The sequence below is a fragment of the Diceros bicornis genome, chromosome 23 (genome assembly GCF_020826845.1).
Source record: "Diceros bicornis minor isolate mBicDic1 chromosome 23, mDicBic1.mat.cur, whole genome shotgun sequence".
NCBI classification, from domain to species: domain Eukaryota; kingdom Metazoa; phylum Chordata; class Mammalia; order Perissodactyla; family Rhinocerotidae; genus Diceros; species Diceros bicornis.
In genome coordinates, this window is record NC_080762.1 from 30,606,016 (window position 1) to 30,750,194 (window position 144,179).

The window sequence follows — 144,179 nt, forward strand, 5'->3', positions numbered from 1 at the left end:
ATTTTAGAAAGCTTGCAAATGTAAATCTTTTCTTTGTCCCTTTAGGATGTATTTTCTACAACCTAGTAAAGTCTTTCTCAAGAACCTGGGAGCCATCCCTTTAAAATGTATGCACCAGGGCCAGCCCCGTGGTGCAAGCTGTTAAGTGCGTGCACTCAGCCGCAGGTCCAGGGTTCGCTGGTTTGGATCCCGGGCGCGCACCAATGCACCGCTTGGCAAGCCATGCTGTGGTGGCGTCCCATATAAAGTGGAGGAAGATGGGCATGGATGTTAGCCCAGGGCCAGTCTTCCTCAGCAAAAAAAAACAGGAGGATTGGCAGATGTTAGCTCAGGGCCGATCTTCCTCACAAAAAAACAAAAACACAAAAACAAAAACAAAAACAAATAAAATGTATGCATCAAGAAAGATAGGTCCCCCTTCTCCCAGACTCTATGGGAGGGTAGGAGTCTAACTTTGATAAGGACCGGTCAGCAAACACAGGTGGCCTAATCATATTGAAGAACTCTCACACCAAAGTCCTTCAATACTTGCCATTTAGAATACCAGTGTTTAAAAAGCCTCCCACCTTTTGTTTCAACAGAGTTGAGCTCTGTTCATACTGAAATTTCTCTCTCTTTTCTTTTTTTTTGTGAGGAAGATCAGCCCTGAGCTAACATCTAATGCCAATCCTCCTCTTTTTGCTGAGGAAGATTGGCCCTGAGCTAACATCCGTGTCTATCTTCCTCTGCTTTATATGGGACGCTGCCACAGCATGGCTCCACAAGCGGTGCATCGGTGCACGCCTGGGATCTGAATCGGCGAAGCCCAGGCTGCCGCAGCAGAGCGCACACACCCAACCCCTTGCGCCACTGGGCCAGCCCCTGAAATTTCTCTTTCTTACTGCAAAAGTATGAATAAAATCTGTCTTGCCATTTTTAACAAGAGTGCAGTGAATACTTTCTCTCTGACAATGGCAACTCCATCCTTTCAGTCACAGGGATCAAAACCCTTGGAATCATTCTTGATTCCCCTCTATCTCTGTATTTCGTATCAATCCACCAGCAGATCCTGTCAGCTTTAACCACTTTGGATCACCCTTTATTATCCTGGGCCAAGCCACATTTACTGTTCCCTGGATTATTGCAATAGCCTCCTAATTGTTCTCCTTGCACAACAGCCCCCTTTGGTGAATTTGCAAAACAATGGCTATGGCGATTCTAATAAGTCATAAGTCACATTATGTCTCTATTTTGCTTAAAACCCACCGGTAACTCTCTATCTTGTAAGTAAAATCCAAAGTCCTTAGATTGGAATACAAAACCTTACAAGATCTGCCCCCTCCTACTCAACAATAGTTATATCTCTGATTTTATCTCCTTACTGCCTGACTTATTCCACACTGACCACGTTTGTTGTCTTGTTTTCTTTTCTTTTTTTTATTGAGACTATTTTTTAGGGCAGGTTTAGGTTCACAGCAAAATTGAGGGGAAGGCACAGAGATTTCCCATATAACCCCTGTCCCCACACAGGCACAGCCTCCCTCGTGATCAACATCCCCCACCAGAGGGGTACATTTTTTATAATTGATGAACTTACATTGACACATTATTATCACTTGAAATCTATAGTTTACGTTAGGGTTCACTCTTGGTGTTGTACATTCTATGGGTTTGGATATGTATCCATTATTATAATATCATACAGAGTATTTTCACTGCCCTAAAATCCTCTGTGCTCTGTTTATTCATCCCACCCCCTCTCCCCAAATCCCTGGAACCAAAGAATTTTTAATAGTCTCCGTACTTTTGCCTTTTCTAGAATTTCATATAGTTGGAATCATCCAGTATGTAGCCTCTTCAGATTGGCTTCTTTGGCCTAATAATATGGATTTAAGTTTCCTCCATGTCTTTTTATGGTAGCTCATTTCTTTTTAGCACTGAGTAATAAATATCCAGTTGTCTGGATGTACCAGATTTTCTTCATCCATTCACCTACTGAAGGACATCCTCGTTGCTTCCAAGTTTGACAATTATGAATAAAGCTGCTGTAAACGTTCATGTGCATGTTTTTGTGTGGACATAAGTTTTCAACTCCTTTGGGAAAGTACCGAGGAGTGCGATTGCTGGATCATATGGTAAGAGTATGTTTAGTTTTGTAAGAAACTGCCAAACTGTCTTCCAAAGTGTCTGTACCATTTTGCATTCCCACCAGCAATGAATGAGAGTTCCTGTTGCTGCACATCTTCGTCAGTGTTAAGTGTTGCCAGTGTTCAGGATTTTGGCCATTTTAATAGGTGTGTAGTGATATTTCATTGTTGTTTCAACCTGCATTTCTCTGATGACATATGATGTGGAGCATCTTTTCATATGCTTATTTGCTACCTGTATATCTTCTTTGGTGAGATGTGTGTTAAGGTCTTTGGCCTAGTTTTTAAATCGGGTTGTTTGTTTTCTTATCGTTGAGTTTTAAGAGTACTTTGTATATTTTGGATAACAGTCCTTTATCAGATGTGTCTATTGCAAAGATTTTCTCCAAGTCTGGCTTTTCTTCTCATTCTCTTGACATTGTCTTTCACAGAACAGAAGTTTTTGATTTTAATGAAGTCCAGCTTATCAATTATTTCTTTCATGGATTGTGCCTTTGGTGTTATGTCTAAATAGTCATCACCGTACCCAAGGTCATCTAGGTTTTCTCCTCTTATCTTCTAGGAGTTTTATAGTTTTGTGTTTTACCTTTAGGTCTATGGTGCATTTTGGGTTAATTTTTGTGAAGGTTGTAGGATCTGTGTCTACATTCACTTTTTTTTTTCCACGTGAATGTCCAGTTTTTCCAACACCACTTTTTGAAAAGACTGTTTTTTTCTCATTCCATTGTTTTTATTCCTTTGTCAAAGATCAGTTGACTGTATTTGTTTGGGTTTATTTCTGGACTCTCTATTCTGTTCCATTGATCTATGTGTCTATTCTTTCACCAATACCACACTGTTTTGATTATGGTAGCCTTATAGTATGTCTTGGAGTCGGGTAATATCAATCTCCAACTTTGTCCTTCACTTTCGATACTATATTGGCTATTCTGCGTCTTTTGCCTCTACATGTAAACTTTCAAATGAGTTTGTTACTATCCACAAAGTAACTTGCCGGGATTTCTATTGGGATTGCATTGAATCTATAGATTACATTGGGAAGAATTTACACCTTGACAATATTGAGTCTTCCTATCTATTAACATGGAATATCTCTTTCTTTAGTTATTACTTGATATCTTGCATCGAGTTTCGTAGTTTTCTTCTTGTGGATCTTGTACATATCTTGTTAGGTTTATATCTATTTCATTTTTGAGGGTGCTAATGTTAATGGTATTGTATTTTTAATTTCAGATTCCACTTGTTCATTGCTAGTATATAGGAAAGTGATTGACTTTTTTGTTGTTGCTGAGGAAGATTCGCCCTGAGCTAACATCTGTGCCAATCTTCCTCTATTTTGTATGTGGGTAAATAGGCTGTAAATAGGCCTTTAATAATGTGGTGGTGAGGTATGAGGAAAGGTGAAGTGTTCTATAGTCCTATGATTAGGTGTCAGTCTTTTCGTGATCCTATGCCTCAGGACTGTGAACTTCACAAGTGTTTCTGTTTTTTTCTTCCCCCTTTGGTGGGACAGGATGGCTAGAGTGGGCTGGATTTGGATATTTTCCTTCTCCCAGATGAATTAGACTCTGATATATCCCAGATTAACTAGTTTCCCCTGATTGCAGGTCTTGTTAAGAAGAACAGAGTGATCTGGCATATTACAAAATGGTTTTTTCCTCTTCCCCTGCCAGAAGCACAAAGGTATTTTTTTCTGATGTTTATTATGGAAACCTGGTCTTGCTCCTGCAAGTAAATCTCACAATATCGTGGGAGCCCCCTATGACTGGGTCACTTTGAGTTTTTAACTCTCAGACTTGTCCACACTAAGCCACCGGCAATTCCTCCATTACAATTCAAGTTTTCCTCCCCTGGCACTGATTTCCAAGGTGGTTTCTGCTCTCTCGTAAGTCTCTGCTCCAGTAAGCCGTGACTCCCTGTATTCGCCTGTCTGTCTCTTTAAGGTTGGGGGCAGCGGTTTGCTCTGTGTCCTCCTCTCTCTTTCGGATCCAGTAAGAGTTGTTGATTTTTCAGTCTTTTCAGCCTTTCACTTATTGTTAGGACGGAGGGGCTACTTTCAAGCTCCTTACATGCAGAACTGGAAGCTGGCAGCTGCCTTGCTGTGTGAACATGAAGCACGCCAGGCCTACGCCTGCCTCACAGCTTCCTGCTTCCTCTTTCTGAAATGTGCTTTCTCCAAAAATCTAAATGACTTGCTACGCCTTGTGCTTCCCATCTTCGCGGAAATATCTCCTAGGTGAGGTCTTCGAGGTTGACGACCCTTATTTAAAATCACTTCCCTCTCACTAGCCTGCCAATTTAAAGCAGGAATCCTTTCTTGCTTTATTTCTCTCCAGATCACGGGTGCCACCCAACCTGCTGTTTAGTTACTGTAACTCTCACTCGCCTCTAATAGGGTCAGTGGTCTTTGGCTTTGGATTGATAATCAAACTCACAACACAACAGGCTTCACCAGCACCAAGATTATTTAGCTTTAAGAAAAGATCAAGAGCAGAGAACAATGCAGCACGCACAACAACAGCCTAGCAAATATCTCATGATTCTCAAGCACAGCTTCCTATATCCACATTCACAACACGTTTAGTCATAGGAGAAGAGGCTGAGTGGGCACGGGTGAGGGAAGCCATCAGCTTCTGAATCTTTTATATGTAGCTAGTGGCGCATGCCCTCAGGGGTAGGTGACTAGTTTCCATTCTCCATTGATGCTGTAGCTCAATAGTACTGGCAACTCGTTTCTCAATAAACATTCTCAACCATAAAGCACAGGGGCTTGTTCTTATATACAGTCTGTGGTCTGTGGTTGAATTCTCAATTATCTTGGATCTGATATCATGTCTACCTATGCATTATTTGAGTTAATATTGCAAAGAAATTAATTAAATGTCAAATAAGCATGCCTGAGGCCACAAATACATAGAAAGGCCATAGAAACAGTAGTTAAACCTTTTCTGCCACTTATATAGGTTTATTATTATTTGGTTTATATTCTGTCTCCCCTGACATTTCTAAAGTAGCAATATATGACATTGTATGGCATTAGCAGTGTATGACATTCATACAAGCTTTACTGACATAGAGAACTTTGAACTTAAAACATGTATTTAAACCTTAAGCTGAATCTTGAGTTTAATGTGATAGCAGTTGGCTGTTCATTATCTTAAATACAGATTCTAATTTCTGTTTTCTTGTTTGTTTAGTTTTTCCACTAGGAGAGCTCTGCCATTTATTATATTCCTTTCTTTTTTTTCTGGATGTCATAAAGCTCATAGTTATATTTGGAACTCTGTGAAAAACATAGGTTAGCCCTTTCGGTAATCAGATTTTCTTAACTTTTTCCTATGATCTTGATTTTCCATTGCAATTAAAAACCATAGTTTAACACCTTTCATTTTAAGCTACCACAGATTATTTGGTAATTATCCAAATACATAAATATAACATAAAAAATAAAAATAAACAAGATTTGTGGATTTGATTTTTGTTTTTAAACGCCAATTTGTTGTTAACCAGGCTTCTACTTGATTAGAAGTTTTCAAAACAACACTACCAATAAAAGCCTTCGGGTTTGTGCATGTATTTTAAATATATATGTAGGTATAAATGTTTAAAACAATACTGAATAATGTGGGAATAGCTGAAAAGAATCAGTCCTTTTGACAAAATATTAATAGTTAAGATGATCTTAGAAAAGAAGGGCAAGCCATTAAGGGAAGGTCATTGTAGATTATTTTTAAAAAAAGGTGAAATATTTGATAGGTTTTTTTCCCTAAACTATATCCTATTTTACAGTTCAGGTAAAATAAAATATTTTATTTGCTATAGGATAATAACAATGATAATAATAATATATTTTTTCACTCAAATCGTAATTGTAATGGACAGAGAGCTGGATAGATTGAGATACGAAGTATAATGAATACTAAATTGCTTAAAAGTAACAAGAAGGAGTTTTGGTAAATCTAAAACTCTGGACTACTATCAAGTCAGTTTCCACTTATTTCAAAAGATTTGGATGATAATTTTGAGATGATTTTGGTTTCTTTGAGCATATTTTTCTTGGTAGTGGGAGATTGCAGAGCAGACCTATGTTAAATAGTGTAGAGAAACTGGCCTAAGATTAAAGTTACTATAGGTTCACAAGGCACATAATTTGTTTGTAAGTAATCCAAATATGACTACAGTTGGCAGTCTTTATTATTTAATTAATTGTACACATGAAATATAAAGCTGAAACAAATATTGCTTGGTGCTTCTTCTAAGAAACCTTAGGGAAATGAGGTTATTTCAAGTAAATATGATTAAGAATATTCTAAAGCAAAAGAGACAGAAAACAAGGTCAATACTTGCCACTTAACGATGTTGAAACTTCACTTCTGATCCACTAATATGAACTCATCAAAATAAATAATTACAATCCTGTAGGAAATGTCCTCAATCAGTTTCATTTATAATAATCTAGGTAAATTTGTAAAGATTGCCAGAACATTAGCTAAATCCCAAAGTTATCATGTTTATACTGGAAGCTCCAGGAAAAAGTAAAAGACTGATAGAGGAGGGATGTTTTCATCATATTAATTAAATATAAAAGCAAACGGTTAGCTACAGAGTTTGATCAGAGATGATAAGAAAGAGTCTCTGTCTAACTTCACATAATATTTGTCAGGCATTAAAAAGGATTGGAAGAAAAAAGTTCAGAGTTAAGTTAAACAATTTGGTCTCAACATCATTAAAAATAAGCTGGCACCTGCTTCTAATTTTCTTGTTGATTACAAAGGTCATTGGCTATTTGCACAGTCAGGAGAAAAGGAGTTTTTAGAAGAATGTGCAAACGAAAGCTTAGGCAAGGAGTCGTGTATGTTAATGAGTGAGGGGCGTTGATCAGTATGCAATGGCAGACTCTGACTATGATAAACACTCTTGAATATCTTTCAGTTCACAAGGGCGCTCATTTATGTGTGCAAGTCAGCAGCATAAATCCATTATTTGAAATTGTACTGAGACCTTCAATTACCATTGTGAAAATAGGTGGTATTTTTGTATTTTATAGAATTTGGTCTACTGGTCTTAAAAGTAGAGTTCAAAATTCTACCAAAATTACAGATCTCATTAAAATATGATACTAAATTACATTATCTATGATCTCTTATAAATATACCATTTCCACTTATTATGTATTTTTTCAGCCTTCCACAAGAACAGAAAATAATAGCCATCATTCATTGAGTACTAACAATGAACTAGGTATTCTCTCTATGTTATCTCTTTAATCATCACGCCAACCCTGCTTATAAGGAATTATTATTCTAATTTTATAGAAGAAAAACTGAGGCTCAGTTCTCAGTCTAAAGTGACAGACTTCAAATTATTTCCTTTCAGCTATAATACTCCCTCAAAATTCCTATTGCAGGGATTCTTAACAAGGAGTGCTTATCAATATCACCTAAGACACTTTTTTTGTGTGTGTGTGAGAAAGATCAGCCCTGAGCTAACATCCCTGCTAATCCTCCTCTTTTTGCTGAGGAAGACCGGCTCTGAGCTAACACCTATTGCCAATCCTCCTCCTTTTTTTCCCCCAAAGCCCCAGTAGATAGTTGTATGTCATAGTTGCACATCCTTCTAGTTGCTGCATGTGGGACGTGGCCTCAGCATGGCCGGAGAAGCGGTGTGTCGGTGCGCGCCCTGGATCCGAACCCTGGGCCGCCTGTAGCGGAGCGCGCGCACTTAACTACTAAGCCACGGGGCTGGCCCCCTAAGACACTTTTGAACTTACACAGACTTGGGCCTGTTGTTTAAAACTTCTGTTCAATAGGTTTTTGGTGATGTCAAATGTCTATGTTTTGTTTATTTATAATTTTAAAGAGATCAACAGTGATGTTGATGTGCATCCCCAGTTGAGGATCACTGTTATTTTGCCATTATAGAATATGCTTTCAGCCATCACTAACGTTGAGATACAAATTGATGGTCCTAGACTCTGGGTCCTAGAGAAATGTTTCTATGCTATTATTACTGACTAATATTTATTGATCTTGTATCATGTACTAGATACTATTCTAAGCAGTTTATGTCTAATAATGATTTAATCCTCACAGAAGCATTACTGGATAGATCCTTTTATAAACTCATTTCATAGATAAGGAACTGAGGTATTTGCACAAGGAATTTGCCCAAGATAACAGAATTTGAATGGATGCGACGTGATTACAGAGCCTACATTCTGAAAATATTCTCTGAATACTTACTAGTGTCTTGATGGTACTTAAAGAATATCTTTTTTATATTATGAAACATTTCACATATCCAAATTAATATGCATATCATTGACGATAGATATATGGAATAATTATAATAATAAAATGCATATTTAACTGTCAACTTAAGATCCAGAACATAATAAGAATTTTACCCTTACTTTCTTCGTGGTTTTGTATTGTATTTGAAATAAAGTTAGACTCATTTTTGTCGATTAGTATTACATTTTAGATTTTTTTCCATCTTTGTTGATTAGTTTATTTTTAATGTTTTTATGGTAAATATATGTGTATATAGAGAGGTATATATACACACACATGCAATTTCCCTTACTTTCCTTATACATAAGTGGGTTTTTTTGTGCTTTGCTATCTTCACTAACAATATATTCTAGAAATCACTTCATATCTATTTAAAATATCTTTCTTATTCTTTTTTTTACAATTTTATAGTACACCATTGTGTTAAATACCATAGTTTATTCAACCAATCTCCTATGAAGGTATATTCAGATTGTTTCTAATAATTTGTAATTGCAACTAATGCCACAATGAATAAATTTGTGTACATATATTTTTAATTATTTGCGGTATAACTTAAGGGTAAAGTCATAAAAATCAGATGGCTGGCTCAAAGGGTAAATGAATATGCAGTTTTGTAATATATTGCCAACTTCTCCTCCATAAGTCTGCACCATTTTTTATTTCTACCAGCATTATATGAGTTCCTATTTTTCCACCGCTTTATTAGCAGAAATGTTGACAACTTTTGAATTTTTGCCAATCTGGTAGGTTATATATAATATTTCAGTGTAATTTTAATTTTCACTTATTTTCAAGGAGATTAAACATTTTCATAGATTGAAGAACCATTTTTATATCATAATTTTGAGAATGACATGTTCATATTTTTGTCCATTTTTATTTCAGATTTTTTAGTCTTTTTTAAAAATGATTCAACATTTATTAGGGAACTTGGCCTCCCATCTTTAATATTTGTTTCAAATATTTTTCCTATTTTATCATTTGTCTTTTGACATTTCCCTATGACATCTTCTTCCAAGCACTTTAAAAGTATATGCAATTTAATTTACTGTTTTTTAATTGCGTATGTATTTTTGACTCACAGTTAATTTCCAATCTTACTTAGTGTTAAAAACTCTCAGAGAATGCCACTCCTACCCCTCCCTACTCCACCAAGAAAGACAAGCGACAGACAAGTGACCTTGTCTCCACTGTGGAAGTAGAAGTACTCTTGGCTCTCTCTTCCAACCTGGCTCATCTTTCAGAGGTCACAGCCTTGTGTGTGAATCCATAAATCAGTGCCCCACCACGTGGATTCTAAAACTGAAACTCTATAACACAGATTTCTGGATTGTCAATTTCTCCAAAAGTTAATTACCTCTTGTTTTGATACTCTATTTCTCTCTCCTCCTCCTCCCCCTCTCCTCCTCGTCTTCCTCTTGCTCCTCATTCTTCTTCTTCTCTCTTTCTCTCTCCTTTGAGGGATTTCTCTCTCCTTACCATTTTCACTAATAATGTAAGACAAATTTATTTTAATATACACTTTATCTAGCTTTTTTTAGATGTTTTATTTTTGTTGGTTTTTCAGGATATCTGATTTGCCATATTGCCATATTATAGAAAATAGAAGTATCAGACATTGTTTTTCAATACTATGGAAGACATTTTTTGGTAACATTGACAAATCTGAATGAAAACTCTATCTAAGGGATTCCTCTAACCTTATTCTGCATTTCTCTTGTATGAGGATGCATGAGAGAAAACTTTGTACAGATATTATTTTGTGCACTAAATATTTGTCCTCAAGCCAAAAAAAAGTAGACATCGTGAAAAAAATCACAAAGAAAAGAAAGTACAGGTGTGAAGGTAAAAAATAGAAAACCCCAGGAGAGTAATTTTTATAGTTAAGCTATGCCCAAATAGCAGGTTAAAATGATTTACTCTTCTTGGGTGTTTGTTTTTATTTAGGATTTTTCTCAATGCAACTTTTTCAATGATTTATCATTTAATATTTAATTTTATAATCAATAGACTCAGTTTATCTAAAGATCTGATGGAATGGGATTGGTTTGGGTGCAGTAGTTTCTGGCACCTATTTATGGACCCAATTCAGGGTAGCTGCATAGAAAATAGTAAAAAGCTTATTAAATATACAGATAAATAATAATGCATGAACTTGACAGATAAGGAAATAGAGGGTTAAAAAAATAAATTGCCTAAGGTTCTACAGCTACTATCTGACAAACAAGTCAGTTGACAAATATTTACATCTAAAGATGCCAATGTTGGACACGTTCTCTATGACATTTGTGTCAGCCTTCTCAGTTTTTCTAATTATCTGTTTGTCCATCATGAGGACAATGCAGCTGAGTAGCGTGTGCTATTTGGAAGTAGTCTGAATTTGTTACAAAGTAATATCATTTCTTAAGTTGTTAGAATGTTCCAAACCAAACAGAAAAGTAAACACTCAGAAGAACTGGTCAGGATAAACAGTTTAATGTGGTATATGTTTATTCTTGAAACTGGTGTCATAGTATATTTTGTGGTGAGACAATAAATTATGTGAAATAAAATAAACACAAATTGCAAATGCAAATTTTTTTATTTAGAAAATAAGAGTGTGTAAACAATTTACTTATGACTGATGTTAGACAATTTTGTTGGTAACATATTTTACTGGAATGAATGTGAAACAGAGTAGAGAACATTCTGTCAGTCTCTTTTTTCTGAAGATCATTCCTTAAACCAAGCAAAGTGGAACTTCGGTGAAACTTAAAAGAGTACACAAATACCCTCTAGGGAATGTAAAAAACATAGAAAGGGATTTGTCTTATATTTATTTCTAATTTTGAAATGGCAATCTATATGAATAACTTCTCTAGGTTCTTAGCTTCTATTGCCCCAAACTTCCCCTGCTCTTTTATTTTCTGAAGACACAATTTATAAAGAAAATATATAGGGACGATGAGGAATGTTTAAGGAAAAGAGGTATATTTTGCTAACTCTGCCTCAGTATCGCATCTTTAAGTGTATTATTCCATAGAACCTTCCAGATGGAAGCCCTAAATTCATTATCAAGAAATATTTATGTATTATCATGAGTAATAAAATGTATATCTCATTGAACAAACTATTTATGTGTTCAGTTGATCATATGCCAGGGATCATGTGCTGGTAGAAGTGGTCAAATATAAAAAGTTGAAGAAATATAATATAGGAAAAGATGATGAGAATAGATCCAGGGGAAAAGAAGTAAGAGAGCATGAGCCCAAAAGGAAAAAAAAACCTAGGAGTTGGACTAGAACTGTGACAGTTAGCTTTCCCCATCTCTGGGGAGGAGGCTTGAGTTCTATTGAGGCATCTGCTGAAGAAAGCATTTTGGCTGCAGGGCAGGGAGAGTGGACACTGCCTCTGACAGGGTGTCAGGGAGGCAGGAACACAAAACATCTGCTGAGGCCACAGAGCCCTCCTCACAGTGTCTGTCACGTTAATGGGGTGTCAGTTGGTGTTACAGGGCAGAAAAAAGTGCCAGAGTTTGGACTTTGGGTGTAGGCAGGAAAGGCTGCTGAGCTGGAGGGTCAAGACATATCTCCCCAAATTACAGCCCTTGGCAGGTGGGGACCCCAGCCCAAATCAGACATCAGATAAAGCAAACCTCCTGACTCTTAGCTTAAATTATATTGTTATTTTAATTTAGATCTAGTGCATATGTCATGATTAAGGATGTCTATGCCCAATTTTTCTTATTCATCTACAATGTTTTACACTCTAGAGAATTTGGTTCTAGGTTTAAAAAATAGCCCTTTATGATTTGAGCCTTTGCGTGACTTCAACTCAGTAAAGGCATATAATATGAAAAAGAAATTTGAAGTATGATCTTGGATTAAAAACTTGATTTGGGGAAACTGGCCCTATGGTGTAGTGGTTAAGTTCAGTGTGCTCTGTTTCAGCGGCCCGGGTTCATGGGTTTGGATCCCAGGCACAGACCTACACCACTCATCAGCCACGCTGTGGCAGGGACCCACGTATAAAATAGAGGAGGATTGGTCACAGATGTTAGCTCAGGGTGACTCTTCCTCAGCAAAAAAGAAAAACAAACAAACTTGATTTAGATCCTATAAAGTTATCTCCTGTCTTAGCAGTCACCACACTCAGCAATCGTGGATCATGATGGCTTTGGATAGTGTCATCATCTATGTCAGCATCTGAACAGCAAGGTAATACCCTAGAAGTAGTCAGTATGAAAAATAAAGTCTCCCTTTATCAGTAACGATAATCCTATCATGACCAAGTCTCTCAAAATATTCATAAAATTTATTTTTGTCACACTAACTGGATCACTTTGTATCAAGGCCCCTGGTTCATATGCTGATTTGTAAACATTTCTTTCATGCACTCCAGGTCAATTTATCATCTCTGAAATGATCTGTTAATTGATGACTACATAAACTCATATAAGGCAATGATTCTGGCATATGATTTACCTCATACATAATTGAATATTCATCCTTGTACCCAAATAAATTAGAATCTGTTGTTTAATGATAACCATAGCCATAGTGTTATCTCAACCCATAACTCTCCTACTGCTGTGCCCACAGTGGTTGCCTAGTGAGATGATCTTTAAATTACATTAAGAAATGGAATAGAAGTCTATATGGCTCTCTATCCATTGTATTTAGTCTGGCTGACCATCTAAGATGTTGGATGACTCTTTAGTGGTTCCCTTTTTAAGGCTGGCAACTCTGGATCATGTCTGTTCCTGTTTCCTCTTTTCTATCCTACTTGAGGATACATCCTGAGATTCTCAGTTACTTTTTCCGTCTTGACAAGCATAGCCCAATATTTCATGTCCTACAGCCAATGGACAAAGGTCAGAGAGAGTTAAGATCGGGCCTATATGGGATTCTCTTACTTAATAGAGTAATATATTTCCGAAGATTTGATTTTGGATTCCTCCAGAGAAGGTCACCCCATTGTACTCCCCAGGTGGTCAAAATGCTGAGGGACACGATAGCAAGGAAGACAGGTGAAAATGCAGAAAAAAATGTGATGTGCAAAGCTATTAACAAGTCTGAGCAGGTTTAGTTTACAAACCAAAGACTTGTGAGAGTATTATAGCCAAGGAGCACAAGGGAAGTTCTGTCAAAGGAGAAAATAATTAGTTATCTCCTTTTAGTTCTTGATTGCAGATACATGACAACAAGCTCCAAGTTGGTTCCAGAACAAAGTAGTGATTCCCAATTACTAGACTTGTCCAAGGAGGGGAGTGGAATCTAAAGGGTGATTTTATTATTGGGATGAGCTCTGAGGTTCCTTTGAAACTCTGGATTGAAATGTTAGATTTCTTTTCTCTCTGCCTATAATGTTCTCCTAATTTGCTTCTACTTTACGCAAACAAATGAAAAAATCCTTGCCTCCTTAAGACTCAGCTGAAGTTCCATCTCCACAATATTTCTGACTAAGACTAATCTGAAAGAGTCGTATGTTTCTTCTCAACTCCTCTAGAGTCATCTCCTAAAATGTGTAGGGAATAAAAAAAAAAAAAAAAAACGTTTACACAAAATGTTTACAGATGTTGTGTTCATCATCAAATCAATTTGGAAAATATTCTGTGAAATTAAACAGGCTTGGTTAATATACGAATTTTGAGATTGAGAAATGTAGCATGTTAATGTGAATTATGAGCTTTAAGAGTGAAGCATAGATGACAAATTTCACGGTTATGTTTAATATAAAAACAATTTTTTCGGTATGATGCAGAGCTAGTAAGTATTCTGCACATCACTTGAGAAGTGTAAGACAGTTATTATCTAAGACATTTATTCTATATTTAATTATATGTTATCTTTAATTATTCAACTTTCCATATATGCATATCTTTTCTTGAGGTCAAGGCACATGATTTGAAACTTTGTGTATACTCTTTTTGCTAAATAATATAGTGCCTAATATGACACTGGGTAGCACTGAATAGTTTTTTAAAAAAATTAACCTCCATGTGTTTTCACTATGGAGAGTCTTCCTGCTAGTTTGTCCACATCTTTACCACAGTCAACAGCTACAATTTTTTATACAAGAGTCTGTTTCCATAGTGGACCATATACATCTTATTCTATTAAAGTGTATATGTCACCTATGTCAATTTGCCAGAAATGTGAAAATGTCATATAATATTGTAGCAGATGATACTTAGAGTTTTTTTGAGGAGGAAGAATCATACTTTTCCAAAAAATTCTGTATCTCTATCTCCACTTCTATCAACTACATGTACATGTATTCTTACTTTCTTAATTAAAAATTGCGCCCAAACCAAATTTCTCTCATTTGAATTTTCTTTTGTTTGTAAATTACCTTGTAGAATGGGAGTATTTTTGTAATGAAAAAAAAAATCTTTCATTAAACTCACCTGAAAAATGTCATGAGTTAGAGTGATACCCAGTACTAGGTATTTCTTTGCGTTAATGGGCACATCCCTATGAAGCTAGTGTCTATAATTCCTACCCAACAGTTCGCTTTTCATTAGGATCACCCTTTTTTATGTTCCCTGATTGGTGCCCTTCCTCATTTCTGTCTTCCCTCAATCTTAACAGTTAGTATCATTCTTAATGACATATAGTCCTATGAATTAGCTTTTCCTCACCTTAAGTATGAATATTAACTTATAAATCTCAATAATTCTGAGCTATGATACGTGTACCTCCTTGCCATGTTGTCAGTACATGTCATTTGATCTGTAATGCAGGTCAGTCTGCAAATTCCTTAATCATGATTTCAGGTCAAAGAAAAAAATTGTGAATACGGTATGTAGGAAAGTATTATATTTTACCAAGAAACCAGGAAAAATTGGTTTCTTTGAAAAATATCATCAGTATCTTTTTAATTCAAATTATGCTTTTGTTAAATTCCTAACACATTTAGAAGCTGGCATTTTAAAACTTGACATATTTTCCGTTGAAGTGAAGAAGACAGTATACCGTAGACCTAGGTCATGATCAATAATTCACAATGTGGAGTTTTCTGATAGAAACTATCACTTATATTGTTATCAAATCTTCCATCTAGGTGCTGACAAGGCAAGGACAGTGTGATTTGTACATAGTTATACTTTCTAAAGTAATGAAGAAAAATTGCAAAGTTGGCTTTCTTATTGCAGTGACTCATATGGTATACATGTAAAACCACCAACTATCCTAATGAGAAAAAATGTGGAGGGATCACAGGATCATTTATTTCACTGTTATGTGAAATGCTATGTATTCGGCTATACTTAATGTAAGGAGTTTTTGGATGTAACCCCAGTCTTATGGCAGCTATGTGACTCCATGCCAAATCCATGGCTTTCTTTTTGCTTCATCTTCTCCTTTTCTAAACTAAGACAATGATGTCACATCAAGTCAGGTGATATATTCAAATTTTTAACGTAGAAATAAAATCCTTCCCTAAGTGAGGCCTGACTTTTCATTTGAGAAGGACAGATATAGTACTGGCATATCCAGTGCTCTGGTGATTTGGGAAAAAATGGCAGCTATGTGTTATCTTTCTGTCTGAAGTTGATTCCATTTATCTTTAAGGATTTGCCCAACCCTAGAATCCCACTGGTATTTTAGGTTAGTTTCTCCTGGACATGTAGGAGACTATCTTGGAGCATGTTTGTTTGTTTGGTTCAAATTTCTGGGTGTTGTGGTATGGTTAGGAACTTTAATGAGGTTCCATAGTGAGCTTTGAAGAGTGCTTCTACTTGTGAGTATGGCCTTGCCTAGATCTTCATCCCTTTGAAAACTGCCTTCTGGTTTAGATGTGGGCTATCTAACTGGACCGTGTATTTGACATAATTAGTAAATTTGTTCCTGAACTTCTTGGTGCTTTGGGGTTCAGAGAGTGGGCCAAATTAGGTTACTTTATAAAGAATACAGCTATTCTCAGTTAATGGAAATGAGAATAATTGAGTTTTTAGAAGAACTATTTACCAGGCTACGCAAAGATTATATAAAAATAGGAGATAATAATGGAGAAATTTGGAGGAAAAAACATGTCAATAAAATGAGCTTCTTGCGGGGACAGACTAACTCTCTTAGTTGTGTCTCTAACAGAAATTTTCTCCTATTTTCTTGCTAACAGAACTCAGTTTTGTTAAGGAGTTGACATGGATATGCCAAGGAAATGTGGGCTCCACCACAAATTTTAGGATTTTTTTGCCCTTAAATCAGCCATAGAAATCCCTTTCTCCTTTATTTAGAGAGTAGTTTAGAGTTGGATATCTGATACAATTCAGTTTAATGAGAAGTCTGCCAGGGAACTGACGTGAGAATTAAAGGAATCTCTCGCCTCCTTTCTTCTCTTGGAGTCATGCTTGGAGTAGTGACATCCATCTTGCCAACATGGGGAAACCAAGGTAGTGTAGAGCAGCTGATCTAGATCCCTGACATCAGGAGCATCTGAATTAACTAATCCCAGAATGCATTCTGAATTTTGTCATGTGAGAATAAACCTGTGTGGTTCAAGCCATTTTTATTTTTATTTTTTTTATTTTTTTATTTTTTTGGTGTGGGAAGACAGCTTTAATAGATAAAGGGAAAATTTAAAAATCTAGATTTATTCTAAATCACATTGCTTTGTATCTTTATTTTTTATTTTTATTTTTATTTTTTTTAAATTTTTTGTTTATTGCAGTAACATTGGTTTATGACGTTGTAAAAATTTCAGGTGTACATCATTGTACTTCTATTTCTGCATAGATTACATCATGTTCACCACCAAAATACTAATTACAACCCATCACCACACACATGTACCGAATTATCCCTTTCACCCTCCTCCCTCCCCACTTCCCCTCTGGTAACCACCAATCCAATCTCTGTCTCTATGTGTTTGTTTATTGTTGTTATTATCTACTACTTAATGAAGGAAATCATACGGTATTTGACCTTCTCCCTCTGACTTATTTCACTTTGCATTATACCCTCAATGTCCATCCATGTTGTCAAAAATGGCTGGATTTCATCGTTTCTTATGGCTGAGTAGTATTCCATTGTGTATATATACCACAGCTTCTTTATCCATTCGTCCCTTGATGGGCACTTAGGTTGCTTCCAAGTCTTGGCTATTGTGAATAACGCTGCAATGAACACAGGGGTTCATGTACTTTTACAAATTGGTGTTTTCAAGTTCTTTGGATAAATACCCAGCAGTGGAATAGCTGGATCATATGGTAGTTCTATCCTTGATTTTTTGAGGACTCTCCATACTATTTTCCATAGTGGCTGCACCAGTTTGCACTCCCACCAGCAGTGTATGAGAGTTCCCTTCTCTCCACATCCTCTCCAACACATGTTGTTTCCTGTCTTGTTAATTATAGCCATTCTGACGGGCGTGAGGTGATATCTCATTGTAGTTTTGATTTGCATTTCCCTGGTAGTTAGCGATTTTGAACATCTTTTCATGTGTCTGTTGGCCATCTGTATATCTTCTTTGGAGAAATGTCTGTTCAGGTCTTTTGCCCATTTTTTAATTGGGTTGGTAGTTTTTTTGTTGTTGAGATGCATGAGTTCTTTATATATTTTGGAGATTAAGCCTTTATCAGAAGTATGGTTTGCAAATATCTTCTCCCAATTGTTCGGTTGTCTTTTCGTTTTGTTCATGGTTTCCTTTGCTGTGCAGAAGCTTCTTAGTTTGATGTAGTCCCATTTCTTTATTTTCTCTATTGTTTCTCTTGCCTGGTCAGACATGGTGTTTGAAAAGATGTTGCTAAGACCGATGTCGAAGAGCCTACTGCCTATGTTTTCTTCTAGAAGTTTCAGAGTTTCAGGTCTTACATTCAAGTCTTTAATCCATTTGGAGTTAATTTTTGTGTATGGTGTAAGGTAAGGGTCTACTTTCATTTTTTTGCATATGGCTATCCAGTTTTCCCAACACCATTTGTTGAAGAGACTTTCTTTTCCCCATTGTATGTTCTTGGCTCCTTTGTCAAAGATTAGCTGTCCATAGATGTATGGGTTTATTTCTGGGCTTTCGATTCTATTTCATTGATCTGTGTGTCTGTTTTTGTGCCAGTACCATGCTGTTTTGGTTACTATAGCTTTGTAGTATATTTTGAAATCAGGGAGTGTGATACCTCCAGCTTTGTTCTTTTTTCTCAGGATTCCTTTAGCTATTCGGGATCTTTTGTTGTTCCATATAAATTTTAGGATTCTTTGTTCTATTTCTTGAAAAAATGTTGTTGGAACTTTGATAGAGATTGCATTGAATCTATAGATGGCTTTAGGAAGTATGGACATCTTAACTATGTTAATTCTTCCAATCCAAGAGCATGGAATATCTTTCCATTTCTTTGTGTCTTCTTCAATTTCTTTCAGAAATGTTTTATAGTTTTCGGTGTACAGATCTTTCACCTCTTTGGTTAAGTTTATTCCTAGGTATTTTATTCTTTTTGTTGCACTTGTAAATGGGATGGTATTCTTAATTTCTCTTTCTGCTACTTCGTTGTTAGTGTACAGAAATGCAACTGATTTTTGTATGTTGATTTTGTATCCTGCAACTTTACCATATTCGTTTATTACTTCTAAAAGTTTTCTGGTGAATTCTTTAGGGTTTTCTATATATAAAATCATGTCATCTGCAAATAGTGACAGTTTCACTTCTTCCTATCCAATTTGGATCCCTTTTATTTCTTTCTCTTGCCTGATTGCTCTGGTTAGGACTTCCAGTACTATGTTAAACAGGAGTGGTGACAGTGGGCATCCTTGTCTGGTTCCTGTTCTTAGAGGAATGGCTTTCAGTTTTTCACCAGTGAGGATGATATTAGCTGTGGGTTTCTCATATATGGTCTTTATTATGTTGAGATACTTTCCTTCTATACCCATTTTATTCAGAGTTTTTATCATCAATGGATGCTCATTTTTAGTTTTAAACTGCTGACTAAAATTTTTGTGGTGTGTATATGTACGTGTGTGCGTATCTGATTAAAGAATTTGAATCTTCTAAACTAATGTAAGGTTAAGTCCCTGATGTCACTAAAGGGCCTTTTTAGCTAGCTAAGTAGACACAAATGAATGCTACATCTTGGCTTTCAGATTGTCCTCAGTAGAAGCCATAAGCTGGTGGCCCACGAGCCTTCAGATACACCTCATTGGTCTGCATGGTGTATACACTCTTTTGTTAATTTTTGCCACATCCCTTTATGCACTAGCCCACTTAACATAGTTACCTGATCTAATTGGCTACTGTAGTCATATGACTTGAGCTTCCTAGTTAAAACCCTACAAAATTAATCCTTGAAACATTTATATAACCATCTTGAGGTTTTGAAAAGGAACATCTGGGATATTCTCAAACATTTTCTATATCAATTCCACTACTAAATATTTATTCTAAGAAAGTAAATGTACTACCTGTATGCAAAGATGTAGGTATTTCATCTTTATAATGGTGCTTATTTTGGTGAAAAAATATTAACAAATAATATTGTGGATTTTATTGATTAAAATATGCTATATTCAGTCATGAAAAATAAGTTCTTTTCCTCTATTTGTTTTTCATGTTTGTCCCAGTTTGATCTATGGCAATAAATCAAAGACAAAATGACTGATATAGCCACTGAGAATAAACACTTATGGATTACATAAGACAATTTTATATAGTTATATAGCAGATGTATTTTATGATTTTTGGTGAACATCCATAAGCCTATCATGGCCATTTACATACAGAATAAGCACTTGATATCAATTTTGTGCTTATAGAACTATATTTTTGGAAGATTTCTTGTGGAAATTTGCATATTTAAATTGCAAGCCAAATAAAGAAAGGACTATATTGACATGACAGAGGATGGTAAAGGAAAATGTGAGCCACTCAAAAATTTTCCATAATTTTGTGAAACTATCCATCACTGATTTATCAGGTTAGGAGTATCTTCTTATTAAGTCAGCATAGCAGTGTCTTCCACTTTGAGGCACTGGAAAAGTGATATGATTTCTTGAAGTTTAGATTATGTTTTGGTGGTGATTATATCTGCTTCTACTTACTTTCAAGCTTATAAAGGTAAATGATAAGAATGTATTAAAAAGTCTTTGAAGAAAAGGTGATGTTTGGTAAAATACCTTAATATATTTGAAAAATATGCTATTTTGGTCAAAGACTATTGATATTTATTGTTACAGTAGAGTATGCAAATACATGAAAATCTTTTGAAAGTGAAGGCTTAAGTAAATTGGCTTCAAATTTGCTTTTTTGTGTGTGTGTGAGGAAGATCAGCCCTGTGCTAACATTTGCCAATCCTCCTCTTTTTTTGCTGAGGAAGACTGGCCCTGGGCTAACATCCGTGCCCATTTTTCTCCACTTGATATGGGACACCACCACAGCATGGCTTGCCAATCCGTGTGTTGGTGCACGCCCAGGATCTGAACTGGCGAACTCCAGGCCACCACAGTGGAGCGTGTGCACCTAACCGCTTGTGCCACCTGGCCAGCCCCTCAAATTTGCATTTTTTATTAACTTTGCTGCTGTTATATTTATCTTTAGCCTCAGCCAAGTGTCACTTTCATAATATATTTTGCAAGTGAATTTTAATGAACTTCATAAATTTTAAATTAGAATTTTGCTTACAATATTCCAATAAGGGAATAAGCTATTACTTGTAGGATGGAAGGGCAAGCACTCACTAAGCCTTTCGTTTATGCTTTCTCTTTACTTTAAATTATACCTAAGTATGCTAGTCTTCAATAGATAGTGTTCCTACCAAGATAAGCAGGAACTTTCTAGAAGTTTATACTTTTCAAAATAAAACAGTGAAGCAGATAGAATACTAGGCTATAAACCGACCCATGCCAAAGAGGTGGGCAACAAAATAACACAAGATCCAATTATGGATATTTACATGCATGTTTTCAGCTTTGTATGGTGTTTTTTGGATATGAGGGGTTTTTAATGTTTTTGATGTCTGGATGCTTTGCAGGGAGGACTGAGAAGACATGTCATAAAGTTTGGAATAAGGAATGAAAAAAATTGAGAAAGAAAAGTTTATATTGGTTAAGGGGAGACTTTCTATAACTCATGACACATACATGAGATTGTGGTACAAGAAAAATGGAATTCTAGTTTATATATTTTTTGGTTATGGCAACCTGATCAAAATGACAGACACTCCTTGTTTCCTACGAATTTTGTCTTGGTGACAAAATGATGGTAAGCCCTAAAAATCAGCCACTGTCAAGTAAGGTTAGGTAGTTGAGTATGGATTGTAGAAGAAAATGTGGTTTAGAACAAAGAGCTTATTAATTAAGAACAAATTGATTAACTATCCGTATCTTAGCTGCTTAATCTCTATAATGGATGGAAGAAGAATATTTACCAAAAGATAGGAAAATATGTAAAGTGCTTAGGCAGCCCTGTGTAGAGCCACTAGAACGTACCCAGTATGTTGTAGTGGTAAAAGAAGTGGGGAGGAGGAGGAGACGGGGAGAGCTGAGGTAGAGGAAGAGTGAGGACAAGAGGAAGAAGAGGAGTTGCTGTGATTATTGTTGTGTAGTCCACAAGAGCATGTGCTTATAAGAAACGGAATCCATTCATGTACTCACAACAAAACAATGAAGAAATGGAGTAATGCATTGTATTTGATGTAGAAAAATGTAATTCTTATGAAAAAGAAGCATGAATATTGAAGGGAGCAGTCATATTGGCTAACTTAAACCAAATATCTAGTGATAAAGATAAGAAAACTTGGATGTGGTAATGGGTAAGAGACTTGGAGTGACCATCAGTAATGATCATAATCTTTGGTCATGGCGGCAGACCACACAACAGCTAAACGCATGACCCTGAGTGTTTTCAAGTCAAAAACATGGAGTTTCGTCTTTTGAGGAACAATACTCAGCCGTTTTCCATACTTGGAACAGACTCTGTGATGTCACAGGCACTCCGTCAGTATCCTGCTTTATATCAAAGGAACCTCACCATCTGTTCATTTATTTAACAATGTAGAATAAAACCCATGCAATGGGATTCTTTCAAATGATTTCTTACGAGAAAATATTAATTTTATGTTGGCTGTATGGTATGATTCCCATGAAAAGCACTGAAATATCCATGGTCAAATGAAAACAAATCACTAAAATTAACAAATCTCAAAATCTACTTCCAGAGTTAGGTGGACAATGCTAAATTTCACCTGCTTGAAAATCAAATTTGGTGAGATTAACTTTTTATTCAAGAAAAATTTGGAGAAATAGAAATACTTTTGGATTGTCTTAGAAGCACAATTCAGAACATTTTTATTCTTAGAGGCAGCTGTTGAACAGAAACGTGTGTGTGTGTGTAATTTTTTATATTTGGACATATGAAGGCAAAGCTTAAGCTGCTTTATTTGATGTAAAAAGATCCAAAATTATGTATTTTAAAATTGACAGATTATAAATTTATTGTTTTCCTCTTTATGTAAAATAAATATTTAATCTGTAGTCCACTATGTATTTTAAAAGAAAGTGTTAATAGCTGCCACTTATCCACTAAAGACTTATGAAATTTTAATATGTAAAGCTTCATTAAGTTCTATTAGCAAGTCACTTGCAGGTGACTGAAATGATGAGTCAGTTTTCAAACTGGCAAGATATCTATGTATGCTCTCTAATATTTGGTTATTATCTAGCTCTTCTTCTAAAACCGTGAGGATACATACACAGATTGTATTTTGAAGTAGATTTTGAAACAAGTATGACATTTTATAAACCATTAAAATCCTTTAAGGCGTGCGTTAAATTCACAAATGATATTTTACTCATCTGTAGAACACAGAACGCAGCTAGTTAAGTTTATCCTAAGCATATTTACCTCATCTAAAAATAACAGTTGGAAAACTTGCTCGAGAATCTTTTCTAAAGATTTAAGAATATGATGACCCAGAGATTCATGCTAAATCATTTTGTTCCAATGAATGAGAGAACATTTCCAGAAATTTCACGCTTGTCAAAAACATTAGTCACCTATTTAAAAATCCATTACCATGAAATCTAACTTTTAAGGAAGAAATACACTTGTCGGCATCACTTGTACACATTCAATGTTCAACTAAAAAAGTTGCTGTCTTGTTCCAACAGCACAAATTAGGAATATTATTCCTGTTTTATTTTTAAGGTTCTGAATTTATTCTGATAAATTCAATTAAATTTATCAACAAATAATTTTTTAAGAAAGAAAAGAAAAATGTTTGCATTTTGAGCCACAATTTAAATTGTAAAATAAAAGCTTTTGTCTTTAAAAATTTTTTCTGACATTAAGAGCAAGCATGGCAATACTGAGGAATCAAAGGATTGTCTTAGTTGGCTCTGGCTCAGGTGGGAACTAGTTACATTTCCTAAAGGTGAGGGCTTTGGTTTTGAGGGGTGATTCTGACCTGACTGCTAACTAGTTAACTAAACAATCAAATCGTTAAAAGAGGCATGATCATCTCTCATCTCTATTCTCCTTAAACGGCAATCATTTGTCTTTATTCTGAGTTCTCATGGGTAATTCTGTACTATAACATAAATATGAGTTCTAAAATGTACTGTTTTTGTGGATTTATTCTGGTATATGCTGTGTGCTTAAAGAATCTTGTCTATACCGCCAACATTATAAAGTTTCAATTAACATAGTAAATAGCATAATGAAAAGGTGTAATGAAATAGGTCATAATAGCTTTTCACAGACTGGCCAAATAGATGGATAATGATTGCATTTTCAATCCTCATCTTAGTTTTAAATCACGTCTATCTCAATAAATATTGAGTAATAGGTCTCAGACCTGCAGTCCACACCTAATTTCTGTGCGAGACTTGAAAGGCTTGTGTATTTTCATGTGTGGAATTTTTAAAAAGCTCTGCACCGGCACAGATTTAGTTTGTATAATAGCACAGGCTGCTGAATTTATTTTAAAAAGGGAGGGGATGGAATACAATTAGGAAGGATTGAGGATTCGCCTGCAGGATGGGACAAGCAGGATCAATCATTACTAGAGGCGGCAATTCAGTATTTTTTTCCTACTCTATTAATGAGTTTTAGATTTTTTATTCCTTCAGCGCCTTTAAGTTTACAGATTTTCCCCCCAAGTATTCTCTTATGTGAATCTCACAAAAGTCCCTAAAAAAGACAAGACACTTGCCTTTATTCCTCAACTTCCACGTGAGGAAATTAAAGAGAAGCCAAGAAGAGCACATGCGTAACCCGGGTCAGAGTTGGAACAGTGTCTCACTCCTGGCTCAGTCCTCTCCTCACTGCATTTACTGTTTTCTTGACTTCTGAGGAAAGAGTGTTTGTTATTACAATATTTTGGATACAGCCTGTGCTGATTTTGAGCTGGCAAAGGAATACATAAGGTAAGGGAGACACGCTAGATGTAAAATTCTGAAAATAAAAATGTGCATCATTTATCTCTCTAGCATGTAGGACTATGTTCATGGTTCTCACTTCTAAAACAATTCAAACAAGGACGATGAGATCCCATTGGAACCTCTGCAGACTCCTTTGAAGTGTTTAGTAGGAACTTAGAGAAAAGTTTTTTTTTTTTAGTATTGTGAAAAATTCTGTTTGCTTGGTCTTGGAATCTGCATAGTCTTGAAAACTTGTGAATACTTGTACTCTATCCAGGTCAATGGAGAGTAAGGGGCATCTCACTCTTAGCAAGAATGCACGTTCTATTAGAACGTAGTTATTCAAAGAAATTTTATGTAAAACAAAAGCTAGAAAGAAATTAAATAAAACGACAAATAGAACCGAGTATTATTTTAATAGATTTATTTTAAAAGATTATTTAAATAGATTAAATTTTGCTCTGAAAGGCTATGTCATAAAAAAAGAAGATATTTTGTTTTAAATATTTTTGTTTTATTCAAACAAATTGAGAAAAAAATATTCAAGGGGTATACTATATTTCCACCAATGATTGAACCAACATTAAATTTTGGAGGATTGAACATTTACCCTTATTTAGCAAAGAGTGGGGATAGGGAGTAGAGAACTATATACTATTTTATGTGTTCCTCTTAAAGAACACCACAGTGCCGGGGAGAATTTTCATTTCAAATCTAGAAAATTCACTTGGTTTTAAATATTGCTGAAATTGTAAAGAAAATACTGGATCATGTAATTAGCTGAATAAAATTTTGTAGCAAATTAAAGTTCAAAGTTTTATACTGTAATCATCATCCTTAAAAAAGACATTTCTGTGTGAGTTTTTGCCATGTCTGTGTATTTATGGAAAGACTGGATATAGGAAAAATGTGTGTGACTTTAAGATAAACAATACTCAGTAAAACATCCAAAATTGATTGGCTGTCAGAAGAGGGGCAGGATAATACCTCTTTTATCTTTTGTCTTTAAAAAATTTATTTTAGGGACTGGCCCCATGGCTTAGCGGTTAAGTGCACACCTTCCACTACTGGTGGCCTGTGTTCGGATCCCGGGCATGCACCGATGCACCGCTTCTCCAGCCATGCTGAGGCCGCATGCCACATACAGCAACTAGAAAGATGTGCAACTATGACATACAGCTATCTACTGGGGCTTTGGGGGAAAAAAAAAAGGAGGAGGATTGGCAATAGATGTTAGCTCAGAGCCGTTCTTCCTCAGCAAAAAGAGGAGGATTAGCATGGATGTTAGCTCAGCGCTGATCTCCCTCACAAAAAAAAAAAAGAAAAGAAAAGAAAAAAGGAAGCTGGGAAAACCTGTTAAAAATAAATAAATAAATAAATAAAACACATAGCTTATACTTTGGCAAAAATCCAAACATAGGATCTTCTTGTTTTTATGATTTTATAAGGCATCTCAAAATTCCTGAATTCAAGTTCTAGAATTTATCATATGATTCATTGCTTTCAATGCATATGGTTGATTTTGTTCTAGTATAGAAATGGATTACTCTTATGGGTATATGGAATATCCAGTAGGCTACCCTATTTATTTGTTTGTTTACTTTTCGGATTTCCTTGGTTTTTGAATGGTGCTGATATTTGTATTTTTAAAATTATGCATTTAGAGAATCAGATACTCATAAAATTTCCTTCCTTTTTATTGTCCTTTCTACTTGCAACATGCTTATTTCAGTCTCCTGAGATCCACTCTTTCCTCCACCATTGTAAACTAGTGATTTTTCTCAAATCGTTTTAGACTTTAGTGTGATCTGTTGTCTTCTTAACTCAGATTTATTATTTATAAACTATTTACTTAGCATTTATTCTTAATTTGAGTATATTTTATCTAGTATTGTTATTTAATTTTCATTTAAAAGTTGCATGTATATTTATGGCTTATTGCATAACCAAATAACAAGCAAGAACAATGTTTTATGCTTTTCTGTATCATCTTTTGTATGTTACCTTCATTAGACACAATAAATTTGGATTCATAAATAAATTTGGCTAGTGGCTTCACTTGCAACCAACTTTGTCCATCCACCTATGTGCCATACAAATATTATCCTTTTCTTTTTGTGCCATTACATGAATGAGGTTAGGGGTGTGTAATATATTCTTTGATGGATTCATTTATCCAAGCAACAATATATATTCATTATTGACTGTGAAGTAGGGACTGTGCCTTTGGTAAAACCGCTTAGGCTTCCTTCAGACACAGTTCAAATGTTCCTTCCACAGGGTAATTTTTTCCCAGGTTAGATCTGGTTCCTCTATTTTAGTTCTTTTACTTAAAACTTTTCTTTTGTCTTAGAAGAACATGCAATTTTTTTTTTATTTGTAGAAAAGCATGATTTTAACTATAATTAACTGTATTTTGTAAATATTACATATCATTTAGGTATGAAGATTTTGTTCTTTCATAGATTGGTAGTCACGATCTATTGTTTACTCAAATTTGTGTTTACTCAAAATGTGCGCATTTTCTTTAGAGTTGCAAGCACTTTCATAACATCTTATTCTATGCCAGTCATCACTTAAGTACTTACAACTGGCATTTATAAAATGTGCTTCCTTTAACTTTTAAAATATTTGAAATGAAAAGACAAAACTATGGAGAGAATAAAAAGATCAGTGGTTGCTAGGGGTGGAGTGGGAAGGGATGAATAAGCAGATAACAGAGAATTTTTAGGGAAGTGAAAATACTCTGTATGATATTATACTGATGGATATATGTCGTTATACATTTGTCCAAAATCGTAGAATGTACAACATCAACAGTGAACCAGAAAAGCTAATTGGGGGAAAACCTAGTATTTTCATCTTTTAGGGGTAGGCGAGAGAGATATAGAGGAAAGAATGAAGTTGGACAGAGAAATAGGAAGTAACTCAGACTTGGAAAGTAAGGAGGCAAATGATCTGTATTTGATTTCCAGTATTCTTTTGGTCTATTATCTCTGGATTGGGCCAACAAAACTGGCTTCAAAGCAGTAGGAGAATCTGAATTAGCCACAGAACTTAGAATTACCCCCTTTTGGTATTTAGGCTGAAGAGGACAACTACCAACAGTAGCTGCTACCACCAAAGAGTTAGGTCATGCAGTAGGACTCTGGAACTCTTGAGTGGGAGCAAGGCAGTCTCTTCCTGGTCATTTCATTAAGTTGAAATAATGAGACTCAGTGTTTTGCATGGTTAAATTTTACAGATTCTTCTTACTGTATTATGGCAGGGCCTTACCATATTATATCTCATGTGTTTATGTCAATAGTACAGCTCTAACTCATTATTTTAGCTTATTCCTTTTGATTTGGTAAATGTTTATTAATATTTTTTTGCAAATATATTCATAAACACAATTGGTAAGGTTTTTTTGGTGTGTATGTTAATCTGTTATTCTTGTTTATCTTTGGTATCTAATTTATGAGAGTTCATACGAAACATCGAAGATTTCCATCTTTCTTTTGGGCCTTGGGTGGGTGTGAAAAAAAACAAGAGGAATTGCCCTTTTTTCCCCACATTTTAATATTTCCTCAATCAATATGCCACTTATAATAAGTGTGTTCATTTAATACATGGTTTATTTTCTCTGCCTTTCAAAATAATTTAATCCTAAAATCACTCACTTCTTGGAATTAAGGAAATATGTTGTCAATTTTGAAGCTTTGGTATAATATAAAATTTAGTACTTTTGGCTGGATAGCTCTTTAATCACGTTTTCAATTTCTTTTATAGATATTAGTCCATTAAAGTTTTTCCTCTTTGCTTAGATTAATTTGCTCATTTTTATGTTCTTAGATATTGACACATTCTGTCAAAGTTTTCAAAGTTTATTGGTATAATTTGTCTATAATAATATTTTTAAAAATTCTCTTAATTTGCCTAATATTTTTCTGTATCTTTACTACTCTTTCATTTGATTTTACAAGTTTACATATCTTATTAATCTTTTTAAAAAGTCAAAGTAATAGTTCTGAAAGATAAATTGCTTTAATTAACTCTATACCTGAATGCATACATGCATAGTCAATTAAATGATAATTTGACTGAGTATAATTTCTATGTTTAAAATTATCTTCCTTTCAGAAAGCTTAGAAATTATATCATGGTTCTCTAATATTTAGCACTGAGAATTTTATTGGTGGTATGGCTCTTTGCTTTATAAGATACTTGATTTTTCTCTCTGGAAGCTTATCAAGTCTTCCTTCTTAAAGTTCAGAAGTTTTACCAGGATGTATCTGATTTTGTTTCTTCTTTCAATATCCTCGTCTAACAGTTAGTGGGGCCTTTTGATTTGGAAAAACTGAAGACTTTCATAAATACATATGGTGGATTTGTTATTAGGACCCTGGTTTCTCTGAGCTTGATTGGTAACACCTGTCTATTCAGTTATCCTGCAATCCCCTCCATTGCCACGGAGATGGGGGTTTGCAAGATAACTGGAGATTTCTCTGTATTTTCCAGAGATTTACCAATGTGCACAGTCAGCTGATTGAACCATTTCCTCTCTGATCATGAATTTGTTTTCAACTTTTTCTTCTTTCTTTTCAGTGGAATTTTGTGAAGAGAAATGAGTGAGTTCATAGGCTAAATACTTAAGCTTGAAGTGGAAATTAATTCCTCTTGATTTATAAGAGTTTGTTTTTAATTTGTTAAGGATATTAAACCTTTATCCGTGATCTTCATCTATTATATTTCATGCATTGTATTTGTTTTAAATTTTGGTTGAAGTGTTTTATGTAATCATATCTTTTATTCCTAGTGAATTCTACTTTTGCTTTCATATTATGTAGACCTTTTCTATCTTAGTATTATATGAATATAAAGCTTCTCTGAGTTTTTTAGGTAGATTTAAAGTTTCATTGTGTATACACTCTATCTATTTATCTATCTATCTATTGAGAAAGGTTGCTTTTGAAATAATATGAAGTATGCTTTTATTTTTCAAATGATGAGTTATTTATTTCAAGGCCATTTATTAAATACCTTGTCCTTTTTTATATATTATTGTACACTTCACCTACTTCATCTACAAATTATCTTGGGCCCTAAAAAGATGAAGGTGAAAGGATAGATAAAATCTCAGCCCTAAAAGAACGTCAAGTACAAAGTGATACATCAGGCAAACATGGGAAGAGATGCGGTCAGGAGGAGGTAGTCAACAATTAACAGTTGCGTTTTTCCCACTGCTGCCTACATACATTGTTGAATTTATTGTACTTGCCTTCCCGGTAGACTAGATTATGACTTTCCTAAGAGAGGTTGTAAAGATGAGACCGTAAAGCAAAAACATCAATTTTTTGTATTTAACGTGAAAAAAATTTTTTTCCAAGTTGAAGACAGGAATATTGGGAAGATTTCTGAATCCACGTGATTCTCAGACTAGATCCAGATCTTACCAACAGGAGACAGAGAACAGAGATATGTGAAGAAATATAAGTTGAGTTGGTGGAGCTTTCCAAAGAGACTTGTCTCCTAAATTGTTAAAATCCCTATCCCAAGTGGCATATTTTTTCAAAGGGGAGTAAGTATAACTATTGATTCAGCTACAGAAGCAGTTTCTACCCTTCCTTTTAACAAGTTTCTCTGAGAAACAGCAAGCCCCATAGACAGTTCCTCATACCACTATGGTCCAGGGCAGTAGAGTAAATAGAACTGTAGAAAGGCATGAAGAAGATGTATTAAGCCCTTGAATTCTGTGCACACTATTGAGGCAGCCAAATATTTTCCCTTGATTTTTCAAGGACTGTGAATATGACATTATTCCTGTAGCCTAGGGGAGTCTTGCAGTATTGACGCAACATAAAAACATAGTGGAAAAAAACATGGACCATGTAGGAGAAGACAAGATAGATACAGAGATGTCTGAGCATCTTGGAAGTGTACATTAAAGTTAAAACCTGGTGGAGAAGAAGCTGCAAGCCAGGAGACTTTTGAAGTTAATATTGTTCAAGGCAGAAGAATTTGCATGTTGAAAAGAACTGGAGGTATAGGAGGAAATGAAAAGCTAGTGGGCAGAGGAAGGGGGTAACTGGCTAGATACAAGTTTGAAGAGAGTGGAAACCATACTATGCAAGTCCATAATAGCACATTGTTAAATTGTTATAACTCGGTAACACTTTAAAAATATCTTATAAAGCAATTCTCAGCATGTTACTATACTATTTCAATTTTTTCTCTCTTCATTGATTTATTATTCCAAATGAAATTTAATATTTTTTTCAAATTAAAAAAAATAAAATTAAAATTTTTTTCCGGGAACTGCAAAAATTATAAAATTTAATTTAGATAAAATCGATAATTTTCATTACTAAGTCTTTCTATCCATGAAGACGCTATGTCCCTTCATTTAAAGAGTTGCTATTTTATATTCCTGTGTAGATCATGAAATTTCTTCCTGTGATTCTAGAAAAATTATTTTCAAGATTATTTTTAGGTCTGTAAATGTTTTGAGGTAATGGTGAATAAAATCCCTTAAAACTCATATGTCCTAAGTATCTACTACTTTTGTATGTGAAATGTATTGATTCTTTGTTTCTTTATTTGGCACTCAGCCAACGCATTGCTGCTGCTGTTTGGTTTCATACTTATCTTTGGAATCAGTTAAGTTTTTTAGGAAAGCTGTATATCTATAAAAATATAAAGAGGTAAATTGTCCCTCTTTTTTCTACTTACATTTAAATTAATTTATGGAGTTTTAGTCCTAATTTTGTTTTTGAAGATTCTCGAAGTAATGCAGAGTAATAATGATTTGAGTGAGTAACTTTAAATAAAAGTCCTCTAATATTTAATACCTTACCATTAAGGATAATTTTTATTGAGATTTCACAATAATATTACTTATCATATAAACCTAGTATCTAATGGTTAATAATTTACCAAAAATGACCTCCACCCCTTCAGGAACAGAGATTGCATTTCATCATCTTTTTTTTTTTATTGAGGTATAATTGACATATAACATGATATTAGTTTCAGGTATACAACATAATGATTTAATATTTGTATATATGGTGAAATGATCACCACAATAAGTCTAAACATCTGTCACTATACAGTTAAAAATTTTTTTTCTTGTGATGAGAACTTTTCAGGTCTACTCTCTTAGCAACTTTTAGATATGCAATACAGTATTATTAACTATAGTCACCATGCTGTACTTTACATCCCCATAACTTATATATTTTATAACTAGAAGTTTGTACCTTTTGATCACCTTCATCCATTTTGCCTACCCCCAACTCCCCGCATCTGGCAACCATCAATCTGTTCTCTGTATCTGCGAGCTCATTTTTTTGTTTTTGTTTTTGTTTTTTTTGGATTCCACATATAAGTGAGATATGCTGTATTTGTCTTTCTCTGTCTGTCTTATTTTACTCAGCATAATGCCCACAAGGTCCATCCATATTGTCAAAACTGGTAAGATTTCCTTCTTTTTTATGGCTGAATAGAATTCCATTGTATGTATATACATCTTCTTTATCCATTCTTCCATCAGTGGGCACTTAGGTTGTTTCCATATCTTGGCTATTGTAAATAATGCTGCAATGAATGTGAGGATGCATATATCTTTTCAAGTTAGTGTTTTGCAGTTAGTATTTGTTTTCTTCAGATAAATATCCAAAAGTGGAATTGCTGGATCATACGGTAGTTCTACTTTTAAATTTTTGAGTAACCTCCATACTGTTTTCCATAGTGGTTGTACCAGTTGACATTCCCACCAACAGTGCACAAGGGTTCCCTTTTCTCTACATCCCTGCCAACACGTATTTCTTGTCTTTTTGATAATAGCAATTCTAACAGGTGTGAGATGATAGCTCATGTGGTTTTAACTTGCATTTCCTTGATGATTAGTGATGTTGAGCACCTTTTCATGTACCTGTTGGCCATGTCTTGGTGTGTCTTCTTTGGAAAAATGTCTATTTGGATCCTCTGCCTGTCTTATTTTACTCAGCATGATGCCCTCATTTTTGAATTGGATTGTTTGGTTTTTTGCTACTGAGTTGTATGAGTTCATGGATTTCATCACCTTTTACGATGACTTTTCTAAAAATTGAAATTCTTATTCTTTTGGTGTTTTAATAGTTCTTAGTGATAAACTATTGTTTCACACACAATTTTACATATAAACATATATTACAGAAGTACTGCATTCAACGTACCAATTATTATATTTAGCAGATTCCACCTATACAAAATTATGCTCTGTATGTCTAGTTTGGGATATTCCTTCTTTGCTCTCTTGCCTTCAAATTTCTGTTATATGTAAGTCAGGTCTCCCGAATATCTCCTGTCTACCATCATTTTTGTTTCTGATGCTACTACTTTGAGTTTAGGAGAATTTACTGAGTTTGTCTTTTAGTTCTTTGACACAATCTTCAAACCGTTCATTCCATTATATTTAAAATTTAGTTAGGGACAAAGATTGGATTGGTGGTTACCAGAGGGGAAGAGAGGAGGGAGGAGGGTGAAAGGGATAATTCGGTACATGTGTGTGGTGATGGGTTGTAATTAGTATTTTGGTGGTGAACATGATGTAATCTATGCAGAAATAGAAGTATAATGATGTACACCTGAAATTTTCACAATGTCATAAAGCAATGTTACTGCAATAAACAAAAAATTAAAAAAATAATAATAAAATAAAATAAAATTTAGTAATCACATTCTTCAACTCCTCAGGAAGATTCTTCCTTATCTTTGATTGCTCTATCTTCATTGCAGTTTTTTCACTGGATAGATGATAACACATTTTTGCTTGTTTGTGGTTTCATTTTCCTTTAATGATAGGATGGTGTGTATGCTAAATCAAGCTCCTGCTGGTCTCCAGAAAATCTGCTATCTCCTTCTGGTCCCCTGGTTGATCTAACAGGTTCTTGTTTTTACTTTGTAAACTCCATTTGTGAATGGAAATCCAGCCAAATAGGAATAAAATTCAGTCCCACTGACCAAGATTGTTCCGGATACTTAATTATTACTTTTAGGAATGGTCCTCCAAGTTCAGACCAGGGGCAAAAATAGGTAAATAATAATAGTGGTGGCAGCATCCTGTCAGGCTAGGATAAACGAAAAGCAAGATTAAGATGGGCCAGAAAAACAACCAGGATCTTGGTGCGATAGATATTGATGCAAACCGTAAAGAAAGCCCCATTCTTCCCCTTACTCTTTTGAAGAGGTGACCATTTGTTTCTGGGACATATCTGAGGGACTTACCATTGTATTTGTTGGGTCTTTTTCCTGTAATCAACAAAGGCAAGGGGTATTCTGATCCCAGTGATTCTTGAGCCTGTCCCAGTGATAGTCCGGTCACACTCTGTTATCATCTCTCTTATGCTGGAAGCAGGGCAGGGATGGGAGGGATCTATAATCTGCAATGGCTTTCTTTTAAAGAGGTTTAATAGATGCTTATATTGACAAGTTTTTTGGAAGTTATCTCTTGTCAACTTGTGTCTTCACTAGGCAGCAGACACTTAAATGGCCTTCCTGCTTCTACACATTCATTCCCTATCCCATAACTCATATTGCCATATGAGAGCTTTCACTTGAATGTGCACGTGCACACACACAATATTAGAATGCCAATTCATCTAATTAATTTGTTATGACATTTTCCAAACACTGTTAGAATCAAGTTTCTACTTCATACGCTGCAGGTCTTTGCCATTGCCATTTGTGATTTATCTTACACTTTTCAAATATTTATTACTCTTAATACTGTTAAGCTTTCATGCCTCTAAGACCCTGTTTTTGCTGTTTCCTCTGCCTGGAATGTGCTATCCTGATCTCTTCTTCCTCATTACCTGTTAATTACTCTTAAAGATTTTGCTCAGGCTTTAGCTCCGTAGAGAAATGATTTCCTTCTTCCTCATTGTTTACCGGTTGAACTCTGTACATGTCCCACTGTATTCTAGCATCTCTCTCTAAGACTTATTATGCTGGATTATAAACACTGTTTAGTTATCTCCATCTTCTACTAATCTGAATCCACAGACAATATTACTCCACTTCAAAAAAAGTGTTTATTATGTAAGCATTTATTGAAAGAATAAAAGAATTATTTTCTGTCTAGATCTTTAAACTTTGGACATATTTAGTATGTCTTATCACTGAGAAGGTGTAAAATCTTGACCTCTCTGCTTATGGTCATCTGTCCAGGAATCATAGTTATTTGTAAAATTCCTCCTGTGTGAATAGTAATTTGCCTAAGTGACCAGAAATAAATATCAACATTTTAAAGATGATTATAATTTGTAAAAGAACTTGTAGTAGCATCATCCCTAGAAAGGGAAATTCACTACTACCTGGACAGCAAACTTATCAACTTGTTTGTTCTTGTCACTACAGAAATTGTCTAAGGATAAAGTTTTCAAGGATTCAGGTCTAAGGTTGGAATGTGAGAAGAAAACTTAAATCTATTTTCTCTTTGTCCCTCTTTCCATCACCTTAGGAAAGATACTGAAGTACCCTTGCCAGCTTCCATTAGACACCTGACCTTTTTCTCTACAGGATCCTCTGAGTATAGTTCGTTTGAACACACAGAAATAGAAATCATAGTAAGCAGAAAAAGTAACCTGTCTTTGTAATCATCTATTTGACACTACTTTCTTCCCATGTTCATTTTCTTCTAAAGACTTCCTGTTGCTCACCTACTTGCTATGGCTTTCCTCCTGCCCTCATCGATGACTTAGATTGATGGATGATTTGATTGCACTGTTATGTTTCTATAATTTGTGTTTTGTCCTCTTTAGTGAGCATACACAAAATATCTGAATATAAACTATTTCTAAGAGCAGTTCTATACTGAGTCAAACATCATGAAATGGCTATGTTAATTGCCTTCAGGAGTTTTCCTTCTATCAGTGACCAAAGCATTTTCTCACCCACACGCAGTACTTGTTTGGTTTTATAGCAACTTTTGGGATGAATGGCATGAAATGGAAAGCAAGCACATGGTTTGCACAGCTGTGCTTGTCTTACAACTCAAAGCATTTTATCAGGAATCTTTGATAGACAGGTCAATAGATTTAAAATCAAATACAAAGACTTTCTAGAAGGGTAGTCAATTAACATAGAGAGTAAAAACACAAGGAGCTGAAGGACAGACACAAGACTGAATTTGAAATGTTCTAGATTTACAAGGACATGTCTAAAGTCATTCTGAGTAACCCTTATTTTCACCACTCCCTTTCCATTTCCTATCCTGTTTTTTCTGTCCTCTTTCTATTTTGGAAGCCTATACATTCTTTCTTGAAAGAATAATGTTAACCAGTTTTCCTCTAATTTCAAGTTGTTCACTAAATGAATCAGCCTGCAGCATTCCTTTGCAAGAATTGTACTGAAGTGCTCAAACTGCAAATATTTACCTGAATACAAATTCCAGAAACTCTGGTATCAAAGTTAAGAAAGCTCTCTTCCTACCTCATTGTTTTTCCTTTGGATATTGTTTTTGCATAAACATGTTTCTAAAGAAGAAAGTCATATTATGTTTTGCACTGTGTTGAATGGTCCTCCAAACAGTGAAGCTCTGTGTTTATTTAGAAGATCTAAATCATGGCATAGCTTATATTGTGAGTGTTTCATCTTTTTTTTTGAACAATAAATGGCATAAAATATTTCCAGAAATCAGAGTAAGACCATGGCAATTCCTGCGGCAGCTATCTTTAAATTATACCGATGTTTCTAATTCTTTGCCTCTTGAAATGATATTCATATGTAAAGACTCAACTCAAATGTCACTTTTTGTCAAAATATATGTTGCTTTCCTAGGCATAGTTAACCAATTCCCTCTGTATTTCCAAAACACTGTATTATAACCACTCTGTAGCAGTAACATTTATTTATTTATATCTATTACACATCAGAAAGTCAGCTCCTTGAAAGTAGGGACTGTTTTATATTTCTTCATTTCTCCAACGCCTAGTTCAATATCTGACACATAGTAGATATTTAATAAATGTAGAATGAATGAATAAATGAGTTGATTACCGTAACAAAATTTGGTGTTGTATTAAGCTCATTTTAAAAATTAAACCTATTTATTTACTAAATAAATATTTATCAAGCATCTACCAAAAGCCAGACCTTATTTATAGGCCCTGGAGATATAGGGTCTAAAATAGACTAACATAGACAAACCAGACTAAATAGACTGAGCGCTCTGACCTAATGGAACTTATGAGGTTGAACAATATGAAACTGTAGAAATTAAACTATCTTATCTATAGAAATGACAATTGTATATTTTTCAAATGAATATATTTTAGTTAGGAAATGAAATTAAGAAACTAGATTCAAAGCTTCTTGAAAGAGTGACTATACTTTACTTGTTAAATTCCCTGTGGTTGTTAACATCAGGACTGCATCAACTAACATGACACCAACCTAGTGTGAGTTCCCGTCTTCTCTTGCCTGGATTACTGAAACAGCCTCCTAAATGGTCTGCCTGCTGCCTGTCCTCTATCTGTCTGTTCTTATTTAAGTAGCCCCGGTGACTCTTTTCAAATGTCTAGCAATCAGATCATGCCACTCCTCTGCACAAAACCTTACATTGGCTCGACATTTTAGTAAGAGAAAGTGCTAACTTTCTTGCGATGTCTCTCAAAGACCTTATATGTTCTAGTATCCCACTTTTCTTTCCCTTTGGCATCCCTCTTTCATATTGCACACACACTTTCTCAAGCTGTTTCAGCCACACTGGCTTCTTGAATATTCTAGTCATGTTTCTGCGTTGGGGCCTGTGCATTACCACTTCCTTCTGCCTGGAAAGCTCTTCCCTTATATACCTACATGGCTAACTCCTCTCCTTCAAATTCTAGCTGTAATGTCATTTTCTCAATGGGCCTACCCTAATCACACTTTCAAATATGTTGCTATCATTCCAAATCACCCTTATCTTTAACTATTTTTCTGTTTCTCATAGCCCAGGGGATGTTCTATCATACCATACAATTAACTTATTTATTATATCTGTTGTTGATTGTTTCTCTGCTCTGCTAGACAGTAAGTTCCATGAGACCACTGATTTTTTTTCTTTTTTTAATATTCACCAATATCTCAGTACCCTAGAACAGTGCCTGGCATACAGTAGGAGCTCAAGAAATATACATATATGTGTTTTTAATGACTGGATAAATGTTAACCATTCTGAATTAGACTAGATAGTCCCATATTATTGGAAAAATACAATATGCTAATGCTCCTCCTAACTTACTATTCTGCATTATATTACAGAAGAAAATAAGGGTGAACTAATGAACTTTATTACCTAATGTTTAGTAGGCAATATGCTAGGGGACTTACCTTATTAGACTTCATTTGACTCTAATAACTCTATAACAATAACAATTTTACTGAATAGGTAGCTGAGAATGGGAGAATTAATATAACTTATGGTCCCATCCTGGAAGTGTTAAAATTTCTTAGCCCTTGTTCTTTCCTTTACATTTCATAGCCTTATGATTTTTTTTTTAATAATTGGTATATTTTCCGTAATGTGTGTCAATAAGTTGTGTAAATCCTTTGAAAATCGGAAAGGAGCACTTCTATCACTATTGTATATTGACTTGAAAGGCAGATGGGTGGGGTTGGGGACAGGGAATCTATTTGCCTACTGCTTAGAAAGCCACTGCTGCTGTTTCTGACTGTTACGTTACTGCTAATCTATTCTTCACCATAGAGAAAAAAATATTCTAAAATTTCTGTTAAAATATCCTGTTGTGACAGCCAGTTCAATCAAATAAGCATTAGAAATGTATACCACAGAGTTTTTTATAGGTTCTTCTGATTTCTGACTTTATAAGAAAGAACTAATGTTGTAAGGAGGTAAGTTTAGATTTATATTTTCAAATGAGTGAAGACTTTTATTGACAAATGTATCTTTGGCAATCTTTGCCAAATATTATGATCTTGAAAATGCAATTATAGGTATTAAAAATTCTTTGTATTGCTTCATGTGAACTAGAAATAAAGATTTTTTTTCTTTTTTTTTGACAATCGCTCAGATGGGGAGCCCTTTCTGGTTACTTAAAGGTATACCAATGTCACAGATGGCAAACTCAAAACTGATTTTTATATTGATTTGGAAAAATTATCTACCTGCCTACCCAACCTTTTAATTAGGAAAGAGCTAGAATTAATAATCTTTCCTTCTTTAAATTAGGGAATTACACATTAGAGTAAAATCAATTGTCTTCTTGGTGGATCCAGAATATTTTTTCCCTTGCATTGTGAAATGACTTTCTCAATAATATGTTTGAATGAATATGTCCATTTGACCATGAATTATATCCTTTTGACTGACTTCATAATATAATAGCATTATGGTGTGAGATAGCGGGCCGAGAATTGGGATAGTCATGACTGCTAAATAGGAAAGAAGGTTGACCAGTTCCACAGTATGTCCTACTATGGTTATTCCTTTTGTTTTACTAAAGTGTTTATAGATTCAGAGTGAAGAATGTATGGCTGTGTTTTAGAGGGTAAAAACAAAAAAATAAATGTTTTGCATTATGGTAAGTGAACCCTGTTTTCATGTATGTGGAGGATGATCTTTCACATATAGTATAAGACATCCGTAGAAAAACAATGGTGAATGATTAGATTTTAGTTTCTTCCTATAAAAACCTTGTTAAGTAATGTTTTCTAGGTTATGCGTCTTATTCAACTAAAGACGCTTTCTAAATAATTTTATTTGCAATTACCTGCATGATTCCAATCCTTTGAAATTCATTGAGGCTTTCTTGTAATCCAGTATAGGGTTTTACATTAGTAAATGTTCCATGCATACTTGAAAAAAAGGTATTATGTCATTGTTGAGAGTGTTCTGTCTATTTCAGTTAGGTCAAGTTTCCTTATTATGTTGTTCAGATCTTCATCTTTACTAATTTCTTTTTCCTGAGTATTGTATCAGCAATTGAGAGATATGTTAATGTCTCCAATTATGATTGATGCAGATGGGGCAATGGGATATTTAAAAATAAAATCAGCCCCAGGGAGAGGGGTAGTAATGCAGGCTAGGCCCAGAACTACAGGTAAAGAGGAAGAGGAACACTTATGAAGGCCATACCTCTGAGACCCAGTGACACAGGAAACGCCCACCTGCCTTGCCCCTCCTCTACGCCCCAGGGTGACAAATAACGGGTAAAAGTTAAAGAGGAATACAGCTGTGAGATCTACAAGAAGTAGACACAGGTGCAGTGCAAAGGGAAAACCTAAAGCCAAGAGTGGAACTGACATTGAGTATAATTATGGCATACCTAAACATAAACCTTTGCTAACACAATTTGAGTTGATAATTTATTATAATTATTAGTTCTAGAATTCCCATTTGTTCCTGTGCTCTAGAAAGTTCTCAAGCTTTCAACTATTTCCTTGAACACATTAGCTCAGTTAATGTCAAATTCATGGGTGATAGCTCTTGGGTCTGTTCCTCTTGATTTTTCTATCATGTCATCTTGTCTGATCTTATATCTTATTCATTTTTGATGGGTTCCAAACAATGTATATTTACAATTTTCGAAGGGTGATGCTATCTTATTGAAAAGCTTATTAATTTGGTCTCTGAGAGATACAGGAATTAATAAGTCCACAACAGTTTCATCTTACTGGGCATTTAGATCATGCAAAGCTAGACTTCCCGCCCCATGAATTTAGGTCTATTTGCAATTCACATTTTTTCTGATAATATAACCTTTTAAGTTCCTTCTCAAAGCATGTTTATTTATAAGCTTCCCTCTCCTTGTCAGATCCTGGACACCATTTTTTTCTCCCTGGTTCCATGTGTGTAGAAAGCTGCATTCAGCCACTCAGCCTCTCAGCCAACTCTTGACGTTGGCAGAAGACTTTTGAGGGAAATAGGGCCGCACAGGCTAGGCTTAACTGCGTGGGTTTTCTTCCTTTCCTTAATATTAGCCCTATAGTTCTGCACTGCCTTGGTAATTCTTTCTTTTTTTTTTTTTAATAGTTTTATTTTATTTTTTTTTTGTGAGGAAGATCAGCCCTGAGCTAACATCAGTGCTAATCCTGCTCTTTTTGCTGAGGAAGACCGGCTCTGAGCTAACATCTATTGCCAATCCTCTTCCTTTTTTTTCTTCCCCAAAGCCCCAGTAGATAGTTGTATGTCATAGTTGCACATCCTTCCAGTTGCTGTATGTGGGACGCAGCCTCAGCATGGCCGGAGAAGCGGTGCGTCGGTGGGTGCCGGGGATCCAAATCGAGGCCGCCAGTAGCGGAGCGCGCGCACTTAACCGCTAAGCCACGGGGCCGCCCGGGAATTATTTCTATTTAATTGCAATTTGCAAGTCAGTCCTAATTTCCTAGTTTACCATTGCTGCTGTAAAGGTAGTTTTACTTGCATTTCCAATATTATGAGTGAGGTTAAACATTTTGTCATAGGTTAACATTCCATGTGCATTTCTTTTCTCATGAATTGTCTATTCATATATTCTTACTTATGATTAGATTGAGGATGTGTATTTTGGCAAGAATACCACTGATATGATGTACCCTTCTCTGTGTATTATATCTGAAGGCACGTGGTGTTAATAGTCTTATTATCGATGATGTTAACATTGATCGCTTGGTTAAGGCAGTGTCTGCAGGTTTCTCCACAGTGAAGTTACTGTTTTTCCCTTTGAAATTAATTAATACTTTGAGGGAGATACTTTGAAGCAATGCAGATATCTTGTCTCTCCTCAAACCTCTGCTCATTGATATTAGCACCCGTCATAACTGTTCAGGCTGCTGTAACAAAATACCATAGAGTAGGTGGCTTATAAGCAACAGAAATTTATTTCTCAAAGTTCTGGAGGCTGGAAGTCCTAGATCAGAGTGGGTGCAAGCACGGTTGGGTTCTGGCAACTGCCTGCTTCTGGCTGTGTCCTCATATGGTGGAAGGGGCTAGGGTGCTTAATGGGTCTCTTTTATAAGAGCACTAATCCCATTCATGAAGGCTCCACCCTCATGCCCTAAGCACCTCCCACAGACCCCACCTCCTAATGCCATCACATTGGACATTAGGATGTCCACATTTGAATTTTGGGGGCACAAATATTCAAACTATAGAAGCACCCACCTTTGGATGCAGCTTACAACAATTATTATTGTGGGGCTTGCCTAAGGGAAATTTTCTATTTCTCTCTTTCTTTCTACATCTATTAAATGAAATCTTTCTCTTCCTTCTCCCCCATTTATTTATTCATGTGATCCTTTATTTATGTTAATATAGACTCATTATATTTATTATATTCTATGGGTTATAATCCCAAACTATGTTTATTTATATTATTGCTCAAATTCTCTTGTTCATCACTTTTCTCCTTTCTATCTCCTATTATTATACTTGTTATCCTTGAAAATATATACATATATTGTGAATATATATTCACATATATATACAATATATATATGTTTTTTCTTTTAAATCTTCTTTCTTGAATTTCGTTTATTCTCTTTTTACCTTCTCCGATTTTTTTGACCATCTCCTTTTTGTGCTGGACTGCATTTGATTTACATCATTCTTTGAAAGTTTGTATTTCAATGTTTTTCTTTTTTGTGAGGAAGATCAGCCCTGAGCTAACGTCTGCCAATCCTCCTCTTTTTGCCGAGGAAGACTGGCCCTGAGCTAACATCCATGCCCATCTTCCTCCACTTTATACGGGACGCCGCCACAGCACGGCTTGCCAAGCGGTGCATTGGTGCGCGCCCGGGATCCGAAACGGCGAATCCCGGGCCGCCGCAGCAGAGCGCACGCACTTAACTGCCTGCACCACTGGGCCGGCCCCTCAATGTTTTTCTTTTAATTATTTTGATATATAGGGTTACAATTTTCATCTCCATGGTGGCTACGTTTTTCCTGTGTGCCTTTTTGTTGATTGGACTTTTATATGGCTCAGTTTGTTCTTTTATATTATGTTTGTGTGGGTTAGTTTGTATTCTTTTCCTATTACTCCTGGTATTTAGATGGGTGCCATGGACCACTAGAAAGATATTCTTGTGTAGGAAGCAGAGACGGGCCTGGGTAGCTTTCCAAGATTTAGAGCTCTATGGTTCCCCCACTGGCTGTTAATGTGAACTCTCACTATCTATTCTCTTCTGTGGTCTATTCTATGGCTCTGGAGCTAAGGCTGTTTCAGAAAGGACTTCTGCCTGCTACCACACTGGCTTGCAGAGCCCCAAAGCTTTGCTTCCTAAGCTGATGCTTTTCTTGGTTTAAATGTTTTTTTTTTTCTCCCTCAGTTTTTAATAATTGTTTTCCTAGTACACAATTCTATGTTTAGAGTTATTTTTCCTCTCAATGTTTTGCAGATATTATTTGCTGCTTCCTTTATGTTTTTTGTGGTCCTTATACCTGCTATTTGCATGTGATCTGTCCTTTTCCATCAAATTGCTCTTAAGATATTTTCTTTGTATCTGGCAGTAGTAGTTACACTACAATGAGTTTATGTGTTGATTTCTTTTTTATTTTTCTTATATTAAATATGCTTTATCCCTGGATATGTGGATTCATGTTTTTCCTCAGTTCTGGAAAATCAGCTCATTAAATATCGCCTGTCCTTTTCTTCCTTTTTCTTTTTCTGTATTCTGATCAGATATATGTGAAATGCTTTGTTACAGACTCCATATTGCTAAACATTTTTCTGATATTTTTCCTACATCGTGATCTCTCTTTGCTGATTATATTTCTATTTGTATTTACACACGCACACGCATACACACACGCACACACACACACACTGTTACATTACTCATAGCACCAGGCAAAGAAGCATGACCACCTGAGCAACTGAGGGGCTTACTGAGGGCAAAGGTAATATGGAGGGTCATGAAAGAAGGTAGGTATAAATACCAGCTTTGAGCACATGACAAGGTACGGAAATGAGTGGTACTCATGAATATTTATTTTTAATTGCGATATAAATATATTTACATGTATAATATCCAAACAATACTTTGTTTTTTCCCCTCTCCTCTCCTTATCATCCAACATAAAATCTGTTAAGAGTAGTTAACTTTATTTCTTAGTACTTAAGTTACAGGATATCAGACAAAGTGTAAATCAGCTGGAGAAGAGTGAATATCATCTAAGGACAAAAAGGGACTTTGTAGCCTCTTCTGGGGAAAGAGTTAGTGTGCTTTGGGTTATATGTGGGATAGTTTTCTCATGTTAGGTAGAAGTATGACTTTGTTATTGTCTTTATTTAGAGGTCACATATGGTTTAAGGAGATGTGTATGGATGCCAAGTTTGCAAGGAGTGGCTTGTAATGTGTCTACTAGGCTAGGCTGAACTACATTTCCCAGAATTCCCTTCCTTGTACATTTCTGTTTAGGGTAGGCCACAAGGGAAATTCTTGTGAGATTTGGATGGTATTGGGAAGAAAGACAACCCTTTATAGCTAACGCAGGTTGTTGCTGCTCTACTGACTTACCTTGTTGGCATGAAGCAACATCTGGGCCTGCGGTTGTTCTACCTTTCCCCAGATCCTCTCTCAGCATCTCTGACTTCTGGGACAGGTGTGTGTGTTTAGTTCCATGATCGGAGGGTGGCAGGTTCTACAAAATAGCCCTGTCACCATGGACAGAATCAATTAGAATGGACATGGGTTTAGTCCGTCGTCATGGAGTTCTAGCTTGTATTCTTGGAGTTCCGTCCTGCTCATGATCTTCTCTTCATGACTGTCTCTCCTGTGTCCTATCAATTTCAAGTTCCAGCATTCAATACAGAAACATGATCTTAAAGAGACCACTACACCAGCCTCTGCAGTTGCATAAGCCAATTCACTGCATAAATTCCATATTAAAATAACTCAACCTGAATGGGCTCCTACTGGCCAAATCTGAGAAATTTTGTGTAATTAAGAGAGTAAAAGAATATTCATGGAATAAAATACTGTACACTTACTATTGACTGTCTTGCACTTAAATTAATTTTAGGGACAATAATAAATGAATGAATAATGCCTTCTCTTCAAATTACTTATTAATTCAAAGAGGCATAGTAATTGTGCATTAGAGAAAGCTAGCAGACACTAAATTTAAACAAGCCATGGAAGATTCTTATTTTATCCCATGAATATTCTATCACTCTCTTATTTATTTTGATGTACAAATTTTCCAAGATTTGACCAATGGGAGCCCCTTCAAGCTGGTACCTGTGTCCTCTAGTTATGTTCCTTTCATTCTTGCTGCAATTTCTTTTTCTGTAGCAGATCAAGATATTCTAGGGTCATCTAGTATTTTTTTTGCCTCAATCCTGGAATCTGCCATTTTCCAAGGATCTCTTGTTCCTTTAAGTGGAGAATATCTTATATTAACTGTGTTCATTTCCACTGGGTTATATTTCTAGGGCTTTTCAGAGAACTTGGGAAGGAGATATAGGTATATAAACATGTACATGCATAAATACATATATATCTCTGTGTTTGCACAGACACCTATAATTCCTATTTAATACCACTTAATCTTCTGGATTATTGAATTTCTATACTTTGGCTAAATAACTGTAAGGTACTACTCAGAGATGAAGATAGAAATCTGAATTGATTATTTGCTACAGATGGGTAGTCTTAAACATGATCTTTTGCTTTCATATTTTAAGATGATCATAGCCCCATAAAAATTCAGTTTATTCAACTATTATTTTCTATCAAAATACCATCAGTATCTTTCTTGCACAAAACAAGTACTTTATATTTTACAAATGTGATAGAATTCGTGGCCTATCTTAACTTTGATTTAATAAGGAGTTTGATTCTAAAGATGAACAACAGAAATAGTCCTTATGATTAGATAATACTTGGTTGGTCATATTTCACACTTGTGAGTAGATCATACATATACCTTAAACAATCAGTAGCCTTCCAAAATAAATAATGATTTAATGTTTAAAATTCCCCATGGCAATGTCTTTTAAACGTGTGTATTGTACAGATAAGCTATTGCTGCATAAAACCTAGTGGCTTAATACTAAATGATTTATTATGCCTCCTGTGATGGTGGATCTGTTGCTGGTAGACTGATCCATGCTGTACTGGGCTGGGCAGCTCTGCTGATTTTAACCAGGCTTTCTCACACGTCCGTGAGTTAGTTGGAGCAATGCAGGCTGAGTTGGACTGGGTTTCATGAGTCTCTCATCACACAGCAATGACATAAATAAGAGGGAAGCAAAAACACACCAAGACACTTCAGGCCTAGGCTCAGTATGGACACACCATCATTTCTGACTCATTTCTTTAGCCAAATTAAGTTCATATGGCCATATCCAAAATGAAAAGGCAGAGAAATATACTCCATCCCTTTAGTGAAATGACCTGCAAAGTTACATTGCAAAACTGTGAATACAAGAAGGGAAGAAGTATGGAGCCAATAGTCTCACCTAAGTCCTTGCTGACCCTTGGTGGGCCAGCATCATCATTACCATCTCTCAGGGCTTGGTTAGAAATACAGAATTCCAGATAGTTCATATTTATATTAAAGGTGGAGAAGTGACGATATAAGAATATAACTTCCATACTATTTGACTAACTCTCTCCTTAACTTAGACTTCTTGTTGTTTCTTGAAATCTGCAAGTATACTCTGGGACCAGGGCCTTTGCTGTCACTACTGTCATTATCTAGAATACTTTCCCCACATATGTATATCCAAGTAGTCTTCTACCTTAAATCTCTGCTCAATTGTCAGCTTATTAAAAAGACTCCCTGACTACCTGACCTAAAATAGCAGTGCATCTCCAAGCTGTCAGTTTCTTTCCTTCTATCATCCTCTTTTATCACGATAGCACTTATTACCCCCTGGCCTATTATATATTTTTTGCTTGATTTTAATTTATGCTCAGTAAAATGAAAGCTGTAAGAAAGCACGGGCTTTTTTCTTTTATGCACTGCTGAATCCTTGCTATATAGAATAATCCTGTCATTTCATATGTGCTCAATAAATATACATTAATAAGAAATAAATTGAAAGGAATGTTTATTTAATTTCTTAATTGAAAAAATATTTATTGTATAGCTATAACCAATTATCAAACTTAACTGTGTATCAAGATTATGTTTGGCTACAAGTTACAGAGACATGTTCATCTTCTCACAAGTAGCTTAAACAACATATAAGTTTATATTTTTATTTGTAAAAAAAGAAGTCCATATTTTATCATTTCAGAGCTACCGTGGTGGCTCTCTCTATAACATCACCATTGCCTCAGGGTCCTATTTTTCATCTCTACCTTCTTTTAATTCTGATTCATATTGTCAGTTTTGCATACTATTTTGAAATGGATTTCCAGGTAGGAGGAAGGAAGAGGAGAAAGAGGCACAAAGTCATTTGTCCACTGAGTCAAATAATTTTTTAAGCAACTTGCCTAAAAATCCCTTCCTATAATTCCTGTTAGTGTTAATGACCAGGACTTTTCAAATGGCCACTCCTTGCTTCTCTGGGAAATGCAGAGTTTTTTTGGACATTTTGCCCCCTCCAACAAGTAGCATTTCTATTAATATAGAAGATGCTCTGCTATTGCGTGTTTGCTTATTTCTTATTATTTTTGTAAGTAGTAATTTGCAATTTTCCTCAGACCAGATCTTACCTAAAAGTGAATACATTTACCTTTTGTTTTAAAAGAAAGTTAAATTTGTTTTCTTCTGGACAAAAAAAACACAAGAATAAAAATTTGACAAAGTAAAGGCATTTGTTATCGGAGGAAATGGATGAATATCATAGACATTATATTCATATATTGCTCTTCAAAACTTTATGTTAGGGGCCAGCCCGGTGGCACAAGCAGTTAAGTGTGCGCGCTTTGCTGTGGCGGCCCGGGGTTCGCGGGTTCGGATTCTGGGTGCGCACCGATGCACCACTTGGCAAACCATGCTATGGCGGTGTCCCATATAAAGTGGAGGAAGATGGGCACAGATGTTAGCCCAGGGCCAGTCTTCTTCAGCAAAAAAAAGAGGAGGACTGGCAGATGTTAGTACAGGGCTGATCTCCTCACAAAAAAAAACAAAAGAAAAACACAAAACTTTATGTTATAAAGTTGGCTTTATAAATTATATGATTTTTCATTTCTTTCAATTGAGTAAGTTTTGGCAAATCTAGGAAATTTTTATAAATGTAAAAGTTTTGTGAACATTGATATTAGGTAATATAATTACTAGCAAGTCACATCTAGTAATTTGAAAAGTTTGTTTTCCAAAATTCTTATTCGGCAAATATCGTATGTGACTTTCACACCTCTCTAGTTAAAAATTGACTCTCTCAGCTGAAAAGGTTCTGAGCCAAGATATTACTCTAGCATTGGAATTATGTAACAAATCAAACTTGTCTATGTTGTTAATACATATTCACTTTGATTCCCTCGTTCTTCCGGAATGTCTCGTGGTGCTCATTTAGAACTATGAAGATAAGGAAACAGGCTCTCTACAAGTTTTCCAAATTTTTTTTTTTTTTAGCAACAAGCCTCATCTGTCTGGAAACAGAAGGCTTGAAATCTTGTGTCTAATGATGTGGTAGCAGCTACTTCCATGGGAGAGCAAAGTGGCAAAATGCATGCATCCCTTGCCTGCCGCTTATCTTTGTCTTGCTGAATTTCCACAAGGGGCTGTATTGTTATGCTTGCATCAGACCACTGTTCACTGTAAGAACAGAAATATCAGCCCTTCTTCCCTGAAGTTTTTTATTTTATCCCTCTCTACTCCCACAAATAAGAGTATGAGTTAACCTGAGCTCAAATAGAATGAAAATCAGAACAGAATTTTTTTTTCCTCACAGTTAAGACTTGCCAAATTTTTTTTCTTTGCAGTAAAGACTTTTCTTTGCTGAACTTTTCAGCAAAGTTCACTGGGGTTTTGTATTGTTCATTAGTGGCTGGATAGGGTTTGATAATGGTGATCCAAGGATACCTAAGAATGTAATTTCGAGTTCAGATCTTGAGTTAGGGATTTGAGACAGCCTCAGACACAAAGGGAAGACTCATATCTGCTTGGCTTCCTCTGCCTTTTCCCTTCTTTGTACGCTGTTCCTGAATCACAGCCTTCCCTTACTTGTGCTTTCCTTTTCCCAGGACTCTCACACAAATTTCCCTTGCTTCCCCTAACACTTCAGCGAGGTCTGGTCTTTGTCTGGACCAGAACCCTGTCTTTCCATGCATTGTCCATTGCATATTTGATTCCTGGAGAGCAATGCCCTGGTAACTTTTTTAAGTTAGAAGAGGTACAGCCTTGACAGAGAGGCTGCTTTTATTCAACATATCCTTCTATTATTAGTAATTCCTAGTGGATTAGAAAAGATTTGATTGGATACTTAGTTTCCAAAAAACCTTAGGCCACACTGCATCCCAGGATGGGCCTGACCCTTTTGCTGTCAGTGGCATGGAGTGCGGCTCTGATTTTATTCTAAACCAGCATTTCCCAAACTACCTCTGGTGAAAGACCATTAAAAAAATCCAATCCATTGAAGATCAATACATTTGCAAGATACAAGAAAAAGTTTGCAACAATGTCAAATTGTTATGAAAGTTTCTAAACACTCATGCACACTTTCTGTATGTATGTGTCCTGGACTGCTATCGATTTGTGAACTGGTGTCACTCCACAGACGACATTTTGATTACACTGTAACTTTAAACTCTCTTCTTGCCTTTATTTGTTCTTTGTATATTTTTTAAAAGCTTATGATAGTGTCGGGAGAGAGGGAGAATCTCCCTCTGCCCTTTTCCTTAAGGTTCTTATGGCTGGCCAAATAAGTAACAAGACAGGTTAGCAGGAGAAAATAATACCAAGTTTAATAACATGTAGACATGGGAGAAAGCAGGGACACTGCGTTTCTCAACACAATAGCAGAATTTCTCGTCTTAAATACTATGTTCAGCCAACGACAAAGAAGGATGTTGGGGGTAGGGGGAGTCAGTTACAGGAGATTACCACTAAAGCACAGTAAACAAGAGTAAGGTTATTATGCAGATTTAAGGCCTCAACTTCCACATTGATAAGCCTCTAGAAATGAGGCCATCCCCACCTCTTCCCAAAACAGAGAGGGAGATACCTTTACAAATGGAGATTTCCCTTATAAATGTAAATGATTGTCTGGCAACTCCTCGCAAGGCCATCCAGAGAATGTGGCCAGAGAGACAGAACTTCCAATAAGATGGGCTTGTTGGTACCTTTTCTATTGTAACAGCTATTTTACATTATATTACAGCCATCAGATAGAAGATCTGCTCCAGGAAGCAGTTACTATGTCAAATTCTTTAGGCAGTTAGTGGGGGAGGTCAAATGTCCATCAGAGAAAACAATCAAGGTAAAGAGATAGATTTCAGGGTGGCCAAATCTTGATCTCCCACAATAGTCATTTTAGATAATGTCTTTTATTAATTAAAATGTGACAAAATGTTTAACTTCATATTACACTTCTCTAATAGTAGTATTTGCACCTATCCTTTTATTCTCATGTGCATTGATTATATTTTTCTGCATCTTTTGCTTTTAAGCTTTCTAGGTCAGTATGTTAGTGTTTTCCCTCCTATTTATTACTGAGCTTTAGCCTATGTACCTTAATTGTAGAATGTATGAGCTTAGTTTTATTCCTAAATCTTATACCTCTGCTTGTTTTCAAATGTTTCTACGACTATCAACTCTAGCCTGTATGATATGTCATTGCCCCACACTCCGTATTTCAAACATTCTGAACTCCATTCAGTCCCTCCAAAGCCATGATCTTTCTCACCAGTCCTTGGTTTCCGTTCCTTGGTAATGCAATTCCTACTCCTTTGATAATTTTTTACTATCCTCTCCAGCACATTTAATATGGAGAATATATATGTATCTTTCCAGGTTTATCTTAAAGCTGGTTCAAGAGATCTTTTCTAACCCCTAGAAAATATTAGAAGTCCCTGATATGTGTTTACATAGCACCCTACAGTTAGCTCTTCCTAACATGCATCATTCTTTGTTGAAAAATATGTGTAATAGAAACTTATAGTGATTTGAAATCTGCGGCTCGTAAAAAAAAGACCCCTCTATATCTAAGTTCAGAGAGTCTCTACCGTTTGGGGCCAATCATCACCCACAAGCTTTACAGAAAGAAACCTCTCTGATGAATTTTTCATTTCAGTTATTTTACTTTTGAACTCCAGCATTTCTATTTGTTTTATTTTTATAATTTCTATCACTTAATTGATATTCTCTCTTTGGTGTGACATAGTTTTCATGGTTTCTTTAGTTCTTTGTACATGATTTCCTTTAGCTTTCTGAGCATATATAAAATAGTTGGTTTAAAATATTTTTCTAGTTAAGTCCAATGCCTAGAATTTCTCAATATAGTTTCTGTTAATTTCTTTTTCGTTTTTCTTGTATATGTATCATACTTGTTTGGTTCTTTGCATACTTAATTTTTTGTTGAAAAGAGGACATTCTGAATATTGTAATGTGACCACTCTGGAAATTAGATTCTCCCTACTCCTCAGGTTTGTTGTTTCTACTTGTTGTAGTTGTTACTGTTTGTTTAGCACCTTTTCTGAACTAATTTTTTAAGTTCTGTATTCCTTCTTACGTGTAGCCAACCAAGTCTTTGTTTTATTGGCTTAGTGATCAGCTAGTGATTTGACAGAGATTTCCTTAAACGTAAGATTTAGGTGTTTTTTTTTTTAATTATTAAGTATTCACCTTCATGTTGTAAACTTTTGATAAAGATGATTCTGACAGTTTTTGTCATTTTATTCACTGCTCGTGTGGAGAGATGGGCCTTTGGAGCCTATTCCACTATTTGTGCTGACAAAACTCCTATTTATTTTTTAAAAAATTCTTTTCCTCCTAGTTTCCATTTATCCCCCTTCTTATAAATATAAAGACTTACTTTGATTTTCCCTTTCAGGTCATCCTGCGGTAGTCATTAACATTCTTCACCAAATATACCTCCCTCCTCCCTTCTAGGATAAGGTAAGTTTGCATTTTCTCTCTCTTTTTTATGGTTAGATGTTATGACAAAATTTAGTCTTTTGACTTGAAAGAACTGGTATATTTTAACTTTAGGTCATGCATTTTATCACCTGATGAGACCCTATATCTCTATATTCCCCCCCAGCCTAGCAGACAGCAGCATCTGAGATGATGGATGCTTGGGTTTTCGACTGATTGCAATCCTCAGGACAAACTTGCCTACCTAAGGATAGCATAGAATGTGAGTGAGAAAAAAAATCTTTGTTGTGTTAAACCACTGAGATTTTGAGAATTGTTACTATATCATAACCTAGCCCATTAGTTCTCAATATTTTTGCTCTCAGGGACCCATTATACTCTTTAAATGTTATTTGTGACCCCAGAGAGCTTTTGTATATGTAGGGCATATCTGTTGATATTTATGATATTAGAAATTAAAGCAGAGAATAATTTTAGATATTAATAAAAATAACAATTATAAACCTTTTAAATATTACTATAAATTATAAAAATTATTGTTTTCCAAAGCAAAAGAATTTTAAATGAAACACATGACATTATGCCACATTTTTGAAAATCTCATTTATGTTTCTTAGAAGAATATTACTGGATTCAACATGGTATGATGTATCATGTCATGTAGCCTCTATATAACTCAACTGTACACTCTCAAAAGAATGAGAATGTAAAAGGCAAATGACACTTTACTATTATTATAAACATTGTTTTTACCTTAAAAACCCTGTGAACTCCACAGCACATTTTGAGTTAGCCTAGTAAACAATTCATCCCGATTATCAGCCTACTGACATTGGTTTAAGAATGAGCATTTGGGCTGGCCTGGTGGTGTAGTGGTTAAGTTCATGCACTCTACTTCGGTGGCCCAGGGTTTGCAGGTTTGGATCCCGGGTGTGGACATACGCAACGCTTATCAAAGCCAGGCTGTGGCAGTGTCTTATATAAAGTAGAGGACGATGGGCACAGATGTTAGCCCAGGGCCAATCTTCCTCAGCAAAAAAGAGGAGGATTGGCAACAGATGTTAGCTCAGGGCTACTCTTCCTCAGGAAAAAAAAAAAAAAAGAATGAGAATTTGTCCCCATGAGAACTAAATCAGAACTACAGTGTGAGAGACTATAAGATAAATAAGACATAGAAGTTACCACCGCTTTATATTTACCTATGGGTCCCAAGAAAGAATTCAGTACAACAGAAGTCTGAACTGTGAAATGAAACTCTATTGACAAAAATATTTGAGCCCCAAATCCAATCATGACTAATATCATACCAACCCCTAGATTTTCAGTCATGTTATACAATGAAGTATCTTTTTTGCTTTTGCAAATCTGAGCTGAATTTTCTTTGAAACTTGTAATCAAGAATAATAACTGATAAACATACCCTTTCTTAAAGACCAACCAAACCATAAACATCAAAATTATCTATGGATTCTTACTAGTCTCAGGATAAAGTCCAAATTTGTAAGACCTATTAATGTCTGATCACTGTTTACTTGTTCAATACCATCTGTTTCTTCACCATTCCCTCTTCATGACACAACCATGAATTAATTTTAGTAACTGAGAGTACCACTGTCATTTTCAGCCTCGTTGACTTTGCACTTGCCTTTTCCTCTCCCTGTAACCATCTTCCCAATTTCCTGGCAAGCCCTAATCATCCTTCAACTCTTAGCTTAGGTATCACTTCTTCACGCAATATTTCTCTGACCCTTCAAAACTGATTTGGATTATTTTACTTATTCTTTTCATAAAACTAATCATACTATATTTCATTTGTCAGTTTGCTGGACAGTAAACTCCTAAACAGTGAGATAATTCATTGGTTTATTCATTCATTTATTCTAGAAATATTTGTTAATCACTAACTGTGCTAGATTCTAGACAAATATTAGAGGGCAGGGAAGAAACTGTCGGGGGAAGAGGGAGAATCTCCCTCTGCCCTTTTCCTTAAGGTTCTTCTGGCTGGCCAAATAATCAACAAGACAGGTTAGCAGGAGAAAATAATACCAAGTTTAATAACATGTATACATGGGAGAAACTCGGAAATGAGCAACTCGTCCCTCTGTCTAAGCTGCTTGCTTAAGTATTGCAGCTAAAGGCAAGGAGCGTGTTGGGGGCGGGTAGTGGCCTGGGACTTCAGAGGGCAGGAAGACAATTCTTTTCAGGGTCATCTATAGATAATGTGGTCAGAGAGAGACAGAGTTTTTGATAAAAGAGGCTTGGTGCCTTTCCTATTGTAACCTCTATCCTACATTATCTTTACAGCCATCATGATAGAAGATCTGTTCCAGGAAGGATCCACCATGTCAAATTCTTTAGGCAGTTAGTGGGGGAGGTCAAATGTCCCTCAGAGAAAACAATCAAGGTAAAGAGATATATTTCAGGGTGGCAAAATCTTGATCTCCCACAATACAGTTCTTGCCCTTAGGAAAAAGATTTGCATATTTTATATTTTTTTTAAGGAGACTTACCCCAAATATAATAAGGAAAAGTTTTATTTCTCCAAATTCTGCATCCAGCTGGGCATGTCAAACCTATTATCACCACTGAGTAGTGGGAAATCTTAATGAGAGTCCAATCCTCTCGTATAACTTTCACCATACAGAATGAATTAGGAACGAAGTTGGACCCTTACCTCATACCATATACAAATATTAACTCAAAATATATCAAAGACTTAAATGTAATACCTGAAATTCGAAAACTCTTATGAGAAAATTCATAGGAATAAAGTTTAATGATCTTAGATTTGGCAATGTATTCTTAAGCATGACACTAAAAGCACAAACTACAAAAGAAAAAATAGATAAATTGCACTTAATTAAAATTAAACACTTTTGTGAGTCAAAGGACAATACCAATAAAGTGAAAAGACAGCCCCCAGAATGTGACAAAATATTTGCAAATCATATATCTGATAATGGTCTACTAGCCAGAATATATAAAGGACTCTTACAACTTGACAACAAAAGACAAACGACACAATTTAAAATTAGGCAATGGACTTAAATAGACATTTCTCAAAATAAGACATACAATTGGCCAATACACACTTGAAAAGATGCTCAACATCGTTAGCAATTAGGGAAGTGCAAACCAAAACCACAAAGAGATACCACTTCACACCCACTAGAATAGCTATATAAGAAAGAAAATAAGAAGTGTTCACAAGGATGTGGAGAAATTGCAACTCTCATAGATTGCTGGTAAAATGATGCAATTGCTCTTAGATATATACCCAAGAGAATTCAAAACAGGTTTTCAAACAGAAACTTGTACAACAATGTTCACAGAGCATTATTCACAGCAGCCAAAAAGTGGAAACACCTCAAAATGTCCATCTACTAACAAACGTATAAACAAAATGTAACACATCCATACAATAGAATATTATTCAGCCATAAATGGGAATAAAGAACATGCTACAACATGGATGAATCTTGAAACCATCATACAAAGTGAAGTAAGCCAGACACAAAAGGCATGATTCCATTTATATGAAATGTCCAGAATCCATAGTGACAGAATTTGCAGGTATATGATTTTCAGATTGATGGTTGCCAGACTAGAGAATGGAAGACTAGGGAGTGACTGCTTAATGGGTATGGGATTTCCTTTTCAAGGGGATGAAAATGTTCTAGAATTAGATAGTAGTGATGGTGGCACTACATTGCAAATGTATTAAAGCTATTAACATGTACATTTTAAAATGGTCAAAGTGGTAATTATATGTTGGATTTTACCTCAATCAAATTTTACCTCAATTTAACAAATAACATAAATATAAAAATAAACCAATGTTCACTGTAAAGTTATATATGAATATTCATTTTAGTATTCTCATTCTGGCTTCAAGGTACTAAAGGCAGTAATCATGTAGGGATATTCAGAAATCCAGAGAAGAGGAATTCTCACCTGGGAGAATGAGTACAGAGAGCTAGTGAGTGAAAAACGAGATCTTGGAGAGAGAGAATCAAATCAGCTGAATTTGGTAATTGAGTAGATGTGGGTTCTCCCGTGTGTATTTGACTTGCAGAAGAGTGGGTTAGGATGCACTTCACTAAGATATTAACACAAGCACAAAAAAGTTCTGGAGTGACATCATGATGTCAATTTCAGGTATATGGAGTTGAATGTTCTATCAAGCAATAAAGTGGGTACTGGGACTAGAGATAGATATCTGGAATATGTAAGCATATTATTGACAGTTGAATCCAAGAGAGTGACAGAGATTTCTTAGTCAATGTGAAAACAAGGCAGCCCATGACAGATTCCCTGAAGACACCAACAATTTAAATGTAGGCAGAAAAAGAGTGGAAATGCACAAGAGTGTTATCATGAAAGCCAAAGAAAGATAATATTCCAAGAAGAGAATAGACAGAATTACTAAAAAGTGTCCATTTGCTTAAATGAAAAATACATTTTGTTCTAAGAGATTTAAACAATACTGATTGGGTTTAGTTCACTTATCTTCCCGGAATAGCAAGTAGGGTCAACCTAACATAAACCAAATGGATTTCCGAATTTCATTCCCTTCAACTTACTCACTTACTAAACGGTAACCCCTATGTATGCACACATTTTTTGTTTGTGTCTTGACTCAAATTTCCTAAAGAACAGATGCGGTAACCAAGTTGTAGAAAACTTACAGAAGCGATAAACTCAATTATATTCTCTTGCATAATGATTTTAAAGATGGAGTAAATTAACGTGTCTAGCAACTTGAACCAAGCTCAAAGACGGTTACTTTTAACGTACAGGCATATGTGTGTGTGTGTGCACGTGGGTGTTGGTGTATGCAAATATATAGCCATTAAGTGGTGGAAGCAGAATATGAACTCAGTACTTTGACCTCAGAGCCTATGCTATAACCACCATACAACACTACCTATACAGATTCACAGATGGAGGTTGTTTGAAGAATACAGAGTTACCTCACTAAACAATCAAGGCTAGGGACATGTAAGAGCCGGTGATCTTGCTTCACATATCTGACCAACGGGGTTAAGTGGAGCATTCTTCTCAAGGTTGAAAACATTTAGGAATAAAGCAGCTATGGTTAGGTGGCAGGTCATGTAGCAGTGTCTGGGCCAGTGGTGTGCTTGCCATTTTCAGAGACTCTTCTGCCGAAGTGGAAATTGTGAGCTGAGCAGGCACTCTCACTGGTGTCTACCACAGCATAAGTTTGCAGCATCAGTCTACTTCTATTCCCCAATGAGGACAAAAATCTATGGAGGAAACCAGAAACCCATAGTTGTACTGGAAGCTTCACCTCTGTGCTCCTTCCCATATTTAGTGTGGCAGTTACAAAACAAACTCTCCTCAGGTAGCCCTTGTTGAGAATAAAACATTTGAAATTATTCTAACATTGTTGTACAGTTCTAAAATTATACGCTCATACTTTAAAACTACTTGAACTGCCACAGATCTGTAATGGTGTGCTAAACTCTCTCTGATGACAGTTGTGTTTTTATCAATTTCTCTTTTCATTTCTAATGGATTTTGCTGTATACATTTTTCATGAAATGTTATTTGTCAGCAAAGGTTCATGATCATTGCAGGCTTTTGTGTATTTGTATCTTTTCATCAATATAAAACCACCTTTTTTTTTTTATCCTAGTAGCTTCTCTTTGCTTTCTCCTTTACTCTGTCTGAGACTAAATTTTTTTTTTTTTACCACATCTGTTTTCTTTTTAACATTGGCTTGGTAGATCTTGTTTTTGTTCACATTCTTTTTAACACATATTGCTGGGAGTTATTATTGTACACTATGTAGTAAACATGCCTTTAAAAGGAATGTTTGTTTTTCCACACTTAGACATATATTTTATATTGTTTATTGGTTCTATAACCTTTCCTATGTTTTGTAGGCAGACCCACAGTTTATTTTTAGTTCTGCATTTTATTGTAAATGCAAATTTTTTGTTTTCAATTATTTTCTGCTGTGATTAGAGTCTAGAGGTACTGCTGTTAACTATTTTCATTTTTATCTTAACATTTTGAAAATACAATCTAAAAATTATACTTAGGGGCCAGCCCAGCGACATAGCAGTTAAGTGCACATGCTCCTCTTTGGCGCCCGGGGTTCGCAGGTTCAGATCCTGGGCGTGCCTGGACGTGCTGATTATCAAGCCATGCTGTGCTGGTGTCCCATATAAAGTAGAGGAAGATGGGCACAGATGTTAGCCCAGGGCCACTCTTCCTCACAAAAAATAAATAAATTAAAAAAATAAAAATTATACTTAGTAATTACCACAATGACAGGAAATTATTTCTTTGAATGTCATTTTTGTAAATATATATTTAGGCATTTCTCCACTCAAAAAAACTCCACTAATTCTTGTTCATCTAGATTAAGGTTCTAAATATTGTACTTAATTCATCAATTCTTTCTCTTTTTCATTTATTTTCTCTCTTCTTCCCCACTTCCCTTCCTTACTCCTTTCTAGACTTCTTCAAACTTCTTCCCTCTAGTATCTGACATCTCTGTAAAGGTAAAAAGAGTTACTTTGGTTAACAATTTTGAGTAATATTTAAACAAATTTTAAGATCACTCATAAGATAATTAATTTTGAGGATTCATCCCCAAATATTTGTGGTCTCAATTATTTTGTGAATATTGGATTTTACTTTTATTGTTTTGGCGTAGGTCTTTGAGTAATTTATCTGAAAAAAGTATCTGTTTCTTTAGTCCATGCTAATCTCAAGATGCCTCACTTTCTATTGTTTTCATATTCCAGCAATTAAATTACTGTGTACGTAATTTCAATGTGTGTGTGTGTGTGTATACTTCAGAATTATATATATTCAAATTCTATGTAATTGTATATAATTCCAAATTCTAACATTTGTATTTTTATTTTTTCTGGAGGACCATTGGCCCTGAGCTAACATCTGTTGCCAATCTTCCTCTTTTTCTTTTTTCTCCCCAAAGCTCCAGTACATAGTTGTATATCTTAGTTGTAGGCTCTTCTAGTTCTTCTATGTGAGACACCACCACAGCATTAAAACCTATTCAACTATTTACTATTCTCATAAATATTTGAGATATTAGAAAAGGCTGAGATGAATTAGATTTTGTCTTTATTGTAATATTTTGATTTTTTTCTTGGATGATTGTACCTTTTTATATTTGAAAATATCACTAGGTTATTCATAGTTAGGATTTTATTTTCAATTATTTTTCATAACCAAAATACATAATTTCAGTTTTAAGGCCAATGTTTTCCATATATCAGGATTTAAAAAAATATATTTGCTTTAAATAATTTGCTTCAGCTACATCAATATGCTACCTTTCCTAGAAATTCCTTTTTATTCATGGGCTTTTCCTTTGGATATTTCCTCTGTTTCAAAAATACTTTTTTCCTTTTTGTGTTATCTAATATGATTTCCATCAGGGAACTCATGTCCCTGCAGATATCTTATCTTCTCTCAAATGTCTTCCTTAGTTCTTCAAATACAGAAATTGGATTTTTCTTCGTCGTGTGGTCCTTCCACATTTTAAATTGTTTCTTCTTCTTAATTGATGCCGTACTCTAAATTTTATTGGGAACATAGTTAATATTTTCTAACATTTTATCAGTATATTTATGTGCATCTCTATCAAGAGAAAGCAGCTAAGAGGCTGGCCCAGTGGTGTAGTGGTTGAGTTGGCGCACTCTGCTTCAGAGGCCCAGGGTTCACAGGTTCAGATCCCGAGTGCGGACCTGCGAACCGCTCATCAAGCCATGCTGTGGTGGTGTCCCATATACAGAGTAGAGGAATATGGGCACGGATGTTAGCTCAGGGCTAATCTTCCTCAGAAAAAAGAGGAGGATTGGCAATGGATATTAGCTCAGAGCCAGTCTTCCTTACAAAAAAAACCAAAAAAACAAACAAACAAAAAAGAAAGCAGCTCACCTGATTGCTCAGGGTTTGAAGTTTAATTTTTTTCTTGTATCTCATAAGTTATATTTTCACTATGTATCTTTAGAGAATGACATAGGACTTCCATTTATGATACTGAATAAGAATTTAGGATATTGGACTAATCCTTCTCAGACAAAAAAACTAGGTATTTTTAAATTCTAAAAGACCCTAAATACAAGTTGGTTACCTAGTATCAGGCAAAAATGTCAGTGAAGGCAAGGAACTACAGAAGAAATCGGAGTTGGAGTAGCTTTAACCCTAAGATTTTGCAAAATTTGTGGCACTTGAGCATACTTGTATGTGACCTCAAGGGATATGGAGGAAGGAATGTAAAGCAGATGCAATTTGGGATGTAAGGTGACCCAGAAATAAATCTGACTTTTTCTACACACATGAAAGATTAAACTAAGAAAATTGCCTTGGTGCTGAGTTATGATAGGGTTAAAAAAAAGTCCCTGAGGAGTTATACCTCTGAGATGACTCTCCCACAGATTTGTACACATAATTCACATTAGCTGTTGGTCAATAAAACCTCAAGCTTTGAATTTAATTTAGAGTGGTCCTGAGCCAATAGTTCCCCTATGTCTCCACTGGCAAGAAACACAAATTCTATCTGTAGAATTGCACCTAACATTCTAGACCACAGAAATTCCCCAAAATTATGCTCCAAGTAAAATGAGTAGGACACAGAAATCACTAATTCTGCAATGATATAAGGCACCATAAACATGAAGAAAGCATATTTTGTCAACTCACAATTATCAATTCACAATTTATCAATTCACAAAAATGTCTTACGTTAATATCACCAATTATAAACTAATATGGATCTGTATATTTGAAAAACATGAAAGTAAACTTTGAAAATCTGTATGGAGAAAAACAAAAAATAACATATTTTTGAAAATTGAATTTTTAGAAATAAAAACTAATACAGAAATTAAAAATTCAGTGGAGAAACTTCTGCTCCCAGTGATAGTTGGTACTGGACATGCCTTATGAAAATTAATAACTAGAAAACTGGGCAAAATTGTTTCCAGATATCAAACTTGAAAGAGCATAGGGCTGGGTTTCCTAACAGAAGGGGATTAAATGGCATGAATTACTCTCATGCTTTTCCTGAAGGCACTTTCCAGACTTAAACAAGAGAGGGTAATACAAGCAGAAAAACAACACTGTATCACTAATTAAACGAGATTGAGACTGGAGATCTGGGTGGCTGAGGCTACTGGAGTTTGTGGGAAAGAATATCAGGGAGGAAAGAGTTACACAGATAAAGAGCTCCATAAATCCTCAAAGGGGTTAACTTGAATGTTTGGGTAAATAATAATCTGAAAATGTATATAGTGAAATTGTACAAGGCCAGGCAAAAAACACATTGAAGGGAAAACCAACTACTGGGAAGCTGTCAGCAGAAAAGTTCCAGGGCTCACACAGGGCTGAGAGAGAGCTGAGTTTCAGCTTGGCAGAGTAGAGAGACATTGTTGACTACCTGATTAATTCAGGAGAGACATCAAAAGTGCTATCACACAATCATAGCCCTAGAGTATGCATGTCTAACAAAGCTAAAAAATAAGACTCTGCTGGATCAAATTGATCTGCAAGACACTTAAATGCCTGACAAAACATACTCATCAATCGTTAAAGGAAGACAACAAAATCCAGATAGTCAATAATGTAATATATCCAATATTCAGTATTAAATCAAAAAGTTCTAGACATACAAACAAGCAGGAAAATGTGACTCATAGACAAGAGAAATATCAAATTATAGGGAAAAAAAGACAGATAATGAAATTAGTATAAAATAACTTCAAAACAGCTATTGAAAACGCATTCAATGATTAAAGAATAATGGAATATGGTGGGAAAATGAAAAATATACAAGGAATTAAATGGGAATGATAGAGCTAAAGAAACAGAATATGAAATGAAAAATTCATTGTATGAGTTTAACAGAAGATATAAGATGGCGTTAGAAAAGATCATGAAGACATAAAAAAACTATCGAAACTAAAATGTGGAGAGAATAAAAAAGACTGAAAAAGAAATCAACAGAGGCTCAGAGACCTGTTGGAATAAACCAAGCAATATAGCACAGATGTTATTGAATTCCAAGAAAGGAGGGGGGTGCAGAAAAATATTTGAGGGTGTAATAGTTGAAGTATTTCCAAATTTGAAGAAAACTGTAAGCCACTGATCCAGGAAGTTCAGTGAGACTCTAAAAGAATTAATTTAATGAAAGCCACACCAACACATATTTTACATATATTATAATCAAATTTGTGAAAACCAGTCATAAAGAGAAATCTTGAAATCCATCAGAAAGGCGAAAACACATTTTTTTTTCTGAAAGCTGGACTTGTAGAGGACAGCAGAAATTGAGATAAATAATGTTATGCCTGCAGATGAGCATACCTTTCCCTCTGCTAGACCTTTACTGTGGTGGTTTGTGGTGATCTAAATAAGAGTTGAGTTGGGTTTGAAGTTTTTTGTTGCTATGATTACCCTCACTGCGCTAGAAGATTCAAATCCTTCTTGTTATACCTTGTATTTACGGTGGGGACAAAATTTCCAGAGTTTTTCTTAATGTTTGCTCTCTGCTTAGCTTTTAGTCTTTCATTCATGCTGCCCCCCAGAAAGCAGCTCTGCAGTTGTATTCCACTGCTGATTTAGCATGGTGGTGGAGAGTGTACTAGGGGCATGCTCTGATGATCTGATTAAATCTCACTCTTAAGCAGGTACTGTGAACCTGGGTCTTGGGAATGTGGCCCTCACAAGTCTTTCTCTCCTTCATCCAGATATATTACTGGGTCTACTTTTTCCTGTTCCAGCCACAGCACTTTTTCCTGTTTCCCTTCCCCAACTCCAGTGGATTTTCACCTATTCCTTCAGGTGAATAAGTTTTTGTGCCTTCAGCCCTGCAGATCAAGGCATTTTGCCTTAGGGGAGGCAGGGAAGGTGGATCTGAGTGGAGTTTCAGTGTATGGGGGGGTACCACCTCCCCAGCTGCAGTGGGGTTCCACCAATATTCTCAGGCTACAGTTTTTGTTGCCCTTCCCCCTACAGAATAAGGCTATGTTCAAAACTGGAGATGGGTAGATGGTTCTAGATGGAGTTTCAGCAGTGCCAGCTGTTCTCCTTCCACTACCAGCATCACCAGGAAGCTTTCTAGATTCTCACATATCTTCCTTGTGAGAGCCTGGTAGCATTTCTGGAGGAAAAACCTACAAGAGGGTGTGACTCCCATGTATCTGCTACCTACAAGGACTTCACATTCTCATACTAGCCCATTCTTGGCATTTAGGAATTTGTTATTAGTAACTACTGAGTCTTCTTACTGGCTTATATGATACCCATCAATATCTGTCCCAGGTAAGCAAGTGCTCAAGTTCTGGATCTCCCTGGATGTACCTATCTTTATCCACATTTCTGGTTAATTGTTTGCCCTGGACCTCAGCTCTTTGATAGGTTCAATAAAAGTTGTTAATTTGTAGTTTAGTATTAGTTGGGGTTCTCTGGAGAAACAAAACCAATAGGATATATATAAGAGGAGATGTGCTGATGAGATTTGGGAGACCAAGAAGTCCCATGACCTGCTGTCTGCAAGGTGGAGAACGAGGAAAGCTGCTGGTATAATTTAGTCCCAGTCTGAAGGCCCAAGAACCAGCAGAACCAATGATGTAAGTCCAAGTCGGAAGGCCTGAGAACCAGGAGCACTGATGTCAGAGGGCTGAAGAGTATTGATGTCCAACCTCAAGCAAAGAGAGCAAATTCACCCTTCCTCTCCCTTTTGTTCTATTCAGGGCTTCAGTGGATTGGATAATGCCCACCCACATTGGTGAGGGTGATCTTCTTTACTTAGTCTACCAGTTCAAATGCTAATACCTTTACAGACACACAAATAAATAATGTTTTACCAGCTATCAACTTAGCCCAGTTAAGTTGACATACAAAATTTACCACCACATGTTTATACAACATTTTTCTTATTGTTAAGGTGGGAATGATGCTTTTTACAGCTCTCTAGATCTCTGAACAGAAACTGGAAGCTGAACTCCATCTCACATCTTTTAGGTATCTTTAGGTATCCTTCCAGGTAGCAAAATTTGTGTTAGTTCCTTATTGCTGCATAGCAAATTCCTCTCAAATTTAGTGGCTTAAAACAACAAACATTCGTTATCTAATAGTTTCTGTGAGTCAGGACTCTGGATGTAGGTTAGCTGGGTGCCTCTCTCTCAAGGTCTTGAACAAGACTACAATTAAGGCGTCAACTGGGGCTGTGGTCTTATGTGAAGGCTCCTTGAGGGAACCTCCTTCATGTGCTTGTTGGCAAGATTTGCTCCCTTATTGGTCATTGGAGTGACAGCCTTCATTTCCACTTGCAGCTAAAGAGGTGGAGGAGATTAAGAGAGGGAGAGGGAGAGAGAGAGAGAGACAATGCGCATATGGTAGAAAGACAGAAGTTAATCTTTTATTAATCTAATCTCTGAAATGACATCCTATAACCTTGGCTGTTCTATTAGACATGTATCTTTAGGTACAGTACACAATCAAGAGGATGAGGTTACACAAGAGGGTGGATACCAGGGTGCAGAGATAATTGGAGGCTATTTTAGAGACTGCCTATCACAAAACAGAAGCAAGGAGATAATAAAGATATGAACAGATATCAGTGAAACGGGGCATAAAAAAATAGAAAAAATTAATGAATCTGAAAGTTGGTTCTTAGGAAAAATTAATTAAATTGATGAATCTATAACTGGAATTACCAAGAATAAAAAAAGAAAGATACAGAAAACAAAACCAAATAAATGATATTGAGAACAAAAATAGAGGCATAGTTATAAATCTGACATACATTAAGTGAATAATATGGAAATAGTCTCTAATTTTATGTCAATATATATTACGACAGATGAAATTCCTTGAATGACAGAAATTACAAAATTGACCAAGAAGAAATAGAAAATTAAAAAAAAAAATTAAAAACCCTAATAGGTTCTGTAGCAAGGTCTACTCTCCAATTCCTGATATTGTTCATTTCTTTCTTCTTTTTTTTTCCTGATTCATTGTCTCAAGGTTTATAACTTGTATTGATCTTTTCAAAGTAAGAGATTTTGATTTCACTGATTTTTTTTATTGTTTGTCTATGTTTTATTTCATTGATTTTTATTTTTATCATTAATGCATCCTTTTATTTGTCTCAGATCTAATTTGTTCTTTTCTTTTAGCTTCTAAGGTGGGCAGTTAGCAACTGGCTCCTGCCCCTTGCTTAAGGTTATTGTTATTTCTATTTTCATTATCCAGTCTTAAGGAGCATCCTCACATTTGTACATTCTATTCTCTTGGCAAAGAGAAAGAGCAAGAGAACTGGTGGAAATATAAAATGGCTTTTAAAGCATCTGCTTCATTTCTACTCACATTTCGGTGCCTGGAGTAAATTGTATGGCCAAGCTGTGCATTGATGGGATGGGCAAATATATGCCTTCTATTGGAGATGCTCTAAGTCGTGTGGCTGTGGACAAATGACCCTTTAAAGGAAGCAGGAAATACATTCTCTGACAGAACTAAAGCCTCTGATGATGCCACCATTGTATTAAAACTGCTTTCAGCATTTAAAGACCTTTTCAGAAATTAATGGAGGCATTTCAGTGCTCTGTTTTCTTAACTTTTCTGCATACTTTGTCACTGTTGACTGTTAGCTTCTATTTGAAACTTTCTGTTTTCTTCTCTGATTTTGTGATTCTTCACAATACTAATGTTTCTGCAATGTGTCCATAACTTCTCAACAGTTTTGGCTATATATTCCCCTCTGGTTATGCTTCTCCTCCCACACTCCAAACACAGTAGTTATTCTTAGTTATCTTTTTTTTCTGGATATAGAACAGATTTTTAAATAATTTATTTTTCTTCTTATAAAAATAATACATGCTTAATGCAGAGTTCTTAAAAATTAGAGAAACACAGATATGTACACCCACAAAAAACAAACTAAAATTACTTCTATTTTCTTCCTATACTAATAATCTCTATACACAGTTAACGTTTGGTTAAATACAAGTTTAGTATTTATTTTAATACATGTGGGCTCTTTACTAAAAAAATTCATACTATGTGTAGCTTGCTTTTTCGTATATCAGTATAATCATTTTTATCTATGTAAAATATTTCTCAATTGTGATTGTGGGTATCTTAATATTATTCCATTTTAATAAATTTTTCATAATTATTTACCAATTTACCTTTGTACATTTAGGTAGTTTCCTGGTTGTATGTTGTTATAAATGATACTGCATCACACATAATTTTTTTACATATCGTTGCTCGTATACATATTCTTACTATTACTGTATACATTATTATTCTAATTAATTTTAGGACACATTTTAAAATATAGACACGTTTTTGAAACATTTAGTATATGTAGTCAATTTCCACTAGAGAAGGATATAGTATTTACTCTATCAACTAGTGTTTGATGATTTCTGTGTCTTTGTCTTCTTTTTACAACTTTAGATAATATTGTTTTCTTCATTTTTAGCAATCTATGAGATAAAACTGAATATCTTATTTTAATATATGTTTATTTGATAACAAGTGATGGTGAGCCTATTTCCATGTATAATTGCTCATTTATTTTTTTGAACGATTTTTCTGTTTATTTTTTGGAAATGCATTGTTCACTGGGCCGTTTATCTTTTCATTATATGCACAAAAAACTTATAAACATAAAAAAGTTTTCCTTTTCAGTTCAGTTTTTGAATTACGAAAGTGACGTAAGTTCGTTAGAAATAATTCAACTAATACTAAAGTGTTCAAAATAATATCAGTAGTCTGGATTTCATGGAAAATTTGACAGAGTAAACCTGAATCACAGAGACTCTATCCCCTAATGAAATATAAGGAAAATGGTTGAAAAGTATTTACAATAGCAGCAGCAAAAAAATAAAAAAGACTAATTTCATGTCATAACTTTAAAAATAGGAAGCCTAGCTGAGATCAGTATCAGGATTAGAAATCCCAGCCCTTCTTTTTCCTCCCAAAAATCTCTAGAAAAAAGAGCTATATCAACAGAATCATGAGAATTTTCTCTAACGTAAATGGGTAGGAAGGCTAACAGAAGTCAAGGAAAACATTTCAAAAACAGAAAACTAAATATCTGTAGAGAATCTAAAAAGAGAGAGAAAAGGCCAATGAAGTTGGCCACATTACAGAGAACTGCACTAAATTTGAGGACAGAACCAAAGCCCACAGGTATGGGAAGTCCTCTCTCTAGGTGGGCTATATCCTGGTATAAATTATAAATAATCTCAGGAGAGAAAACAAAGCCTAGATATCAAAGGAATACATGGATTATTAGCAACTGTCTTCCCCTTTATTGTCCTAATCCTAAACTCACAGAAAAGGTGCTTAGAATCAAGAGTGTGTTAGTTGATATCAAATGTGCAAATATTTTTATAATTGAATTAGAAGAAAGAGAAGAGAAAGAATAAGGCAGAAAAAATATTCGAAGTAACAATGGCCAAAAATTTCCCCAGTTTAATGAAAGACAGGAATTTGCAGCTACAGGATACCAAACAAACACCTAAGTATAATCAACACAAGGAAGCCCATGTCACAAGGCATAATTCAGTAAACAAAAGGTCAGCCACAGACAGGGAGAAAAATGTGGCAAAATCTATATCTGACAAAGGACATGTATCCAAAACATGTAATGAACTCCTACAACTCACTAATAAAACAGATAAAATATTTGAATAGATGCCTCACAAAAGAAGATATGTGTAAGGCAGGTAAAGGACATGAAAGGAAGTTCAATATCTCTAGTCACTAGAACAATGCCAATTAAAACAACAGTGAATGTTCTGCTAATAATGCAGAAAGCTGGAAAGAGTGTTTCTCCCATACTTACAAAAATCATCAAAATAGCTACATAGTCTACAAAACCACAACTTTTCTTCAACCCCTCGGAAAGCTCATTTTTAGGGCAACTAGTATCCTGAAATCCAAGGAAGCAGAGGAGCCTCCGTGGTGATAGGGGTGTAATCGTTTGCTTATCTGGGACAGTTGTCAGAGACTGTACCACTTGGTAAGAAAACTGAGAACATCCTTCTCGCCTCCCCACAATGCTGCCCCATCCTAAAGACAAAGTAATGCAAGTGGATTTTAAAGATTGTGTATCCTCTAAGGGTCGCCATAACAATCACAAAAGCCAAACCCTGATTTACTCATAACTGTATTGACTCAATCTCCCCATACTCAAGGCCCAGCAAAAGAAAAGTTCTGCCCATATCCAGGCATGGATACTGTGTACCCTAGTCTCTCTCCTATCCAAACAAGATGCCCGGCTTTCAAGGAGAACAAGAACAACACATTAACAAGACACAGAAAGAAGCAAAGAAAAAACAACAAAATATAAAGGGACAAAGCAATCAACAGAACCAGACTCAGATATGAAACTTATATTGAACTTAGATCATTGATTTTAGATTTCAAACTTCTACATTTATTGAGACATTGAATGGCCCAGCAAATGATCTATCTTTGTGATTATTCCCCATATACTTGAAAAAAAAATGTATTCTGCTGTTGGTGGTGGGAGTGTTGTATAAATCAATTAAGTCAATTTGTCTGATAGGGTTGTTCAAGTATTTTATAACCTTACTAATTTTTTGCCTTCATGTTTTTTCAACTACTGACAGAGAAATGTTGACATATCCAATCACTTTTGTTTGACCTATTTGGATTTTATTCATTTTTTTGTATCTATGTTCTTTTAAAAAATGGAAAACTTCTGGCCATTAATTTTCAAAATATTTTTTTCTACTTAACCTCTTTGTACCCCTCTCCCAGAATTTTAATTACATGTGTTAGATCAATTTGGTTTTGTCTCACAAGTCACTGATGTTCTGTTTATTTTTTTTTCAGTTTTTTAAAAAAGTTGCTGGTGTATTTTTTAGCTCTAGATGTATTTTGTCATTTTATATATCTTCCATTTATATGTTCTCCATGTTCATGATTTTCTTTAAAACATATATATTTTTTATTACATTAGCAGTCCTTTTCTGCTAATTCCATGATTTCTTTAATTTCATGGTCTTTTTCTCTTTACTGATTTTCCTTCTGATTATTGGTCATATGTTCCTTGCTTCTATGAATGTCTAGTAATTTGACATCTGGACATTATGAGTTTTACATTATTCAGTGCTGGATTTTGTTTTCCTTCTTCAGAGAATGTTTAATTTTTTTCTCTCAGGCTGTTGTTGTCAATTAGCCTGATCATTTTCTTTTGGTATCAAGTTCTGTTGGAGCGGGTCTAGTTATAATTAGCCACATTATCATGGTGTGTCCCTTGTGGGGGTCTCTGTCTGATGTTCAAGGTGTCCCTAATTATTCTACACTGTTGGTGAATGAAGTTGAAGATTCTCCAGCTCTGGATAAGCTCTTCTGGTTGTTCATCTTACAGCGCCTTGTTGGACTTTGCTCAGCTTCATGGAGTTTCACTTTGTATGTGTTCAGCTTACTATTCATTAACAGAATCAGTGCAAACCCTACTGCAAAGTTCTGCGGTTCTTTTTCTGTGCAGCGTCCTTCTCTCCTGTCCTCTGGCCTACAAATTGCATCATCTCCTTGAACTCCCATCTCGATTACCTCAACTCAGTGAGACTGCCATGCTCTGCCAGGGTTCTCCTTCCCTCCACTCCCTCCAGGAGGTTTCTTCAGGCCTAAAGCTGGGAGAATTATGGGGCTTGTCTCATTTGTTTCTCTTTCCTCGGAGAACACAGTTTTGTGCTGCCTGTTATCTGTTCTCTGAAAATAACTATTACATATATTTTTTTCCTAGGTTCTAGTTTTTTAAGTAGGGGAGCATGTCCAGTCCCAGTTACTTCATTATGACTGGATATGAAGGTCTATAATATTATTTTAAAATATAACTTTTTTAACTACAAGGAAATACTTATATAAACAACATAAACTTCACTTAGAACAAATATCTTTTGAAATTTGAATACTTTAAGAAAATGTCATGGATACATACTATACTTTGTTATTATTATTATATTACTATTATTAAAATATTTTTTTATTATTATATTACTATTTTGTCCTATTATATTACTGTTAATTTGATTATGAAAACAGAATGGCACTGTGTTGAATCTAGTTCACCTGATTCTTACGCTATAACAGGTACAATTTTTAAGCTGGTAGTTTTATCCCCTGCCTCGTAAGTTTGAGGAGTCTACATTTCCTGACCTAATGCTCTGTGTTTAGAGTAGCTACTGGAAAATACTGCTTGTTGTGAATGTATATTATTTACTTGCATTGAGACAGGAGATGTTCATAGTTTTTTAATCCTATGTACACCATATATTATCGAAATTGCTCAAAGTTTTCTGCTTGTTGAAGGTACCCTTCCCTGTTTTCTAGCCCTGTTACATGTGTAAAAGCTCATTTTTATATCTTTTTTACCATGAGGACTTTGGAGTTAAGATACTTGGACTCATACTTCTATTTTGAAATAAAAGTCTTCTACAGATTTATTGATTGACAGAATCAATAAATACTCATAAGATATAAGCATCAAAGAATAAAATTAATACCAAATCCATGTAACAATCTAAATCTGTAATTAGTAGCCAGAATTTATGACATTTATTACATAAAGAATAATGGGCAGCATGGCATTTCATAGAGAAAAGCATAGTCTCAGTAGCAATTAAAGAGATGCAAATTAAAACAATTTTAAGGTACAATTATATTCCTATTAAGCTAGCAAAACAAAATGAAATGTAAATACCACATATTGGCTTTTGGGTATACATGAGTTTATATGTCTCCTATGATACTTCAAATTTGGTATGCTCTTCTTTCTAGAGTTAAATTTCACAATAAAAAAACAAACCAACGAAACTATCTACATACTTTAAAATTACATTTTCCCTTTAGAAATATTCTCCCAGGAAAGTATTCCTCGAGAAGAAATTTTAAAGTAAGGCAAAGTGTTTATGGTCTCAGTACCACTATAAACAAGTCGTAAATGAGCTAAAAGTCCAACTAAAATATCATTTCTACGCAAAGCATGCAAGATTAACATAACGGAATGCTGCGTATATTTAAAATGTTAAATGTGTATCCCAGCTCAAAAGATGAAAATGTTTATAGGAAATGCTAATTAGTGTGAGACATAAAGCATTATGGACCAATGATGTTAAATCATTTCTATATCTATATAAATATTACAATTTATATTATATGTTGAAAACAATCAAATAATCCATGGTTGTTATTCAAAAGGTCCCTCACTTTACATAATTTCCTAATGTTAAAGCTTGGTATTATTTTCTACTAATTTTAATATGAGAAACTTGTATGCAAAAGCTTGAACTTCCTTTTAAACAAATTTTGTGCAAACTGTCTTATTTTCATTTGAAGCAAAATGACATGAATATTTAAACACCATTTGCCTTTTTCGAATTTGTCATTTTGAAAATTTTAAAAATATTTTCAGAAAAAAATAATTGGATAAAATTTCATGGAAAGAGGCTAAAGCAGAGTATAAACCTCAAGAATTCCTCACATTGAGCTGCTATGTAAAGGAATCACTGTGGTGTCTCACAGACAATAGACTTTCCCTTGCAATTACCATCATTTTCCCTAGTTTCTGATTATTTGCAAAACAATAACCATTTGGGCAGTGGTTAATTATTTCTCTTCAAACATTTGACACTTCTTCATTACTTTTAGTGGATGTGAGTCTTTTATTAACCCACGATTATAATTAAGACTGATGAAATCATTAGGCTTGTTGTAAACATTCAGTTTATCCAAATCGAGTTTGGCAACATTTTAAAGGTCTTCTGTCAGGTTCATTCAATGTTTAATTATTTGTTGTTGATGTTGAATTCCAGCATGATTGCTGTCATTCGTCATTATGCTCTATTGGAGTAAGTCAACTAATTTTACTTATAACATTTCTATTATTTATATTAGATATATTTATGTATTTTTATATTTATATATTTATATTACATATTATTAATATATAAATATTTATAAAGTTTTACATTTAAAATAACAGCAAATATTACTTTTTAAAAATGTTAATTCGTCTCTTCTGTTAATATAGTGGATGCCAAGAAGTGTATTCTATTCACTTGCTGATTAAGTAAATAGATATTTAGCACTTGTTATGCACCAAGCCCTGGTGAGACAAAAATTAAAATAAAACATAGTCCCTGACCTCAAGGCTCTTCTAGTGCACTGATAGTGTCATACAAAGCGCTATGAAAAACCTAGAGCAGGTTAAAGTTTTCTGAGACAAGTTTTGCTTCTCTAACTTTTTGTAGTATGTATTGTGAAAATAGATCAGATGTTTTTTATACAATTAAAATTTCTGTTTGGAAGGTCCCCTTGCCCTTTGTCCGATATCTGTTCCTTGTGAATCTCTAAGGATTCCACAAAGGATATGCAAACTTGCCAGAAAATCTTCCTTCTTAAACATATGTAGTCGGCAAACTGTGGTAGCTTTAACTTCAGAAGATTTTTGCCTTAAAACATTTTCAGACAGGCTGACTGGTAGATTTTATGGCTACCATCGAGTTTCTGAGATTTAAATACTGAAAGGCTTTTGTTCTATTTAGTTTGAAGTTAAAAAAAAAAAATGATGTTAAACACACCAACAAATATTCTGTTTCACCAAAGCCTAGGATATTTGGTGAATTGGAGTGATTATTGAAAGTGGCACTTCTCACCACCACTCTCAGCCAATGTGTGGATCTTTGAATCTCACAAAAGGGATTATAGCCTGGGAGGACATTCCTTAGTTTCATTTCAGTGAGTGTATGATCAGTTTTAAAAGTGAAATTAAAGACATTATTTAAAATAGTTCAAAATCTCTTTGAAGGATTAATTCTTCCAAAGTACCCTTTGATTGAAATAACTTTGCTATTTTACAGTTGCTCAAGACTTTTTTCAAAGACCTTGTCTGGAGAAACCCAATTATTTTGTTACTAAATTTACTAGTGGGGGTTTAGAATGTGTTTTATATAACTTACTGGCAAATATTTCTTTTTTAAAGGTAAAGATAGGGCGGGCCCCGTGGCTTAGCGGTGAAGTGCGTGCGCTCCGATGCTGGCGGCCAGGGTTCAGATCCCCGGCGCGCACCGACGCACCGCTTCTCCGGCCATGCTGAGGCCGCGTCCCACGTACAGCGACTAGAAGGATGTGCAACTAGGACGTACAACTATCTACTGGGGCTTTGGGGGAAATAAATAAATAAATAAAGGTAAAGATAGTAATGTTATCTAAAACACTGTGGATCAGGTAAGATGTTGGTGCTCAATTGTGGCTACACTTTAAGATCACCTGGAGAATTTTTGAAAAAAATACTGAGGCATATACTCAACCACTGAGCAATTGATCCAAATTTCTAGGAGTAAGGCCCTGATGAGGGTATTTTAAATTCCTCAAGTGTTTCAATGTGTCATCAGGTGTGGAAACCTCTTTGGCAAGAGCTAGCAGCCTTTGTTAGGCTGCAGATGACCACATTAAACACTAAATTTGTAGACTGAATTAGGAGAAAGAGTCTATGAAATGTAGTGCCATTTTAGGAGAGAATTCCAATCAAAATTCTCAAAAATTCTCTCTCCAAATCAAAAGTTCAAAAATGAACATCATTGGCCACTGTATCATCTTAACCACTCCCCAAAGTGGGAAAATCAGTAGTTTTTAGCTTTAGTAAAGAACCAAAAAAAGATTTTTTTAACACAATCACATTAAAAAAAATTAAGGAGCTTATTCAAATATGAAAGCTGTCCATAGTATATTTATATATGTACCAGACTTCTAAAAATAAGCTCATTGAAGACAACAAAATGCATAATTGAACTATTTGCAGTCATTTTATCTAAAACAAATTCCTTTCAACTACTGGAGATTTACACTAAGGCCCTTTAAAGTAGAAATTCTACAAGAAGGGGAGTCGCAATAAGAAACTATTCTATTAATATCTACTACTAAGTACAAAAATTTTAGAACTGTTTAAGTTGTTGGACAATTAATAGTAAAAATCTTTTATATATATGTGATTCTTAGCAGTTGAATTATTTTTATATGGTCTTGGGCAAGATTAGTGCCCCACACTATTTTCCCCCATATTTTAAATGGTCATGAGTGAAGATGTATACTGGGATGTACAAATGGTAGTCAAGTTTTCTTCCATTTTTTTGTTCTGTAAAGGACACGACTCACAAAAGTCCACGTGGTGATTTGTAAAGAGCATGGGCTTTGGAGGCAGACAGGCCTGCATTTTAATCATCCCCCTATTTACTAATTATGTGATGTATGACAAGGTCCACATGTTGTAGTTTAAACTTCAACAATTGTAGTTTCTTCTTTATAGCCGCTATTATTATTCCTCTTTTGCTTCCCAACCCTTTAAATATCAGCAGGCTTCAAAATTTGTTAATTTCTTTCTCCCTCTCCCCATTCTGCCCATTTACATTCACCTGATCTGTTGGCTCTGGCCGGTGTCTCTAAACTAGAGATATGGTCATAGGCTGGTTATAGCCCCAATGTCTTGACTGAATTACTGAATTTATCGATTATGTCCTAGACGCATCTGCTGAAGTCTTTTTGAGGCATCTTAAAGCTCAACATATCTAATATTAGATTTGTCCCTGTTCCTCCAAAAGACTCCTTCTCGTGTATTCCTATCTCAGTGAACAGCACTTCTAACTTGATTCAAGTTAAAAATCTGAAAAAGAAAAATCTGCATATTTGACCCCATCCACAATGTTCAGTCAATCACCAATTCATGTCAGTCTTCCACCTAACATGTCTTTGTGTCTTTGATTATATCCACTTGTACTTCGTTCTTATAACTACTTTCTTAGTTTACGTTAATCGTCTAAACCTTACTTTGGGTTAATTATTACAAAAGCCTCTTAATGATTTTGCTGCCTCTTGACTTGCAAATCTTCATAGATTTTTTGCTCTGTAACCATAATTATCTTCTTAAACGTAACTCTCTTCATGTCATTTTTGTGATCAACATCTTACAAGGACTCTCTGTGCAATTTATTTTCAAAGCCTCTTAATCTAGTAATCTAGTACTTCCTTTCATTTCTTACCATTTTCCCCGTACATGATTCTAGCACATTAAACTCACACCTCTAGTACTTTCCACATGCTGCTCCCTTTGCCCAAAGCTCCATATCTACCCCCAAAATTCACCCAACTTAGACTTATATCCAACTTAGACTAGTTCTTTACAACTGAACTTTTGGTTTAAATTTAGTAAAAGTTAATGGAATACTTATTGCAGTTATCATTCCTTGATTCAGCTTTGTATTTAGATGTGTAGGAGGCAGATAATTTTTTTTAAGTTCGTATGTTTCTGGGTAAAGAGGAGACAAAGCTGCATCTGGATCCAATTTAGATCAAAAGATCCTGAATTTCAAGCCTGATGCCGTAACTGAATGAGACTTGCAGGGTCTTGAAATAAGGGTGAGCATATTTTGCTTGTGGGAGGTTTGTAAGTACTTGTGGTCAGAGGATAGAATGTTAGATTACAAATGTTGTCACAGCGGTTTGCGCTCCATCTCAACAAGAGGTAGAGTCACTCCTTGAATTTGGTTTGGCATTGTGACTAATACGATTTGATCAATAGAATGTGGTAGAAATGAAGTTATGTGAATTCTGAACCTAGGTCTTAAGAGGCTTTGGACCTTCCTGTTGCTGTTTCTTGGGACAATAGGATGACATGTAAGCAAACAAGACAGCCTGCTGGAGGATTAGAGAACATGAGAACTACAGATAAACCATTTAAGCTGAGCAATGCCACTACCTCCACCACCCAGCTGTCCTAGGCACTGACTTCAGACTCTTGAGTGGAGCCATTCAGGACCAGTAGAAGAATCATCCAGTTTAGCCTGGCCAAGTTCAAAAGATAAGATCACGTCACTCCAAAAGATAAGATCAGTTCCAACCTTTGCAAGTGTTCTCCATCTTACTCAGAGTAGGAGCCATCTCACCCAGGATCAAAGGTTGATATGATCCAGTCCCCTGCTATCTCTCTGACTCATCTTTTTCTACTGATATTCCTGTCCCTTTATTCACATTGGCTTCGTTGATTACTCTTCAAACAGGCCAGACAGGCTAGCCTTTACTGTGGCTATTACTTCTCCCCCTAATACTTTTCCCAGTAAACCTCTTAACACCCCAACCCCATCAAGGCATTGCCTTAATATCACTTCTCATTGTGAACTACAGTGATAACTTTTGCTTAAATCTGTAGCCTTTTCAGTGTCCCTTTCCTACTACTTTTTCTTTTTGTCCCCACAGTACTTAGGACTTTCTAACATAATATATAATTTATATATTTCTATAATTTATGTTTTTCTACCCACAAGAACATAAGTTCCACAAGGGTAGAGATCTTTATTTGGTTCGTGGAGGAATTTCATGCGCTCAGGACAATATAAAGTGCTCAGTACATATTTGTGGAAAAAAATTAATTTATATAAAAAGGCACTATTTTATATATATATCCATCTTTTTTCATTTAACATTGTACTCTAGAGATTTTGCCATGTTTTAAAATATTCTTTAAGCATTTTAATGAGTACAACAATATTTAACCATTCAGTGATTATTGGAGTTAAGCTTCGTACTATTAGATATAATGCATGAATGAAAATCTTTTAAATGAGTTTGTGTTTTAGAATAAATTCAATAAAGAAATGTGATGGATCAGAGGATATTAACATTTTAAAGTCAAAATTTTTTTCTAAATGCAAATATAATTAATACTCAATACTAATCTCTTTTTAAAAAGTGAAAATTAGCAAAGTGACGTAATTTCTCTACCAAAATAATAAAAGAAATAGAATCATTCATATATATTTATGACATATACATATATATGACATCAAAATATATAGAAACATCTTTGCATAAACTAGTGTATGTTATAGGGCAGGTTTTTGATTAAATTCTGACCTACGTATTACATTGTAGACAATAATGCCTATATGTAATTTAATAGGTTCCGTAAAGTAAGGAGCTGGGTTACAGTTGGGATTCTGCATTTCAGTACTGTTTTTATATAGATATATTTAAGATAAGAAATTGGTCCAGAGGTTAAAATTAATAGTATTATTATTAAGTAACCTTTAAAAATGTTATACGATTATATAGGGAATACATCTTTCTCTGCAGATTGCATTGGTTACTTTTTTCTCTAGGAATAAATGACATGGGTTGAATAATGAATATTTTACTTTAGCTTATTAATCAAAATATTAAAATCTATACTTCCTAGAATATTTATCTGACAATCTAGAAAATATAGTCATAACTGATTATCTCAGCTTTTTTCTTAATTGCAAGACACAAACTATTGAAGGATAAACAAGAAAAAATATTTCATGTTTAAGGATAATATGAAAACTTTTTTATTTTATTGTTCTTATCCATAGTTTTTGATGATGTACATTTTCTAGAGATTTTCCTTTTTAAAGAAATCAAACAATTTTGTTCATCTTGACCTGTCTCCTAATTTTTGAGGCAATGCTAGAAGGTGTTCATGTAAAAGAGCTAATTTTTCTCTGATGATTTTATTCACATTGATTTCCTCCTTCAAAAGCTCCTTTTGTAACTTTTGCCTGAAACATAAAATTAGCAACTCATTACATGTTTTCTCATTCAATGCTGGCTCCAGGCAGAATTATGAGTTCTCAAAGATTGTCTGAGGTCCTCCTCACCTCTCCTTTCTGTGTAGTTTTTCTTCTTTGCAGGAAGCCTCTGCCTCAGATACTCTAAAATCTTTTTAAAAAATTGTTTAGCATGAGTGTGAATTATTATAAAACAATTATTTTCCTCTTTCAACATTCACTGTTTTAACTTTTTTTTTTTTTTTTTTTTGGGTAAAAGGTTCTGCTGCCTAAAAAATCCCAAAAAAACACAAACTCTACATTTTTAAGTGGGAAGTATTCAGTGATCCTAAAATATTAAGATAGAGCTTACCTGTTATTCTTTTTCAATAAACACAGATATACAGACCAAGTTTTTTCAGATAGGAGTTTAGGTGTAGTTTGCACAAGTTACCTGTAAGTAAGTTCATAAAGGCGAGGAATATCTTTGTGCTTTTGTAGGCCGTATAGCACCTGGTACAATGTAGATGGAGCCTAATAGACACACACAGGTGGACAAAGAGGATGTTGATGTATATTGTTTTATTTCAGTGAATTAGGCTTATCAGAGGGAGCGTATCTTCTGGTTTAGGTAAATATAGTTCTAGACATCTCTCTGTGTTCACATGCCAATAAAAATACAGATAGATATTTCGATAAAATATTTCTATAGAATTGTGGCAATAATAACAGTAATTAAGAGTTTTTTGTAATATAAAGTATTAGTTTTATTTGTATTCAATTTGAACAGGAAAAAATCTGAATTGAGAAGGATTGTTGAACTTCCTATAATTTTTCACCAAAACAATATGCCTTTTTAGAAGGCATTCTGATATTCTTCTCATTGATTTATAAGGTCTAGATCTCTTCTTAAAACTGGGAGAGTTTGTGAATGCTTCAACCAATAACGTATGGTAAGTTTAATGCTGTATTACTTCTGAGATTAGGTCATAAAAGTCCATACAGCTCCCACCTGATTTACTTGGGACTTTCACTCTGGGGAAAGTCAGCTGCCACATACAAAGTCCCTTTATCCTAAGACAGTGTGCTAGTCAGTGGACCAGCTAAGCACCCCTCTAGCCATCTCCAGGCCGGTGAGTGAAGCCCCCGTGGATTGCTCAGAGCAGCCCGTCCACCAGCTGAGTACCACTGAGTGATTTCACTCCCTACCACAAGGACCAGAATCACTCAGCTGAGCCTGCCCAAATTCGTGACCTGCAGAATTTGTGACATAAATTAGAATGGCTGTTGTTTTCACCTGTTAAGTTTGTCATAGTTTTTTTTTAACATAGCAATATATAACTGGAACAGCTTTCAGAGTGAAAAAACTCAATGAGCTTAAAAGAATTGTGAGGTGAAAACCTCCGTGTCAACCCAAGAAATGCACCATAAGCATATGTAAAGTGGACCCAAACAATGAAGTCCTAAAAACAGATAAGCCAAGGACTCTGAGAAGAATATTTTAAAGAAAAAAACAGAATAAATTATTCGTTCTAAATGATGTGACGAAGATGCTGGATAATTTTAACAAGAATCAGAAGGGATATCATAACGCTATCTGTTTATAAAGTAATTACAATCCACCACCTTCCTGACTTCATTCTCCTTAGCTTTTCTCAGGTATATTTATTCTTTTTGGGGAAAATATCTAATAACAGTGCACTATATTACTTTCTTCATAGGACAAAATCTATTTTTTCCATATTTTTATGAAGTGAATAATATATGTATATATACACACAATCTATGTCCTATTTAATAAAACGAATGTTAATTATGTTTCTAAGTCTATTTAGAAGCAGGTTGTTTGATCCGATATCCACAGAAAAAGTAGAAAAATTGAAATATTGTTGATAGCAATACACCATGACCAATGCAGTGTTTTCTTTAAATGTGTTTTGCATATCACCTGCTTTACCATGTTTTTGTCTGAACTTTGAAGCTGTAAATTGAGTTCATTCAGTTTATGAGAGAAGGCCAGTCTTCACTGATGAAGCTATCAGCCAAATCTTTCTGTTAGGAATAGAAGTCTGACTTTGTTTTTCAATTCAAATTACTATGTTATTATGCATCCTAGTCACACTCCCACCCCTAACTTCTGAACTCTAAGATCAAAAGATGAGGCATAGAGGCATCTCTGCTTCCGCTGTTTCTTAGGATGTTCTGTTTGTTTTTGTTTCAAATGACTCATCCTTAGATGTTCCTCATTATTTGACAAGAGAAAGATGGAAAAGTTAAATTTTTCAAAATATTCCTCTGATAAGCACCCAGATGTTTTCATACTTTGAGGAAACGCATCCATCTAAGGTTCAGGAGTGTTCGAGTAACTGCATTCTTTTGTGGGTATAGAAGGCAGGTTGTGAAAAGTGAGATGGAAAAGAGAGCTAGACTGAGAGCTGCGTGCATTGTTGGCACATTCTCAAGTAGATCAGTTTTAGAAAGGAATATATTCATAAGTTGAAAATCTATAAGGTGGTTTGCTTAAAACTCCCTTCCCTTACCCAATTCCTCCTTTGAAAATCCCGATGTAAATCTAGGTTTATAAATCTCTTATTTATTTATTTAGTGAGGAAGATCGGCCCTGAGCTAACATCTGCCAATCCTCCTCTTTTTTGCTGAGGAAGACTGGTCCTGGGCTAACATCCATGCCTATCTTCCTCCACTTTATATGGGACGCTGCCACAGCATGGCTTGACAAGCGGTGCGTCGGTGTGTGCCCGGGATCCGAACCGGCGAACCCTGTGCCATCGCAGCAGAGAGCGCGCACTTAACAGCTTGTGCCACTGGGCCGGCCCCTATAAATCTCTTATTTAAAGAACACTGATTTAGAAAACAGCAAATAGTCCAGGTTTTACATTGATTTGATATAGTACTTAATGGCACATAGTAACATTTACTATTATTATTTTATTTAGGTTGGTATTTATATTTTATTTATATTATTAACATTATTTACTATTTGGACTTTACTCCAAAGTTCACTCAGCCTACTGTTATTTATTACTCATTAACTCCATCAGTGTGGGAATGAGTCTTGAGTAATGTGGAAGTGCCCATTATAAATTCTCAGACCATAGAGGATTAGCTGTCATCAATTGGCCTATATTGGCACAAACCGTTGATAACATCTTTCATGCTTTATCTATGTTACTTAATTTGTTGCAACAAATTAATAAAAATGAAGATTATGTAATTTTATTAAAAATAATTCCATGGTTTTTGAAAGTGTGTAATATCAGTTCCTTCATAATGCTTTTTCATTTCCTTAAAGTCGTATGACCAGTCTCAACTTCATTATGCAGTGAGCTCAGTCATTTGCTCATCAAATTTCCACTGTTATTTTCTAAAATTGCTCCTGTGCATCTCTTCATTTGGGCACCCTCTTCACCATTTTAGTCCAACATTTAATTATGTGCCCTAAGACCATGTCTGTTTTGTTTGTCACTACATTCCCAGCAATTAACCTAGTGCCTTATTTTTAGTTGGTTTTCAAAAATTTTTTGATGAGTAATCTAATGAATTAACAGAAGATTGGCAGATATTTGTCTTTGATTAATATTACTAAGCTTGTCATTTATTTTCCAGATTTTTGTTCGATTATTCTTTGGGAGAATGCAAATTAGCAACTCCAATATAATACAATGATACTACCTTGATCCAGGAAGCAAAGTGTATGATGGCATATAGGCCAGGCTAAAGTTAAAGAATTTGCATCAATATCAAAATCTCAGAACGTTTAAAAAGAGATGATATCCATTTTCTTAATAGTAATCACAAAATAAATGCCCTAATTCATTCAACAGCTCTGGTACTTAATCATTAAAAGATCCAAATGCTTACTTATTTCACAAATTCATTGTTCTTCATAATTATGCAGATCATCAAAATTATGCAGACTTTTTTCTCAGTTTGAGCATTCTTTTGATATATGGTTTCATATTTTAACAGACATCTTTCAATATCTTTTGTTTTTGCATTACTTTTTAATAATTTTGGTATAAATAGGTCCATGTTTACTTTGAAAAATATAAAAATTTCATGCAATAAAGTATTAATTTAACATAGTTGAAACCTATTTATCTTTTTGATTATTTAGTGCTCATTTTATTCTACTATCGTTGTCACTTGACCATTTTTTTTGTTTGTAAATTCTATTTATCCTTTTGAGAATAAGTTTCTTAAATATTGCTTAATTAATTTCACATGTATGCGTATTTTTCTCTCACATATTTTTAAAGGACTTCATTTGGAATCCTTTTTGTATAGCTTCTTAATTTTGAATGATTTTATTTCCATTGAATAATTGAATTATATTTATGAGCTTCTGTCTGTTTTTATAACCTGCCTTATTCGAATAATCACTGGGCAACCTTTTAATTGGCCAATAATCATATATTTAATTATTATTGTAAAATTGCTGATCTATATTTAGTGCACTTGAAAAGACAATTCCCTGTTCATTTGATATTTCTTATGTTATAAATTCTAAAAATTAATTCTCAGGATAAACATGTTGACCGTATCCAACTGTGCTTGGTTAAAAGATCGGTAAACAAATTCTTTTTTATAGTGTTCTCTGAATGCTCCTCTTTGTCCAGCATCTTGAAAGCTACTCCATCTCCTTTGACATGGGTTGATCTAGATTGCCTTTGCTAATAATGACCTGATGATTTACGACTAGCTGTCTTCAAGTTAGAGGACTATAATTCTATTTCACAGCACTTCTATATAGTTCAAGGAGACGGCAATGCCAGGAGGTAAGAAGAAAAGAGCATCTTCTCTGATCCTACGATCGTAAAAGCTATCAATTTCATTGTAGTCTGGGTTTTTTATCTGAAAACTGAGATAAAATCTGGAAAGTAAAACATCTAATCTACTGCTAGGTTACTGAATTTGATAGGCTTTTGGTCAAACTTCCCTGTAAAACACCTTAGCAACTGTTTTCTGCACAGATATTTAAGTGTATTTCAGTTTATTAAATTAATCTTTGTGAGAAATTGAAGGCACATGAAGAAGCCGCCTAGACTCCAACTTTTTTCCTGAGCTATAAGAGTCATGTGAAGTTCAGACAACAATCTGCCTTTGGCAGTGCAGTTCTTTCATGCAAATCAGATCCTGAAGAGCAATATTAAAAGAGGTTTCATTATAAGTCAATAAAAATGAAACAATAATTGCCTAATTTTCAAGATTAGGTTTTATCGTTTGCTTTTCCAATTATTATGTTTTCTAATTTTGGATAAATATTCTAAAGAGCAACTAAAAAGAAGAAATAGAATGTTTAGCATTTCCTGATTGCTTTTTGTATGTGTGTTTTCTTGATAACCTGAGGAGAAAAGCTATAACATTTTACAAATATTGCCTTCACAATTTACCAGGTCGTGTTTTGTCTCGGGTAAGATTATATTTATATCGGATAATTTGATCTATCGCCTCCCTCCTTTCTCCTTAAATTGCCACTATTTTTGTCCTGTTTGCCTTTCACTTTCTTGAGTAAATTCCTATCCTCACCATTCTGCTGCTGATCTTTTCAACATTAATCTCACTCATATTAATGGTAACATCGCGTCCTTTTCAATTGTTCTTGACTTTCACGCCTTTCTCTCTGGAAACATATAAATGACCCCAGAGTGTGGACCTTCAATCTGGATCTGAAGTGGCAGTGAGCATCTCTGAATTTCAAGTTCATTATTCTTTCTGGAAACACTGTCTGTGTCTTTTTTTGAATGACGTTTGGGCAAGCTCTGTTATAGTCAATTGCTATTGGAATAAAACAATGTCACTTTTTTTGCTTAAGGCTATTGATAGTAATCAGCCTCCATTTATTAATTAAAAACTCTATTTCTTATTTCAGAGACACTGAATGGTGCACTGCATTAAAGTATATTTAGATTCTTTATACAAATAATTTTTAAAGCCTCAAGTCGTATTCTGCTCATAAATAACTTATCAAATTATCTCTCTATTATACTAATTATTATACAATGTCAAAGGTTCTCAAACTATGTTCTCTTACAGTTACTATTTCTCAAAAGTTTTGCTTAGCTGAATTTTACATAGCAATGCCAACTTAATTGATCTATTCAATGAAATAGCCAACTGAAATCCATTTTAAAAATCTTATTATATTGGTACTACTTTACTACAAATTGGTAAGCGGCTTTTCTTTCACTTTTGGTCTTTTATGAACCACAAAAATGTTGCTTGTTAAAGATATGTTACTTAGCAATAGTTGATTTGTTTTTCTGAAAATGCAATAACATTAAATTTTTTACAAAATATCATATTAATTGTAATATGTGTTCTGAAAAAAAAGTCCATGTCTTTGGAAATACAAATTATCTTAATTAAAAACTAACCAGTACTTTCCTTGAAATGATACATTTATTCATAAATATGTGTTGATCATCTACAATATGCCTATCATTAAGGGTAAATAAGATATAGAGTTACTATTGCATTCTCTGAAAACACGCTACTGAAGTGTCAATCACTCCCAGCCTCTTAATTAGTAAAGTAACTATAGTATCTTGGGTAAGTTACTTAAAAGGGGTGCTTTAGTTTCCTCATCAGTAAGTGGGCAAAATAATAATACTTTCCTCATTGCATTGTTGTATTAAATGGCCTAGAATAATTCCTGACACATAAGTTTTATTATTATTGTTATTACATTTGCCAGAAATAGAGTGCTGAAGAAGTTAGATGAGGTTCTTGATGTGACAAAGTTTACAGTTTATTTTAGGACACAGGTAAAAAAATTATTTAATTAAATTAGTAAATATGAGGAGTGTAGAAAATAAAAAGAATAGACAGTTGTGAGGAAAAAATAATATAATGCGTAGGTACCTGGATAAGATACAGACTTCCCCTAAATGAAACGCACTTTTTCAGAAGGGATAATATAATATCACACACATGACTTGACTTTAAGTTGTATGCCATAAAAAAAGACTGGGGAAAGAGCTTTGGAAGCAGAGAAAGATCATTTCCAGCTATTGGAATCTGGGACAGTTTCGTGAAGACGTTAGCAATTGAACTGGACTTTACAGGATTGTAAGGTTTTCAATTTGCTGTGTGAGTTGAAGAAAAGGAACTCCAGGCAGAGGAAGCTGAGTGAAACAAAGGCACACATAGCATAACGTTATATAAATAGAAAAACTCTCATACAATGAACCTGCTTTCAATTTATTTAATTCCAAAAACAAGAACAAATTTCTATATAAAACGATCTCCATTTCCCATTATAAAGTAAATCCCAATGGATCCAAGAAAATGAGATACTGTCTAGCAAAACAAAATATTACATACTAATTTTTTTAATTACTGTGAATATGTGACATAGTTCTTCAATGCTATGCTTAGTAGAAGTTGTTCTTACCTCCCTAAATTTACTTCTAAGCCTCCTTTTTTAGAGTACTATTCATAGTGTGATCTGATCACCAATATTGATCTAAAAACTGCTATCAGTCTACAACAAATATAGAAATTGAAACTAAGCGTGTCAAAATTTGTATGCAATTTGAGGAAGTAATTTTAGGTAAAAAATATTGACCTTATGTTTTGTGTCCTTTTAATTTAATTTTTTTCTGATGATTCACTTTTATTGTTTACTATAGATTAGAAATTAGACAAAACAAAACAAACAAAAAATTCCCTTGTATCTTCAGCACTGAGAGTTTGAAAACACTGCATTAATAAATCATTTTTTAAAGTCTTCAAGGTATAGTAGAGGAACTGATTATCTTTAGAGTTGTTATTTATGCTGACTCTGCCACAGACTGAGCTGACTCTTGGCTGAAATTCTGAGCTGGAGATGGTGCTGTAAACATCAAATGGAATCCTAGGAGAATCATGATTGTAGATGCCGTGTTTGCTGTTAATTCTAAACTCAGTTTCACAAAGAAAGCAGTAAAATGCCATACAATATGAGATGCTTAAGTGAATTTGGGTAGCATATATTAAGTTTATTTTATATATTCTAAGTATGTATAGATTCCTCTGTTTTGAATTAGCTTCTTTTGGGGAATAATACTTCTCGAAAAGATATCAAATCTGTTCCTGACCAGCTCTAGGTGTGTTGGGAACTTGCAAGTCTAGGACAGACCCTGAATCCGTTCCGGCTGCACCAGTATAAAGATGACTCTATATACTTTTAAAAATCCTTTCAGCTGTTACAGAGTAGAATTTTCTTTTAAACTATACCTTGAGGATAAAATTAACCAATTCTCTTCTATTAGGAGTTTATAATTATGCACTAATTTCCCCGTGAGTTTTCAGGAGACACAGAGAAGAACCCTTACATTTCTTGCCAAAAATAATTTAGATGCCGGAATCTTACTTTTAGAAACTGGTGAATTGCAACTTGGCTGTCTTCTCTGTGACATTTGAAGTGAAGCAAGGGACCCGTTGGAAGATACCTGAGAAAGTCTGAATTGGGGAAACCAGAAATCAAAACAGTTTTGAGATAATGATTAATCCCTAAGTTGTTGATCTCCAAATAAAAGCTTCATAGATACAACAGAGCTGTTCCAGAAAATGCATATATCTCACATTAGGATTCAGCAGCTGGCTTTCTCAGTAACAAATGTTTAACCAGCTTAAATGTAACCGGATGTACTGTCATTTTCAGATAATACTCTCTAGAGTAACATTCTTGAGGCCCATGCATCAGATTGTATTTGCACTGGAGTATATTCTGTACCTTGATTAAAAAAAAAAAAATGGTTTTATAATTTACAGCGATTGGTTTAATAATGATAAAGGTGCACTGTAAGTATTATTTAAAAAGAGAAACATGTCCTCTTTCAGCCTGCATATTCAGCCAGATAACCCTTTCAGACCCTTGGGCAAAGTGGGAAAGATCTAGAACAGAACCTGGGGGCTTAAGGTACAGATTCTGCTACGGAATGTGCTTGAGATTCAAGGGTGACTTTACCAAAGGAGTTGATGCACTTTATCGGGGAGGCACAGAGAGGAAACTGAATAGGAAAACTCCAGAAAGGAAGGTAAGAAGATAGGTATGTTTGTTTCTGGAGCAGACAGTTAGAAAGAAGGAATATCAAGAAATACATTGGTACAGAGAGAAGCGTATCACTCATTATTAGAACTCCTGAATTAGAGTCTTAATCTAATTTGCTTTAATTTATAACAATTTCTCTGAATTGTCTTTGGTACACATTACTTAAATCTTCAATAATCTGAAAATTTTAGCACACGATATTTTTCTTACAGTTGCTTGAAAATGAAAAGATATTTCTATTGGGTATAAACATTTTCCTATATATTGGAAGCAGAGAAACACATTCACAGGAGGCAGTATATATTGATTTTAGTAAAGATAATGTTTTTATATGAACCAATAAATAAATGGTAAAAAAATGTTCTTTTCCTTCTATCATACGTTGACTGAACACATGGAGAAAAGAAGAGGTCTTGTCTGAAGTAGAAATCCTTTGGCTCCAAGTAACCTGTCTGACCTGAGCTAACATAAGCAAATAAGCGGATTTATTGGAAAGCCAGCATATCTTGTCTCAAAGAGTAGAAGTGAAAGAGATTAGATATTATACAAAGTCCATCTAGGGTTTTCCTTCAGAGTTTTACTTTCTGCTCAAAGTCTTTTTTTATCTGATACTCAAATTATGAACTCCTCTGCCAAAGAGAAAATAGTTCATTTTTGGAAGTATTAAATGGAGGTCTCAGGTTTTGTCAGCAACCAGTCTGTAATGGCCACCATTAACTTTGGCACTCTTGCTTTCGCTTCTTGGATCCCATGCAGAAGGAGAACTGCCACTGCCCTCGTCCTCTGCAGTTCTTTGGATCCAATGCATGACATCTTTCCTGGTGCTGAGTTTTATAAGACCTCTTGGGAATCATTCCTCAGCATCAATAATTATCAAGAACTTTATGTTCCTCAAGAAAATTTTACCTTCAATGTTTGGCTCTCATCTTGAAATCAAATAAGCTCAAAGCAAGTCCAAGTAAATCGGACACCATCCTATCTCTTTCATCCTCTCCTACTTTTCTAGGACTAACACCCTCCTCTTATCAAACTCCTGCATCATCTCCCATTTACAAAACAAGAATTTATGGTGAACACTTGTTGCAAGCAGGTACTAGACAAGGAGTCAAGTGTGTGAAAATCCATAAGTACAATCCTTGCTTGACCAACTAAGATGCTCTGTTATGATGTGAAAAAAATTGTCTGTCTACCTCTTGCAACATCATTTTTCATGATAATCACAGTGCATTTCATTGTTTTCCAGTTTAAGTGATGTGATGCTTTAGTTCTGTGTGTGTGTGTGTGTGTGTGTGTGTGTGTGTATGACACTTTGACTCTAGGAAATAAGTCACTGCTACTGAGGAAAGATTTTTCTGGTTGGATGAGAGAAGGCTTCAAAGCTCAGATCTCCTCTCCTAGGTAGGAGTGCCCTTGCCCTCAGCCAGTGTCACTTGTTCCTTACACTCAGGTTGGCATGGCAATCAGTAGTGCTATGGCCTGACTTTGTTGACACTCAGATGGGACTGATGGTTGCCTCAGTACAGTGCCTCGTTTGTATGTTTCCATCAGTGCTTGGATGTGCTTCACAGATTAATTCTGATTGAGGACATGGATAACAGGGTATACTTGATCATTGAGATTACTTTTTTTCTCTGGCTGATAGGTTCTTAAATTTTTTGACTGTGGAGATATAGATTTCCGACCCCTAGAAATTTGGTGACATAATCCACAGACATGAACTTGAACTTCTTGTGAATGTTTATCAAGGCCTCTGATTCACTACCCTAATCATTCTGTGGCCCACTTCAGAAGAAAGAAGAAGAGATTTTTAAAAAGTTAACCATTTTAATGGCCTGAGCTGTACTCAGTTAGGTTCAAACAAAAAAATACTATTATTTCTTCCCACCGTCTCTTCAAAAGTGCTCTGGGAACTACTCTCTTCCCTCCCATTGAATAAAATGTTAGGCAGGTACCTACCATAGCTTTTCTCATCACTCTTGGATAGTGAAAAGTCCTCTAGACATTTTCCATCCAAGAATACTCTTACAGTCCAAGGTAATTGTCAAAATGCAAAACATGTTTGCTACAAGTCACATCTTTTTTCCCCTCTCCCCAATTTACTCCAGGAAGGCTGCAATGGGGTAAGGCATCATGGGAGACTTCTGCTCTATTTCTCCATTATGCTTTTGTATTTCTTCTCCTCTAGCTTACCATGGTCTCTGACCTATCTAGGGCTGGAGCTAGGAGAGAAGAACCAGGGAAAGGACGTACGGCCACTATGTGGCCACTGCTGTCATGTTTAGGTGCCAGTGCTTGGCAGGTGTTTGAAGTTCAGTCTTTTGCAGAATACTTTTTATATTTTCCTAGACACTTCCCCAGGGAATATTCAAGAGCAATGTTTGTTATATGGGTGAGGTGGCTTCTGACACCACCTTTCAGTTTCTGAGAGCTGCAACTTGCACGACAGAACACCACAATGTGATTCTTGTTTGTACTTCACTATGTGAGGCCTGCCTCGCTTAGTCTTTCTCTGTTGGAGCCCTGGAGCTCTGTGTTATGAGAGGTTCGAGGATTGGATCGGAGACGTAAAAGAAACTTTCCACTCCAAACAAATGGACAGAAGATGTATTTTATTATATAGAGGATAGTAAAGGCGATAGTCAGCAAACAGATCCGAATAGGTCAAATAATAAGAGAGAAAAAAACACCAGCTCGACTGGAAAGGGAAAACATCCACATCGGCTGAGATAGCAGCAGATTCGAATAGGTCATATAATAAGAGGGAAAAATATCAGATCGTTCGGAAAGGGAAACACCAGATCGACTGAAGGGAAATGACACAAATCAACCGGAAGGAGAAACACCAGGTTGACCGAAAAGAGAACACATCAGATCAATTACTTCACAATAAATCAATTACTCACAACATCCACGCCCCACTGCCGGGAGAGTCCTGTCAATCGACACGGCTGGGCAAGGATCACACGTCCTGGGCAAGGCGTCTCTTCCACAGGTGGAACTCTCACCGCGTCTCAGTCTCCAGCAGTTTATATAAGCAGTTACAGAATTTACAGAGCACGCATTTTGTGTTCCCATGCACAAATGGTTATCAGTGGCGTACGTGTACTGAGCCTCCTGGCTATCGTCCCAGCCCAGTAGTTGTGTACGTGCGTGCATTGTTTACCTTGCTTATCGTCCCAGCCCTGCACAGATGGCCAGTCTGTCCCAGGCTGCGGCCCCTGAGGGGCCTTGAAATTTTTACACATTGCAACTATCTCCGTGGGAGAAGGGCCAGTTCCCACCATGCAGAAAGCAGCTTTTGTATTTCTTTGTGTGCTGGTGGCTGTAGGTCAATGGAGCGGCCAAACATGGCCGTACTCATGTCAGGACACCCTGCAGCCAGGCTTCTTGGGCAAAGTCTTTTATGCAATGACTTTCAGTAGGTGTCATCAGAGCAAGAGGAGTGTGCTCCCAATGCATCTCATTCTCTTGGATCAGCTGTCTCAGGCAAATGGTCAATGTCTCCCAGGCTTGAGTCGAACTTCAGTCAATTGTAGCTTCAGACTCTGGGGGACACACACAAGCTCTCCAAGTGGTCCTTTTGAAGCCCCTTGTACTAGACTTGAGGGAGAAGAAAGCAGTTGTCTCCTATAGCAATAAGGGAGAGGGAAAATATTAGTAATTCTACATATTTTTGAGAGGAAACATCCATCCTTTAATCATAAGCCACAAATGTTTAGACTCTTTAGATGGGCCATGGGCTGAGGGTGGCTAGGTGAGTTTTAGGCAGCTCCTTTTACAAGTTCTGTATCAGTGGTCCAGCAGGTCTAGTGCCTCACTAAGAGAATGTGAGGTCAACCTAGCATCCATTGCATTCTGCTCAACTTTGAATTATTAGCTGAAACTGATCAAGAATCTCAAGAGTCTCATTTTAACAAGCAGTCATATATTATCCTTATACATAAGGAGACAGTAATGAAAGAGAATTTAATATTATCAGTGGGAGGAAATAAAAAATGAGATTTTAGATAATGCAATAAAAAGAAAGGCAAATAGAGGAAAGAGATTGTAGAGAAATGGCCTAAATAGCCAAAACAAACAAACAAAAAAATGGTAGCATAAAAGCAAAAGTGTAGTGGGTTAAGTGAAACCCATTTTATTAATTATTTACAACATATAGGAGTGAGGAGGGTTGAAATTATTCAATTTTAATGTTTCATTATATTTTTAATATTTTGAAATTCTAAAGCAAAGGAGTGAAATCTGAAATACAATTTAAAATGTTTTTAAGAAAGTTAAAAATGATTATAATATAAATAAAGATTTTTTTTCAAAAAATAAAGAGACTAGCATGTTTTAAAGAGAAATTGACAAAGAATTTTTGGATGTCTTCTAATGTCTAAATGCAGTTAGACGTGACTTTAGTTTGATTAAAGTGAAGTATAAACAAGTATGACATTGTGGTTTCCTATCTTGTAAGTTGCAGTATTACTGAAAATTTGTTTTGGTAAAACACGTTATTTTCAATGACTCTGAAAGTAAATATTATGAATCTTATTATCAACGAGTTTATTAGCACCTTACATCAACTAAGGTTTGAAGTAACTTTTTAAAAGAACGAAGTAGTGTACATTGTAGGTATTTTTTTATTGTCTGAACACAAATACCAAAGTTTATTTGGATCAGTAATCTGGTACCAAAAGTGGAGAGCAAAGGAGAAACTATGTTAAAAAATAGGAGGTAATGATGTAGCTTCATGTTGAAGGGTTAAACAGTTAGAAATATCCCATTGCCATATGTTTATTTTTTGATGTCAGTAATCATGTTCTTCAACTGAAAATACAGACTTCTGAGAGAAGTCAAGATGGCAGCGTAAGCAGACTCTGAACTCACCTCCTCCCGCGGACACAGCCAATTTACAACTACTTGTGGAAAAATTACCCCTGGGACAGAGCTGAAAACTGGTAAGAGGAACTCCTGCAACAAAGGACAATCCTAATCGCGGTGGAAGACGCAGAAACTCCCTTCTGGAGAGAAAAACCGCCGCCTTCACAAGCCACAGCGCTTCACCACCGCCCAGGAGCAGCGCACAAGTCTGCAGCCCTCCCTGGAGGCGCGGGGCTCTGAGCCGGGGAGCGCCCCCACTGTGGGCATTTTGTGGACCCAGCACAATCCAGATGAGTGGCAGAATATCTGACTTTGCCTACTACTAAAACTTTGGGCAGTACCCCTAGAAAAGCTGGTTCACAAAGAAATTAAAACTGGCTCGTAAAGAGTCCGCGCGCACACACACCCGTTTCAGAAAGCAACCTAAAATCACCAGAAAGAAAGGTGCACAGTGCTTTGGTGAAAAGAGACTCACCTGATAGGCCATGAGTGCATCTCGGTGAGAGGTGAGACCTCTCCAGGGACTGGGACATTGGCAGCTGCCATTGTTGTGGCCTGGTGTGGGCGTGCTGACACAGCCGCCATTGCCATTGGAGTTCTCCCTGAGGCCTGCTAGCCCAGGGTCTGCCCCACCCGCTAGAGCGCCAATTTAATCCAGCTCAGCCAGGGCAGAGAGCCCACACTAGGGACTGGCCCCACCCGACAACAAGCCCTCAGGCAACATGTGGGCCTGCACAGATTGGTGACTGGATTCTCTGCAGCCTGGCAACTGAGCTGACTTCAGTGGGGCAGGGCATGCACAAGGAGTGGGTGGAGAGTGTGGGGCAGTGGTGGAGTGTGTGGGGCTCCTGCTGTGGAGAGACTGGGTCCACTTCGGGAGGTCGGGGCACACACATGGGGCAGGACTGTGTTGACTATGTGTGTGGACCTGTAGGTGGCAGGGATTGTCAGCTGCAGAAGACTTGTCCTTCTCAAAGACCAACATGGGGGTTTGCCCCACCTTCGAAAGTCTGAAACAACTGGGTGCTCCCGTGCCGGAGGCCAGCCCCACACAGCTGCAATCCTCACAGAGCTGACAAGAGACCTAAAGGCTGGAGGCTTATAGCAATTGTAAGCCCCTGAGCCTAACAACCTGCCACACTGGGGGCCTACTCACTTAAAAGAAATACTGCAACACAAAGGTGGTATTAGAACTTGCAGCCAACTGTGCTGGGGCTCCCCACACCTCATAAAGAGACTGAAGGGCCCACAACAACTACAAGCAGCTGAGCATTACAACAGCTGGCCAGGAGCATAACTCAGCCTCCCTGGGCGCATACAGGGAGAGCAAACAGGCCATAACAGAAGGACACACGTAGCCCACATAGGGGTCACCCCTGGAACATTGAGAACTGAGAGAAGCACACTGCAGGACTCCTAAGTCATCACTTGTACAAGGTCACCTATCCAAGAGCAGGAGACATAGCTGACCTACCTAATACGTAGACACAAGCACAGGGAAAAAGACAAAATGAGGAGGCAAAGGAATACATTCCAAGTAAGGGAACAGGACAAAACTCCAGAAAAGAAACTAAATGAAACAGAAATGAGCAACCTACCCGACAGGGAGTTCAAACTAAGAGTGTTAAGGATGCTCACTGATGTGGGGAGAAGAATAGATGAACTCAGTGAGAATGTCAACAAAGAAATGGAAGATATAAAAAAGAACAAATCAGAAATGAAGAATACAATACTGGAAATGAAAAATTCGCTACAGGGACTCAAATACAGAGTAGAGGATACAGAAGAATGGATCTGCGAGCTGGACGAAAGACTAGAAGAAATTACCCAAGCTGAACAGGTAAAAGAGAAAAGAATTAAAAAGAGTGAGGACAGTCTAAGGGACCTCTGGGACAACATCAAGCGCACTAACATCCGTGTTATAGGTGTCCCGGAAGGAGAAGAGCAAGACAAAGGGGCAGAGAATCTATTTCAAGAAATAATAGATGAAAACTTCCCTAACCTAAGGAAGGAAGCAGACATCCAGGTACAGGAAGCACGGAGAGCCCCAAACAAGATAAATCCAAAGAGGCCCACAACAAGACACATCATAATCAAAATGTCCAGAATTAAAGATACAGAGAGAATCCTAAAAGCTGCCAGAGAAAGACAAGTTACATACAAAGGAAACCCCATAAGGCTATCAGCTGACTTCTCAGCAGAAACCTTACAGGTTAGAAGAGAGTGGCAAGATATATTTAAAGTGCTAAAAGGAAAAAATTTACAGCCAAGAATCCTCTACCCAGCAAGATTATCATTCAAAATGGAAGGAGAGATCAAAAATTTCCTAGAGAAGCAAAAATTAAAGGAGTTTGTCACCAAGAAACCAGTGCTACAAGAAATGTTAAAGGGACTGATTTAAGGGGAAAAGAGAAGACCACAAATAGGAAAAATTATCTATTTCCATGTAAGAGGGCAATGGATACAAATGCACAAAAAAGATAAAAAAGATATAATATCAAAAACATAAAAGGAGGGAGGAGGGGAGTTAAAGAGTAGAGCTTTCAGACAGAGGTCAAACTAAAGAGACCATCAATTCTGTATAGAAGGAGAAAGGGACAGAGAAGGACTACTAGAACACTGAGAAAAAAAGTTAAAAAATGGCAGTAAGTAAATACTTATCAATAGCTACTTTAAACGTCAATGGACTAAATGCCCCAATTAAAAGGCATAGGGTGGCTGATTGGATAAAACACCAAGACCCATATATATGCTGCATACAAGAGACACACTTCAGACCTAAAGACACTCACAAACTGAAAGTGAAGGGATGGAAAAAGATACTCCATGCAAATGGCAATGGAAAGAAAGCTGGGGTAGCAATACTCATATCAGACAAAATAGACTTTAAAACAAAAACCGTAAAAAGAGACAAAGAAGGGCATTACATAATGATCAAGGGAACAATCCAACAAGAGGATATAACACTTGTAAATATCTACGCACCCAATGTAGGGGCACCTAAATATATAAAGCAATTATTAACAGACATAAAAAGAGAGATAGACAGTAACACAATAATAGTGGGGGACTTTAACACTCCACTTACACCAATGGATAGATCATCCAAACAGAAGATCAATAAGGAATGATTGGCCTTAAGTGACACACTAGAACAGATGGACCTAGTAGATATATACAGAGCATTCCATCCAAAAACCGAAGAATACACGCTCTTTTCAAATGCACATGGAACGTTCTCCAGGATTGATCACATATTAGGCGACAAAACAAGTCTCCATAAATTTAAGAAGATTGAAATAATACTAAGCATCTTTTCTGACCACAAGGGTATGAAACTGGAAATCAACTATAGGAAGAAAATCAGAAAAGCCACAAATACGTGGAGATGAAACAAAATGCTACTGAACAACGACTGGGTCAATGAAGAAATCAAAGAAGAAATCAAAAAATACCTGGAGACAAATGAAAATTAAAATACGACATGCCAGAATTTATGGGATACAACAAAAGCGGTTCTAAGAGGGAAGTTTATAGCAATACAGGCCTATCTCAACAAACAAGATAATCTCAAATAAACAATCTAACAATACACCTAAAGGAACTGGAAAAAGAAGAACAAACAAAGCCCCAAATCAGTAGAAGAAGGGAAATAATAAAAATCAGAGCAGAAATAAATGAAATAGAGACTAAAAAAACAATAGAAAAAATTAATAAAACCAAGAGCTGGTTCTTTGAAAAGATAAACAAAATGGACAAACCTTTAGCTAGACTCACCAAGAAAATTTTATGTTCTGCATAAAATTTATGTGGAACAACAAAAGACCCCAAATACGTAAAGGAATCCTGAGAAAAAAGAACAAAGCTGGAGGTATCACACTCCCCGATTTCAAAATATACTACAAAGCTATAGTAACCAAAACAGCATGGTACTGGCACAAAAACAGACACGCAGATCAATGGAATAGAATTGAAAGCCCAGAAATACACCCACACATCTATGGACAGCACATACAATGGAGAAAAGAAAGTCTCTTCAACAAATGGTGTTGGGAAAACTGGATAGCCACATGCAAAAAACTGAAAGTAGACCCTTACTTTACACCATAGACAAAAATTAACTCCAAATGGATTAAAGACTTGAATGTATGACCTGAAACTATAAAACTTCTAGAAGAAAACATAGGCAGTACGCTCTTCGACATCGGTCTTAGCAACATCTTTTCAAGCACCATGTCTGACCGGGAAAGAGAAACAATGGAAAAAATAAACAAATGAGACTACATCAAACTAAAAAGCTTCTGCACAGCAAAGGAAACCATCAACAAAATGAAAAGACAACCTAACAATTGGGAGAAGATATTTGCAAACCATACATCTGATAAGTGGTTAATCTCTAAAATATATAAAGAACTCATGCATCTCAACAACAAAAAAACTAACAACCCAATTAAAAAATGGGTGAAAGACCTGAACAGACATTTCTCCAAAGAAGATACACAGATGGCCAACAGACACATGAAAAGGTGTTCAAAATCATTAACTATCAGGGAAATGCAAATCAAAACTACAATGAGATATCACCTCACGCCCGTCAGAATGGCTATAATTAACAAGACAGGAAACAACATGTGTTGGAGAGGATGTGGAGAGAAGGGAACTCTCATACACTGCTGGTGGGAGTGCAAACTGGTGCAGCCACTATGGAAAATAGTATGGAGATTCCTCAAAAAATCAAGGATAGAACTACCATATGACCCAGCTATTCCACTGCTGGGTATTTATCCAAAGAATTTGAAAACACCAATGTGTAAAGATACATGCACCCGTGTGTTCATTGCAGCATTATTCACAATAGCCAAGACTTGGAAACAACCTAAGTGCCCATCAAGGGACGAATGGATAAAGAATATGTGGTATATATACACAATGGAATACTACTCAGCCGTAAGAAACGATGAAATCCAGCCATTTGTGACAACATGGATGGACATTGAGGGTATTATGCAAAGTGAAATAAGTCAGAGGGAGAAGATCAAATACCGTATGATTTCCTTCATTAAGTAGTTGATAATAACAACAATAAACAAACACGGCAAGACAGAGATTGGATTGGTGGTTACCAGAGGGGAAGGGGGGAGGGAGGAGGGAGAAAGGGATAATTCGGCACATGTGTGTGGTCATGGGTTGTAATTAGTATTTGGGTGGTGAACATGATGTAATCTATGCAGAAATAGAAGTATAATGATGTACACCTGAAATTTATACAATGCTATAAACCAATGTTACTGCAATAAACAAAAAATTTTTAAAAAAAAGAAAATACAGACGTTTTTTCACTAATTCTTTTAATTTTTTTATGTGATTTGTGTCAATGGTAATCAATATCAAAGGGAGAGATCATCAATATGCACGCCTCAATCAAGACATCTATTCCAATAGTTGGAATTTGCGCAAAACAGAAGGTAGTACGATTTAAAGCAGGTAACACTGGTATTACTTTGTTTTGAAAATTGTGGGTGAGATCTTTGTTAAAAATGTAATTGAAGCCAAAGGCAGGTGTTTTTCAAAGTGCATAATTAGTCTACTTAAGTAATCTGGAAAATAAAGCATCAAAATGCCAAATACTATAAAATATAATTATTGGAAAATTACTATGGAAAACTTTGAGGAATAGGGGGAAAAAAAACCTCCAAAGATACAGAATACAATTGACATTCTAATTGCTCTTATTTTCATAATTGAAGAAGATAGATGCTGAAAAGTTGTAAGCATAAGATGAATTTTGAGAAATCCAAAAGCAGAGTTATAAACAGAAAGGTCGTAAGCTCCCAGAAATACAATGTGGGGTTGGAGCTGAGTGGTGGAAGCCAATATGGACACTCAAGTCAGTCTAAACTCATTTGCTTTTCTGATAATATTACTATTCTTACAGACGTGGAAAGTAGTACAGGCAATTTGTATCTACTTTACTAAGCCATTTGCTAAAGGCCTACATAGTATCCTCGGAGACAGGTAAACAATGGTAATTTAGAGTTTCTTTCTATGTATTCAAAAGTGGCTGGCACATTGTGCTTATCAGTCTCTAATTATCTAGAAAGAGGTAACTATTGGTGCTATTTAGCAATGTATCAGTCCTGTTTTAGTTTTAAAACAACAATTTATACAAACTCCTGGATTTGTGAATAAACGAAAGTTCAAAGAATTGACTCTGATTAAAGAATGAAAAATAAAATTTTTTTGACAATTTTGAACAATGGGCAGACAGAACTAGAAGAATTTTAATAATTTCCCTTATATTATAAAACAATAATCAGGAACAAAATTTCAGATTAGGAATCTCAACACTGTAGGTGGTTTTTCTTTAATTTTGACCTAAGATTCCAAAGTTAATAAAGTTGACATTGCAATATATAAAATGAAAATAAAAGCCACAAATAGATTGAGTCCATTTAAAAATGTATTTTTTATAAACATTTTTTGAGTATACATGTTTTATAATGTTCTGCATTTTATTTAAGGATAAGACGTAAGTTATAAGGAAATAGAAAAATTTTAAATGAGAAATTAATTTTTATTAAGTTATTAAATCCAATTTAAATTATCTTAAAATGGATGAGTAATAAGTAAATGTCTTTTATATTTTTAGATTTTTCTTACAACATTGAGAATACTGCAAAGAGGATAAGGAAAAGCAAGAATATGTGGATCATTCAGGTATTTAAAGGAGACTATGAAAAGAAAAACATAATTATCCTTGTGGGTTGAAAAGATTATCAGAAATGCTAAGGTGCTGATAATGCAATATTCATTTAACCAATATATGTTCTCTCTTTCTTTTATCATAATGAAGCTATCTAACTACCTGCAGGAGATGTTATAAAGATTAATTACTTCATTTTTGCAAGAGTTCATAAAGTTTAATAATATTAAATAAAAGGACAAATGAAACATTGAGATAAGAGCTATTAAACATTGTTACAAACCCGCCCATTATTACCACTTTTAGAGATGAAGTTCAGCATTTCACTTGTACCATCTGTTAATGTACAGTCAGAAAAACATAGTAAAATTTTATTGAAACTTTTAAGAATCTACTGTATACATTCTGTGTATAAAAAGTTTATGAAGGTTTTAATTAAACCTCGATGAACTCTACTCTTTTTAACACCTCCCTTCCTTCTCATTCATGACAATGTACTCTGTAGCTTCTCTTAGCTCTATGACACTTTGTCATTATTTCTCCTTCATTGGTATCTCCTTAAAAGAAGGTATTTCTAAGTGTCCTAACATTTTGAATTTATCTTCTTAGAATGTATGTGGTATATAATCTATCATCCTCATTTGACTAACTTCAAAATCTATATTTTTAAGCCTTAAATATCTTTTTCACTTCAGACACAAAATCCCAAAGTTAACAGCTCCACATGCATTTACTCTATGGGTACCTCAAAATCAACATATTCAAAATGGAACTCCTTATTTTACTTCTGGAACTTACCTTTTCTAAGCACTGGATCCGTATATTAGAATACAAGTTCTGGAGCCGTAGTCCTTGGGACTGTATTACTCATTCTCCAAGGACTAGCTGTGTGATGTTGTGCAAGCCCACTTCTCTGGGCTTTAGTCTCCTTATCTGTAAATAGGGGGTGATAAAAAGTTGTTATGAAAATTGAATGAGTTTATCAGTGTGAACTTTTTTTGAATGATGCATAAATCATAGTAGTCATTTAAAAATGTGAGTTATATTATTGTTTCCCTTTTCTTTGTAAGAAATCAACTACTTGCCTCTTGGTCACTGAGACTCAGAAACATCCTGGCTAACCTCACTTCTCAATTCAGTAAGTTACTTAAAACAAAATAAAACCACACCATTAAACCTTTATTCCATCTTACTTGTTAGCCAAGACAATGACAATTAATCTCTGACTCATCTCGTGCTAACATCATGTTATTACCTCTGGAATTCTCTTCCTACACTCATCCTACTGGGAAACCCTTGTTATCCTTTACGCCAATATAAGGGGTCATTCACTTTGTAAAGCCTTCATTTACCTTCTATCCTCCACCCCTGTCAGAAAAAATTTATTACTATTTCCTATATTACTGCCACTTTAAATATATGTATCAGTTAATGCACGATTTATTCATCTATTTACTACTACATTTAATGATGCACTCTAGGAGCACATGGGCCAAAACTTATCATTGAATGTATAGAGCAGTGTCCAGTATACAGTGTTCAGGAAATATTTGTTAAATTTCAATAATATTTACACTCTCCACAATGCTATTTGTGACTTCTCATAATATCACCTTTACAGATCATTCTAGTTTTATCTTGCATTACCTCTTCTTAACTGAAGGAAAAAAAAAAAGAGAGACAAGATCACAACACGAAACAATGTATTTATTGTTTCTATGCTACATTTTAGCACATTAACACAAATTGTTACATAAGACACATATATTTTTGCACTTATATTGGAACATTTGTCACAGTCTGCCTGAGTTGGAGTTGTTAATTTGGTGTAGACAGATAATAAATTGTGGGCTTCAGAAGGACCAAAGACGCTTCGTTCTTGTGACTGAAAAATGTTAATTGAACTGACTTAAACTAGTATAAACTAAGAAAAATGGCCTTTTGTCTGAGATTTATAGGAAATGAAATGCTCCAAAAAGAGCATTTCATTTCCTATAGATGAGCATTCAAAAGATAATGACAACTCTGTTATGTGTGTGTGTGTGCATGTGCTCGTGTGCAAAGAGCAAGCTTCCCCAGCCAGGAACACAGGAAGGCCTAGCAGTTAAGATCAGTTTACCGAATGGTAATTGACGTGCTCAACAGAGGACATATTTTTGAGGTACGGATATATATATTTTTTTTTCTGAGAAAGATCAGCCCTGAGCTAACATCCATGCCAATCCTCCTCTTTTTTGCTGGGGAAGACTGGCCCTGGGCTAATATCTGTGCGTATCTTCCTCCACTTTATACGAGACGCCACTACAGCATGGCCTGACAAGTGGTGCATCCTGTGGCCTGACAAGCTGTGCATCAGTGCGCGCCCGGGATCCGAACCCAGGCCGCCAGCAGTGGAGTGCGCGCACTTAACTGCTATGCCATGGGGCCTGCCCCACAGATACTTTTTTATGTTCAAAGGGAGCCCTGGTATGACCTTGGTGAAATCTGAACTTTGGCTATACAACTATAGGATATGTTTTCTTCACTATGCTCTACTCTAAAGGGATAGCGATGTTACCCTTACAGGCTTGTTTGAGTCATTAAATTGAATCATGCATGAAATGCAAGTGGCAGAGCCGAATTAAAATCTCTATCCTGAGGAGACAACCAGGTTTATTACCTTGGTTTCTTCTTCCCACCTACTAGCCTTTCACTGTATGTAATTCAAGGTTTTACTTCAGAAATATTGCAAATTATTCATTTTCTCAGCAAATATAACTGAATGGGTATTTTATTCTAGGCCAAGGGACATCTCTGAGAAAATAGCATTGAACAGGAGAGATAAAGTTCCTGCTCCCATGGATGCACATGTTAACTGGAAGAAATAGGAATTGAACACATAAACACAAAGAACTATACAATTACACTGTGATAAACGTTGTAAAGGAACATACAGAGTGTTATGAGACTTGATAAAAGAGTCTTTGATATCTAATGAGAAGCTATATTTACAGTGATGAACATCATGGAAGAATTGATATTTAGGCTTAGACCTGAAAAGTTAATAAGAGTTAGCCATGCAAAGTAGGTGATCTGTTCCTAGCAGGAGAATCAGCATGCTTGTGAACTTTTTGCAGGGCTATAAAAAATAAGGTAGCTACAGAATTAGGTATAGTTCTTCTCTATTTTAATGTAAATAATAGGGTCAATTCTACCTAAACATGCAAGATAAGAAACAGCCCAGTTAATGAAAACCCTAGGATTTCTTTTCAATGTCCATATGGTTTGCTGGAGTTCAGATGGGAGAATCTAGGAAACTCATCTGAGCAGCTAGCATATGATGGAGAGTTCCCAATAAAGACTTGTCAATAGAATTGAATATTTGGCTCATGTTGATTTCAAATCTAGTGAATCACTTAATGTATGTAAATTAACAATGATTAGCTTGTACAAAGTACCATGGATTGGGAATCAATCTCTCAGACTGATTTACTCATAAAAAGTTGCATAGACCCATGAAAGCAATGATAACAATTGTGAAGTTGCTGATTCTGCCCTGATTGGCATAGTTCTGTGCTTATTTTTCTACCCCAAGACATCTTAAAATGTAACTCACTAAGGCAAGGAGTACACATTGAGGGGAGGAATGTCAGGGGGATATGTAAAGAAAGGACTTTTGAATCAGACATTTCTGGGTGAAATCACATCTTCATTTCTCTGTATCATGGCATGTTATTTAATTCCTGTGTGCTTCATTTCCCTTTTGTTTAAAATGCAACTGATAATATCTCTGGCAGCTCCTCTAATTAATACCATTATAGCCCTTGACAAGTTAGTTGTTTTGGCTATTAGCACCCATTCTCTCAGTGATCACAGTGCTTGTTTGATCCTGAAGTAATAAGGAGAACATTGTAAAGACAGAATTTTGTGTTTTATTAGTTACAATATGTTTTGCATGTCTGGGCATGTGTTCAGTGCCAGTAATGGTACAACTAAAAAATATTTCACAAATCTGTTATAAACCAAAATTTTCTTCCTAAATTCTTCCACCTCTAACACAAAACCATAATCACCAGTATTCTATGATTGAGTGAGAGGCAGCTGAAATGGGTAATGTATTTACCTGCATCTTTTCCCTTAGTCTTGAGAGGTATTCTTTTACAGTATCCTTCTAAAAAACAAAAACTTTGATATTTTTTCATATTTGTCATTTACTCTTAGAAAAACTTAAGAATGAAGAGTGGTTTAGATATCTTCATTTGTTTTATTCCCTACAGCCATCATTAATAAATGATTAAGCCAGGACCCCAAATTATTTAGATCCCATAGATCAACCAATGGAAAGTGAAAACTAGTGGTTTTCATGACTGAATCTTCTCAATAAATAAAGAAATGCAAAGAGAAGTATAAAATTACTTATTGTAGAATGGAGTGGAACTGAACCATTGCCTAAATCCTGAAGACCTATGACTTCCACTGCGAGAATTTAAGTTGGAAGTGCAGATTACTTTTTCAGTTCAAATGAAGCAATGCTAATACAAGTAACCTGAGCATTTGAGCTTAGATTTCTCATTGCCAACATGTAAAATGCCGTATAGATCTATATACCTATACCTATATAATCTCTATATACCTAATAGGGCTTGTGGGTTTCAGCGTGTGTGTGTGTGTTTGTGTGCATGCGTGTGTGGGTGTGCGTGCGTGTGTGTGCCTGAAGTCTCGGAAAAGCAATAATGGATATAAACATACATACTGGAACACAATGAAGATTTTCTCTTTGTAGATTCCAGCTTTTCTTTATTTTCAGAAGTGTCCTGAAATATAAATATATTTTCTGGCATTTGTTTAGTTATCATCTGGAAGTTTAACTACCTTTCTCTATTTTAGGTTGTTCATAGTTGAGCTAACACACAGATAATATTATCAAATCAGACTTGTATGGATCAGAGGTCTTACCCAATATCAAGCTTTAATAATTGCTGTCAAGAATATGAGAAATCAAAAGGCTCAAAGCAGAGAGTTCTGGGACATCAAGGGAGCTCCTCAGAGCCTGTCTTCTTGCACTGGATATGTACCTTTCTTCCAGAATAATAGATATGATCCACAGGTAAGGCTCATAGTATCATCTCCCACTGTGGGAGAATTTCCATTCTGAACTATCTCCATTTTTAACCCCAGAGTTGTGCACCTCCAAGGAAACATGCCTCAGAGATTCTGAGTACTATTTACTATAGGGAATTCTTAGTCAGGGATATCTTGTTAAGGGCAATTCAGAGATAAAGTCTTTTCCTCCTAGCAAATAGCATTCCTCTATTTTCCCAAAGGTACAGTTGACAAAAAAATTACACCAGGTTATCTGCTTATTTCCCCCCCTGGCGGCATCACTCCTATAAAAGAAGTGACTGAATCCCAGACCAGAAGCTTTAACTTCTTCCTGTCAGTAGTTAATAACATTTTTCATTCTCATTCTATTTTTTATTTTTCTATGAATTTTGTATGTTTACCATGACTATTATGCAGCTTAATGTCTCTATTTATTTCAATGCTTTATCTGCTTTTGATATAAATTAAATATTGCTATTTTAGTTCTCTTCAATTTTTTCATGTATCTTTCCCTTCATTTCTATGGATAATCATCCTTTTTCCCAGTGTCTTGAAAAGAGTCTTCTATGGTCTACATTAAATTTCCTAGAACTGATAAGACAGGTATCACTTCCTCCTTTTTTGTGCTCTTCTCTTCCTTGAATACATCTTCTCTCAAGCAAATTCTTTGTTCTCTTCTGTATTGCATCATTGCCTTTTAACTTTTTTCAGAATTTTCAATTTAAGTATATTTTAATTATATTATCTTATATTTTAATTATATTTTAAATTAATTTGATTACCTTCCATAGTATTTTATACAAATAGTTTTAAAGGTCAAATAGGGCTAAATATTTTACAATAAAATTCACTGGTATCTCTCTTTTTGTGCTCAGTCCTATCCAAAAGGTAAAAACTTGTCACTGATTTTGGTATTTATCTTCCAATTTTTGAAATATATGTCTGTTTAACTTATCTAAACATATATTTGCTATCTTATTATTTTTCATTTTATATTTATTATTTCTATTCTCATCATTACTTTCATTTACTATTATTTCTGTTTATTAATTCAATTCTTATGTCTGATATAGTATCTCTTTTAAGGAGTCTTTTCTTAAATAGATCATATAGCCTGAATATCTAAACCCATGCCTACTGTATATTTACTTGTATTTAAAAGCTTTTCTGTCTCTTTTGAGTTCTAAGTGAACTTCCTCTACTTCTCAAATTTTCGTACCCGATCAACAATTTTATTGGTAAATTCTAAAATATCTTTGGTTTATGGTAAATAAATATGTTTCCTGGAGTGGCAGTTGCTGTGATTCTGTAGGTGAGCCCCTTTCTCAGGCTTTCTGCTTACTGTAGTCACTTTCTTAATGAAAAAATCTTGACAACAACACTTGCTAGTTGCTGCCTCTTATCCTGATACTCCAGGGCTGTATTCACACTTCCAAATGAGGGATCAGAATAACTTTGTATTAAGGTGTCCTTCCCTTATTTCTCAGGCTTCCTTTCACTGGAGTGAAAAACAAGAGTTTATCCTATGTCTCTTCTCATCTAGCCCTCTATGCATTCTAACAACCAAATAATTAATGTTTCTGTCATATAGATGAGAATATTCCTAGTTTTCTATGTTGATGAAAATATGTCTCTATTTCTACGCGTAGTTGATCACTTCATGGATATCTTCCAATGGTACAGTTACACACCAGTTTTGATATCACTGTTTTAATCCATTGACTAACTGATGTTTGTTTCCTTAGGAATGGTTGAAATGGGGCAAGAAAGCAGAAAGACTCCTCTGATTTTGCCACCTTATTTACATCTTTTTCTCAAAATTTTCAAACACACATACTCTAGTCAAACAGGTCTACTTCTTTCCTATAACACTAAGCTAAGTATGACTCAGTGCTTTTGTCATTTGTCACTACTGTTTTCCTAATTTTTAATATCTCCTTGACTCTTCTCTGAATTTATCCAAATCCATTCACAACTTCCAGTTTAAGTCATATATACTCTATAAAGCCTTCACTGGTTACTCTTATTTATTCAGATTTTTCTTTCTGATCATAATTGTCATTTTAACTTTTTTCACCCTCTAGGTTTTTACATGAAGTTCAAAACAATTTACATTTAATTGCACTCTAATTGTTTTGTGTCTGTTAGTTGTGTCTCTCTGTGTTATATGGTCACTAAGAAGGAATCATTCATATCTCTCACATTTTGTCTCTATCTGATATGATCTAGCCTGGTAGTTCTCCTCCCTGACTGCATGTTAGAATCATCTTGAGGTGGGGGGGAGAGCAGGGTGTTAAAATCACCTACACCTGGGCTTCACCCCAGACTAGTTAAAGTAAAATCTCTTAGGGTGGGGCTTAGGCACAGAAATCGTGTTCCGTTCCCAACTGATTCTAATGCGTAGTCAAGTTTGAGAACCCCCGCCCTAGTATTGCATTGAGAATTTGACAGTGTTTAGCACACATGTGGTTAAGCATGCATCAGAGAACATCAAAGGACATCTAGGAATAAGAAAAGTTTCCAAGGAAGAAAGTTTTAGACTTCACCATGGATAAATGAGCCGTAAATTGTGAATCGTAAAGGGCAGCTGATTGAAGCAGAAATAATGATTTAGAGATAATTGATATCAGAGGTATAATAATGGAGACTTTCAAGTTTTTCAAGTAAAAGAACTAAAATTAAATTAGATTTTATAAGCATATGTAAGCAGGTACAAAACCATACATGTAAAAGATAATTCAGACTCTGTCAATTTGGATTCATCTGAGAAAGGAAAGGGGAAATACAGCAAGTTGAAGAGCAAAAGATTGAAGTGTCAAGAGTATAGAAAAAGGTCTTTGATAATGATCACATGAAAATAATAAAATAGAATGTAAGTTGTAAAATGAAGAGTCTATTTAAGATAGCTGCAGGCACCTTCCACCCCTCAGAAGATAAGTGGTTTCGGATGTTGGAGGGAGTTAAATGGAGCTTAAATAATTGTAGCTGAAGGAGAAATTCTATCCTGATCTTACTCTCTCTGATGAGCTGACAGGTCCAGCTATTGGTAAGCAATAAGATAAAGAATTTAAAAAGCAAACTTGCCCAAGAGGATGAGGAAATCACGTAGTAGACTGGCTCTGGCTTCAGGCGTTTAGGATACCAGACTTAGAGTGAAAGGTTAATTTGAGACCTTGCCAGAAAGAAGCAACAGGACTTTGTGTGTCCCTTTTGCAATGTTCAGGACTAGTTCAGGTCCTGCGAAGCTGTGCCTGGCCTGGCTGCTCAAGGATAGAAAAAACTAGAAGTTCATGTGTTTTTAAAGTTAGTGTGCTTGCTGGTATGTGAGTCAAGGCACAGTGATGTGAAGGGGCTGTGATACAGCTAAGGGCAAACTTGTGTAAGAGAAATCTTTTGGAAACAACATGGATAAATGAGTAATACATTATCATTGTCCTTAATGCAGTCAATTTTGTTTCACAATTACATGTCTCATTTGTCGACCTATGGGTGATCAAGTGTGATTCAATATGTTTAGTTGATACTCTGAGTTTGCATAGCTAAGAAAGGAAGGGTTAAGCTATCAGAAACTGATAAAGATATATGATTTAATGAGTCATTATAAAAGTAAATTTGAATAAATATTTATATGTCTTAACTTGCCACCCAAATAAGCCCGAAGAAATTTTAGGTAATTTTTAAAATCTGATTGCAGTCATTAAGAAAAATGTCATCATTATGTGTGTGAAGACCCTTGAGTACAATGACTAAAAGAAAACAGATGAGCTAAGATTACTTAAAGGAATCTTATAACAACCTCTAGTTTTTAGAACATTTTTTGGTTTGGTATACCATAAACTAAAGCTGTGAATTAATAAATTTTCATAGTTTTCCTAAGCACCCTTGTTTTAAACATATTAATGAAAATTCAAATATGAGTTGCCTAGCTCTGGTAACTTAGTTATTATTCTTTTACTTCAGTGGCACGTTAGAAGTTGCCCAGTTTTAAAACTCTGATAGCGAAACGGCTAATATATATATACATGTACACACACATTCAAATATATATACACACACACAGGTGCACACACATACGCGCACTTACTTTTTACTTTTACTAGGCAGCAATCTATTTTGGGAAGAATAAAAAGATTTTTCCCCCATCAATGTAATCTGCCCTTGATATCATTTTCATTACATTCTGGAACATACTGATTATCTCCATAATATAGCCTTAACCAAAGAACAAACCTTAGGAGAGGAAAAAGGCATTAAAAATATCTACACATCTGCTTTTAGCCTCTCCATTATTACCAAGAATGTTCTAAATCACCTTGTGTCTGATGACATTAAATCAGAGGGAACAGGCAAAGGAGGCCATGTCAGCAGGCTGATAATGCAGCCACTGTACTGTCTGGTCGGTTTATACTCTGTCACTTCCCATTTAAAGGGCACTAAATAGAGCAATTTTTTTCTAGGACAAGTTTTACAAAGTAATCCCATTTCTTCTTTTCTTGTCTGCAACAGCAATTAGTTTATAATAACAATTGCAATATTATAAGTGTGTGACATTTTTCGTTGAATTCATTTTATTGTGTTTACTCCTTTCCAACTTCACTTTAAGCCTTTTAGAAAATGCAGTATAAAACCAGGATGATTAAAAAATTCTCCCAACCTAAGTTTTTTAGAATTCAGATTCCAAATATGGTTTAAATATACGGGATATATTATTTTCTAGGCTTAGGGGAGTTTACTAATGCTTTCTCAAATTTGTTGTGTTTTCAGATTTCAAAAGTAATGCATGTTTGCTGTAGAGAATTTAGACAATACAGAAAATACACAGAAGAAAATAAAGAGCACCCCAAAGCCACACATCCAGAAATAATTACTGCTAATTGTCTCAAATATAACTTTCCAATCCCCTGTGTGTGTGTATGTATGCATGTGCATGCGTGTGTGTGAATATTGGTCCAGTCAGGAGAAAGAAACCACACAGTAATCTGAACAGGGAAGGCTTACTATAAAAATTAATTAACTATTTATAGGAGATTAGCTACTAAGAGGGAATAAAAGAGAACTCTAAAGAAGAGTCTAGGGCTGAGGGAGAGTAACCAAGGAAGGCATAAACTTGAAAATGGCTCCCTCTTTCTAAGGATGGGATTCAGACGCCATTGGAGAAAGTAGGGCTGCAATCTACTAGATGGTGAAGTTTGTAGGATTACCCTGGGATTGAGCTGGTTCCCAGATGGTAGACCAAGACTAGCATACCACCGGAAGGTGAGCAACACAGAGCATCCTGCAGATTGCTGGCTACTGAGCGTCAGAGGAGAAAACTGAGAAAAAACACACTGTAATCAGCAGGAGAAAAGTCTTCATCTTGCAGCCTCCCTCCAGCACCTCTACTGACAATGGAAAGATATTTATAACATCTAGCTCCATTGTGACAAGTGGGGCAACGATGGGTGGCTCTGGAACTGAGAGACAATAAATTGTGATAACTGACATGGTATGTAACCTTGTCTTTTTTTTTTTTTAATGTTATATTACATATTCTTTCCTGAAACTTACTTTTTCTCACTTATCAATTTATATCAAAATTTTTTTATATCTCTTTTTTACAACAGAATTTTAAAGCCTACATAGCATTTCGTAACAAGAATGTTCCATGAAAATTTTGTGCATGCTGTGTCTGTGTAGTATAGACAGGACATGCCTTAGTAATTCATTTAAGTAATCTCTGTGAGGAAACACTGTCTTTTTTCTCCTTTTCTTTGTTGCTTTGGCAGTTTCACTTGGTCCTTTTATCTGATGGGCTCTTTGCCATTGCTAATCAAGATTGTCCTCATATTTGTCCTTGCACTTTTGGGAAAGAAATTCATTCATTACAAATTCTTAATTCTTAGGAAAATAAATCCTAATGCTGGATGTTTTCTTGTATTTTAGATCACAAAGTCACAACCATCTTGACAGCACTCTATTTCTGTATTTAACAGTAATTATAACCTTCCTATGATAATAGGGTCTTATACCAGGCACATTTATTCAAATAGGAATTGTTGAGAACTTGAGTTGGAAATATTACCAGTATTTTCTTCATTTATAATTTAACTCCATTTATACATTTCAAATTTATTCTCTCTGAGGCCTTTAGTTCCTGACTTGTTAATATCAGATATGAAGAAAAATAATCCGTAGGTATACATCTCAACAAGGAAATAAATGTACTGAATGAGTTTTTTTGCTTTTTAAAAAATTCCTTAATAACATACTATCTTCAAGATATCAAGAAGGTAAATCTGTAGTCCTTTCACATGATGTACAGAAGCAGAATTTACATGTAATTAATGTAAGTATTGTGAAAGAAGTTAAACAGTAGCCAAGATAAAAATTTTTGAAAATTTCAGTGATATAATTTTATACATAAGGGTCAGTTTAAAAAGAAGCAAACCAGAAATGAATCTGATCTGATTTAATTAGTGTTTTACACAACCATTTATATCTAATATCATGAAATAAGATGAATCAATATAAAAGATATGATCACATATAAGACAAGTTTATAAATCCCAATTTATGAGCTCTTTTATGATGAAATAAAAAGAAAAAAATAGATACTATAAAGTAATTCTTAAAGAGTATGAACGCAAGAAAAACGATGGCGCTTATTGTAACGATTACCATTTAATTAAACATTAAAGGCAAGTATATTGAGTATCTTGTTAATAATAAAACCTGCTCTTAGACAATATTTTGATATATGAAAAATATTATATATATATATACATTGTGTATATGATTGTATGTATAGTTATACTATATACACCAAGACATATAACTTTATTTTTATTCTTTCCTCCGGGAAGTCTCTTGAAATTTTTCAAGATTTAGGAAAATTTGGCTCACTGTCTCCCAATCTATAGCTGGTAGAAGTCCACTTCTTTTCTCCAACAGCACCACACTTATCCAATTTACCATCACTTCTCCTCAGAGTTGAGCAAGAGCCTTCTAATTAATTTCCTTGCAATAACTCTAACCCTTTTCCCGTATATCACCAACATATCAGCTAGGGTGATTTAAGTTGTTTTTTTTTTTTTTAATTAAATCTTTTCGTGTCCCCCTCTTTGTTTCAAATTACTCAACTGCTTCCTGTTGCACTTTCGTGAAGATTAACTCCCTAAATGGGCCTAGAAATTCCGTATCACTTTTCTAGAGAATCTAAGAATCATTTTTATATCTTTATCCTGATTCATCTCCTAAGATCACCAAGCTGTCAGACAGAAGGGTCCGTGCCAAGCCTGCCGCTCCAGGTGACAGAGCACTTTGTCCCCGTCACCATGCTCCAAGTGGTCAAGGCCCTCAAGTTCCTGGTCCTCCTGGGTGCCCAAGTGACCAGTAGCCTGGGTGGCTCAGCCAGCTGGAATAGAACCTATTATTTCTTTAATGAGTGTATGTTCTCCTTGCTTCCTAGGATTATTTCCAAACTATTCTCCTTCCTCCTCCTTCAAATGCCCAGTCTCCTTGAAGTTCATACAATTAGACTTTGTCATCTCTGTTGCTATCCACTCCCTAACTCTACTCCTGCCTCTCACTAATTCTTCATCGCTTTAGCCCTTGCCTTACCCTTTTCATCTTCACTTGAATTCTTTCACCCTTACTGACAATTTCCATAGCAACAGTTTTGTCTCTTAGTTCTTTCACCTGAACTAAAATGATCTTTTCTTCCACCACTCTTCTATGACTGTGATTGAAACACTAACAATTTCTTTGAAAATCTCTGATCATCAACTCCTGTTCTACTAGTTGATTTCTCTAGTAAATTACAGTCCAGAAATTATACAGCCAAATGAAGACAGGTAATCTATTGACGCTTATATTTTTCACTAGTCATCATGCCTCTTATAATGTCATTATCTAATATATACATTAGATTTTTTATTACATCATCATATTAATGTCATACCAGTCATCATCATACCAATTTCTTAAAAATGTAACCTTGATCGATTTGCTCCTCTCTGCCTCAGTCCTCATAGATTAACAATGACCTTATATGGTTAAATCCAGTTTGTGCCAAAACCATAACTGCATCTCTGTGCAATTGTAGGGAAAAAGACACATGCTGACTTTTAATACTGGAAATCCATAATCATAAATTCCAGATGGAAATTTAATATTACTCAACAATATCTTTACACTTCTCCTATATCTTCACTTTCCCATTCTTCAAAACAATTAATTATCATAATTATTTCCTCTATCTTCGGTCTCCTACGTATCTCTATGCCACTGTCATCTTCATTCCTCACTATAAGTTGATGTCCTTTCTATAAAATAATTAATGAATGTAGGAAGGAAGTTCATTGATGTCCCAACAGCAAATCTTCTACTCTATCTACATCTGTCTATACCCATTCTTTTACTTTCCCTCTTTTCCTCCTCGTATAATGGATAAAGTATCCTTAGACTTATGAAAGCAAAACTCCTTCATTTTTACCTGTATTTTCACCTTCCTATATACTTGCTCCTATAATTTTCTCCTTTCCTACATCACCAATTTCTATTATACTGGTTATTCTTATCAGCTCAGAAACATGCTTAGTATTTGTTATGTGTAATATATATTCTCCCTTGAGCCTTTATTTTTCCCAATTACTGCTCTATTTCTCTGTTTCCCATAGAAGCAAAATCCTTGAATGAGGTGATTTTAGTTGTGTCTCAAACTCCTCCACTTCCTACTTGTTTTTTCTTTAAAAATACTTTCATCTCCATTTGTCCACTGAGAAATATTTGTTACGATCATTGATGGCATCCACGCTTACAGATCTAATGAACTAATCTTTAGCTTTGTCTCATTGATCTTTTCTGCAGCCCAAGCAATTATTGACTTTTTCTCTTACTTCCATAAAAGTACAGATGTTTCTTGTTTTCCTTCTACCTCATTGGCTGCTGTTCCTCATTAGTGTACTTTACTCCTCTTCCTTAAGTGCACTTCAGAATTTATTCATTCTGTAATCATTTATTAAGAAATTTATGGCGAGGTTGTGCTTAAGATATTTCAGTGAACAAAATAGATGAAAACCATCTGGGGTTTATGTTATAGTACATAAGCTACATGAGAAAAAATAAATTTACAACTTTCATAGTGTGTTAAAACTCTTAAATCTTATATAAAGTGAAACTAGATAATAAATAAACTCATGAAAAGTTACTCAACATTATTTTTCTTTAAGGAATTGCAAATTACAACAAGAAGATACCACTGCACACATACTAGGATAAATAAAATGCAAAAATCTGACAAAACCAATTGCTGATGAGGATATGGAGCAACAAGCACTCCTGTCCATTGCTTCTGGGAATCTGAAATGGTCCAGTCAATTTGCAAGACAGTGTGGGAGCTTTTTACAAAGCTAAGCATAATCCTACGATACAGTGTAGCAGTTGTGCTCCTAGGTATTTAACCAACCGATTTGAAACCTGTACATGAAAGTTTGTAGCACCTTTATTCATCATAAGCAAAAACTGGAAGCATCCAAGGTGTGCTTCAGTAGGTGATTGGATACATAAATTGTGGTACATCTATGTATTGGAATATATTTAGTGATTAAAAGAAATGACTATCAAGATATGTGAAGAAGTGGATGAAACTTAAACGCATATTGCTAAGTAAAAGAAGTCAATCTGAAAGGACTAAAAATTGTGTAATTCTAATTATACGAAATATTGGAAAGACAAAATTATAAAAATGGTAGAAACATCAGTGGTTGTCAGGGGTTTGGGGGAGGGAGAGTTGAACTGATGAAGCACAGTTCTAGGTGCTGGAATTTTAGGGTGGTGAAAATATTTTGTATGATGATGTAATGGTGATATATAATAATATTCATTGTGAAAATCCACAGAACTTTACAGAAAAAAGATTGAACCTTAATGTGTGCAAATTAAAAAAAAAATCCATTTGTAGGTCAAGGGATCTCAGGATAGAATACAAAGTGTGATAAAATGATCTAACTATATTAAAAATATATGCAATTACCTCACTGAGGGGATGGTAGAAAATGATGCTGACCTAAGTAACTTTGGAATGAGTGGAATCTGTAAGAATAAGGACAAAGGAAGCTGTGCATTAACTACTATACTCAAGTTGAGAAAGTCGTTTTCCATGAGGGTATGGGTTAACATCATGATTACTGCTAGAAATGTGTACTGGAATTGAAAAACTGAGTAAATGGATGGCAGATGGTGGGAGCCAGGTTCTTCACTGTTGGAATTGGAGTTTACAAATAAGCATGGGAGGAAACATAGAATGATTCACGTGGTAATGGACTAGAGTTGGAAACATCAATATGAACTCAGGATTAGCTTAATATAAATACAGATGGCTACATAAAGAAATACTTATAATTGCATGTATATACATGGTTTAGTATACACAGATATATTTCCTTGCTCTGTCAGCAGAGAGAGCTTAGAAACAACATCTTAATAGCAACAAGTGCACCTAGCACTCAGAACTTGGTTTCTAATACAGTTCTGCAATAACAGGAACCAGGACTCCTTGGAAAGATAGATGATTCTAGGACACTGGGGCAGGAAACATACTCCACGAGCCTGGTGCATCTTTGAGTGCTAGAAAGTAAGGAAGTGCTAAAAAAAAAAAAAAAAAAAAAGGAGAAAAGACAAGACAATGATGGGAGTATGTCAAAGGAAGGGATGTAGAGCCAAAGCTGGAACAACTCGAACACCAAAGTAAATAAAGCAGTATTGGAATATAACCCAAAGGATAACATAAATATCCAGACTACATACCGATATAAATAAATGATTGCATATATAAATTAGTAAATAGGGGAGAAAGGACAAATCTGTGCGGAAGAATTCCAAATATTTTTATGTAGATACTGCACCCTCAAGATAGTGGAACATAACTCCCCACACCTTAATGTGGGTTATTCATAGTGATTTCCTTCTAAAGAGTACAAAATGGGAAGAGAGAAAAACTAATTTTGTGGTGAAGAAGCCTTGTGTTGATAGTATATATCTTTGATATGATGTATTGAAAATGGCATTTTGCCTCTATGGTCTTTTCCTAAAAATACAAAACTCCAGTCTAAGAATGAGGAAAAAAAAATCAGAAAAAATTCAATTGAGAGACATTCTACAAAATACATGACCAGTTATCCTCAAAATTATCAAGGTCAACAAAATCAAGGAAAGTCTGAGAATCTGTTGCAGCCAAGAGGACCCTAAGGAGACAAGACAAGTAAATGTAATGTGGTATCCTGAGTAGGTCCTGAACAGAAAAAGGACATTAGGTAAAAACTAAGAAAATCTGAGTAAATTATATACTTTAGTTCATAACAGTGTATCAATATTGGTTTCTTAATTTTAGCAAACGTAGCATACTAATATAAGATGTGAATAATAGGGGAAACTGGGTGTAGAGTATTTGGGAACTCATTATACTATATTCTCAATTTTTATGCAAGTCAATAACTATTCTAAAATAAAAAGTTTATTGAAAAAAACTAGAGGAGAGCTAGAGTTTGGGGTATGTGTGGGCAGGTTGTGATTTTGCATAGGATGGTCATGGTAGAGTTGATGGGTGAAGTGACATTTGAGCATTTGGAGGAGGTGAGGGAGTTAGCATGTGGAAATTGGGAAGAAGAGCATTCTAAGCAAAGGGATCAGTCAGGGCAAAGGTGGTGAGGCTGAGCGTGCATGTGTGTTAGAGGAACCCATGTGGTTGGTGTGGAGTTAGTAAGGGGAAAATAGTAGGAGAGACATGGTTGTTGGCCAGATTATGTATAATCTGTATATAGAAACAGATTATGTAGGGCCTTTTTGTCCATTATAAAGACATTGCTTTTTACAGTGATTAGAATTAGATGTCATTGGGAGGATTTGAGGAGAGGACTGGCATGAACTGATATAAAGTATTTCTCTGCTTCTTCCTATGAAAATAGAGTACATGTGTTTGCAAAGATTGGGAGATGTACTGAGGTCAAGGATAGGAGCATAGAAACCAATTAGGTAATCATTGCTGTAATCCAGTTAAGAAATAATTGCAGCTGGGACTAGAGTTATACCATGGGGGTTATTGAGGAGAAATGGTCACATTCTGGACATATTTTGAAGGTAGAACCAAGCCATTTACTGATGAATTGGATGTGGAATGTGAGAAAAAGAAAATAGTCAAGGATGTATACTAGGTTTTGGTCAAAATAATTCAAAGTCCATGTTAGAGATACCCTTATTTATTAGGTATCTGAGAAGAAATGTGAATAGGTAGTTGGATTTATTGTTAGTGCCCTTGAGTCGATTCTGACTCATCGCGACCCTGTGTACAGCAGACCGGAACCCTGCAGGTCTTTATGTGCCATCCTTTCACCTTCTGGTGCTATATCAGACAATGCACTACTGCTGTTCATAGAATTTTCACGGCCAATTTTTTCAGAAGTTGGTGGCCAGGTCCTTCTTCTTAGTCTGTCTTAGTCTGGAAGCTCCACTGAAATCTGTCCACCATGGATGACCCTGCTGGTATTTAAAATACTGGTGGAATAGCTTTCAGCATCTCAGCAACATGCAGCCACCACAGTATGACAACCTACAGATGGGTAGTATGATTCCCTGACTGGGCAGTGAACCTGGGCCATGGCAGTGAGAGCACCGAGTCTTAACCAGTAGACCAGGGCTGGCTGTTGTTCTAGTGGTTAAGGTAGTTGGATACCCATCTGAAATTCAAAGGAGAGGACCAAGTTAGAAATATAAACTAGTGAATCATAAGAATATTGATAGTGTTTAAAGCCATGAAAGTTGTTAGCATCTTCAAAGAAATAAAGATAAAAAGAGAAGCAAGGACTAAGCTCGGGGAAACTACAAAATGAGAAGGCCAGGGAAAAGAGGAAGAACCATTGAAGAGAATGAGATGAAGTGGCCAACGAGGGTAGAAGAAAACCAAGAGAGTGTAATATCTTGGAAGTGTGGGGGGAAGAGGAAGAATCTCCCTTTGTCCTTTCCCTTAAGGTTTTTATGGCTGGCCAAATAATTAACAAGACAGGTTAGCAGGAGAAAATAATACCAAGTTCAATAACATGTATACGTGGGAGAAAGCAGGGACACTGCATCTCTCAACACAATAGCAGAAATTCTCGTCTTAAATACCATGTTCAGCCAATGACAAAGGAGGATTTTGGGGGTGGGGGGAGTCAGTTACAGGAGATTACCACTAAAGCACAGTAAACAAGAGTAAGGTTTATTATGCAGCCCCAAGGCCTTAACTTCCACATTGATAAGCCTCTAGAAATGAGGTCATCCCCCTCTCTTCTCAAAACAGAGAGGGAGATACTTTTACAAATGGAGATTTCTCTTATAAATGTAAATGATTGTCTGGCAACTCCTCGCAGGGCCATCCAAAGAATGTGGCCAGAGAGACAGAACTCTGGATACGATGGGCTTGTTGGTGCCTTTTCTATTGTAACCTCTATCCTAAATTATCTTTTATAGCAGTCATGATAGATCTGTTCCAGGAAGGAGTCACCATGTCAAATTCTTTAGGCAGTTAGTGGGGGAGGGCAAATGTCCCTGGAGAAAACAACCAAGGTAAAGAGATAGATTTCAGGGTGGCCAAATCTTGATCTCCCACAGTCCCGCCTTTGAAACTAAAAGTTTCACAGTCCTTCTGAAACTTAAAGAAGTTTCATAGTCCAGAAGCTGAGTTGGTAGGCTGTTTCATCTCACTGAACACATTTTTTTGTCCTGATAATAGATCAGTTCAATTAAGTTCATTTTGGAAGGTGGTGATGCAGGTGGGCTCTCAAGGTTACGCCTATATTATGGTAGCAAGCAATCAAGTATTTAATAGAAACATTTCTACGTAAACAAAAGAAAAACAAGGTTAATGGTTAGAGCAAGTTGTAAAGCAGTTTTTGAGTTCAGAGGACAGCCACTGAAGAAGAATTTTAGATGTCAGCGTCAAAGCATCTTTTGTAGTTTAAAATGTCTCTGATGATGTCATCAAGTAATTTCTTAAGTTTGTATCAAGTCCATCAGCTTCAGTTTGTAAGGCTTCAGGAAAAAGAGCAGGTTCAGTTTTCAGTGATTTTAAATGAAAATGATGGAAAAAATCAAAAACGTTAGTTTGGACATCTGTAGCCAGATATTTTAGGAGACTAGAAGAAATCAGGATCTAGTCCCGTCAACAGATCTAAAACAAAAACCTTAAAAGACAATTAACAAAACTAGGATCTAATATCCACAAATGTATACTATAGTTTTTACTGAAATATAATTTTTTTCTCTAAAATCACCCTCATTTTTATCAAAGATAGCCAAATTAAAATTAACTAATTTGCAAAATAAGTCTAGTTCTAATAGAGTTGGCCCAATTATTTACATAAGTACAGCAAGAATAGCAATTGATCACATAGGCTCTTTTAAATCTGCTTTGCTGGAACTTTTTATAAGGAATCTCAGATTGAACTTTAAAGGTCTCTCGAGGCCAGGAAAGCCAAGCCAAGGATTTTGTCATCAGACTTTGCCTGTAATACCTATAGATTTGGGTGAATTCCTCTCTTCCGAGGTTTCTCTAAAATATTTTGAGGTTCTTTGTACCTGCCAGATAAGTGACATTCTTTATTTATCCTGGTAAGTGCTGCTTGGAACATAAAGGTACCAGGCCAATATTTCCACGTGGCTTTATTCTATAAAGTCTAATCTTTATTCTTCAAAAGCTGTATGGTTATATTGTAAATATGATGTTTCAGTCACAACCTTGGTAATAGACCCAGTGTTTCTAATTGTGTCCTGTTATAAGGAGAACAGATTCTTATTGAACTTATGCAAATAACTATATTGCCATGAAAATAACAATATTCACTTACTAAGAGTTTTTAAATTCGAGGGATCAGGTAGAGAGAAAAAGATAAATATTTTAATTTTACTTACAAAAATATCATTTACCAAATTGTTATAAATCATAGCTAACTCAGGAGAAAAGAGAAAAAGTTTTTCTTAAATCTGAAAAAACAAAACATTAAAAATTCAGCAATACTTTAAACGAAAAATCATAAAAATTATAATCATCTTTATCAGTTCATTCAGTCTTGTGTAATCTATTTTCGATCCCAGTCTTTTGTTAACAGCTTCATGAAGTCAGTTTCTCCATCAGATTTCTGTAATTTCTTACCAAGTTCAGTTTTATGATCAGAAAGTTTGTCAGAAATCTGTATTCTAGTGTAAATATCAGAGTCTTTTCTATGAATTTTTCTGAAGTTGAAACATTTTGCAAAAGCATTAGAGCAAAGAAATGAGTCTGTAAACAACAAGACCTCAAAATGGCAATTGACAAAGAAATTTGGTTAATTTTGTGACATACAACACTTTGAAATAATAATAACCAGAATTATGACTGATAACCAGGACAGATCAGAATTTTAGTAATGTTATCCAATTTTAAAACACCTATGTCAATAACATTTGCCCACATAATACTACCTAAGCAGGCTTATCATCACTTGTCTGACAATGTTTTTTATGTAATTTAACATACTGAATCAGCCTAATAAGTTTAGTATCTTCCTCCTTATAGGAAGAGAGCAAATTTTTTTGAGAAGTTCTAGGGCCCTTTGAAAATTCTCAAAGAAAAAAAGTAAAAATAAAGACTTTATTTAAGATATGAATTTTGGGGAGCTTGTCAAAAATATAAACAGTCAAAGCAAACAGAGCATTAACAGTCTAAAAAGTTTTAATAGAGAGACCTCAGTCTTTTGAACACAGGAAATTATTTTAACAAGTTTTTGTTTTTTTTTTTGGTAGACTTATTCCAAGGTAAAGAAAAATCTTTTATAACCTCTTTATCAAGTTTAATATCCTTTTACGAGAAATTTTAATTTTGCACCAGCTTACTTCTGCTATTAAAACTCATTTACTTAATTAAATTCATTTTAATCTTAGCCAACTTGACCATGCAAAAACTCTTTTTCCAGAATTTTTCTTCCACAAACCTTTTATAACTTTCTTTTTACATTCAGAATTTGTCCCATGTCTTTCTTTTCCCTTCTAGTACTTGAGGACAAATTTATCTTTTTTAATCAACCAAACAAAATATTTCCATTTTTTGTTCCTTCTTTATATATCTTACTTTCCCTGTACACAGACATATATTTTTTAATTTTTAAAAATTTTCAATCACATATACTAATTAGAGATTTTAACCTTTAGAAACCTTAATTTCTAAGTAAAAACTAAACAATTATAAACTTTTTTTTACATTAGTAATTTGTGGCTTGGAAAATTTATAAACACTTCATAACTTCTAGAAACATGTTACTTTATAGTACAATCTTTTAATAAAACACATGTTTACCAATAGACCCAAAACATCTTTTAGTTTTCCTGTAATGAAAAGCCAAAAGTAGACAAACGTACATTTAGCAATCAATGTCTAATATCTTATCTTATTTGGAAATGATGATATTCTGAGAGTTTTTTTCATAAAATTTAGCAAAACTCTAAAAGTCACCAAAAAGAGTTTGGAAGCTGTAACCACTATAACACACAATTATTGTTTAAAGTTCACCCAACATTTATCTTTGTCACAACTATTTAGTTATTTATTCCCAATAATTATTTAGATTGCCTATAAGACTTCATAAGACTTCAGATAAAATTAGCCATCATTTAAATTACTATTTTTGTTAACCAGCTCTGTAATAGAAATAACATCAGTTTTTTCCTATAAAATTTCATGTAAATTTCATCACTTCTTATACCTTTAAACATAGTTATCATTAAGATTTTTATCAATAGGTCTTGGTCTTATAATTTTGGACAAGGGAAGCATTCCCAGTCAGACATTTTAAAACATACTCAGGCAAAGTTGATGTAATGTCTTTATATAAAATTAGGTCAAACATTCCAACCTTTATAATCTTATCAACACTTACAGTTTTACATGTTTTCAATTTAATTGTAACCTGAGTCAAGGTCTTAAGGTTAGTCAAATTTTTCCGTTCCTTTTTTCTGGCCTTTTCTTAGGTACCAATTAAACAATTATGTGAGAGCTCTCAAAATAATTTTTTTCTTCCAATTTAGAAGTTTTTCCAATTCAAAGGATCCGTCGTCTAGCCGTTGACGAGTAGGATCTTCATTTGTATATTTATTCTAATAGTGACTCGAACCAATAAGCCTTTTTAAGGAAAGACCCGGAGGTAACTTTCCACGCTTAGAATAAATCTACCATGGACGCAAGAGGCGTCCCTGGTGAGGGCGCAGATGATGTAGCCCCCATGATCCACAGAATTTATTCTCAAAGATATTCAGAAAAAGTAAAGACCTTCGTTGCACAGGCGGTAAGGATGGTGTAGTGAAAACGGTGTCTCCGGTCTCCCACAATAGTGTGGGACGCCTCCAATCACAGACCCGCTAATCTGTGACACCGGGCAGGCGATACTGGAATGGGATTTTTCCAGCACTAACAAGCAACGAAGGTTAAGACGACAAAAGCCCTTATGGACTGGGCCCTTTATGACAAACTCCCCTGAGAGCTTGGCACAGCCGGACAAAGAGACAGTTCGGAACCCCAGTCTACTCGACTGGCCACCAAGGTGCACCCCGGTAAACGCACCTTCCGTATGGTGGAGACCAAGGAGAATATTCTCACTGGTCACAAAGCCAAGTTTTCTCAGGACACAGAACAAGACAGAGACTACTCTGGGAGGAAAAGGGATCAAGATCAAAACCAAGAGTACTCTACCAAATTTAAACCAAGAGTCACTAAAAGCACAAGAAACTAGTTTCTCAAGTATTTTCTCGTGCCAATCTAAATTTAGAAAGAGAAAAAATTCTCACCATTTCCTTCCGCCGGACTCCGCAGATAGAGATCGGGGAGGCTGACATGGTAAGAAGTCTTACCTTTTGCCGGCTTTCATCAGGCCTTCCCGTATCTCATCATCTGCAGTAGTCCAGGGAGAAGGCAGGTCTTCCAGCCAGAGAAGGCAACTTGCCAGTCAGTGTGGCTCCTGGCTGGCTCACCAAAACTGTCGGGGGAAGAGGGAGAATCTCCCTCTGCCCTTTTCCTTAAGGTTCTTATGGCTGGCCAAATAATTAACAAGACAGGTTAGCAGGAGAAAATAATACCAAGTTCAATAACATGTATACATGGGAGAAAGCAGGGACACTGAGTCTCTCAACACAATAGCAGAAATTCTCGTCTTAAATACCATGTTCAGCCAATGACAAAGGAGGATTTTGGGGGTGGGGGGAGTCAGTTACAGGAGATTACCACTAAAGCACAGTAAACAAGAGTAAGGTTTATTATGCAGCCCCAAGGCCTTAACTTCCACATTGATAAGCCTCTAGAAATGAGGCCATCCCCCTCTCTTCTCAAAACAGAGAGGGAGATACTTTTACAAATGGAGATTTCTCTTACAAATGTAAATAATTGTCTGGCAACTCCTCGCAGGGCCATCCAAAGAATGTGGCCAGAGAGACAGAACTCTGGATACGATGGGCTTGTTGGTGCCTTTTCTATTGTAACCTCTATCCTAAATTATCTTTTATAGCAGTCATGATAGATCTGTTCCAGGAAGGAGTCACCATGTCAAATTCTTTAGGCAGTTAGTGGGGGAGGTCAAATGTCCCTGGAGAAAACAACCAAGGTAAAGAGATAGATTTCAGGGTGGCCAAATCTTGATCTCCCACAGAAGCCAAGCAGAGGAAGTGGATCAAGGAGAGCAAGTGATCAACTATGTCAAATGCTGCTGGTATGGTAAGTGAGGTTAAGACTGAAGACTTAGCCTCATGCTTAGTTATGTAGCCATCATTGGTGACATTGATAAGAGCAGTACTGCTGAAATACTGTGGGTGACAGCCCGATTCATGTGGGTTTGTTTAGGATGGGGGAAAAGGAATTGTGGAGAGAGGAGTTTTACTGCAAACGAGAACAGAGAAATGGCATGGTATTTGGTGAGGGAAGTAGAGTCAACAATTTTTTTAATGAAGAGCATATTTGTATTTAATGAGAATGATTTGGTAGAAAGGTAAAAATTCTAATGTAGGAAAGAGGATAATTGTTTAAGTGAGGTCATAGAACAGTTAGTTAAGACTGTATGTCTGGTCACTAAAGAAGTGGAAGAATTGGCTTTGGATACGAGCATGGAAGGCAGACTCTGAGAGTTGATGATAGCTGAGTAGATGTATGGTCGAGAATGTGGGGCAGTTCTTTTCAGATTACTTCAATTTTTTTTTCATGGAGTAGAAATCAAGTTCATCATCTAAGAATGAAGATGGAGCAAATGATATTGAAAATTTGAGAAAACATTAGAAGCTATGAAATTGTATCTTGGATGGCAGGAGAGTAGATGCATATATGGAAGTATGATGGGATGACTAGAAGACATTAAGGACTATTTTAGGTTTATGATTATGAATTTATAGTGAAGCAGTCAATGTAGTTTGAAATTATTCTTCTTTTATATTCATGTTGCACCAATGTCAGGTGTAGAAAAAGCAGAAAGTTGTCTTAAACAGGTTTATGACTTTGCTTGATAAATACAACAAAATTAGAGATGGCCACAGAGTCAAATATGTGTGCAAAAAGGATTATAATAATTGACCATGGATTTGAGCTAGTTTAGGAGGAGGGAGAAAATACCAAAGATCTGAGTGACAGGGGACAATTAGTAGGATAAATAGATTGGAGGAGTAGGGTAATAGAGAAAGGGAGTTGAAAAAGTGATGATGAAACAGTGAAATGCATGCTATTATGGAGGGTTGCCTTTATTGGTAATAAGTCCCAGGATAAGATCATGTGACTGTGTGACTAAGGCCAAGTGGAAGGCAAGATCATTGGAAGGTAAATTAAGGATATAAGGAGCCTAGGGGTCATCAGGATCAAGTACACTGATACTGAAACTCACCAAGAATTAAGACGGGAGTAGTGTGGAAAGAGTGACAGTGACCCAAGCACAGCCATCTTTGGAACACACAGGTTGAATAACTAGGATCTGAAAATGTCACTAGCAAATGAAGAGTAGTAGGTAAAAATCCATGGATGTGAGATTCAAATCTGGATGTTTTAGGGAGACAGCTTGTAGAATTTTATAAAAACAGCAAAGAAAGGCAAGAGGACCACTACCACCCTTCCCAGCCCAACAATCACAACAATATCTTCTACCAACTTAGAGGACTGCAGAGAAGACAGTGTCCTCAGGGAGAAGCCAGGCATTTTTTTTTTTATGTGGAAGATTGGCCCTGAGCTAACATCTGTGCCCATATTCCTCTACTTTATATGTGGGACACCTGCCACAGCATGGCTTAATATGCAGTGCCTAGGTCCCCACCTGGGATCCGATCCCACGATTCCCAGGCCACGGAAGCAGAGCCTGCAAACTTAACCACTACACCACCAAGCCGGCCCCAAGCCAGGTATTTTTTTTTTTTTAGCACAATAAAATAATGGAAACTTTCAGAGAAGAGGTTGAGAAAATAGAATATTTTGCTGCTGATGGTCTTTGAATTCCATGGGGCACAGTTGAAGAATTTCTGGAATTGAGGAAAGGTGTGATACGGATATAGAACAGGAGATGTTCAGAGCTGTATGTAGATTACTGTGTGTGGAAGAAGCAGGTTAACTGGGTATCTCGGGTTTCTAGTGGTGAATATATAACAGGAAAAAGGGGCACAATGAGATTTTTTTCCTGATTCAAGTTTGAGCATGGTACTCAGACTGACAGTCGAGGGGTAGGAATTGGAATGTCTGGGCTCCCTCTTCACTCCTGTTAAAGGAAACAAGTTGGTTTGAAGAAAGCTGCATGTAGATAACCTACTTGACCCCAAATGATTCAAGTAAAAGGCTTAGGGGGAGCATAATCTTGATTCCAGTGTGTGAAGCCTAAATTTGACTTAGGCCTGACCCAGGGCCTGATTCTGAGTCTTCTTACCTTAAATATCTCCATTTCACACTAGGGACTCTCATCATGTACCATTTATGCTGAAGACTATCAAGGTTATATGCTCAGCCCTGACCTCTTCCTGGGACTTTGGTTTGTCAAGGTACATTCCTCACATCTTTGCTTGAGTATCTAAGGGGCATTTCAAACTTTAATTGTCCAAAACAGAACTCGAACTTCAAATGCTTTCTTCAAATGCTTTCTTCAAATGCTTTCTTCAAATGTTTCTTTTTCATTTTCCACATCTCAGTCAAGAACACTACCACCATTACCATATTTCAAGACAAAAAATTGGGATCATCCTTGTTTCCTCCTTCATTTCAGCCTGATGTATCAGCACGGCCTCTTGAGTACCTATCAACCTGAGAAGAATCTCCTTTGTTCATCTAAACTACAGTCAAAACAATCATCATTTCCCAGCTAGACTGATTCTTTATAATCAGCCTTCTGATTTTGCCCCTACAGGATTCATTCTATGTCCAGAAGCCAGGCTGAAGTTTTAAAAATAAAATTAAGTGATCTACCTCTCTATTCCCCGATCCCAGCCCCACTCCTACCATCAGCACACACTCTTCAAAGACTTCACACCCCTTTGAGAATACTACTAAGTTCCCTACCCCAAGCTACAAATCCCTGTGTGATCTACCTCCCGCCCCTTTCTCCCGTGTCACATCAGTCTGCTTTCTCTTGCTCATTATTCTTCAGCCACATTGGTCTTCTCTCTGTTCTTTGTAACTTAAGCTCGTTACTTTCCTAAGGTCATTGACAAGCTGTTTCTCTGCATGAAATACTCTTCCCTTTGTTCTCAGCATGAATAACTCTTTCTCATTTTTGTTTTTTTCCCCGCCATTAAATATCAGTTCTTCAGGCAAGCTTTTTTTCTTGAACATTCAATTTCATCTGAAAATTTGCCATATTCATCATTTCAGCCTGCTTTAACTCTCAGGAAAGTAGATAATATTACCTGCCATTGTCTTGCTCAGAGAAGTTTTCAATTATGTTCACTGCTCTAGTCACAACATTTAAAAGATATTCGTTGAAGGAGTGAGTAAATGCATGAATGACTGATGAATGACAGTCTGGCCTGACTACCTCTCTCCTCACATCTTAACCCCCCCGGCTCCAGCCACAGTGGGCTTCCTTGTAGTACATGTTGAGGTGTTAAGCTCTCTTCTGTCTCAAGGCCTTTCACTGTGTGGTTCTCTCTGCAGGTAATACTTTTCCCCTCTACTCCCTCCTCACCTAGTGAACTTGTGTTTATCCTTCAGATTCTAGCTCAAATGTCTCCTCCTCAGGGAAATCTCTGTACTCCATGACAAGAGAAAATTTTCTTTATAAAGTTTTATAACATTATGTGATACTATTTTGAAGGACTTATCTAAGCTGTAGGTAATTTTTTCAATTTTTTATTCTCATGTTTCTCCTCAGCAAAACTGTAGGCTCCAGGGTCAGGACCATATCTGTTTTTGCACTTGATTATACTGCACTTGATTGTCAACTAGGCAGGTGTGTGGTCTTGTTCAAGAACATTAATTCAATCTCTTTATCTCATTTAACTGCAAATAAAAATGAAAATTAAAAATCCCAGAAAAGCAATCAATAAGTACATCTTCAACTAGAGCCTATCTATTTTCCTCCACAAACTGTACCTGAGCTAAGTCAACAATTAGAACATTTTGAACTCTAATGGACCATGGATAGCAACTGCTTGGTCTAGCTATCAGCTCCCAAAAAGACAAGTGGAGGGCAAACAGTAATTAAATGGTAAAGCTGAACCAACAATTCAATAATCCTTTTCCACACCTGGGTGCCTCCAATAATAGCTGACAGGAAGACGCTGGAAGTAATAAGACTGAGCTGCCTTGCATGTTGAGGGCCCTATGTTCATTTTGGTGGCAGGCTGAGAATTTCTAAGGCATAAAAATTTTACTCCTTATGATGTGTCTTTAGTTGCCAACAGGATAGGTCAAATATTTCCGTCTCTGCCCCTTATTCTATCCTTTTTTCTTTTCAAGCTGTATTTTAAAGAAAACTCAGATTAGAGTGGAAATGGGAGGTCTGCCTATTTTCCAGAACATGCTGTCTAGCAGCTCCTGATTCTACTCCATTCTGATGAATTTTGTTACTTTTAACATTAAAGTGATAATTAATAACTAATCAGTCTTTTAAAAATATCAGTAGAACTAAATAAATGTTTGGCCTAATATTTTTCTGCCACTTTGACTTTCTTTAAATCTTTGCAGGCTAGGAGGACAAAAAATGGAGGCAACCTTCTATATACACTGAAGAGCTCTGGAGACCTGGTTAGTAATTCTGAGTTACTTGAGCTCTATTTGGCAACAAGAAATGGGTTTGGAATGAGTCAATAACTATTTTGTTTTGAAAAAATAAATTGGCTCTGTCCCACCTCAAAACAAAATAATATCTATAAAATGAGAATGCCACCAGAAGCCGACATTTTGGTGCACCCAGCATATGCCAACCACTTTTCTAGGCACTTGCCAGGTGTTACTTCAGTTAATCTCACAACAATTTTATATATTTGTATTTTTCTTGTAACAAATTTGAGGCCGAGAGAAAATAAATCTCTTGCCAAAGCAAGTGCCAAAAGTGAAATTTGAACACCACCTTCAATTTTTCTGCATGAACAGAAAGTCAAAAGAAAAACAAGTGAAAAACACTGATTAAACAATTACCTTTGCTATCGTAATTAACATCTGTTGAATGACAAGAAGAAGCAAACAAATATGATAAGCAAATGGGAGGATTAGAGGATTTATTTCCAAGATAGTCTGTTGGTACACCCGAGCTTCCAAAATTTAGCAGTTATAATGGCCAGAGAAGAGTAACAGTTTTCTTCACTTTGCAATTCAAGAATACTTGGGGAATAGAATACCAGACGTTCTGACTGTGAATTTTATAAACATCCTGCTGTTGTCAACTGAGAACACCTTCACAGTTGACTGCAACAGCTTCATCCATCTGTACCTAGATAATGTTTGACACCGGACTTATGCTCAGGTATTGGGCTACAATTTGCTTGTAGTTAGCTATTATAATTCCTGCCAAAGATGAACTCTCAGTATAAAAGATAGTGAATCATAGTAACAGAGATTATCATTCAGCATGCATTCTGCTTGATGATGATTCAGATGAAAACCCATGAGATGATTCTCGGCCTCTATGTTCTGTATTCTCTTCATAACTGGCTTTACTTGCAAACAAAATGTGGTCTTGAACCTGGATGGATTCCAGGACTAACACTGACCCGAGGTAAGATAACTTTATGTAGCACTATGTCATCTTTAAAATTTCTAATATTGCAATATTAAATGTTCTATAATGCATTCAGTAAGCAGTTGAATTATCTTTGGAATTATTATGCTGAAATATAACTGATGGTTTTGGTGGAATGATTTAGCTTTAAGTGAAGCATAAAAGAAGTGAAGGCTTTAATTTGTATATGTTGAGTCTCAGAAGCCCTTAAGAGTGTAGCATAATTTTTTTCATGCCCTTTGGTTATTATTTGCTTCAACTTTGAATAAAAGACTTTCAGTCCAAATATTAAAATATATTATACAAGTTTTGGAATTAAAGCAGATACTAACTGCCATAGGAATTGACAAACAGATTGATGAAACAGAATAAAAAAGTCAGTAACAGATGAAAACCAAATAGGAATTTAATGTATGATAAAGGTTTTGTATATGTGAAGAGCTCTTACAAATCAATAAGAAAAAGATGAACACTTACATAGAAAAATGCCAATGGACATGAATAAGATTTTACAAAAGGATAAACATATAACACTAATAAAAATATGGAAAATATTTAACCTCAGTAATAATTGAATATATGCAAATTAAATCTATGAAATACTATTTTTACTTGTACAACTCAGTACAGATTCAAACATGTGTAACACTTATTGATAAAGCTATGGAAATGGGAGCTTTCATGTCCTACCAGCGAGAATATAATTTGGTACAAACTTTAATTTGGAATAACTATCAAAATCCTTAAAATGAGTTTAATCTCTGACAGATTTCAGTTGGCCCCATGTTTAAGTCTGCCTACTGGGTAGACCCTAAGATAGAAAACAAGATAAGGATGTCTACTCACACCACTCTTAGTCAACTTACTACTAGAGGCGCCAGTCACTGTAATAGGCAAGAAATAATAAATAAAAGGCATGTGGTTTGGAAAGGAAGAAACAAAATGTCCCCTATTGTAAAGGATATGATTGCCTGTAATAAGAAATCCCTAGGTATCTACAAAAGTACTCCTAGAACTAATAAATGAGTTCCGCAAGGTTGAAGAATAAAGATCAATAGGCAAAAATCATTCACATTTCTGTACATTGACAATGAACATGAAGACAATGAAATTAAAACACCATGCCATTTAGTTTCTCTAAGGAAATGAAATATTTACGTATTCATGTATCAAAACCTATACAGGATCTGTATGCTGAAAATTAAAAATTGCTTATGAAAGAAATAAAAACCTTAAATAAATGGAGAGATATGTGTTCATGGATTGGAAGAATCAACATAATAAAGGTGTCAGTTCTCCCCAAATTGATCTATAGTTTTAATACATTTCCTATCAAAACCTTAGCAAGATTTTTGTAAACATAGACACACTTATTCTAAAATTTAGATTCTGTGGCACCGGCCATAGAATAGCTAAAACAATTTTTACAAAGAAGAATAAAATGGAAGGAATTCTCTACCCAATACTTCAGATTATTCTCTATCGATAGTAATCAAGACATTGTAGTGGGGTATTGGTGGAAGTATGGCAAACAAATGAACGGAGTAAAATAGAGAGCACAGAAACGGACTCACACAAATATCCACAACCGATGTTTTTACAAAGGTGCAAAAAGAATTCAATGGAGGAAGGCTAGCCTTTTCAACAAAGAGTACTGGATTAATTGGGCAGCCACAGTAAAAACAAAACAAAATAAAATAAAATTGTCCTAAACCTTATACTTATACAAAATTTAACTCAAAATGGATCATAGATGTAAAAATATAAAAATGCTAGAAAAAGATATGACAAAATACTGAGGATCTATGACTAGGCAAAGAGGCTTTGACTTGATACCAAAAATAGTATCCATAAAAGTAAATATTGACAAATTGGACCCAGTAAAAATGGAACGCTTTTACCCTGTGAAAGCCAATGTGAAGGGCATGAAAAGCGTCAGACTTAGAGAGAAAATATTTACAAACCACATATTTGATCAAAGACTAATGTCTGGAATATTTAAATAACTTTTGAAACTCAATAGTAGAAAAACAAGCAATCCAATTAGAAAATGGGCAAAAGACATGAATAGACAATTCAACATAGAGGACATACAGAGAGCAAATAAGCACATGAAAAAATGTTCAATATTATTAGTCATCAGGGAAATGCAAATTATAACCAAAATGAGACATTACTACATACTTATTAGAATGGCTAAAATAAAAAATAATAATGAAACCAAGTCATGACAAGGATGCAGAGAGAATGAATCACTCATACATTGCTAGTGGGAATGTAAAATGGTACAGCCACTCTGGAAAACTGTTGGGGAGTTTCTTATAAAACTAAATCTGCACTTACCATACAATCTAGCATTTGCAATCTTGAATATTTATCCAAGAGAAATGAAACTCATGTTCACATAAAAATCTGTACATGAATGTTTATAGCAGTTTTATTTGTAATAGCTAACAACTGGAAACAGTCCAGATGTTTTTCAACAAGTGAATAGTTAAACTGTGTTACATACATATCATGGAATACGAGACAGCAATAAAAAGGAGTGAAGTATTGATACATGCAACAATTTCAATGAATTCCCAAGGAATTATGCTGAGGGAAAAAAAAATCCCACAAGTTTACGTACTGTATGATTCCATTTATATAACAGTTTTGAAGTGACCAAATTTTAGAAATGGAGAAGAGATTAGTGTTAGCCAAGGGTTGGGGACAAGACGGAGTCGAGAGAGGTGGAAGTGCTTATAAAAGGGCAGCTCAAGGGCTCCTTGTGGTGATGGGACTTTTTAGTATCTTTACTGTGGTATTTGTGTTACCCAAACACACACATGTGACAAAATTGTGTAGACCTAAAACACACACAAATGAGTACAAGTAAAACTGGGAAATCTGTATAAAATTGGTGGATTATATCAACGTTAATATCCTGGCTGTGGTATTGTATCATAGTTTCTGCAAGATGTTTCCATTGGAAGAAACTGGGTAAAGTGCGCATGGAATCCTTCCACATTATTTCTTACAACTCTCTGTGAATCTACAATGATCTCATTGAAAATACAAATTAAAAAACTCCTGAGAGCATGTCGAAAAGACACAAGAACTGTCTTTTTTTTTTAAATGTACAAGATTGGCAATTTCTGGTGTCATTTTTTTTTTTTGAGGAAGATTGGCCCTGCACTAACATCTGTTGCTAACCTTCCTGTATTTCTTTTTTCTCCCTAAAGCCCCAGTACATAGTTGTGTATCATAGTTGTAGAGTTGTAGCTCTTCTATGTGGGATGCCACCTTAGCATGGCTTGATGAGCTGTGAGTAGGTCCGTGCCCAGGATCCAAGCCGCCAAACCCTGGGCCAGGGAAGCAGAATGGGCAAACTTAACTGCTATGCCACCGGGCTGGCCCCAGGAACTGTCTTTAAGGGACTCCCACTGGCCAAATCTAGGACAATATGGGCATCAAAGAAATAATTATAATAATGATCAAAATTCTTTGAAAAATATAATTACCTGTGAGGCATATTGCTACAAATAAATAGGGAAATGGAAAAGCTTTTCCTTACAGTAGAAGACCAACTAATAAACACACAAATTATGGATGCTGAAACATATGAACGAAAATGTTCTAGGAAACATGATATTTGCATCATCTCTTCCTAAATTGCTTATTAATTACAATTGGAAAACAGTAACTTTATAGTGGAGAAACCTGGAGGATACTACTGACAAAGGTCATCAAATCTAATATGCAATCTAATCCAATATTGGAACAAAATGACATCAAGTGCCTTCTTATAAATGCATGTAGAAATACATATCACTTCTTCATTATACCTGCAAACAATATAAAAATATAAATTTAATTACCAGGAAACAGGCAAATCTAAGTTGAAGGACATTCTAGAAACTAACTGTTCCTAACTCTCCAAAGTGTCAATGACAAGAAAGAAGGAAATGCTGAGAACATATTCCAGAATAAAGGGCACTAATGGGCCAGGACAACTAAATCCAGGGTTGGTCCTGAATTTGAGCCTGGCTCAGGAAAAGATAGCCATAAAAGAAATTATTGAAACAATTGATGACATTAAATATGGATTACTATTTAGACAATAATTTTGTATAATTGGAATTTTTATTTTCAAAACTGTACATTGTTTATGAAAGATAATGTCTTTATTCTTAAGAAATATACATTGAAGTATTTAGGGACAAAGGGATGTGGTTTCTCTAACTTTTTCTCAAATAGCTCATCAAAATAGAATAATTTGTATATATATAAATGTGCTAGTGTATAGGAGGAGAGAGGGAAAGAGACAGGAACAGAGGAGGGGAGGAGAAGAGAAAGATAAATAGAGAAATTTGAACAATTGCTGTTATAGATAAAGGGTATATAGAAATTCCTTATAATATTCTTGCAACTTTTCTGTAAGGTAGAAATTATGTAAAAATAGGAACTCACTAAAATATGTGAGATATTAGGCAATGGAATGTTATAAAACTATTAGAAGTTCTGTTGCATAAATATATCTATTGGCATGGAGATGTTCTCAAGTATATTTTAAAAATTAAAGTTACAGAATTATGCTATGGTATAATGCACACACCAAATTTGAATACGCATATGGTTTTCATAATTTTGGGTAAAAATACAGACTTTTGTTTGTTGTTTTCTCTTTGATTTCTCTATAAGACACACAGTTTCCTTTTCTAATAAAAAATATTTAAAAATTATCTTGAAAACAAAATACGCTTCTAGTCTACATATCCCAGGAAAAAATTATTTTTTAATATGTTCTTTAAGCTGTCATTTTAAGTATGGAGCCTACCAAACTTTAGCATGGAGCCCACATTCAGTTGCTTGCCGCTGTTAACTGAGTGAATTTGCTCTACTGACTACTATCTAGTTGTTTCCTCAAATACTATTTCATCTTGACTGGCTGTGGCTATGTTGGTGTGACACTGAAACAGAAAAAAAAAAAGATTGTGCTAACTCTAACATAAATCTCCATAGAAACTCAACCATAGAAACAAGGGTTACAAAAAGATAACACACACACGACACATACAAATCAGCAATGAATTTAAACCATTTATTCCTGACATACACAATGGAATAGCTAAAGGGATTCTTAAAATTCCAAACTCTCAAACTGATATATAAAATAATCAAGATTAGTATTTATACAAGAAATTTTGCCTTGTTCAATAAAATGCAGCATACTCTAGTTAATTTCCTGGAATCTCTCAAGTGTGTAAATTATACAATGTTAAAAGAAATCTCGGTAACAAATGGGAATTGAATAATCATTTTTTGGGTAAATGGAATAATAATTCACTGGCTATTTTTTATGAATGTTAACAAAATTTTAACAACTGAAAATCTCTTTTATAATGACATGTTTTAAGTCAGCTGGGTATAAGAAAATTTGATAAAGGGATGCCATCCTCTTACCAGAAGGTCACAGTTCATCCCCAGTGTACTATTGTCCTTATCAATGCTTTAAAGGTAGTAAGTTATAGACCTATCAAGGCACTCAGCTAAGAATTTACATATGAAAATTTAAGTGTGGCAGTCCATTAAACTGTGGCAGAATTCTGTAAAGATATTGACTGAAAGTATAAGTTTATCTCTACAGAACCTCTCTGAAGGGCACTTTTACACAATCAGCGTAATGTAACTTTCATAACTGGTTTATGTGAAATATTTATACTCTGTAGCCTTCACATTAAATTATTCTTGTTTCCATTAGGTAGTTCTTAAACTGAAAATAATTGATATAGGACCCTGTACTTGCTTCCTTTTTGCTATTACTGAGAACAGCAAACCAGAATTGCTGTTTGCTAGCGATAAACAACCTCTGTGAAAGTACCCTAATCGTTTTCTTTCCTTTGACTTTCTGAATCAATTAGGCAGTGACCTTGTATTTGACTTTCTTCCAATAATTATTTCAAATTATATAGAAGAGGGACATGTATCTATTTCAGAGTATGCAAAACCCATGCACGCATGCGTGCACGCGCGTAATAACCCTCCCATTCAAGCAGAGTAATTGGAGTATTAATTCTATCACTATATTCTTCCTACATAACTAAGTAAAATTTAATGATTCTAGTGAAATAAAAAGAACTTAAAAGAATCATTTATTTTTAAGCCTGACAATAGAGGAGACAGGAAAATTGAAAAGTGAATCAAGTTAATAAAATGGTGTAAAAGAGAAACCTATTTTACAAATAAGCTATGTGGTTAAGTATAGAAATTTAATGTGTCCTCTAAGCAGCCTGAGATATTGGACTCATTTTTATCTTCCCATAGAAAGAGAAAGAAAATAAATCTAGATTACAAGCAAACCAGTGAGAATTATCATCATCATCAACTATTTATTGAACACTGTCTACGTGCATAGATTCACAATTACCGTCATTGATCAAAAGCAGGTAAGGTAATGTTGACCTTGGCAAATTTCAACATAGTGAAAAAAACTAGTAAACAAACAACTACAGGTTATCATTTGTGTTCAAACAAGGCATTTTATGGGGAGGAGACAAAAGGGGAGCAGATAACTTTGTTTAAACAGCTAATGCATGATTGACATATTTTGCTGGGTTATGAGCTCATTCTTCGGGTACAGCTTCATGCTGCATACCAATTTCAGATTCTGTTTCTTTGTCTTATATTCTTATCAACATTTTTACTTTGAAAGGATGATTGTATTTCTCTATTCCATTAAGAGCCATTTCCTACTCATTTTTACTATCTATTCGTATCCTTCATTATTCAAACGTAATCTTATACACCTGCGTATTTCCCTCAACTTGCTTTTTAATGTGTGAAGCTATTTTATCAGATAGCAAAACTTTATTTTCTCAGTTAGAATAATAATCTCTTAGCATTGGAAGGTGATTTCCAATTCTTTCCATATATAGAAATTTCTTCTATAACCTAATAATACTATTGAAAGTGTTACTATTCTTGATAATGTTGATCCCACTCAATAATGGCATCTTAGTACTGTAATTCTCAGTGGGTGATGAGAAAATGATATCACTTTCTCAAACTCAACATCTCTTAATTAATCAAAATAATTTATTTTTAGTATGGGAGAATAAGAAATACTAGAGGCCAGCCCGGTGGCATAGTGGTTAAGTTTGTGCGCTCTGCTTTGGTGGCCTGGGTTCACAGGTTCAGATCCCAGGCACGGACCTATGCATTGCTTATCAAGCCATGCTGTGGCAGGTGTCCCACATATAAAGTAAAGGAAGGTGGGCACAGATGTTAGCCCAAGGCCAATCTTTCTCAGCAAAAAGAGGAGGACTGGCAACAGATGTTAGCTCAGGCCTAACCTTCCTCACCAACAAAAAAAAAGAAATACTGTTAAAGAATCAGGTTATGGGGCAGCCCTGGTTGCCTAGTGGTTAAGTTCAGTGTGCTCTGCTTTGGCAGGCCAGGTTCGGTTCCCAGGCGTGGACATACACCACTCATCTGTCAATGCCCATGCTGCGGTGGTGGCCCACATACAAAAACAGGAAGATTGACAACGGATGTCAGCTCAGGGCAAATCTTCCTCAGCAAAAAAAAGAGAATCAGGTTACATGATCATAGAGACTACTTCATTTTTTCAATCCAAAATTATAAATGTAATTTTGTAGTTTTCCTATTCCTTATATTTCCAGTTTTTGTACATCTTTGAATTCCATCAGATTATATGATAGATATAAGGATCATTGGCATATTAGCCTACCTATGCATTTATCAAAACTTGAGAAAAATTTCATTTCACCTGTATAAAGATCAGAAATTTCTATTTTTCTATATAAGTAATATCATATATTCTTATGGAAGGTGAAGAAATTTGGTTTGGTTCAAAGAAACTCATTTCATTTGCTCATAAAGAAAAGGCATTGTTGAAATTTTTTTCACATTGTGTTATTCTTTTCCTAATATTGTTTACAGTATATGGGCAGTTCTTACATTTAATGCTGTTACTAAATTCTTTTCAGCTACTAAAGCATCACAACCCATAGACACCCTAGGGCCTTCCTAACGTGAATACTTTAGTTCTAAAACATCGTTTTCCATGATAACACATTTTTATCTATTGCAATGCTAGAAAGTACTCCAGAGACAAACTTTCATTTTACACATGAACAAATCTGGCCTCAGAAAAATAGTTTGCCTAATGTCATACAGATAATAAACTAGTGGCCTCTCCAGGACTAGAATTGAAATGTATTGACTCACATCCCACTGTTCATTCCATGATACCAGTATTTTCAAAACATTCCTAGCCAAAGTTTGAAATAAATTCCCAAGCTCCATCTTCCTGGGTTATACATGTTTTGGGTTTTCAGAGATGCTCAATGCTAGTTGTTTAGAAATGCTTTGGGGGCCTAGGAAAAATACGGATGTGTGTCTCTGGCTCTTTGTAGCTTGGTCCAGCCTGCAGAGACTTTTAAGTTTTTGGAGCTTAGATTTTATTCTAAATTAAATAGGAAAGCACAGGAGGTTAAAGCCGATGATTAATGCAATTATATTGTGTATATATTAATTATATACATTAGTATCTAAGTCCACAGAAAGTTCTAAGTTAGTATGAATTCCTTTAAAAATAATCACCTAGAGAGCCAGCCCTGATGGCCTAGTGGTTAAAGTTCGGCATGCTCCGTTTCAGCGGCCTGGGCTTGGTTTCCAGATGTGGAGCCACACCACTCGTCTGTCAGTTGCCATGCTGTGGTGGTGGCTCACAAAGAAGAACTAGAAGGACCTACAACTAGAATATACAACTATGTACTGGGGCTTTCTAGAGGAAAACAAAAAAGAGAGGAAGATTGGAAACAGATGTTATCTCAGGGCGACTCTTTCCTAGGAAAAAAAAAAAAAAAAAAGGTAGGCTAAGGGGAAAACAAATAGAATATTTAAAAAAAATAATCACCTAGAGATCGGAGGTTGTATGGGAGTGAGGTTGCAGAGGAGGACCTGGAGCAGTAGTTGTTGGCAAGCTCTCCCTGATACTGGCTCAAGACAAGGTTGACATAAGGGAAGCCATATTGTAGAAAGAACCCTATTGTAACTTTGAATGACCTCTGACTAACTAACACAACTGGATATGCACCCTCCAGGAGACCTAACTGCTCTTTAGATTTTACAACCCCTGCTTATGCATGTACCTCCCAGCTATGATAAGATGATAACTTTGTTCTGAGTTCCTTAGGAATGTGATGACCCCCGAACAGGGAGTCTATGCTGATAGCCATCATCAATGACAACTGAAAGATCTGGTGTGGTACTCCCAGTCTGTAACACCAGAAGGTCAACATTCCTAACCGCATCCCCTATAACCCACTGGCCTATATAACTGCTGTAAGATTTTGTGCCCCCTTAAGATGGTTTTTTTCAGGCATTAGTCGAGCGTCTTCCCTCATGCTAGCAAGCTGTAACAAAAAGTCCTTTCTCTCTTATCACTTTGCTTCTTGACTATTGGCATGTCTTGTGGTGGGCAGACAAGCCCCCATTTTTGGCAGTAACATACCTACTCTAGGGCCAAACTTATGAACTTCCAAGGAGATAATTACCCACTGTGGGTGCCCAAAAATTTCTCCCTGACTCTGGAAAAACAAGTTGTGCCTACATAGATTATTTCCCCACTTACAATATATGAAAATATCAGTGGTTTGCTGTTTTTACAATGGCAAAGACTACAAAAAAGTGGTGCTGATATGAGTGACCCATTTAAAATATACCTTATGAAGTTACCAGCTTTTGAGTAACAGGTTCAGCATAAAAATTCCATGAATATAAATATGTTTATAGTAGAAATAAATTATATAAAACTTTGAGGTGATGGCTGTGAGAATATGGCTTAGAATAAAATAAAATAAAACCCTAAGGTTTAGAGAAATAATAAGCATGCAAAGAAAGGAGAGATGCAACCCTCTTAATCAGAAATTGCATATAAATTATAAGAGACTGTATCAAAATTATTTGCTTTACACAGGAAGCCTTGTGAAAAACCAAATTCACCCAAGTAAATTAGAAGATCTAAATGGCTTTATTAAGCGATTCATGAAATGAGCAGCATCCCATCTAACAAGTAGAAGGGTGCTCTGCTCTGAGGGGTTGTACAAAATGGAAGGTTTTTATAGGAAGAAGGGGAGCAAGGGAGCTATTAGCAAAATAAAAGAAGGAATTATTTTTAGGCCAGGCCATCTCCTTTTTGGGGGGAAGGGAACTGGCATGGATTTTATCATGGAGACTGCCTCTTCTTCCTCTGAGGGATGGAGAGGACCTATAGGACAGAGTACCTTACTGATGCTTGACCAGAAAATATCAGACTGGTTGATTAAGATTACATTTCTGTGAGAGTTTGAAACTACAAGTAGATCAGGCATTAAATCTAGGTTTTGTATCATGGGCTTTTGGCACAAGTGATGTCATGTTGGGCCTGTGGTTTTCTTTTTAACAGCCTTATGTTTTTTTTTCTCGCTGCAGTTAGTCATGCAAGAAATATACATTGAACTTTGGTTATGAGCCAGAAACTGCTCTAGTAGCAGTTACAGTGGTGAAAAGAGTTGACTTGTGCCTTCATGGATCTTTCATAATGTTGAGAGCATGTGACAACAAACAGGTTAAAATATTAAATAAATAGAAATTTGACATAGGAATAGGTATTATGGGGGATCAAAATTGGCCACCCCAAAATCTGTCTCTGGCATAAGGATTATTTTGGGCCAGTTATTTTTAGAAACTACAAACATGAGAAAAGCTCTGAAAACCAAGTACAAGTAGAATTTACCCTTTGTAAGAGCCGCTTACATTTGTAAGGGAAATCTCCATCTGTAAAGGTATCTCCCTCTCTGTACCAAGAAGAAGGGGGGATGACTATATCTCTAGAAACTCTTGTCAATGTGGAAGGCAAGGACTTAAATCTGCAATAATAACCTTACTCTTGTTTACTGTGCTTTTCTGATAATCTCCCATAACTGACTCCCCCACTCCCAACATCCTTCTTTGTCTTTAGCGGAAGATGGTATTTAAGATGAGAGCCTCCACCATTTTGGAGAGTTGCTCAGTTTTCTTGAGTCTCTCCCATGTATACATGTTATAAATCTTTGTTTGATTTTCTCGTGTTATTCTGTCTCACGTCAATTTAATTTGTAGCCCAGCCAGGACCCTGAGTGGGTAGAGGATATGTCTTTCTCCCCTAAGGTATTAAAGTTGGGCATTGGGATAGAGACTAACTTAGGGACAAGAGCAGGGAGTGCTTTAGGTAAGGGTTTTAAGGAAGAATTCTTTGATAAGAAAGTTTTTGAGTTAAAACCTAATGGTCAATAAAATATGGAAAATAGAGTTTCTGGTAGAGAGAATGGAAAGGACAAAGGCCCTAAGTGGGAATGAGCTGGTGTATTTGAGGAACGCAATTAATGCCAGCTCTGGAGAGCAGCAATGAGGGAGAGGGAATAGGAGACAAGACAGAAGACAAGATCTGGTCATGAAGGATGCATCTTCCCATCATGAAGAATTTGTTTAGATTGCATTCTAAGCAGAATTGAACCTTAAATGACTAAACCCAGTTTCCAAATTAAAGGATTAATAATGTCAAACTTGACTAACTGAAAAACAAATCCTTACTTAGGAAAAATCGTGGGATTGTTGTCATTTTTCATTTATTTTTTAGCTCTGAGTCCTCCAACAGCAAAGTGGACAACAGCCAGTCTTTTCATAATAGTGAAGTTACCTGTGGTGAAGTGATAGAATATGTTTAATTCTCTATTTCCCTACTGTTATGTAGATTGCCTGGAAGTGGTTATTGTGTGTTAGTTACTATATTCCAGAAACTAGCATAGTGCATGCCTCAAGGTGCTCAATTATTATTTATCACTAAGTGAATGACTGAATGAGCCATTGGCTAAGTTCATATGTTCACAGAAAACCATTTTTATATCATTGAAGGAAGTCATATGGTAGTGAAATGACATCTTGAATCAGCAGAGAAAAAAATTAGATTCAAGTATGTGCTCTGTCATTGTAGACCGCATTTTTGACCAAAGGCAAGTCCCTTAATAGAGAAAGAAAATGGCTTTCCCAATTCTCCTCTTTAGTAAATGAGAAGGGTGTGATGGACTAACACCAAAAAGGGCACTGGATTATGTTTTTAAAAAGTGCATTGTATAGCCAGGCAAACTAAGAAAAAAACAGAAGACACAAATTACTAATGTCAGAAAAGAGAGGACATCACTACAGATCTCATGGATGTTAAAATAATAATAAAGGAATATTGTGAACAACTCCATGCCCATAAACTTAATAACCTAAGTGAAATGGACAATTCCTTGAAAGACACAATGACACAAGAGATAGACAATCTGAAGAGAAATTAAATCAATAATTAATAACTTTCCAAATTAGAAAGTACCAGGTCTACATGAATTCAGTGGTGAATTCTACCAAATATTTAAGGAAAAAATTATACCAATTTTCCACAATCTCTTCCAGAAGAGAGAAGCAGAGGGACTACCTCCTAATTAATTTTATGAGGCCAACATTACCCTAATACCAAAGCCAGACAAAGACATCACAAGAAAAGAGAACTACAGATTGATATCATTTATGAACATAGATGCAAAAATTATCAACAAAATATTAGCAAATCAAATCCAACAATATATGAGAAGACTTTTATACCAGATCAAATGGGATTTATCCCTTGTATGCAAGTCTGGTTCAACATTGGAAAATCAATTACTTTAATCCATCACATCAACAGAACAAAGAAGAAAAATCACATGATTATATCAATAGGTGCAGAAAAAGCATTAATAAAATCCAACACACTTTCATGATAAAAACTCACAGCACTTACAATAGAGGAGAACTTCCTCAACTTGATAAAGAATACATATAAAAAATCTATAGCTAACATTATACTTAGTGGTAAGAAACTAGAAGCTTTCCTGCTAAGATCAGGAACAAGACAAGGATGTCCCCTCTAATCACTCCTTTTAAACATTGTACTGGAAATTCTAGCTAATGCAACAAGACTTGGAAAAGAAATACAAGATTAGGAAGGAAGACAAAACTGTCTTTGTTTGCAAATGACATGAAAGTTTATGCAGAAAATCCAAAAGAGTCAATAATAGTAACAAAAAATTTCTGGAACTAATAGGCAATTATAGTAAGGTTGCAGGATACAAGGTTAACATATAAAAGTCAATTGCTTTCCTATATACCAGGAACAAATGAGTGGAATTTGAAATTAACAACAACAAAAAATTTACATTAGCATTCTCCAAACTGAAAACTTATGTATAAATCAAGCAAGATATGTACAAGTTCTATATGAGGAAAACTACAAAACTCTGATGAAAGAAATTAAAGAACTAAATAAATGGAGAGATATTCTATGTTCATGGATATGAAGTCTCAACATTGTCAAGATGTCAGTTCTTTTGGCTTATCTATAGATTCAGTGAAATCCCAATCAAAATCCAACTGAGTTATTTTGTGGATATCAACAAATTGATTGTAAGGTTTATATGAGGAGGCAGAAGACCCAGAATAGTCAACACAATATTAAAGAAGAAGAAAGTTGGAGAATTGACATTACTCAACTTCAAGACTTATTATAAAGCAACAACATCAAGGCAATGTGATATTGTGAAAGCATAGACAAATATATCAATGAAACAGAATAGAGAGTCCAGAAATAGACCTATAAAATTTGGAGTCCATTGATCTTTGATAAAGGAGCAAAGGCAATACATGGAGAAAAGATAGTCCTTTCAACAAATGGAGCTGGTCTAACTGGACATCCACATGCAAAAAAATGAATTGTGACGCACACTTCACACCATTCACCTAAATTAATTTAAACTGGATCACAGACCTAAATGTAAAATGCAAAACCATAAAACTTCTAGAAGATAATATAGGAGAAATTCTAGATGACTTTGGGTTTGATGATGACTTTTTAGATTCAACACCAAAGGTACAAACCATGAAGGAAATAATTGATAAGCTGGGTTTCATTAAAATTTAAAACTTCTGGCCTGCAAAAGACAATGTCAAGAGAATGAGAAGACAAGCCACAGACTGGGAGAAAATATTTGCAAAAGACATATTTGAAAAAAGTCTCATTCAAAATATATGGATAACTCTTAAATCTCAGCAGTAAGAAAACTAACAAGCTGATTGAAAAATGGGCCAAAGACCGTAACAGACACGTCACCAATAAGAAGATATACAGATGCCAAATAAGCACATGAAAAGAGGCTCCACATCATATGTCATATATCAGTAGGGAAATGCAAATTAAAACAACCATGAGCTATTACTACATACTTAGTAGAATGGCCCAAATCCATAACACTGGCACCACCAAATGCTAGGGAGGATGTGGAGAAATAGCAACTCTCATTCTTGAAATGACATGGGGGTGCCATAAAAATATATTACTATGTGAAAGAGGCAAATCGAAAAGGCAACATATTGTACAATTCCTACTATATGACATTCTGGAAAAGGTAATAATATGGAGACAGTAAAAAGATCAGTGGTTGCCAGGGGTTAAGGGGGAGGGAAGGATGAATAGGCAGAGCACAGAGCAATTTTAGGGCAGTGAAACTATTCTGTATTATACTGTCATTGTGGGTACATGTCATTATACGTTGATTCAAACTCATAGAATGTACAATGCCAGGATGAACTCTAATGTAAATTATGGGCTGTGGGTGATAATGATGTGTCAATGTGGGTCCATCAATTGTAACAAATGTACAACTCTGGTGCAAAATGTTGATAGTGGAGGAAGCTATGGATATGTGGGGGCAGAGAGGTTATGGCTACTCCCTGTACTTTCCACTCCATTTTTCTGTGAATCTAAAACTGATCTAAAAATAAAATGTATAAAAATTGCATTGTAAACTTTTATATTCAAATGATAATTTTATACCTTGAGCAAGAGTAAAATAAGAATGAAAATATATTAAACACTTTTGATGTGCCAAGATACTGGCTAAGTACATTAATGATATTTTTTATTATATATTCAATTCTTATAGTATGACAGGCATGGGTGTGAATTTGGCACTTGTTATTCAGCAGGGCTGATGGCAAAATCCACAAATTGCACTGCATAAGTTAAGGGATAGGCTTTGTGTGGAACCTTAGAGGCCAAGATCATCAGAGAGTGAAAAAATGACCCTTACACTCTCATTTTCATCATGTGCTAGGTTTGGTGTATTTTGTTGGACATGCGTTACCTGTATGTCTTAGGGGAATGACCCTGTCCCCATGTTTCTATCTTTCTTCTAAGGCAAGTATGAAAGCAACTTCATCAGTGAGAGAATAAAAGATCTGCTTGATACTAGGTAGTCTGAATTGGCATGTGAAGATTTCATAAGGATTTTTGGGAAAGCCTGATGCCCAGCATTTAAGGACCTTTGGATACATGGATTGCCCAATTGATGTAGAATCCCTCCAGTAGAGAGAAGGAAGGACACCTACCCCAGAGAGCTTTTTGCCCAGTCAATGAAAAGTGATTTATTTTCCAGGGTCATTTTTACAAAATATTGTCTCTTGCACCAGAGTCCGATCCTTTATCCTTGGGGATTATCACATAGATCTAAAATGGGAATAAAGGGAAGATATTTGCAAACCCTCTTCCCCTTTGTTCTTTGGGTCTGAAAAGGTCTATGTCTAATAATCAAGTTCAGTTTGCCAAGCCCCTTAAGGATGAGCCAGATTGTCTTTTTGTGGAGCACTGAGATAAGAAGAGACCAGAGGTTATCATTTTGTCACCGTGGACCTCCTCTGGGGGAAGAAACTGTTGGTTGCCAACGCATTGCTGCTTTTGTAAAGTCATTGAGATTAAAGTAGGAAAAGTATAGGAGTTGATGCTTCTTCCTGAACCTTGTGCCTGAATTTCTTCTTAGGCATTTCATGTGATTGCTCATTCCCCAATATTTTACTTAGAGTTGGGCTGAAAATTTTCCATAAGGCTATAGAAACTTATGACTATTTAAAATGAGTGAAAAAGTAGACATGAAATAGATATTTAAAGAGAGATATCTTACATCAATAAGTTACATTGAAAATCACCTACTTAAAAACTTAATGCAAAGATTCTGAGAAGTTAGTGTCAATGGTAGCAGCAAAGTTTTTGGCTCTTCCTGAATCCTCAGATAAAACCAGGCAAAGCAACTAGATAGCAAACAAAACAAAACAGAGACAAAAATAAAAAACAAGCAAATAAAAAAATCAAAACAACAAAAATCTAATGGACAACATGCACATAAATAGCAGTGACTAGGGAGCCCTATGAACTTCAAAATGCCAGCAGCTATAGCCACAAATATAGCAGTTATTGGTACGGAGGCAATGGAAAACAAAGAGAGAACTAATAGATATGAAGAAAAGAGATTCCAAAAATATTCCAGTTATTCATCAGAATACACAGTGAGACACGTTGAGAACGCTGGCTACCTCTGGGTGGAGAGTTGCCCATTCTAATAGGGGAGGAGAGCAAAGGGCCTAGGGTAAGTACTAAAGGGGCTGAGGCAGTCTAGCCTCAATGAACATTCAAAACTGATTCACCCAGGAGCTCCTCTAAACAGGGTCCCCTACAGTGAGGAGAAAGTGCTGGAAGGAAGAGTGGAGAAGATGAAGAGAACAAGGAAAACTCAGAAAGCAAGATGCCAGACTTTTTACTACTATACAAAAACAATAGAAAAGTAGCTTTCTATGAAGTAGTAAAACCTGTCTGAACCAAGCCTCCTTTTAAAATGAGAGACAAAGAAGTATTAGTGTCAAATTCCGTGCAATATTTCCACAGAAGAAAAGAGATTATGAAGCAGAATGACATCACTACAAGATGTATATTCTCAAGCATATCAAAACTCTAATATTTCAAAAGAAATTTCAGAACAAACTGAAAGATATTAAGAAAATGATAAAAGATATGAATGAACAAAATATATCAGAAGTAGGAAAACAC